The 121896-nt window shown below is 41.2% G+C and overlaps 1 protein-coding gene across 1 annotated transcript; it reads left to right on the forward strand.

Moving 5' to 3' along the window:
• Window positions 1–71392: 71392 nt before the first annotated feature.
• BACE2 (beta-secretase 2) lies at window positions 71393–121585 on the forward strand. Its single transcript, XM_030476892.1, has 9 exons — window positions 71393–71818; window positions 93448–93536; window positions 97195–97411; window positions 99006–99134; window positions 100345–100479; window positions 103724–103825; window positions 107327–107476; window positions 108618–108786; window positions 114770–121585. The coding sequence occupies exons 1-9, from the start codon at window positions 71507–71509 to the stop codon at window positions 115021–115023; spliced, it is 1557 nt and encodes a 518-aa protein (XP_030332752.1). The 5' UTR covers window positions 71393–71506; the 3' UTR covers window positions 115024–121585.
• The last annotated feature ends 311 nt before the right edge of the window (window positions 121586–121896 follow it).

Consider the following 121896-nt stretch of genomic DNA (forward strand, 5'->3'; position numbering starts at 1 on the left):
TGTTTTCCTTTATCCTGTTGCCAGCATGGCACTTCGGGCTTGCTGTAGGGCAATAGCCGTCATGTGAAAGCAGACCTCGGCAGCTGATCTCACAGGTGCAAGCCGCTTGGCTCCACACCCTGTCTCCAAAACGACTTCAAGCAGAGCTCTGCTCCGCATCGCGGTGCATTTCCCGACGTGAGCGCCTCCCGGGAGGAGCCTTCAACCCCCGAGCGAGGGGAAACGCCGCGTCCCGGAGCCCCAGCTGTGAGCGCCGGAGCCCCCGAAGGCGCCCCGAGCGCCCGCCGGGCCCTGCCCAGGAGGCGCAGCTCCGCTGCCGCGCGCAGGGACTCACCGCGGGCGGCGCCGGGAGGGAGGCACCGCCCGAGCGGGGAGAACTCGCCCCGGGGAGCGCGGGAGCAGCGCGGGGCGCGGCAGGTGGCGCCGGCAGCGCGGGCGGGCAGCGGGCGGGGCGGGGCGCGCTCGGCTCAGGGCAGGGCCCGCTCCGGGAGCTCTGCTCCGGCTGCCCCGGCGGTGGCAGCGGCGGCACCGGACAGAGCCGAGGGGAGGGGAGGCTGCGGCGCGGAGCTCGGGGTGCACAAAGTGCCTCCGCTGGTCTCTTGGGGCGAGGGTGCGCAATGGGCAGGGCTGCGCTCGGTGCGCCTTGGTGGGGGTCCTCCTGCAGCAGGAGCTGAGCTGCGGGACATTCAGTAGCTGAAAGATGTCAGGGAAGCTGAGAGGGAGCTGGACTGCTTGCTCCGGGCCCGAACTATGCAGGGGCCACAAGCGTCCACCCTCGCGCACACAGAAAAGGAGGAGGGCGTTAATGCAGGAAACTGGGAGCTAGTAACAAAATAAAGCAACAAAAACAGGAGGAAGAGGTGATTGTCCTCCTGTAATCAGCGCTGGTGCAGGCTCACCTTGAGTACTGGGTGCAGTTCTAGGCCCCACCATTTAGGAAGAACATGAAGGTCATTGAATGCATCCAAGAAGGCAACAAAGCTGGTGCCAGGGCTGGAAGGCATGTCCTGGGAGGAGCAGCTGAGGACGCTGGGTTTGTCTGGTTTGGAGAAAAGGAGGCTGAGGGGTGACCTCAATGCTCTCTACATGTAGCTCTTCCCAAGGAGGGGAAATGGAGAGGGAGGTGCTGATCTCTTCCTGCAGGGATCCATTGGTAGGACGTGTGGGAATGGTTCAGAGCTGCACAAGGGAAGGTTTAGAGTAGACATTAGGAAGTCAAGGGGTTTTCAGCACCAAAACCACTTTCAAAGACGCAAATCAGAAAGGTTGCAGGTGGAAAAAGTATTTTATTTATAAATAAAGTTATTTTATTTATCTTAGTTTATTTTAAATTTATTCTTATTATTTAGTTAATTATTTAATTAATTTAGTTTAGTTAATTTTGGTCTAGTTTGGATTATATTTTCTTTTTCTAAATCCTTCAGGGGTGGTGCTCACAAGCAGCCTGACAAAGGAGAGCCGGGGCAGGAGCGGTGCCGTGGTGGTGCGAGAGCAGTGAAAGGAAAAACCCAGCCAGAATGGGCCAGGGAAGACCTGACAAGGGGGGTGCTCAATGCTACAGAGAACAAAGAGCAAGTCCTGGGGCCACACTGGGGCCACCCTGGGAGTGAGTCCCGGGGCCACACAGGGAGTCCAGAAGGCTGCCTCCCCCCAGATGCGGGGCACGAGGGCCACCTGCGTGGAGCATGAGCAGCAGCCTTTGGGCCACAATAGCCCAAAGGAGCCCCATGAAGGGGCTGTGCTCGGCTGCGGAGGAAGGCAAAAAACCCCGGGGACACTTGCCAGTCCACCCTGGGGGCAAAAAAGCCTTCCCCCCCCCAGCTGCAGGACACGAGCGGCCACCTTCGTGGTGCATGAGCACTAGGCGATAACCCAGAGCACCAGGACCAGAGGAGCCCTGATAAGTGGTAGTGCTCAGTGCTCAGAGGAAGGCAAAAAACCCCCCGGGGACCAGTGCCAATCTGCCCTGGGGGAAGATTCCTTCCTGACCCCAGCGCTGGCAATCGGCTACTCCCTGAGCACGTGAGCAAGACCTGCTCCCTGTCCAGGGGCTGGTTATGCCTCTAAGGGGACACTGGCACTGCCTTTTCTGCCTCCACCCGGAGCCATCTCAGGGGCTTCCAAGAACAGCAAAATGCCGCTGGCCTGATCAACCCTGGGGGCAAGAATCCTTCCTGTGCCGGGCAGTGGGAGCTCCAAAGCACGGGGGGAGGGCGCTGGGCCATCTGCGGATCCTATTTCTTGTGGCTGCTGCCACTATCTCCCCAGAAGATGAGGACGGTGATCTCCTCGAAGACTGAAGCAGGATTTCCATCCATCCGATGAGCTCTTGAGTGTGGTCCCTCCAGGAGCTGGAATTGCAGCAGAGAACCTCCAGCAGCTTCGGGCAGTCTTCTCCCCTCAGCCCCTCCAAGTAAATCCACCAGTGCCTCAAGGAATTCCTCTGGGATGCCTTCAGGCTGCCAGCTCTGTCCTGGTGGCAAAGCCGGGCACTCTGGCAGTGGGACGCAGGAGGATGCTGCCTTATACTGCCCCAGAGCATTATGATGCTGTGTTGGCAGGTGGTGGCACTATGACACGGGGGTGACGCAGCCCCCACAGCCCTGCCCACCGCAGCCCTGCTGCTGCCCCTGCGCCCAGCATGCCTTGGAGAAAGGCCTTTGGGGTGCTGGCCCTGAGGCAGTGCCTGTGCCCAGGAGGCCCAGGGGGATGTCCCTGCCCCTGGCGGCTGCACACTGGGCACCGCTATGGGGTGTCCCTATAAATTAATCTGTATGTCCAGACTGTGTCAATAAAGGCTTTTCTGCCACATACAGTCATTTGAGTGTGGCAGTCCCAGAGGTGAAAGAAAGGGGTTTTGGTTCCCTCTGCATGATCTTTGCAGAAACATAGAGAGCATACAGGATTTCCTCACTATTCCTTATCAATACACCAAGTGGCATTTGCTACTACACTGCTTATGGTGAGGTCGTCTTCTTGGAGAGAAGAAGAATTTAAGAAATCTCTTCGTGTTTGTTACACAGGGTGTTTAGATATTTGGTTGTGTTTTTTAACATTCATGTGTCTGGTTTGGGGGTTTACCTCTCGTATTACTACTTGAATGCAACACATCACTGACTGCTGCCTAATTCTGTGTTCTTGATAGCTCAATGAAGTATTTTGATCCCAATTCAGTTTGAACTGCGTGGGCTGAGCAGGTTTTCCCTGCAACACTCAGGAAAAACAAGTAACTGACTCAGTTGTGTAGAAGAGTTTTAAAACCCTCAGCTAAGTATCATGGAAGGGTACTGTATATAGGGCAGAGATTTAGAGATTGGCAACAAATCCACCCAGCACATTTGTTAAAATCCCTGAAATGCAGAATGACCGCTGGTCTCTCTCCCATAGGCTTATTTCCTGAATGATCTGTCAGGGGTGAAAAGGGAACTCACTGAGTTTGTTATTAGAGATGTTGGTGTAGGCTGCAGAAGACGGCCCCAGCTGGGTTCCTACCTGAAATGAGGAAACTTTTGTGTCTGTCTGAACAAACTGTTCTTTTAGGCAAAACACTGATGGACAGCAGCAGAGCAGTTGATGTCATCTACCTGGACTTGTGCAAAGCGTTCAACACTGTTCCGCACGACATCCTTGTCTTTAAATTGGAGAGACATCAATTTGATTTATGGAGTACTCGGTGGATAAAGAACTGGCTGGATGGCCGCCCGCAAAGAGTTGTGGTCAATGGCTCAATGTCCAATTGGAGACCCGTAATGAGTGGTGTCCCTCAGGGATCAGTGTTGGGACCTGTCTTGTTCAACATCTTTGTCAGTGACATGGACACTGGGATTGACTGTGCCCTCAGCAAGTTTGCCAACAACACCAAGCTGTGTGATTTGGTTGATACGCTAGAGGGAAGGGGTGCCATCAAGAGGGACTTTGACATGCTCGAGAGGTGGGCCAATGCCAACCTCATGGAGTTAAACCAAGCGAAGTGCAAGGCCCTACACCTGGGTCAGGCCAATCCCAGGCACAGCTACAGGCTGGGCAGAGAAGAGATTCAGAGCAGCCATGTGGAGAAGGGCTTGGGGGTATTGGTTGATGAGAAACTGAACATGAGCCGGCAGTGTGCTGCTCTTGTGAGACCTCACTTGGAGTATTGTGTACAGTTCTGGTGTCCTCAACATAAGAAGGACATGGAGCTGTTGGAGCAAGTCCAGAGGAGGGCCACAAGGATGATAAGAGGGCTGGTGCACCTCCCGTATGAAGACAGGCTGAGAAAGTTGGAGCTGTTCTCTTCTTTCTGGAGAAGAGAAGGCTGCGTGGAGACCTCATAGCAGCCTTCCAGTATCTGAAGGGGGCCTATAAGGATGCTGGGGAGGGACTCTTCGTCAGGGACTGTAGTGATAGGACAAGCGGTAATGAGCCCAAAATTAAACAGGGGAAGTTTAGGTGAGATATAAGGAAGAAGTCCTTTACTGTGAGGGTGGTGAAGCACTGGAACAGGTTGCCCAAGGAAGCTGTGAATGCTCCATCCCTGGCAGTGTTCAAGGCCAGGCTGGACGGAGTCTTGGGTAACATGGTTTAGTGTGGAGTCCCTGCCCATGGCAGGGGGGTTGGAACATGATGTTCTTAAGGTCCATTCCAACCCTAACTATTCTACGATTCTATGGTTCTAAGAAAATGTACACGCATCATGAGGTATTTGCACAGGCACAACCTTCTCTTCTGAGCCAGTCTATTCAAAATCAGCTCATGGGTGTGCAAGTACATCACAGAAAAAAAGGAAAAGGGCAGTAGTGGATTCCATACTCACTTGCTAGGTTTTGAGTCCAAAACTGCAGAGAATAATATATCCCACAAAATAGAGTAACAGGAGAAAGAACTGGCAGATTTAGAGACCGTCATTCTGTCAGGATGTTCTGGTGATGAACAAGGACAGTGAAATGTACATTGTTTGAGTAGTCACTCAAACCTCAGGGAAAAAATATAAGCCTTGTCTTTCAGTAGTCACGAAACATAGCAGCTATTCAAATCTGTGCTATGGGGACATGTTTTCCCATGCTTAAATCAGTGGCTTTTCTCTAATTCCTAGTACTCCCACCTTTTCGTCCTTCATCTTCTGCTGACACTCTATCAATCAGGCTAACCTGTTTTGTAGACAATTGTGCTCGTCTGTTTCTCCTTTTCTGGTAACACTCCAACAGTGCCTCTTCATTCGGCTTCTCTAGTTTTCTTCCTAGACAAAGACCCATAGAATCAGGACTGCTGGCATGTATCAAGATCTGTACAGACCCCAGCAGCATGGAAACAAGCACACCTTTCCCTAGTACTGCAATCCAAAGCATGCTCTGACACAGTTTATCTTCCAAGGACATTCTCAGAGGAAGCATATTGTATATGTGCTTTGCAGGGATTTCTAGCACAAGCGCCCTTTACTGCAGATAACAAGAAAAACCAGATGAACACCGCCTTCAGCTTGCACATTAATCTTGAGGACAGGTTGAAGTATAGTTAGTGTCATCTAGGACTGTTTCTCCCTTGCTTGACCTGTCTAGATCAGAGAGTCACTACATCTTGTAGCCAGCTTTTTCTAACCTTGGGCAGTGTTTCTGCTATGGAAAGTCACCTTGTTGGTCTCCTCTCACTCTTTATGGTTTCAAACATTAGCACCACCCTGGTTTCCCTGTTCTTCTCACTGAGGAAGTCTCACCAAGGCAAGTGGTTTCACATTGGAAGGAGCCTTACATGTGAAATGGAGCAATGTTTCCCTGGAGGGTAAAGATAAATACAGCATTTTTCTTTCTAGTCACAATTTTTTCAAACTTTCAAAATTTGAGTAGGTAGAGTGGATGTTATCACTTATGTCTGGCTTTTCACATTAATTCTTATATTTTAACCTTAAAAAGGAATTGGGTTTGACTCACTTTTGAGGAAGGAGAAAAGTGTTGAGAAAATGGAGGATCTGTTTGATCTGACCATTTCATCCAGGACTGATTACAGAAAGCAGTCAGGGGGTTGATCTTGCTGTGCTAACCTGCAGAAACTTAACTGATACAACACAGCTTGAAGAAATGTTTTGTGAGCTTATGTTCCTTATTGCAGCACCGTGTTTTGTGTAAGTAAGTGATGGATGAATGTAATAACTGCCACTATTTCATTTTACTTCCATGTCATTAATGTATTTCTTCTTACTGTTAGCAAAATATGCACTAAACTTTACAGTATAATTCTTCAGCATAATAAAGGACCTTTCCATGTGAGTTGGTACTATAGGAAACTGTAAGTTGGGATGGAAAAAGAAGCTGCAAGACACCACCACACCAAAAAGAATACATGCTGAGAATATAATGAGTGAGTTTCCCAAGAACTGAAAAGCCGTGGAGACTAGTGGTCCTCTTGAATCCGCAAGAACTGATAAATCCAGGACCAAGAGTTTGGTGCGTTTGTACAAGGTCACTTGCACACACAAGCATTAAAGTGGGTTCTGTAAGTCAGACCACATCCAAGAGTGTAGCAGCTGCTATATACAAAGACCACAACATTATGGTATGCCTATTGAAAGAAAGAACCTTCTGAGTGACTTCCCCCCGCAAAAAAAAGAAATTACCTGGAAGCCACCAGGACATCAGTACATCCCTCTGCTTCTGAGTAAATAGCCTCAAAGCTGCTGCTCCAACCAGGAGCTTTGTGATAAGTGGTTGTGCAAGTGAACTGTTAGAGTGAATATAATGTGTGAATAATTATTTGCTATTAATATTAACAGCTTGTTTTTCTCACTAATAACAGCTTAATTGAATAAAAAGTGTGCTAAGCAATATTGGCTGTGATTGGTGTTTTCCCCAACTCACTTCCCTATCAGGGAAAAGTAATTTTACAGCGTGAGACTGGTGGACATTTCATTTCAGTTGCTGAATAACTTCACATAAAAAATAACAACATGCTTTTTTTTGTTGTACTGAAGTCTGCTGACGGAATCAGGGACAGTATGATAGTTGGAAGTCATTTGAAGAGGAAGGGAGGGGAAATGGAAGGGGAAGAAGTGGGAAGACTGCATTTCCCAAATAAAGACAAATAGTGCCTGTGGTTTCTATCATAGGTGTCTTCTTGCTTCCTTGGGTGCATTTGCAATTGCACACAATTTGGTCACTGTCTGACATGTTTATAAAAAACTTCATATTGGATTGGTGAACCCACTGTTTTCTGCTGGTATTCTTAAAAACTTCAGAACTACTGGGTAGTAAATTGAAAAAACAGAGTCCACATCAACAGTATGGCTTACTTCTGCAATGAAACTTTCTGAGTCTTAGTGAAGAAATACATCTTCTCCAACATCCCTAAAATCCCACCCTGTTGTCTCCCATATAGCACTGTACTGTGTTCCCATTTAAAGCTCAATATACTCTTTTGTTCCATGCAGGAAAGCCCAGAACATGGAAGGGCCACCTGGCGCCACAGCTTACCTCATCTGTAGCAGCGGGGAAACACAAAGGTCTGGAGAAGTGAGCATTAACAAGTAACTAGACAGAATGAGAGACACAAGTATGGTTATTTCCTGAAAGACAAGATGCATCAGGATGTTTTTTGCAGCAGCAAAATGATCAAAACCACATGACAGCTTCTGCTTACAGGTATTCTGTGTCATGTCACCCTTCTCTTTGTACAAAGTGCCTTCATTCCCCAGAAATAGTCATGTCTGATAAAGATTAAAAGAGAGGATTTAATGCTCAGAGTGTGTGTGCATACCATCCTGTCCTGTTCCTCTCTGATCATCCAAAAAGAAAACTCTTAGGCTGCAATCTTTGCAACACTTGCTTCATTCTACATTGTGTTCTTTAGCCCTTAATTTCCTATTATTTTAGTCCATCTCTGTAATATGAGAGGACAGTATACTTGTTTATCTCCTTTAACATGACAATTTTGATTCATAAGCTATTTTGTCAGGATGAAAGGAAAGTGATCTCAATTCCTTCAAAACAAACATTCAGCAAATTAATTTTCTCTCTTTCTCTACCCATGCCTGCATAACACTGAAAAAGCATGTGGAAGATAACATACCCATACATGTCCATAGCTCTCCTTATACCCCAAAGGAATGGCAAAAGTTCCTAGGACCATGGCTAAACAAATCCTGTGTAACTAACGATGGTTCCAGAAGTCCGTGTGTTCATATTCACTTCTGAGCTATGAGTCTCTGCCTTTCTAACAGCTCATATATCTGCTCTGGAATCAGTGAAAGCCAAGACACAATCAGTTCAGTATTATAGGACTTACCTGGTCAGTGGGTATAGTCATCCCATAACGGATGGACAGCTTGGTCCACAATAGCTTATTCTTAATGCAACTTCTGCTACAGAGCTTCAGAGCAAGAGAAGGTCTGGAAATCATACCCATATTACTTGCATTTGTCCATCAGTTGGGGTAGTCCCACTCACCCAGGACTTCAGATAAGTGAATCTGTACATTTTCATGTACGTAGAGAAATAGAAGAGAAAGGCTCATGTTCTCCCAGCTGCCCCTCCACGTCTAGATGACTGACTCAGGCAACACATCAAATCACTGCCCCTCATGTAGAGTTCCCTGTATTTATGAATTTCTCCCCACTCCTGTCCTCAACTATATTTACTTCATTTATAAGACTATAATCAAGGCTCTTCCGTAATTGTGTATGCCCATCAAACTAGCTAGAAATCTGAAGAAAGACTGCAAAATACCACCTAGAGAAGAATCAGATCATCTCAGTGGAGGGTTCTTTTAGGATTAAACATGAAAAGACATAAAATAATGCAGTATCCACTGCACTATCTACACTGCATTAAATTAAATTTATTTTATCCTGCTTTGTATCATCAGTGTTCTGCATGCTGCAGAGTTTTGTTCTGAAAATGCAGAACTGCACGTTCAAAGTTGAAAGTGAAGGGGAGAAAACCAGAGCTTTTAGCATCAAAATACAGTATCTTGGAGGCCCTTGGTAAAGGCCAGGGAAATTATTTGGGGTTAAGACGTAACTATATTAACTGGATATTTCTGCTAAATTAACAGTGAAATTAGCTACATTAGCTTTTCCCAAATTTAGGTTTCAAATTGACCCAAAAGATTAATTTGAGCAATTCTTACATCTCAGAGCTATTGCTACTGCTGCTGTCTGATGACTGCCTACAGGAGCTGTCAACATACCAGTCAGACATTGTTCATGGTATTTTTTTATTTTAAGAAAACCCTCTGTACAGCTACAGGGGCTTGAAGTACTGGGCTTGATTCGGCCATGCAGACCTAGACAAAGTGGATGGTAAAAATTGCCTCTTGCTCTTCTTGGGAGTGGCTGTTTCTGACAGTGGGGTGGGAATATTTCAGAACTGCATGGGAGGCAATCACTCCCGACAGCTGTGATTTCCTGCCCTGCCACACATTTCAGTAGTGACTCACTGTGGATTGTGTGCTGCTGAATGCAGCCTCTGAATGATGAACTAACTCCTTTTCCCTCTCCCAGAAAGGACCATTGTCCAGTATAAAACGTACCCAGCTGCACAGCCAGTGATGGAGTCAATGCTAACACTTTGAATTGCACGTGCTCTTCCTCACAGTGCTGTCTGCCCATTTGAAGCTCACATCTTCCAGGCAGTTCACTCCAAGGTTATTACTGCTGATTAAACAGTAATAGCTATTTTTATTTATGATATTAAATACATGTTTAAAAACTGGCCACCATTAGAGGTTTGCTCACTGAATGTAGCAAGTAAAATGCATGAACTGACATGGATCAATACGAGTTTATCATATCAAACACTGACACAAAGACACAAAGCCTCATGCAGGCACATCATACATAGGCAGGGGAGAGTTGCCTTGCTTTCCAGAGACCCTTAGTGGCCTGCTAATGAGAAACTGAATAAATCTTTGGAGCTCCCTTGGGCTAACATCCACTGAGAGCCGATGAATCTGGGCAGGAAGCTGGAAGTGTGAAGGCACAGGCAAAGCCAGCTTATTGTTCTGGTGGGAATCCAGGGTTACCTGACAAAGCATGAAGGCTCCATCCTCCACTGTTAGTATTTGCAGCCACAGTACTCAGTGCACAGTGACAAGGAATTGGTAGAACTTAGAGCTCATGAGATGCCACCATGAATAATCAAGTTTGGAGGTCCCCTTGTGAATTCCCTAGTGATCTTCACTTCTGAACTCAGAACAGCAATAGCAACTAACTTTAAATAACAACTTTCTGTACCTGTTTTGCACAGCACCTTCCTTTTGCTGTGGCTGATGAAAGCAAACATGTCCTCTATGTTCTTTTGCATTTAACAGGATACATAAATAGCCCCAGTATTTACGAGGGAAATGCTGCCATTTCCTTTCTGCGACTGTTCTCCAGTGAAAACACCCATGCCCTAACCCATGACAATCAGAAGTGTGAATTTTTCCTGCCTCTCCAGATCACTATGCTAGCACTATTCCTGTCTTATGAAATGTTCACTACAAAATACTCATCGTCTTTTGAAGAATAGTGTTGTCTTTTTTGGAGAAAGAAAACTCCAATGACTCCTCTGCTCAGGTATTCCCTACAGCAGCACTTTGCTCACACTGCTAAATCAAAGAGTATTCTAATGAAAAACAGCTGTGTTGCATATTAGCTTCACAAGAAACATCACATGAGCTTGGAGCTAAGGCCAGTAATGCAGTTTGGATATAAAATGTATTTTACAGTATTGTTCAAGTGTAATAAACACCTCAGGCAAGTTTTTCACATCTGTCAACTAACTAAAAAATTATGTCTAATCAGAGGCAGCTGAAAATGTTACCCCTGTCATCATTGCACCTTAGAAACAATAATTGTTTCTCAAACTCAGAACCACAGGAAATGCAGCAACAAGCCGTATCTGCATTCATCAGTCCTTCCACATACAGGGTAACATCCCTCCCATCTTGAAAATTTTAATTACGCTCTCCAGGAAATTCTGGAAAATAGAAAGCAATCCCTACCTCTCACACAGGACACGTACAAAAAAACCTCCAGTAGCAACAGAGCAAAAAGATTAGTAAAGCTCTATTAAAAGGAAAATTGTGACAAAATCTTAGCTGTGCCACTGTTACTTCTGTTTTATGTAGATACATGTCCAGTTCAGCTGGAGTAGTCTTAAAGAGATGTTAGAATACATTACAGCTGTAGAAAATAATTCATTAAAATTGTAGAAGATCAAAAGGTGGTGGTGACATGAAGTTCAGGTTGAGGCAGGCATGTGTCTCCATCTATTCTACTATCATGCATCAGCACAGCTCCTTTCAGTGTCACTCAGCACCTGCAGCAATTTGATTCTTGATGTCAGACTGAATTGTCTGGATGGCTGTCACTGGGGATGGTGGTGCTACTTGTTGACCACTTTTGAAGTGGTGAATGGAGGAAGGCACCAATAACTGCCACATGAATTATCAATCTTGTCCCTAAATTGCTCAGCTTAGCTCTCTTGCAAGTACACTGTCTGCAGTGGTACAGATAGGGGAGAAGTCTATAATCTGTTATTATGAATTTTAATGTAATGCTTTATATTTATATCCAAGTTATATTCCATAAAACTGAAATGAATTTCTAGTGCTGTAAGTATTATTTGCTATTTTCCATTCTGGCTGCCATTTCATTCAGATTTTCTTTAATAATGTATTTTTATAGGCCTGTACCTCTGCAGCTCTCCTCTGCCAGCTCAACTCTTCTGCTAATAGTAACAATGCTTCACAAAGCCCTCTGATTTGAAGTGACCTTGGGACTAACATTTTCCCTGTTCTCCCCAGCCAGGTAAAAATCATAGCATTAGCTGAAAGTAGCCCTGATTTTCCTGGCTTTTCTTAGCTTATCTAGGATTCTCCTGACATGCATTTTTGACATTTAATTTCTTTTGTATTTGGCCACCTCTTTAGACTAAAAGGGGAGCAAAGCGCCTCTTCCCAAATAACAGTCAGGAGCATCAACAATCACCTGCACACCGAGAAAAGAATCTCACCACTGAACTTGCCAATCAGTGTAACCATCATCTCATCAGCAGGGTTGTCACGTACCTCCAGTCTCTGCAATGGTGTGTAGATGAGGCTGCTAAAGGTTGCAAAGAGAGGCAAGTTTCTTGAAATCACCCTGCTGCTGACTCCCTGCCTCATGACTGGCATGCTGATGATGCCACATGTCAAGTGTCATTTCCTTGCCTTCCTCCCCAGGTAGGTACCCTTCTAGCTTGTGGAATAGAAGCTTTTGCAAATTAAGAGTAACAAGCCCTCCACGCCATCGTCTCGCCGTCTTCCTGGGACTCACCACTTCAATTAAGCCCTGGAATTGTTTTTTCTGTTATTGCCTGGCATCCTTCCCTCTGTGGCAGTGTTCTTCCCTCATCCTCCCCATCTCCATCTCCTCCTTCTTTGCTTTACAGCAGCAGAACTACATGCTAATGAAGGAAAACCGCCAGCCCCAAATGCCTCACCCTGACAACATCCCCAGGTATGAGGCCATGATCATCTTGTACACTTGAAAGGAGGGGAAAACACTTATGGCCAGGTGGGCCTTGCAGCTGCTTTGCCATATCAGCTAATACTGTTTAGCATATTCCCTTTGTAGTCAGATGCTGAGTTAACTTTTCCAAGTAGCAGATGGGCAAATGCTTGTTCAGGTTTGTATCACATACCCAGGATAACCAATCTCTTTCCTTCAAGAGAAATACACCTAATTTAACCTGCTGTATCAGTGGGGTCTATTCATTTACCAAAGGACTGGAGAAGAAGACACCAAAATAAATTTCTGAAACATGGCTTGACATAGTATAAATTAAGGAAGGCCCCTGTCTGTTTAATGGTGACTCAGCAAGGAACCTCACCTTTCTGGCTTGACCTCACACAATACTGAGCTCATATAAGCAGTTTTAAAGCTAAACAAACACTAAACAAACATACAGAGAACATTATGAAACATTTCTAAAGCTGGTCTCAGGGCTTTGAAAAAGTCTGTTTCAAGGCATAATTTACTGTCCACTATCACAACAAAACAAATACCACAGATTAAAGCAAAATGTGTTTGTGAATTTACAAAATATGGAAGTAATGCACATGGAAAATGGAAATCTTCCTAGCCATTCAGAACCTAAGTATTTGCCATCAATATCAGATCCAGTAGCACTGTAGCTAGGTAGTATTTTGTCACTGATTTCAATGAGGCCAGGAATCGTAGACAGCCACAAGTTTGGAAATGCAAGCACAGTGCTGGATAAAGGGAAGAATTCACTTAAAGCAATTGTGAGGTTAAGGGTGTGCAGCTGGTTGGGTGATTTTGTTTCTTTGCATGCTAGATAGTAGAAGAGGGCAGGGAAAATAAAAAAACAAATATTTTTTTCTCTTGGTATTCCTGTTTAATTGCTTTGGATAGTTCTAAAACTCCTACCAGAAAATTGTAGTCATATGTTACGTAAAATATATGCATAAAAGAGCCAGATCAGGAATTGAAAGTTTGGAACTTACCACTTAAAATATATTCTTTTCATTCAAGAATTGGCATTTCATGCAAAACACATAAAATCTCTTCATTATGCACCATGCAGGCAGTACAAGCAGGTGCATTGTTCCCTTGTGCTGCTCTGCCAGTGGGAATGATCTGCATTTAACAAAGATTGTGAGTGTTACTGGAGTATCAGTGTAGGCTCAAATCTCATAGACTGCAAGAGTTCTGCTGGGAGGCAGGTGGCTTTTCTCTAGAGTTCCTCCAAATCCATCCAAAGTTTCTAAAAACATCTCAAAAGTTCTCTTCTTCTCATTCCCTTGACTATTAGACCAGTAGTTGTTCTCCTAATGCTACATGGATGGTAATTGCGGGCTCTGATTGGTATGGGGAAAGCAGCTGAAAAAGCTAAAATAGCTCATGCCTGCACCTTGTAAGCAAGTTTCTTACCAGTTGGGAAAGTAGTAGCATGGAATCTGGGTATGTTCTCAGGACAATCTATTTTTGACACTCACTGCAGGATTCGGCAGCAAGATTCAGCAGCAAGAGATCATTTAGTCGCTATCCCCCAAGCTGCCTCACCAGAAAGCTGCACGCCGCGTCTACGGCCTGTATCACATCAACCAGCTCTTGGCTAGTGTTTTGGATACCCTGGAGAGTCTCAAATGGCATTACCTGCCTGTGGTTAGGTGACACCATCTCTGATTCACTCCTTGACCAGAGATGGTCACAAAGAGAATGCAGGAAGACCTTTTTTCTTGCCCCTTTTGCAACTTCTCGACCAAAAAGAAATCTACATCACAAAATGAGAGGTGCAGAATTTGAAGACTGTCTAGTGGCCAGACATCAAAACACCCCACAACAATAAAATAAATACTAATTTAGATTAGCTTCCATTTTTAAATCATTTCATTAAAAGAAGCCTAAGTTTTTACAATGAAGGAATATTATCATAACATGAAGACAGGTGAGTACTCTATAACTTTTCAACATTTGTGCATCACACAGTCTTTTCAATATGTATCGTAAGTGGTAGATGTGCGGTAGATGCCACACTGGCTCTAAAAATACCCTGCGGCACAGAGAGGACAGCCCCACAGCAGGTTGCACATGTGCTTCCATGCACATTTCTGTGGTGGAGCTCAATAGCCAGAGAGACTAAAAAGGTATGGGAGAAGAGCTTATGGGAGGGAGTCAAATACAGAGGGGAGAAACATGAGGCATGCTGAAAGGAGGGATGCAAGCGCGTGCAGTGAGCGTGAAGGTGATAGAGAAAGACACCCTCTCCATGCCGCCTCTCTGCAAGCAGCTGCAGGCAGGCAGAGCCGGTGTTCCTGTAAAGTGCTGCTGCAGATCATAAGCTCCACACAAATCCTAGGGTCCTCCCACCTGCTGCAAACAAGCCTGCAGTGCTCAGGTGATGAGAACGGCTTCCTCTGCGCAGAGGGAGCTAGGGAGGGGTTAGGAAATTAAAGGAAAAGGGATAGAGACAGGTGGGGTTTCACTAGGACAAGGTGTTTGAAATGGACACAGCAGGTAGAAAAACATTGCTGGCAGGAATCCCAAAGTGGAGAAATGCAGTCTACATTTAGGGAGGAGAAAGAGACAATTTTGCATTGTGTTGCAGTGACTCAGAGGGAGGGAAAGAAAGATGGAGGAAGCTATATCTTGCAAGGGAGAATCAAAACATTGGGTAAGCAGCTAAGCCATACAGAAAGAAAGGAAGGGTCAAATATTAGATGTGGGGGTGAGGAGAGAGGAACAGCATGAATTCTTATAAAGAGTTGTAATAATCAAAACATTGGCAGGGCCTTAACTAGGCAGCCCTGCTGGGTGCCCAGATAATACAGCTGATTTTAATTGCTGATGTGTGCATTTTATGTCATTTGCCTGATTCACAGTCCTTTTATGACCGTTCCATTTGACCACAAATCAACAGTCAGTCAAAAAGCATCACGAAAATGACCTCCTCCCTAAACAAGCTGTGTTATTTTTATTGGTATTAATATTTAGATTTTAATGGAGATAGATGAATAGGCATAAGGACAGGAGCAAGATGGGGCACAGAGAAACTAATTTGAAATAAACAGGTTGACAAAACATAAAGGCAGGAGGGAAGAGACAGATGAATAGTCAGGGAGGTGCCTGCCACCAAGGTAGGCAGATATCATCTGGAGGCAGACTGCTTGGAAAAGGCTGACGACTGACAAGACTGTCAAGCAACAGACAAATATGAGTGTGAAATGGGAAAAGAAGGACCAAAGAGACTGAAAAGAAAAATAATTTCCCACACAAATCACATTATTTCACCTTCCCCCTTCCTCTACCCCACCACTCTGCTCCTTCCCACCTCTCCCTGTTTCCAAATAGTGGGATATAAAAGGTTTGATTTCCGTACTAGCATGCTACATATTTTCAGATGTAGCATTGTTAGCTGGAGGTCTACCAGAGGATGCATATTGCTTCTCTCCCACCTGCTGTTCGTTTCATAAACTGCAATCAGTACACAGTCAGTCAACACCTCTCTTGTTTATTATGTGGTACAGCAGGAGATTTCGTTAGACCTTTAGAGCACTGGACCAAATGCCACACATCCCACATCATGCCAGTGGGTGAGACAGGAGTCTGCAGCACCTGCACCCCCTTTGTCGACAGATCACACAGACCGGTTTCTTTCTCATGCGTATACCTTTGAATTGCATTACTTTAAATTATTTCACATTGCTTTGAATTTCTGTTCCTATGCTCTCTGTTCATTGCCTTGTTAGTATATGCTCACCCAAGAAGCTATTATAGAAAACAAAGCTAGCATTTATTTTTGTAGAACAGGAACAAATGACTGTTGCAGTCAGATATTTATCGTATCTATCATATGACACAGGAAGTAGATATTTGCTCTTGTTAAGGGGGAGGAATCTCACACCCAGACTTGATTGCTTGGATACAGTGCCAAAGCTGAGGGACTGCTTACCACTGCTACCAGCTACTGCTTCCAGCCTAGCCTAGAAATATCCACATCTTCATTTGCATGTGCATGGCTAAGTTCCTCAGACTTTTACTCTTAAAAGCCTGACAAACACCAATTTTGTGGATCACATGTATTTATTTCACAGATCTTTCTATATAGTCAATGCAAACGCAGAGGTCTGACAGGAAATGGACTACCTACCCCTCTGCCAGACTGGGATATCCTAGATAGACACAGTGTATGTGCATGGCTAAGGCTGTGTCATGCACTCAGCCTCCTGGAAAATCTCAGAGTTATGCACATGCCTAGAGTGAGAAAAAGACAAGGTAAGAGTCTCCAAAATTCCCGATGAAGCATATAGGTTACTCAGTTGCATTGGGCCTGCAAAGCTGTCTGAAGGTATGGTAGCTTGTGATGAATGGTTCAACATGCCATGTGAGTGTACAGGACATGCGCAGATATATTGGCCCCTCTTTGAAGAAGAGAGTACAACTGACAAGAAATTCCAGACAAACACAGGAATTCCTTGTTACTTGCCTGATTTCCAGTCAAAGGACAAAACTGTGCCTCAAACCTTATTCTTTGTAAGAGGAGTAGACCAATATAATCTTTTGCCCATTTTAGAGATGGGATCATTTGCCAGTTGTATATTTCACTCCCTGCAGATGTGAAATTATGACTTCAGCTGTAAAGTGGCAGACTCAGGTTTCCACCAATGACTTATGCTGTCTTTGTCTTTGTGCATGAATGTACGAAGTTTGTGTGCTTGCCAGTGACATCTCCAAGTGACCACGCTCCCCGAAGTCAGAAATAAAATCTAAGAGATATCCTTCAAATATCTGTAGCTGGCAAACAGTATATGACACCCTAGCAATGCCTGTCTTCCAGTCTTTTCTTATGGCTAATAGATAGAAGAAAAGGCAGTTACTTCTCCCTGACATTCATGGGCCTCATGTGGTTGAGACCTGAAAAGGGAATCTAAATGAATATGGGTACAAAGAACTCAGTAAGATTTCATGTCAGTTGATTTCAATCTTCCAGGACTTTTTTTAAAGAATTACATTCAGAAATTTGCATTGTTCAACCAAACACTTAACAAAAATAGTCAGAACAAAAAGGACACATGAAACTATAAATCTGCCTAGCTCCTTATTCATGCATAGCTTTTATTATGCAATCACATATGCTGATCTATAAGCTTTCTCTATACAGGATGAGAAAGCAGGTAGCAAGAGCTGCCTTCAGTCAGTCTTTTCCAGCCTTGGTATTCTTTTGATATAAGATGATGTGCTCGCACTGGACTGTGGGCAGGTTTGGAGTTTGCTGACAAAGACCATGCCTGACCCTGTCCCCACAGTATCCTGCATTCTCTTATCTGCTGCAAAGCATGGCAGTGAACTAACCTCCCCTGTTACAGGAAAAACAGGAATGAGTTTAAACATTACATATCTTGCTTGGTTAGCTTGAAATGGCTCATCAAGAGCTGGATCAAGCTACCTAATTAATGCCTTAGGAAAGACGACACAGTATTGCTGATTTCAGCTTTGCATGACAGGTAGTCAAATAGCATGAAACAGCAATAGCACATGTAAGGGTGGACATAAACTGATATAAACATGGAAGGATGGAAAAACGGAGATGAGGAGGAAAATGCCATTTGCATTTTTTCACATGAGAAAGTTCTTAATTCAGGCAGGGTGGTGGACAGTATCAGGATTTTCATCTGTTGTCATGGGTCTTCATTCGCTTTCCCACTGAGGTGCATAACTGTGAGGAGGGAACAGGAAAATCTACCTACCAGATAAAGAGGCACCTAAAGCCAGACCTAAATCAGCACAGCCATCCATTACTGGTACAGACCATGAATAGTCTGTAATAAACCATACCTCTTCCTTCAGGAAAAGACCTGCTTTCCTATGCAGATGTTCTTTCCTATGAGATGTTCTCAGTTTCCATCAGGTTTGAGCATTTACAGGTCATCGAGACCCTGAAAAAGAAATGCATGGTTTTGGCCTCATTCTCATTTGTGAGTAAATAGGACAGTAAGATGTATCAAATCTGTAAAAGGAGATGCAGAAAGTGAACCTGTTTACATCAGAAGTTATACTTTCACAGCCAGCCTCTTATTTACAGGGAGTTCCAGAAGATAGGGACAAGGTTATTTAGAAGATCTTGCTTTCTGATGGCAAAGCATTCCAGTAGAACCTCAGATATGGAGATAACAGCTAAGTAAAACACCTGACCAGCCTGTCTGAAGTGCTAGAAACTAATTTGTAGTACCCAGGAGTTTGCAACCTGGTCACTCTGTGACAGCTTGCACTCTCTGAGAGCTTGTGCACAAAAATGGCCACCCCAGGCCTAGCCTGCATTGAAGGTCACCTCTGTGGAACAGCAAGCTGTTACCCATGAAGGTATGGAGCAGATCTCCTCAGAAAAAATAATATAGAGAAAAAGTGTCAACCTTCCGTACCCACAGGGCCAGGCTCTGCTTCCCAGGTGAGCTTGGAAACTGTGTATGAGGAACTAACCTGCAAGGCTTGATGCCTGGCCTGCAGAAAATGCCCTGCAAATCCATTTCATGGACAGGGATGCCCAGCCCATGCAGGAAATACACATGGATGACTGGTAAGGATCTGAAATGAGATGTAAAAGCTTCTTCATGACAGTGAGAAAAAAACAAGTCAAAGTCAAAAAGCTGGTTCCTTAACTCTTTTCATGTAGAGTTTTTCAGAGAAAAAAAGAAAAAGCCAAACAGAGCCGCATCTGCCTGGGTAGGGGAAGATCAGAAGGGAAAAGAAAGGCTCCTCAGTTTGAGATTTTTTTTCTCCATTTTATCTCTGTTCCGGGCACTGGACTCTAAAGAGCCAGCCTCTTGCCAAAACTGAAAATAATTTCGGCGTGGACATTTCATAGAAAAATGCGCTACAAGACAAAAATCTTTCCCCCCATGTTCATTCATCCTGGCTCAAGAGACAGTTTTAAAACATTTTTAAAGACAAAAATGTTTCTACAAGGTAGTGTCAGGTAGCTTTTAAAGGCCAGTCTTTCCTTCATCACTGTGGTACCTATATTCCCACCAGAAATGGAGACACATGGGGTGGTCAAAACCAAAAGAAGCATGAGTTCACATTAAAGCTCGCCCTCTCAGAGGAATGGACCAGACGACACTACAAAGCCTCACAGAGCCCAACACTATGTTCAGCACACATCCCAGCTCTGCAGAGCCATCCTGGCCTGATGAGACTCCAAAAACCAACTCCAGGGGCCACCTCAGATCTGCACACTTCAGCAGTTACTGAAGCAGCTGTGAGGACCTGGCCCACAAAACCTGGCAGGTATTGTGAGGACCACAGCCAGTCCCCTGCTGTCTCAGCCTCTCTGAACAAGTGTCCAAACTCCCCTGCCCAAAAGCACATCTCCAGGAGTGGGTCTGTGCAAGCCAGGCACAGAAGTTACTCATGTGAGCTGTGCCCTCAAGAGTTAGGACCAGATACAGGATGATCTGTGGCAGGACCTGGCCTGAAATGTGAACAATTTCTAAGACAAAGAGATGAAGATCAAGCAGCAACTTGACTGTATCACTGCCACACTTCAAGCTAGATAACAAGGCCATTTCTTGCTGTGAAATGGTACTAGCTATATTCAGGAGGAAGGTCTGACAGTGAAGAGGGAGGTGCCATCTACAGCTTCCTTGCTTTTTAATATTGCATGTACATGGCTGGAACCAGTATGTTTCCACTGACACTAGCCCCAAGGTGCAGAGAGCTCTGAGAAGCGGGCTGAGCACACAGAACAAGGAGCCCAATACATGTTGCCATTACCTTTAGGAGTGAGTTACTACTGTCACTCATTATTTGCATAACAAACAAGTGCCAGAAGCCACAGCCGGCACCCACATTTGGCTACTAACTAACCAATCTATGGCTGTAAGACTGCATGGCATTTATGAATATAATGGAATACATGAAAAAATAAGTGAAATACAGTTACACTCCACAACAGTTTTGAAGTTGTTTTTCTTGACTAGCAGCACACTCACAAGGGTTGCTGTTCAGCTGAGGTCCTCTGCAGCAATCATTCTTGCAAACTCACAGTGCCTTCCAGGAAAAATCTCAGAGCAATTTTCTATTTTTGAGAGCTAGATAAGAAGTCTGTGGAGGGTGAGATGCTGAGAGCTGCTAGTCCAGGATCCAGAAGTGCTATCAATAGAAAGAACAGGAGACTGGAATTTGCAAATGACAGATACTTTAGTATCATCCTCTACAGGCAGCTCTAGATTTCCCCCTTAATACAGAAAAAATGGGGTCTCCACGTCAGGGTAAGGTCCTCGAGGTAGGTGACAGAGCTACAAAACTTCTCAGATGGGTTTCTGCTGCAAAGGAGATGTGGGGCTGGCATGCTTCTCTTTCTTTGAAAATAGTGTGAAGACATAGCGAACCACTGTTCCCCCCCAAAAAGAAGTGCTTAACTCTGCAGATAACTAGATGAAGAAAATCAAGGAATGGGCTAGAAGCTAGGTCTCCCCACTCTCTTTACTCCATAAGGAGACTTTTTTGACCTTTCAGAATGTGGACGTGTGTTATTATCTCAGGGATATGAAAGGGATCTCAGTTTTCCTTAGCTCATTTTAAGTCCCTGGCAGGTTTTGCATACAGACCTAGCTAATTTGCCAAGTGCTCGGGGAGCACATGGTTCTCTGCTCCGTTGGACATTTCAGTATGAACTTGCACCTTTCCAAATAATGCACTTCTTGTTTCTCTCACATGCACCAGAAAAAGGAACTTCTCCATAGAGATTACTTCCTCTGGCATGTTTCTAAGGTAGTTGACTGATGGGTACCAAGGTAGTTTGTTGTACGTAAGTGGTGTATGGGTACAACTCTTCAGTTAAGACCTGGTTGCAACACTGCTCATTTCAGTGTGAAGCATAAGTAACCTACATTGGAATGTCCAGGGACATTCCTGGACATTCCCTCCACACAATGAGGGTGATTTAAGTTCAAATTAAAATCTTTCAGAGACTTCATTAAAACTGGAATAACAGTAAAGAAAATTCATGGCAGATGGTTAATATTCTGCTATGGAGTATAATGCTAACCATTGAGAAAAAGTAAATCAGAACTAAACATATACTGAATTTATTCCTTGCAGCATGCTTAGAGAAAGAAAGAAAGTAGTGGTTTAGGCTTACAAAGTCTTTACATGTGCACAGTTTGGAGAGAACACATATGGATACACATATGGATGTGTGTGTCCTTTGGGTTGGAGAGAAGAATGAGCAGTGAAAACTGCATTCTTGATCTTCCCTTCATTTGCAATAGAAAACCCTTATTTTCTGGTCTTTCTGGTATCTTCACACCAACAACAAAACAAAAAAAAACCCAACAAAAACAAAACAAAACAAAACAAACAAAAAAAAAAAAAACCACCAAAACCAAAACAAAACCTAAAAACAGAGCTATGCACAATTACTCTGAGAGCTACTGCATCTTTCTCCAGCAGGTATCTGTATCATGAGGGTACCTATGTATTACATTTTTCTCACCCTGTTACTGTCCTCATTGAAGTCAATAGCAAATTTATCATCAGGAATTTGCTTAAGCCTTCGTTAGTGTATTGCAAGAAATGCATGTGGACATGAACCTTTCTTTTTTCAAACCAAGCTGCCTTCAAAGGCTTCTCATTCCTAGATAACAATATCCGTATAGTTTTCTGCTATCAAAAGGCTGAGACAACCATGGTTGACAGTAGTATATTACACAAAGTACAGTAAGGATGTGCTAGAAGTGAGGTTTGGTTGCACTACCATTGCAGTAATGAGGGAAAATAAAATATACATTAGGACGGGAACCTTTCTGCAGTCTTCCACTGCAACTTTGCTTTCCCCATCTTATTCCCACCTGGCTCATATAGAGGAGTCTTGCTACTTATGTATCTTGATGTATCTACCAACAGTACTGCTGATTACATTGTTAATATTTGAATTTATAATAATAGGAAGGTGGGCAAGATTTAAGGGGTTAGTATAACTGTAACAGGATACCACTTAAATTTCCACATTAACTGCAAGAGTCAGCATATATATGCTCTCAGGCACCCTACAGCAATGAAAATCTAAATTCAGCCAGGACTACTTGTGCTTTTCTAACATGTAGCTCTTAATGGAAGTTCTAATTCACAGTATGATCAATTCCTATTAAAAATAGGTTAACGAAACATGGGAAAAATAGCTTCATTTTAGGGACTAGGCAAACACAATAATTCTCCCTTTCCTCTCATGCCTTCAGCCTGTATGTCTCCAAACAATACCTACTCTTAGAATTTAAAACATAGCAGAAATATTCTTGAATTGTCAGAATATGGTTCCAAAAAAGTGCTTTCCAGATTGGAGATGATGGTACATTCCACTTATAGTTCTGAGACAAGTTAATTAGATGTATACAATAAACTACATAGTAATTTCAAAGTAACTCCACTGGAAATGATGGTAATTACACAGTCATTGAAGTAAAAAGGTCCTAAATAGAAAAACACAGCTCAAATGTCTATCTATATGTAGATACTTTAACCTCAGCTTCTTCTTTTCCCCTCTAAGTTCAAAATACTGAGTACTCACCTACCCTGTGTGCATGCTTCTTGGCAGTTCATGGCTTAGTCTGAAGTATTATTTCATTTTGTGAGACTCTGAAAGCAGTCAGATGCCTAAGGGCTTTGCAGGACTGGAGCTATAGCATTTGACAGAGTGCATGACCAAGCCCTTGGCCATTTGACCTCCACTGTATGATACCACTCCATGAAATCCCATTTCTGGCTAGAGGGCAGAAGTACAACCAAAAGGAAAAAAAGAAAAACAAAATAAAAATATGAGGAACAGCTCATATGCAAGGTGCTTTCTTGCTCAGAAAACCTGCCAACTTTAGAGTACGCTTTGCTTTGAGTCTTGGGCCAAAAATCTTGGCTTCTGGTCCCTGTCTTGACTTACGCCAATATAATGTTCATTAACTTCACTAGAGCTAACCCCAGTGTAAATGAGCTGAGAAGGAAGCTCTAGAGCTTTATTTGTTTCTGAAGAAACAGTTCTATATGCTTGACAATAAATGAACGTATATGCAGAACACTAAACCTAGCCCTTGCTGGTGTGGGAAAAGCAGATGACTGATATCTGGAGTGCCAACACACCACCTCTCCCATTCAGGATTGAAAGGGTTCTCTGAGACACAGCATCAGGAGAGTAAAAACATTGACCATCACTTGTCCCAGCCCATGGCCAACACCATCTTCTGCAGGAAACGATGAGATGAAGCCAAAAGGCCCAGTGGCAAAGACTATCCCTTCATGAAGGACTCGCTTGGGAGCCATGCAGTACCTGAAGCAAAACACTTCCCAAATCCCCCTGAGGAAAATGGGTTGTGAAGATTAGATGGAGACTGTTGCAGCCTCTGAGGACAATGAAAAAGCTTCAGGAAGGAGTGGCACACAGTGTCCCAGATACACTGTGCAAGGAGGGAACAGTCTGACTATTCAGATGCAGTAATGTACAATCTGGAAGAAAAAAATAAATCCTTCAAATTCTCAAACATGTGTTCATATATTTCCCCCCACCCTCACAGAGATTTCACTGTGTGGCTCATGAAACATGTAATTTTAAAACCTTAGAGGAAAAGTTACCAGAATATATTGTGCTTTAAAACCTTTCTTTGGTCTCTCATTTAAACCTTTGAAAGACTTTGTAAGTTATTTTTTCACATTCACTTTAGTTTTAATATTGTAGAGATGAATGTGCCTTCTCTCTTGTGAGTTAAGCACTTAAAATATTCTAGATAAACAAAATGTGAGGCATGAATTTTAAAAATGACAATTGTTCCTTATGGCCCTCTGTATGCAGAGCAGCTCCAAGTCTCGCAGACCCTTCAGACTTCCATCTCCTCCTTTGGTGGTTACAGCTTAACACCACACTGATAATAAAAGGTAAATGAGTTCCCACAGCAGAGTAAGTATCAAGTATATGAAGCTTTTGTGAACATGGATGCTGCTTTTACCATTATGGGCAATTAGAGGGCTTTGAAAGTGTGTTGCCTGACTTTCTGTTGCTTGGTAACTGTGCACCTAATTCTTTCTCTAAGAGGTCACAGAAATGTCAGAAAATCCTTTTTTTTTTTTGGGGGGGGGGTGGGAGAGGGCAGGGGAGATACAAATGTCCCCATCAGAACAGTGTCATATAGATTTGTTAAAAGAACTTCATGTCTTCCATTAGTAGATAGAAAATAGTATGATTATTTGCCTAGCACTATAAAGCTGTGCAATTTCTGAACTGTGCCAACTATATAGCATGCTTACTGTGCCAAAGAGCTTAGGAACTTCAAACACACTGATGAAATTTGGCATGATACAGGTCAATATAACTCGTGCATACCGACAAATAGCCCTTACCAGCCTGATGCAGAGCCTGGTGGAGTTAATGGAAAACCATACTAAAACAGCTATGATACTGTTAAAGTTTTAAGGAGATTCTGAGATTAGAAGCTTTGCAAACATTGTCTGGCACAGGAAAAAAATATGAACTTAGAAGGAAGCTAATGAGACAGATGATAAAATTCTCTGCTCCAAAGAGATTCAAGTTGCTGTTTCTGCAGTCCCTGAAATACAAAATGGTTTTCACTGAGGGAGAACAAATTAAGTGATGTCTGTAAGGGGAGAGTTTGGCTATTTTTACCTGCATTTTAAGGAAGAGAACTTTGAAAATATATCTCATCTTCAGCAAATTCCCAGATCTTTCTGCTTTGAGACAGGTTTAGTAATACATACTCCATGTTATACCCCATTCCCCACAAATGGATACTGTCAAAAAAACCCTACTTGCCTTCAACTTGAGCAGTGTGCTCAAGTTTGCAAAATGCAGTTTAGATTAAATTAATGCCCCTGAGATTAAATGAATGCATTTCAACAAGGACACAATATGCAGGTGTACACCACTGACCATCAATCATTTTCTCGCAGAGCTAGAAGCTTCCCGCAGTTGTCACTATAATCATTCTGCAAGAATTTGCAATCATTTTCTAAAAGCATGTTTTGGAGGAAAGAAGGGCAGACAATATATTATGGATTTAAGAGACTAGGTCCATATCATCATAAAAATAAAGCACATTTCACTGTTGAAACAACATTCCCTATTTTTGAAATAGCACACCTATGTAACCTTTAGACCCCTCTATAGGACAATCTGTGGCTGTAAGCAGCATGAAAAAAAAAACTAGGGTCCCAGTCTAGCTCTGGCCAAAAACATTGCTGCACAATGGCTGACCTCAGGCCATCACCTAGTGATGGCAGATGTATTGATGGAAAACTAGAACTTCATTTTTAATGTGGTACCAAAAGAAGACAAACTCAACTTTTCCTTATAATCTTCCACTGGAAGGACTACTTCAACTTAGAATTATAAAAAGGATACAAGTACTTATATATCCATTACTGACAGTAAATGATTCTGTAATACAAATCATTATCACTAAAACAAAAAATCAGAAATCACTAAAAGAAGTAGGTCTTCAAAGCAGCAGGAAAAAGAAAATGCAATCAAGCTAGAATAATGCCTGTTGTTCTTGAAGTACATATGCGTAGTTCAGCCACCACTTTTTCTTCAGACGTTTGAGGTAAATATGTGAAATCATATCATTTGGATGCTATCATTTGTTTATATACAGGAAGAATTAATGTGATTCCAGAAATCACGTCAATAAAGGTTTCAGGCATACCCAAAATAAAGGAGGCAGAACATGCTGCTCTAAGAAACACATGTTGGCAAAATCCAGCAAAACTTTGTGAAGACACTTGTACTATTATTCTAGTCCACAGACTAACATGGATTCTGAAGCACTTCAATGCATAATTAAATTCTACTGTGCTAACTATCTTTCTTCTGGCATGATTTTCCAAGGACACCATAGAAGATGGAAAAATGTATTATATAACCTTTTAAAACTGTAAACTTACAGGAAAAAACTCTTGAAATATTTCTGAGGCAAAGTCGTGAGGAATTTAGGTGGGTTAGAGATTTTTGGGAAAAATAGGCCCTAGAAAGAAAAAAGGATTCCAAAAGTGAATAACCAGAAAAACATGAAAATAATAATGTTGTAATAAAAGATTATTTTTTTCAGTGTTGACTGTGGATGCAAATTTAACATTGACTGAGAATGAGCTATGTCAGCCACATGGACAACTATGCAGGTAATGAATGAACTGTCTTAAACCTTCCCACCTCTTCCTGTGGATGGTTTAAAAGCTCTGCAAAGTTTATGAGTGTAGTAAAATACTAAATGGCCACTGGCATTTAAGCAACACAAAAAGTGCAGACGCACACATCTACACACCCACACATTTTCTGTAAATAAACTGTCATCTTGAAGTTCAATGACTGCATTTTGCTGCTCCATATACCATCTCGTTGGAAGCAGCAAAGTGATTCAAGCAGGAATTGCTCCACAGGCATAAGCCCATCTGGCTGGGGCCTCGAGTTCATGTTTTCAAAGGGTCTGGTGTTTACCTCGGATGCAGGAAGCAGAAATTTTAGCTAACATGCAGAAGCTTTCCTGATGTGTCCCCCACTAAAGCAGTATGACACATATTTGAATTCCATGTACACTGTTATTTTTCCATTTCAGCCCCTTGAAGTTTTCTAAGTGGACTGCTCAAGCACAAGGCACTGCTGCAGGTGGTTGTGCGGTCCTATGTGGTGAGGCAAAGGCTGAGTCTATGCTTAGAGAAGGAGGGAAGGGACAGTAAAAGTCTCCATGCACTGAACAGACAGTAGTACATTTACACCGTGAAAGATGGGGAAGAAAAAGGGTAAGAGAGAGGCTTTACAACCCACAGGTCAAGCGGTGCGCACAGGCAAGGCCTGTGGGAAGTCTTGTCATTGTCTTTACCATGAAGTTGCCCATCTCACTTGTTCCATTTCACGCTTGCAGATGGAGCTTAGTCTCCATTTTATCATTTGCTGACAGTACAGTTTGCTGCAGAGCTGGGAGGTCTCTAAGCAAAGGCGTTGATCCCTGCCAAGGGTGAGAACAGCAGACACAGGGAGGCTGCATGCACAGAAGGGCTTATGAGGCTGTCAGGGATGGCGCAGGTCACACCAAATTCAAGGAGACTCCTTCCAGTTGCTTTCAGCAAGCCTTGAATATGGGCCCAGGCCTCTTCTATCTTAATTTGTTTTCTTCCAGTATTAAAGATGCACGAGGAGAGGGGGTAAAATGCAGTTAGGCTGGAAAGGGGAAGAATTACTTGCAACCATCTTTGAATACACAATATTGTGCACTCCCTTATCCATGTCAGTGTTCTGAGGATGTTTAGGGTCTAATTGTGTTTGTTTCTGTTTCAAATTAAAGAAGTCCATAGTTCTTTAATTGTCCCTATTTGCTGTCTGAGCAAAACATATTTAAAGATCATAAGTCTGATAGACCACCTTAAAGTGTCATAATATTAAGGGCCGAACCTAATACATGTGACATCTTGAAATCCAGTGTCTCAGCAAATTTCTCTCAATAAATCCTTCTGAGTCCCAAAGCCTATTTTCTTAGGAAAATCAGAATCCTCTCAAGGTGGCATGCAGTTGTAAATTGATTTTCTTCAGATTAAAAAAAAAAATCTATTTTACGAAACTTTGCAGTTTTGCCCTAAAGAAAAATAGAGGAGATGAAAATTTTAGTATATTAGCTGTTAAAAAAAACCCCAAAACAAAGCAAACCAAACCAAACAAACAAACAAGCAAAAAAACCCCACACAAAAAAACCCACAAAAAACACCACCTTTGGGAGTTTTAATAAAGACCAGAATGTACTGTGAAAATTACAGAAGCTAACAGTACAAATGTGAAAACTGTATTAATGTAGAAGATTGTGTGCATATACTGGGCACATCTCTTATTGCTATTACTACCAGCAGTTTCACTTCTCGAGTACAAAATGAGTGAAACATTGCTCACTGAAACACAGGAACTGTTTTGTCGGTTTCATTCAACTTTGCATTTGCATTTTTCACAGACTTCCAGGGGATGGAAAGTTCTTCCAGTTAATGGACAGACATAACTTCCTTATTCGGAAGCTGAAGCCACACTCACACCATCTCACTAGGCTACCATGGGAAAGACATACACTGGCAGCCTACCCACAGCCAGTCCATGTGGGCAGGCACCCTGCCCAGAAAAATCAAGACAAAAAAGGGACTCCTTTAATGTGTCTCCACATCTGCTGAAGTGATATAAAATTGCAGCCTCCCTCCTTCCTTCCTCTGAAGGAGCTAAATATCCCGACAGCATTGCTCCCTCCTGTGCGTGAACTATGGCAGTACCCAAGTACCCAGAAATCACTCTGAGCGCCACTCCAGTGAGCTAGCACAGGTTAGCAACCTCTCCAACAAGACATACATGGTGCAAACTCCACAAGTGCCCAACATGCATTTTCACACTCTGGTGAAAAGTCATTGGCAGAGAAAGCTCCTGAGGCAAACACCACTGTGACCCTTTCCTCTCCCATTACCTACTTCTAGAATATCATCTCTTGCTCCTTATAGCACCCAGTGTTCCCTTCCAGTCTCTTCTTAAAGGTCAATGTGTGGAATCAGCTCTTGGATACATATTTGTGTAAATACAATTGCAAAGGACATTGGCAACATGGATTTGCAGTAAGACAAAGCATACTGTGCCATCTTTATGACTGTACAACCACTGGCTTTCTGCTCTTTAGCTAATGCTTACCTTCACTGCACCACAGTTACCGCTTCTAGCTCTCCTATAAATGCATCTGAGCACTGATGCTAGTGCTCATTCTCTGCAAATGGCTGGTGCTCTCTTGGTAAAAACTAGTCCATGTAAATAAATATATTATCACAGGCAATGGGAAGCCCACAAGGTACAATATTTTAATTGGGGAAAACCAGATATGGAGTCCTTCGGTGTATGCCCTACCACATGGGCCATGCAAGGTCTAAGTGAATACACTCCCAGGTCCAAACACAAGGACTATGGTAATTTCAGACATACCATGCAGCAGATATACCATGAGCTGCTATGAGGTTTCTCTAGTGTGTTATTCTTTTTAAGTGGAAACATGTGGTGGTAGATTAAGCAGCATCTTTTTAATCTCTGATTGTCCAGCTCCCCCTGCTGTAATTATATATTGGACACAAATGGCAACAGATGTTCAGCATCTAAGCTAAGAATTATATACTTACTCAATATTCCAGTGATTCAAAACACTGATTGGGAGGCTAGAATTTAAATTTACATGGAGTGACAAATGAAAGAATTCCTAGACATGGACAAGGCACAGAGAATATTAATGTAAACTTGAAGATGCACCCTTAGTGGAAGGAGACAAGCAGACTCTGAATACTAGTTATAGTATTTTTAATTACAGCAATTTCTCCCTGAATTATTTTAAGCCATCCTTACAACTGTAAAGCTGGGCCACCATTGTTATTTTTCACATAATTTGATCAAATCTCAGCTACCCTGTGTATACAGTTAGGTAGAAGGTTCTACCTAATCATTTCATTATACATCCAGTGGGCAGTCTTATTTCCCCGTATTAAACCTCATAAGAACAGATCTAACAGCATGTATTTCATCTTGTGTATTTTCCTTGAGATACACACTTGTCCATAGTCCAACTACATATAAGGTTTTTGCCTGATTTGCTGAGAATTTAAAAAAAAAAAATAGTTACTAGTTCCTTTCATCTGACTTCCTTTTCCTTGAATTATCACAGTACTAGGAAAGAAGATGCTTTAAATCAGAGAGATGCCATACCCAATGTAGACAGGAATCAATCTTCTCTAAAATTTAAGGGTGTCAAAATTGGAGAGAGGAAGCAATTCTAGGGGGCTTTGGGCACATGAACTTTCAGAGTTGGTATCTCACTGTAATCAATCTCTAACTTCCTAAAACAGCAGACTTGCTCCATTTTCTCCCAAACATACAACATCTTCCATCCATACTTTGGGTGCCAGTTCAAACCCCATAATCTGCTCCCACTGTAGTGGCTCAGGCACAAACACAGATTTGAATGTTCTGAACACTCAGAGGCTGCATATGCGCACAACCAACAGTGTGTCTGAGTGTGACATAAATCCCGTTACTCATATGCACATCACAATTGAGAGCAGACACTTGTTTACCAAAACATTTTCTGACAGATAACTGGAAACACTTTTAAGTCCATTAGTTCCACTGAACATTACTGAAAATGTTGTCTTTTAAAAGTGCATTTTATTATATATGATTTAATTTTTCTTGCAAGATCACAGGCTGGGATGAAAACCAATATACTGTTTGCTGCCAGATGGCATGTTGGAAGGCTATAAACTTATTTCACACAAAGTGCTATGTGCCATGAGAATGCTGTTCTTACACTTCTAAACAGTCGTGCTTCTTTGAATGGTTTAGATGTACATTATTCTTTCAGAAAGTTCATAAGCTCTTCTCATTTTAGCTAAAGCCTTGTGAAGTTACTAGATAAATACCACAGAACCTTTGGTGAATTTTTTACAGATAACTGTTCTGCTCTCCGCCCCAAAAATTTACTCGCTGCAGAGTTCTGAAGGGACAGCAAGGCAGCTGATCCAGTCACTGGACTGATGTGCACAGGGCCAGAAAAAAATACCATTGTCAGGTATTAAAGCATCCGAGAAAATGATCCACAGTCCCTAATGAACACATGCTCTGATAAGCAAAGCAACCTTCAGGTGCCTTCACACTGCACTGGATCCGCAAGGAGACAGGGCACAGTCTGAAGTGTATGTTCCACTAGTCTGCAGCCTTGGTTTGTCGTGGGAAAGAGCTGGTAATGTCCCCAATAGTGTCAGGCTCACTAGAAAGACCATCTATTTTACTTGAATTATGAGAACAAAGATAAAATTCTTCAAACTGCTTCGGGAATCATACTGATGGGTCCATGCCATGTGCCAGTAGACAGGTTTACATCCATAGATATCATACTGACAAGTGAAATAAGCTCAATTTGCAACTTCTGTGCAGCAATCCTGCATGGCTACCATGTGCATTTCAATTTTCTACATAATTGTTTTGGAAAAGGAGGTAGAAAACTTCTCTCTCTTTCCTTCAGCAAAGCAACACACAGTCTGCACCCGCTGCTAAAAATTGTATCAGTATCAATCTCCTCAGCATCACAAACACACCCACATGCGTCTGAATCCTGAAATGCTTATTTCGCAAAGAATGCGCCAAAAGATTTACTTACTCTTTAGAAGTGTTTAATGATGTTGTGGGGATCAAAGGAGCAAGCATTTTCATGACAAAAAGAATTTGTGCTCCCGGCTTTATAGCACAGACAGTGATTAGTGAGTCACACATAAGAAGTGTCTTGCTTTTCTCTTTTAAATGGCTGATGTAGCATTTACCTAAACATTACAGTGCTGAATCAGTAGTTTCGCAAGTCTTCCCAGTGATTGCCTGCTCACCTTTACCTGGTAGTATCCTGGTGACAGCTCCTCATCTTAAAAACATGTTCAGCACAGTCACTTGGCTGCTAGTAGTCAGGCAGATGTTAAGTATCCGTCCAGGATTTTCTGGAAGGGTTGGAGAGCAACCACTGTATTTGAAAGATTGGAACTAGATGATCTTAAGGTCCTTTCCAACCCTTACGATTCTATGATTCTATGATTCTATATTTAAAAACATCAGTTCTGAAAAATATTTATTCATAAACAAAATAATTAGAAAGTGTGTCACTGTGGAGCTCAGCTAACCCAAAGCAACATTTGAATTTAATTTCTTAATCTCTTAAAAAAAAAAAAAAAATAATTATAAAAAAGGAAAAAAAGAGCTAGCTACAGCTGAATGAAACATCTACTCCCATTGGGATACAACCCCTATCCTCCTCTTGACTTCCTCAGATTTAAGCCCCACTGCTCTCTCCTCCCACACTCCAGTCCCCACCTTGTTTCCTTCCTTCCTAAACAACTCTCTTTCTCTCTCCTCAATAGCAGTCGATGATAATGATGAGCCTTCCTCTGCCCTCACTGCTCTCCCTGTCCATTTTCCTGGAGAGCATCCCTGCAGTATCACTCTCTCTACAGCTTTGTCATATTCATACTACCCAAATGGTTCATCCCATAGTGGTACAGGTATGCTTTTGGAAATTGGGAGAGGATAAGGAAGGAGAACAGGATTTTCTCTTTAATCACCGAGGATAAAGGGTTGTTTTGTGAGTTGTTTTGTGGTTGGTTTGTGGATACAGTTTGATACATGAAAACTTTTAAGGGAGTTGGGCTTTTTTTTGTCTCATGTTCTCCCTCCCTCCTTGCTCAACAAGGAAAGCTTTCAGTATTGAAAAGAGAAAGCTTTGCAGAGAAGACTTTCCTTTAATTGGAGTTCTAGGAAAAACCTACAACTTTGTGAAGGAAATGAAAAACTGCATGAAAACAAGCTGTTTTCTCCCCAAAAGCATTTTAAGAAGAAAAATATTAAAAACTCCAAAATTACTATCTAACCTGGGATCACGTCTTATTTTTGATCTGCTAAGACTTCTTTACCCCTTTTACAGATCTGCTACTAAACATTCATTCTTTTATCGGCGATTCTTTTCATTCACTTCAAGTGGCTCATTAGCAATCTCCCTTGGCTTTTGTTGATTTTCCTCAGTGTGTCCCAACTGGGGCCATCAATGACACTGTAGTGGCAGAGGTCCAAGTGAGTGGCATGCCCCGCAGCCTCTTCTGCATCATGTAGTTTATTTCCCTTGTGCATGATAACCCCTGACACAACCCTACTCTTTTGGAAAAGCAGTTGAGTAAGAGACTTCTCTGTCTCCTTTGGTGCTTGTCTTTCTTATAACCCCTGCTCTGGGGAGCAGGAAAATATGTTTCAACCCCAGGCATGGTCCCAGCTCTGCCACTGTCCTCATCTGCCTGCCCAAGGTGCCGCTGCTTATCTGTGCACCAGCTGCATGGGAGAGCTCAGTGCATTCTTCTGCTGCCAGGTACTCTATTTTAAGAGCAGATGTTCTGTTATCAGGAAGTCCAAAAAACACTTAGGGTCCCAGATTGTAGGAAAAAAACACTGTTCAAAAGAAAATGTTTCTGGAGTGAGAGCATGATGCATGATTCATGGGCAGCACAATACCTGAAATATTTCTGTGATGCATTTTCCTCAAAAGGCAGTGGTAGAATTTCAAGAGAACATGCCAATGTACCCACAATATTTGTGTACAGTTCCTTGAAGAGATTCTGGTAAATGTATCTGAAAGAATGATTTTAAAGCTGTGCTGAACTTCCGTGTGAAATACAGCCAAAAACTTGACATTTTTCCTTGCCTAGCTGGTTAGTGCTAACAAGGGAGAAAACGCACATTTGTTATCCTGCCGTTAAGAAAAATGATTTAATATCCTGAAAAAGTATATCTCCAAGATATTAACTTGGAATCCCTAGCTAAATAATAATTTCTCCAAAATGAGGAATATTTACATGAAAACTCCAGGCTTGGGCAAAGTAAAGTCTGCAATACCATCAATCAGATTAGCTTGGAAGACTGGCATAGGAAGCGGATTGCTCTGCTGGAACTGATGCTTGGCTTTTTGAGAAAACAAGTAAGTTCTTCTGTCTAATAGGGCTAAAGATGCATACAGCTAAGGCAAGGGTGATGTGCAGGATGCCACATGCCTAGGGAGATGCCTTCTCTGTGGCTGAAAAACAGAGGCAGATTCTTTCTGGGCTGGGAGGAAGACATGGCTTCAAGGTGTGAGGCAAAACCAGCTTGCTGTTGATACTCCCTGACTCCAAAAGAGAATTTCAAAACCAGTCAATAAAAGTCATGTTCCTAGCTTCATGTCTAAGCTCCTAAACAGAAATGTTCTGAGAGATGTGGAGCACCTGCAAATCTTATTTATGCTAACAGTAGCTGCAGAAATTCTGTATCTTTGAAACTTCAGGTCATTTTACATAGCAGCCTTTGACAGATTGACATATTCGATACTTTAAATGTTATATTTTTTTTTATTTTCTTGACTACTGTTTGAGAGCTACAACTTTCTCTCTCTAAGGCAAATTGTTCAGACCTCACATTGCTCATCGCTTCTAACTTGTCAGCATCCTTTTGTTAAAAAGTTGACACCCGAACAGATGGTATTCCCGGAGTGATCTTGCTAATAATCAGAATTACTGCCCCCGCCTCCTTTTTTCATTGCCATTTAGTGATGCCACTGCACTGGAGCTCATGCTTGATTGATTACCTGCTATTTCCTCTTCCTCCTTTGCAGATCTACTGCCTTGGGATTGCACTGCCCCATTTTACAGGTGAGACCTCCTTTCTTTGTCCCTGAATGTCACATTAGTAAAATGCATGTTGTTCAGGTGAACCCACCTCCTCAAGAGATCAAAGCGAGTTTCTTACCAGTAACCAGTTCTCTTTCCTGATTATTTGCCTGTGTCATCATCTGGGATTTATTGTGATTAGCTCTGATGATACTAAGCAGCACTGAACCAAGAACAGATTCCTGGAGAAACCTTATGTTAACGCCCTTATTACCTGCATTACTCCCATGGCCCACGAGCAACAACCATTTTAACTCAGCTTACCGCTGCCTTTGTACTGTCATAATTTTTTATTATTTCTTTTTTATTTCATCAAAGGGGCAGGCAGAGCCATTCAGAAATCAGAGTAAATCATGTCAACAATGACTTCTTGTTTTATTAAAAACTACGATGTTGGAGAACACTTATTCTACCTGGAAATAGTGTTGAATGACACCATTACACCATATTTTAATTTTTGCTGCACTCAAGGTAAGGCAAAATGATTTCCAAAAGTCTTCTTGCAATCAATATCAAATGAGCTAGTTTAAAGTTTCTTAAAGTTTCTAGGCTTAAACCAAGTAGAGTTTCTAAAAATTGACATATCATTAGCTTCTTCCTGTACTTGCAACTTCCTTGCTAAAAGCACACAGAGAATGTTCATCAAAAGACTCAGTTCTTGTTTTGCCAACAAAGCAAAAAACACTAGCATGCATCATATTTATCAGCTGTCTTCTTGAATGCGTCCTTTTTTTATACATATATGAGCAGTTTGTCCTCTTTAAATCCCTTCCCTGAACCAATCTTCCTTTCCTCTGTGGCCTCTCCTCTGGTCTGCACCCTTTCCACTCCAAGTTTTATTTACCCAAATGCCTTAGGGTTGTTGTTGGGTTTTTTTTTCCTCCCTCTGAAAATTCTTTTAAAAGAAGGAACTGCCATACTTAATGAGATCCAAAGCCCTCCTCTTTGAGCCTCTTGGCTCTGACACTGGCTGGCATCAACTGGCTAGCCTGCTCTTTCTGATTTCTGATGCTTAAGAGTTGTTTTAAACTTCACCCTTTCTCCCTTCTCCTTTGCCAGAATCAAATTTTTAAAGCACACTTCAATACAACTAAAGGCAGGATAATGAGAGTAAAATCCAATCACCTGTTTTTCATGGGGATCAACTGTGGCTCTTCTGAGCCAAGCCTTTGACAGAGGCATAATGAAACTGTGAATCAAAACATACTCCATTGTTGGTGCAAGAGATTATTATTGAACTACCATCCTATAAACTGGAAATGTATTTTTGAACTATTGCTTTTAGTACACATTACTTCACTTTCACTATACTTAAGCACATAGCATTCCTTGGTTGCAGAAGACAATTCATTATTGCTGTGTGAAATTTCAGTGGTTACTGTTACTGCAATTCTTAAGCTGTGCAACTTTAAAATGTTCAAAATATGTTATATTAAATGCATATAGTAAAAATGAATAGGATATATTCTATAGAAAATGCAATATGCATAATGAATATGACACATGAAAGATACACAGCAATAACAAATCATGCTCCTGAAAACATTCCTATATAATCATGCCAGTGTCTCTGACAGGTGGAAGGGCTACACATGCTAAATACTGGACATCTTCTAATTAATGCTGACCGAAGATGTGACACCAAGTTAATTGTTCTAAATGCAGTAGAAAAACAATAATATCATATGTGTGAAAGAACAAAAAATGCAAGTGAATTTCTGAGTCATCTTCTTCATTCAGGAAGGGAACAAAACACCTGAGACCTCAAGAAATTATGGAGAAGACACAGGAGAAGAACAAGTAATACAGATAAAATAGTGCCACTGTGCCATGGGCATTGGCTGCCCTTCTTGTTAGAAGGCTGTTGACAATGCCAGAGCTACTGTGTAGAGCTGCAACTGACTTTTGGGGCACCCAGCATCATCAGCAGTTTTCAGCTTGTCCTGGTCAGCCTTGGTGTTTTCCATCACATCTCAAGTCCTGGAGGCAAGCAACCATATCACTACCTTAGCTTGTTTTTTCAAAACAATTTCTAGCCTCAAAGTTTGCAGAGAAGCACTGAACAAATGTGCTGTGAATAACTCAGAAGCTAGAAGGCACATGTGAAAGATTTTTAATTTGTTTTCCCAAGTTTTATGCATTACTCTTCGATGCCTATTTTAGCCTGACTCATCTTGACTAAAAGCTTGGCAGTAGCAAAGGTTGCCAGTAACTCTAAACAACACTTGGGTGAGAAACTAGAAGGCTGGCAGAGGTAACAGGGTTTGCTGATAAAAAATAAATCTCCCAGTTTATCTGCAAAGTCATGTACCTAATAGCCTCCCCACTTGAACCCCAGGCACACTGGGTGGCATGGTATGAAGTAGAGGAGCACAGAGCAGGGAGGGGAAGCTGCTGGAGCAAGCCCATGCATCGGGCATCACACTGCCACCACAGCTCATCCACCACAGCTCCAAGGGAGCACACCACTGAAACCTGCAGTTCAGCACACAAGAGATGATTGGAGCTACAATTTATTCTTTGCTCTTCCCCCATTTTCAAAGCTACTAAGCACCTGCCCAACTGTTTGCAGGATCAGAAGCAAAAGTGAAATTAAATTTCTCAGTGGCTTATATACATGTTACAAGGAGTAATTCTTACATTCAAAATAAATAAATAAATAAAGACTCAAAATTGTATTTTTTCTCTTGGTTATCAGAGTCTATTCTAAAGAATTCCTCTTACGGCACCATTAATAATATTTGACTAACTAGTCATCTGTGATATTAATGTGGTTTGGGATTTTGCAGCTTATTTTAAGGGCTCTACATGTACTTGTTATAGAATGAAAATAACAGACGACTGGCACTGGAAGTCCTCTGAGCACAAAGGTGACCTTTTTTTTTCTAGCAGCTGATAAAGTTGCCTACAGGTGAGGTGAGATAAACAACAGGAAAAACCATTTCTATAATAATGTATCTTTTTAAAGAAAAATATAAACATCTATAACTAAAAATATAACATCTTCTCCCCACTACACTCCCAGAAATTAGCTTACCTTCCATGACATATTTTATCTGCCCAAGTAGCGGGTCACGGCAAAGCTTCAGCATTCTCCAGATTCAGGCTCACTCAGTGACTAGCTCCCAGAGTCAGAGCAACCATGATGCTATGGTAAAAGTAAGTCAGTGCACAGTGATACCAAAAGGCTGAAAAGCCTTAGAATCAGTGCTAATCCTCATGGCCTTTAAAGACTGCTAGAAACACGTACCCAGCACCAGGAAGTAGAACAGGACTGTAAGCAGCCCGGACTTTGGTTGGTTTGTATCATTCAAGAAACCACTCTCAGAAGTATAAGTCATACCAGAAGATTTTAGGCAATTATTCCTATTTTCACAAAAATAAGAGAATTGTTTAGATTTGAAGGGACCCCTTGAGATCACCTAGTCCAACCTCCCTGTCAAGCAGGGTCACCTAGACAAGATTGCACAGGACAGTGTCCAATCAGGTTTTTTAATACCTCCAAGAAGACTCCACTGCCTCTCTGGGCAACCTGTGACAGTGTTTGACTACCCTCACAGGAGAAAGTGCTTTATTGTGTTCAGATGGGATTTCATGTGTTTTTATTTGTGCCCATTGCCTCTTGTCCTGTCACTGGGCACCACCAAGAAAATCCTGGCTCCATCTTCTGCATCCCCTCCCACCAGGTATTTATTGATTTATAAGATTACCCCCCCAAAACCTGTTCATTTGGCTGAACTCTCCAATCCCAGCACTCTCAGCCTTTCCTCATATGAAAGAATAGTCCCTTATCTATTTCATTTCCCTCTTATTGTTAATTTTAAAGTATTAGGACTTCACAGATAAAAGGCAGCATATTTTCAGAATTACAGAATTTGGTACATAGCACCCTTTATGTTGAGCAGGTAAGCCTGGCAGATTTGTGGTGGACTGTCTGCAGCAGTGAAAGATCTGTATTTCAGAAACCTGCCCCACCGCAGCTGACGAGCTGTCATCAGACTTGGCAAATGAAACTTCTCTTACAGAGCAAACTTATATGATTTTGGAGGAAGTCCCTCCTGCCAGGGTGTAGGATGGCTGCTGCTGCAAACACATTGGGGAGGAGGCAATGAGAATTGGCTTTTGACTGTAACCAAAACCAGAAGTTGTCACAATTAAACTGGCATAGTTGTGTTTCTTGGAAATAAGGGCTTCTGGATGGAAGCAGGGATAGAGGTGAGGGTATACTGTAGGAAGTAATCTGGGGTTCTGTTGGCAAAAACTATCTCCATAACAGAAGCACTTTGCTGGTAGGAAATGGCTTTATACTGACTCCACAAAAATGCTTCTAAGGATACTTTGTTATGTATAAGCATTATGTATTTAATAGAGACATGCAATGCTGGCTTTTCCCCTATACTCCCCTGCAGCTGAACAGTGGAGTGTATTCACACATTTCCAAAGCAAAGATGATTCTGTGAAGTCTCCTTCCTGTGTCACATACAGCCCCAGTGGTTCGCCTGATCTGCAACCCACCACTTAGCTGTTATCTGAGCAAAAGCTTGGGGAACAGGAGTCTAAGGCAGGGCTCTGCACCTGGAGCAACACTCTGCACCTAGAGAAACACTCCATCCAAGCCCCTGGACTAGTCCTCCAGCACTGCTCTTGCGTAGAATCATAGAATGTTTTAGCTTGGAATAGACCTTTGAGATCATTGAGTGCAACAATTAACCTCGCACTGCCAAGTCCACCACTAAACAGCGTCCCTAAGCACTACATCTACACATCTTTTAAATAGCTCCAGGGATGGTGACTCAACCAGTTCCCTGGGCAGCCTGTTCCAATGTTTGACAACCCTGTCGGTGAACAATTTTTTCCTAATATCCAACTTAAACCTCCTCTGGTGCAACTTGAGGCCATTTCCTCTCATCTTATCTCTTGTTACTTAGGAGAACAGACTGACTTCCAAGTTGTTACAACCTCCTTTCAGCTAGTTGTGGAGTGTGATATGGTCTTCCTCGATCCTCCTTTTCTCCACTCTAAACAACCCCAGTTCCCTCAGCCACTCCTCACAAGACTGTGCTCTAGACCCTTCACCACTTTGTTGCCCTTCTTTGGACATGCCCTAACACCTCAATGTCTGTCTTGGAGTGAGGGTACCAAAACTGAACACAGTTTCAAGGTGCAGCCTCACCAGTACCAGGTACGGGGGGACAATCACTTCCCTGCCCCTGCTGGCCATGCTATTTCTTACACAAGCCAGGATGCTCTTGGCCTTCATGGCTTCCTGGGCATGCTGCTGGCTCATGTTCAGCCGGTGCTTTTCCTCCAGGCAGCTTTCCAGACACTTCTACCCAAGCCTGTAGTGTTGCATGGGGCTGTTGTGACCCAAGTGCAGGACTCAGCACAGGGCCTAGTTGGAACTCATACAATTGGCCTCGGCTCATCAGCCCAGCCTGTTCAGGTCCTTCTGTAGACACTTACTACCCTCAAGCAGATCAACCTCAAGCACGATCCATTATGAATCCTGAGGACTCTTAAACACTTTTTTTAATGGATGGCAAGAGAATAGATCTGAAAGATTTTCTCCTAGTGTTGACCAGGACCTTTTCACCCAGTGTCCCACCTTTCCCTGGGTTCCATGAGCGCTTCCATTCCCCACCATGTCCCAACAGGAAGGGCAGTGAAGAGGGTGACACCCATCTGCTCTAGTAAGTGCACAAGGTCACACACGTGTGCCAGTAGATGTGCAGTACCAATGCACCAGAAATTAAATTGTCCCATGAAATCCACCCCAATGGCAACAACTTTTATAAAGAAAAATAAAGACTCAAAGTGTGTGGAACAGTGTGATCAATTAGCATTTTTTTGCCTTGTGGATTTGTTTTAGTTTTGCATTTGTAATTACTTAAATGCAGTGTTCTTCACAACAGACATAATTCACAGGCCTTTAATGCTGTGCCTTTCAAAACCAACATGAGTCACAGCCCCTAGGTAAACTTCCTGGGCTGGCAGTGAATATCATTATTGTGTGATAGAGTGCAGCAAGCTGTTTGCCAGATTACCCAAGCTCCTAAAGCTAGCAAAATGCATTGCCATTTATTTATTATGCTCATGATAATTACAATTATCATCACTGCAGTGCCAATCTGCTGCAGAATGAAGGCCTCTTCATGATGTCTCCAAGGATTCAATGTTAGGCCTGAGTAGTTCGCCAAATTATGGGGCCTTGCAGGATTTTTTTTCCTTGTGAGAATGAGGACTTACTAAGAGGTATCAAGCAGCATACTCCTGCTCATTTAACAATAATGCACAGGAACACCAGGAAACCCCTGCTACAAACCTCCCAGTCTGTGCAAAGAACTGTTTCAGTCTTTGCTTTGGGCACTAATCACCTTCCAAGACAATATCCAAGCACAGGTTCCAGCTCAATATCATGTACACTGAACTTAAAAATTAATATATATTTCCATTTCCCCACAAAAGTGCCTTTTTGTGTATAAGGATCCATCAAAATTACATAATGTCTGACTGTGTACAAAGTAAACATGAATCTGCCTCTGCCTTTATTTCTAGCCCATTTCTCAGTACGTCTTGGCACTAAGAGGGAGGAGTCAGAACATACTGAGACATTAGGCCAGGGAGAGTAGCAAAACCCAGATTGTGAGCAGAGGGGGTGGAAACATGGAGTGTAGGCAGGTGAGAAATGTGAGATCATTTATCCAACCCTGCAGCAGTCTAAAAGAATACTTAGTCTCATATGGTGCTTTAAATCTTCAAAATCCTCAACGAACATTAGTCAAACTAATGAAATTAGTCATCTAAGGTCATATTATTTTTATTTTCATTTTTAAAGAAAATTATGATTAGATGATTTTGATGAGTTGTATTAATTTAAAACTCTACAAATGAGTTCTCTTAACTTGCCTAGTATTTCCCTTCACATGTCTTCTGGCAGAGTATCTCCAGGTTATCTGCGCATTGGGTCTTTAAAGGCTTTTGACATGATCAAACATTATGTTTCCTGGTAACACATGTTACAATGTTAAGTGACATTTCTCGAACAAGATGGGACTAGAGCTTTGGGATTCAGTTTAGCTAATTGGGTTTAGAGAGTTGTCTTGTCACCGCACCTTCACTTCACTGATGCACAAATATGTTAAGTACAAATGCATTAATCTCTTTCATTTTCATATGCAATGAGATGCTGAATTACAGCATTTGATGAAAGCCACTACACTCACCTCAGTGGGAGTTGCAGATGATCATCATTAGCATAATACCATTGCAGATCATCTTACCACACTGAATCTTGGCAGTTCAAATACGGATCTAAAACTGAACTACAAACTGAAGTCAGCTCGTGGGCTGTATTAGTGTTGTTATTAGTAAATTGTATTGTCTTAATTATGAACCACTGGGTACTAAGATATGTGGTATAAATATCACATTTGGTCCCTCTTTGGACAGAGAGCACTAGCAGGGGTCTATCTCTGCATAATAGTAGAATAAACCATAGATGGACCTACTTCTAAACATAACAAGGAACTTTTGGATAGGCATTTGCATTTTGGATAGCCATATTATTCTGCAGTGAGAAGGACTATGAGGGGTAAAAGTGAGTCCTGAACATTCACCTTGTCAAATCTCCAAGAATGATGAATGATAGAGGGTCTCAGTAACTGACACTTACTGCATGGCAGAAATTTAGGCAAATATTATCAAGATCTGAAACTGTATTATTGGTACTATGTGTAATAGACCAATTAAGATATTTCATGAGCTGCTCATTGATGTTATACATAAGATGGAGGAACACAATAGATGGAAACAAAATCAGATTGCCAAGGACAAATATAAAAGAATAATGTAAGCACATAAGAAAAAAGGAGAAAGCAATGAGCAGGAAACATAGGGGGTAACAAGAATCATTCCTTAAATACGTTAATAGTAAGAGACTGAGAAAATCTTTGTTCACTATAAACAAGGAAAGTGTTACTCTGCTATTTAACAGGCAGGGAAAGTGACTGACAGATGATTCTGAGAAGACCACAATGGTTAATGCCCTTTTTGCATCAAGTCTTCCCTAGAAAAGTGTACCCTGTAAACTACCCTGTTACTATAAGTAACAAAATGACATCATAAAAGAGAGAACCAAGAATCCTTCTCTTATGAAAGAAAGAAGGCAGTAATTGGCTTGGCATGATGGACTTCATCCTAGGATTTCTAAAGAACTGTCAGAAGCAACCTCAAAAGCACTAGCAGTCCTCTCTCAGGACAGGGGAAGGATGGATGGGGCGGCAGAAAAAGACTTGATCTTTGTAACTGCCACCCCTGTAAACATTCTGGAACAAATAAACATATTCACAAGCTTCCAAAAGGTTTTTACTTCAAATCAGTTTAATTTCTATCTATAAAAGGATAAGGGGTCTTTTGAATATAGAGGCAGAAGATGTCCTCTGTTGTGACTATAGTAAGATTTTCTATATGGTCTGACATATCATTTACACAACCAAGTTGTAAAACCCAGTCTAGAATGAACTGTCTACAGATGTATACCCTAGATTCACTCCTGTTCAGCATTTTCATTAATAGCTACAACCATGGAATAAGGCTAGGAGAAACTAGAAGCACATGGAATAGAAGGAAAATTATATTTGAGAACTAGCAAAATAGGGAGAAAAAAATAAAGTTCAATAGATGCAATTACAATATCCTACACTCAACAGACTGTGCAAATATAGGATGGGGAGAAACAGGTTAGGTAACAGCTCCGCAAAGAAGGATGTAGGTGTTACAGTCAATGACAAACCAAGCATGAGTCAGCAGCGTCACATTGTTGTGAAAATGGCAAATGTCATACTGAGATACAGAAACAGAAATAAGGTTTCTGAGACATGAATTGATCCTTCTATTCTGCTCAGCAGTGTCAAGAACACAGCTGGGCAGGGACGCTGTGCTCCAGGAAAGTGTGGACTGGAAAAGAGAGTCCAGAGGGGAAGGAAACACTGAAAGAACTGGGATATTCAGCTGAAAGTAGAGTAAAATACACAGGGTAGCCATCTTCAAATAAAGAGAAAGTTATCACAAAGAAGAAGGGAATAATCTGTTCTTCATGGAAATAGTAACTAGGAGAGAAGGTTTAATTTGCAGGAAGAAAAATTAAGCATTAGGAAAAATATTTTACTGGAAAGCATAGCGAAGCAGTGAAGTAGATTTCCTGCTGAGGTTGACTCTCCACCACTGGAGGTCTGGTAATATTTTAGAGAAACGTGTCAGAAATCATATAGGTCTACTTGCTTTTCCTTAGGATAATGGAGCAGATGACCTCTGAAGGTCCTTTTGACTCTACAGCTATCCTTTGGTTGACACCTATGTCATTTACATTGTATAAGCTGATCACAGCAAATGAACTCTAAACTTTACAAGTGAACTTGCTCCTGCAATCACACTGCCTATTGTACATCACTCTGCACCACATCATCAATGTGTTTTCTGAACATAAACAAATTCTGCAGCCAATGTTACAGCTCTCTCTTCTAAATAAGCAACATTGTTGATTTTTAATTCTGAGACTTTTTAATTGCTTCTCCTTCCATTGTCGGCAAAATTCTATCTTGTGTTTAAATAGTCTTGCTTCAGAAAGTGTATGTATAATTCTCTCTCAAACAGTAAGTAATCTTTTGTTTAAAATGTGTTCCAAACAGATGTAATATTTTACTAGTACTTTCCATCATTTTAAGGAACACCACAAAATTAAAATTTACTACTAAGTAACTTTAATAGAAAAAAACAACCAAGCAAATGCTGTTATCACTTCATTCCAAATAAGGATTTATCTGTAAGCCTATATCAATTGAACTAGAAAACCAAGTTACTTTATATCATATGCAAGTTCTCTCACAATGCTGACTCTCCTTTTCCTGTGGCAAAACTGTAAACCGAATTCTGCTCCAACCAACATTTATAACACAACTGTTATAATCAATACTTGCTTGGTGCCTTCCATCAGGGACCCTCAAATAACTGATCAAAGCGTAATGCTATTCTCATTTTACCAATGGGAAAATACCAGCAGCCCTGCCTTCATTGAAGATTAAAGTGATTTCTTAAGGTCAAACAGGAAGTTAGTGCTAAAGTCGGGAATTTTGCCCTTCAGCACCTAGACTTATTTATGGGTCTGGCTCTAACACTGTTGGTTTGAGATACCATGTTTTTCTACATAATACAGATGCCAAATGCCCAGTTTTAGACCAAGTTCCCTTTTGTGCATAACTATAGAATCACAAAAGCACCCCAATAGCTTTTTTTTTCCCCAGAATATACTGTATAATGTTAACCATTGATGTTTTATTGTCATTGATTTAGTAGCTGCCAGAGAGTTACAGTAGGAGATAGATTGCTGTTATTTTAGCCTATGAAAGGTCTTATGCCTCTGTCAGCAAACACTTTGGTTCCTTAAAATAAATAAGTAATCTGAAAGAAATACACAAGCTAGAGAAATATTTTAGAAAAAAAACCTCTTTTTTTTCCTTTATTTTATTTGAGTGCTGCATTGACTAGTTCTTTCTGGATCACAGCTGTGTAAAGCTTTCCGTGGTTTATAGGCACCTGGAGAGTAAGCTGGAACATTCTTCATGCCCCACTGGGAATACTTGTACTGGGCATAGCTGGCAGGGTTTGGGTAGCAGAGGACTGCAGGGGTGACCTGTGTGGGAGAAGGCCATGAACCGCCCTGGGCTGATCACAGCGATGTCCAGGCAGCAATGAAACATGAAAACAACCCATACCTCAAACATTCAACCAATCAGAGGAGCACATGGCTCCTCTGCTCAGACATACTAAAGAAATGTTGGAAAGCACTGGGGACAGGAGACACTGGAGGACACACCAAAGAAGACCCATAAAGAGTATGTCAAAAGAGAGATTTGGAGAAATGAGAGGAGAGAGGGCACATGGAAGATGATGCTGGGGACACAGCTGGAAGTGCATTCTGGAAGAAGTTTCCCTCTGAGGGACTGCAGCTCATGGGTGGCCCACACTGGGGCATGGATACCCTGGAGAGACTGTGGCTATGGGCAAGCCATGCTGGAGCACTGACTCTCCAAGGAGACTGTGGCTGTGGGCAACTCACACTACAGTCAGGACATCAAAGAGGGTCTGCAGCTGTGGGTGACCCGCACCAGGATAGAGACAAGCTTTAGGGACTGCAGCCCATGGGCAACACACTCTGTGACACGGACAGCCCCAGTGTATGACAGCTCACAAATAAGTCCTGCCAGAGCAGGGGCATCCCCAGAGGAACTGTGGCTCATGAAGGATCCCAGGCAAGAGCAGAGAGAAGCACGGAACAGCAGAGGAAAAGAGCAAGAAGTATTAGCAGAAAGAAACCATTACACACTGATCCAACTTCCTGTGCTGCTCATCGCCTGCCCAAAGGAGTAAGTGGACGCTTGCTGTAGCACATGGGGGCAAGGGACGTGGAGACTAAGAAGAAGGGAGGAGAGGTGTTGGAGTGAAGTTTATCCTGGGTAAGGGGAGGAAAAGTGTTTCCCTAAGTACTTGTTTAATTTTCTTCCCATATTTTTTCAACATCTGAATCAGTACTTAATTATTTCCATTATGTTAAATGGTAATAAGCTAAATTCCTTGAGTAGAGACATTTTGCCTGCGACAATACTCTCTGCTTTCTCAGTATTCTGAACAACAGCTTTCCAGATACAGTCATGTAAGCAAATCCACCTTCTGTTTCCTACTTTCTAATTCAGTGTGCTGCAGCGTAGCCCACATTTTGCCTGTGAATCCAAATTGGCCTCTGATATCAGAAGGACACTTGAGAAAAAAAAATCACCCTTTTAGAGCATCCGCAAGAAATGCTATTGTATCTCACCCAGCTTTTCCAGCTGTGCTTAAAATGACAACATGCACTTACATACCTGCTCCTGTACCTTCAACAAATAAGAAAACTCACGAGCATGAGAAATGTCTGCACGGCATAAGCACATGCAGAGTAGGAGAATGTTACTGGTGCATTCATGAAGCATCAACTTTGAACAGTGAGCATTTAGCCAAAACCTAAGGACTTGGCCAACATGCTTCAATTACCTAATTTGGATGGCAATGCTTCATATATGTTTTAGATTGATTTAATTAGTGTTAATTAACATATCTTTATGTATTATGAGAGACAGCAGATACCCATAAAGATTTTCATATTGAGCCGTATGGCAGCCTGCATTACTCTAGCCAAAAAAGTATAATGAGACATATAAAAGAGTCTGTTGCACAACACTCCTTGGTAATTTTGCAAAATGAATGTCAGAGTTCACACAATACAAAAGACACCATTCTGTTCTTGCTTTACCCAGTCTGGCTATGAAAGCTGGATGAAGCTCTGGTTAGGATTATGGAAGTTGCAGACCCTGTACTACCAAGGCTGATCTGAAGGTAGTCAGATCACATCTCTGGATTTTCCCCTTCCCCACAGAAGACAGTAGATGGAAGTGTTTCCTTTAGGGTTAATTAGGCTGCAGAGAGAAGATATGTACTGAACTCTTCCTTAGGATCAGGAGATAGGCAGTTATCTCTTTTGATCTTTATTGTGGAGTCTCATAGGTTTTGCATTGTTTGCTGTTAGCCACTTGTTTAAGATGTTGGCCTTGAAATCCTGGCTGTGCCTTTCCAACCCTACCTTGCTAAAACAGGGACAAATGGAGCTTGGTGTGAAGGAGGAGGCCAATCTTCACCTCCATCCATGACCCATCACCTGTCACAGGACAGGGAGGAGCCCAAAGCATGAAGCTGCGGGAAAAACCAAAGAGGCTGGGGAATAGCAGACACATACTCCCAGAAAGCGTGAGAAACAAACAAATGGTAAGGAGACCAATAAAGTTCCATTATTTCCTACAGTAAATGTCCACCCACCAATTCCAGGCATGGTCACCTCTAGACAGGAATCCTATCCTATACAGAAAACATAAGCCTGTTATTTCTAGTGGCACCATCCTTTAAATTTCATTGCTGTCACCCATGCAGGCAGAATTCAGGAGTCTTCAGTGACTCAAGAATGACTTCATTGCCAAGAATGAGACAAGGTGGCTGAAAAACAAACAAAGAAACAAATAATCTATTTCACAAGAAGACTTCCTATTTTCTTCTGCCAGTGTTCGAAGCAGCACAGTTCCCACATGGAATGAATGCCTTTCACATAGCCATTTCTTCATTTTTGGATTATTTTAAGGCCAATTTCAGAAATGGGGCAGGGGAAGAGAAGTTGGAGTAATACAGGAAAAACTGCAAAATATGAGCACTGCAAGGATAAAAGGTTCCAATTAATGGTCATTACTGCTCTAGAGATGTTAACTTCGAAAGGATAAGGAAAAGATGAAGAAGCAGGGGTTTTTCCTCACATTTTGGCCACAGGAATGTATCATGAAAAACAGTAAAGCCAGAAAACCCAAGGTACTCATAGACAAATGCAATCTCCTTCTGCCACTTGCCCTAATTACTGAACATTTGTATACTCTGGAGTCTGCCCTGAGTTCAAAATCAGACACTCAACCTTGGCATTTTGTCATCCTGGGTGATTCCCAGCACCATCACAGTAAAGGCTGTTCCTTATAGACTCCGTTATCCTGGACCCGAAGAGATGAATGTGCCTTACAAGACTGCCATGACTAACAAATGCTGGCAGAAAACCTATGCAGGGCTGGAATGTTTCTTCTTGCACTAGTGCCTCTTTTTATCTATATCATACTGACACCTGGTGGGAATGTGCATGAATTGACCTACGCGAGAGGGCTTGGACTGCTCCTGCTTTAATGTAGCGACAGACGAGAACACATCCTGAAATGTGAACAGGTTATGTCAGCAGAAAGTGAAAAATATTTATAATTATATTTATTTTTATCATTTTACTGACTTTTAAATGTAGCTTCTTTAGAGAAATCTACGAAAGGTGTTTTATCAGTTTTTTGTTGCATTTTTTGACAAAATACACATCACTAAAAATTTGATGTACAAAGTTGACACAAGATGTGTGCTTATTACTCAAATATAATTTTGCATGATGATTACTACTTCTTTTTATGATGAATCAATGCCCAGATACAAACACTTTTCCATACAGAAGCTGATGCTCCCATCTTTGCAAAACCAAAGATCGGAAATAAGCTTAAAAGGTATTCCTCCCTCACCAGTTTGTTCAAACGTGTAAACAGATTTAAATTGCTGTACAGATAAATGGTACTTTTTGTTCACATAGTATGCAAAATACAACCACAAATAACCTCAATACTTGAAAGTATTCTCTTCTGAAAGAGAAAGCATTCAAGTTAAAAGGACAACATTATACAGTGAGTGTCTGAGTTCTTTATCAGCTGCACTGGTTATCTCTTTTACATGTCTTAGGACAATGTTGTTCCATTAGAAAGATAATTAGTGGTCAGAAATACCAGAACTTGGAAAGTCAACATTCCCAAGGAGAAGAGAGCTCTCTGCATTTACAGAGCAAACTCCTGTGTAACGGTGTGAAGTCAAGATCAGAGATACAATCTTCTCAATAAACAACATCAGAGTAACTATTGTGGACTGAAAGCTCTTGTATTTAATGTTTGACAGTAGGATGTTCACTTTCAGTATCACAGGCACTTTACCATCTTGATCAAATTGCCAACAGCAAACGATAACAACTGTATCAGATTCTTCCCTTGACCTGGTACCAACAACATTTTGCTAGACCTCCAAGGACTCGCTAGCCTCAAAAGAAAAACGAAAGCTCTCCCCTCTTCAAAACCAAAGAATGTATGTGGCCCATTGTTCCGTACAATTGCTACTAGATCTGATACTGTTGTTAGTCTAGGAGTTTTACGAGTAAGACAATTAATGGTCCTTCTTGTCTGCTACACCCCATTTTCATGAGGTTCTGTATCAATGCATTAGCACCTCATTGGGCTTAGACAAATCTTTCTCCATAAATCTAAGCATATAACAAAATGCTAACTGGAAAATATTCCAGATAGCACAGAAATGAAATCTTGACTCATACCCATAGCATTATTTTCATCAAAGGAAAGGTACTGTTGTAAGTAGTTTCATGACTTGAATGAGAGACGGAGATGGCTGATTTGATACATCAGCATTCAAGGAGCCTATGTTTCCTACGCCGTCTTTCACTGATAGTGCTTTAAAATGACTTCATAACCTTCATCATTAGTAATTTCACTGACTACAACAGCTATCTTTCACTTTGTACTCAGCGATACAAATATCAGTAAACTACGCATCATACATGACTGGTAACCCCTTGAAATTTCATGAGCATACTTGGCACAGTCATGGAGAAACTGTCAGACTGAGGGACTCTCTCTCATAGATCATAGAGTTACTCCTGCACTAGTTCCAGCCCAGTTCTCAGCAGCTTTCATCTGCCCTAGCTGTACAATTTCTGATTGTCCTCTCAAAGCAGACCCTCCTCATTTTAAATGTATTGTGATATATGCAAGTGGTTAAATATTTATTAATTTCTCTTCATGGTCAAGAACGATGTTGCATATTTTGCAAAACAAAGTTTCTCAGTATTCCAAGCTGTTCTCTTACAGAAAAAAAAAAAAAAAAAAGTTGCCAAAATGATTCAAGGCTGAAGCTAGAGATAACACTACCTTGCATTTTATTTATTCTTTAATGGTAATGGCTCTACAAGGTAATGTTATGTCTTTATGCATTGGCCCCAGCCAGAACTCTAAATATTAGCTTTTCAGCTTTCAGAGAGACCTGGTGTCATCTGGTCTGTCACAGCAGAGAATTTATAAAGCCAAGCAAGCACATGATCTGATCAGTCATGAACCACCATTACCCAAATGAATATCCTGCTGGACATGGGGTACTGGCTAACCTGTGGTCAGTTGGCTGCAGTGCCCCAGGGTGATTAGAGGTTACACCAAGGCAGTTCTCTCGTAGCTTCACTTTCACAGCAGCAAATCAAAGTCCACCAACCAATATTTCTTTGTAACATTTCCTACTGTCTAATCATTGCTTAGGTAACCCACTTGGGCTTTCTGCCTAGTAACTTTCTTTACCTACATAAGAACTTAGCCAACCATATATTTTAAATATGCTAAAAATATTTTAGCTTCAATCTAGCCATAGCAGTCTAACCCCCAAAAAAGAGTTTTTTACTCATTTGCCTATTTTGTACTCAAACAGAAACATTATCAAACTTTTTCCCCTCTATACGTAAATATAACATTCTGCCAAGCTTTTAGATATCCAGAAGTCAGTCCAGAAGCTTACAGTTTAGGCCAGCATATGCCAGATGAAATATTATTTATAAAGTAATTTTGGTGTGTTAATGTGGAAATCATTGGGATCTAAAAACGTTAGAGTCTAATACATGATCTGTCCTCTCTAACTGGACATACAAGAGCTCAGTAGCTTGCAGACAAGGGATCTAGGACGTTTCTATACAATGTTAGTCTCAAGAAGTTGCTCAGACTAGGTTAAATGACTTACATAATTCTGATACGTCCCTTGAAGTCTTGCAATGAAATCCCTGTTATCTGTCCTAAATCTTCCTCTTCATTTCATACTGTTCTATCTAATTACACAATAATTCTTTTCCTAGCCTGATATTTATGTTGTTTAAAAATACGCTAAAACTGATTTTAGGCAAGACAGATAATACAATACAAAGCAATATTTCTCTGATAAGAGGAGAAAAAATGTAGTGTAAAATTTCAGTTCCCATGACCTTAGAGATGAGATAAAGTCCATCAGAGAAAAGTCTAGGCTGAATAAAGAACCTGCAGGGCTCCCAGCACAGAGATGAGACTCCGGCTATTATGCTTTTTGGAATTCTGCACTGCAGCCCCAATAGGAAACAGATATTAATCTCATGCCTTATGCACTCTGCTTTTTCCCTGGGGACACCTCTTCCAGCACTTAGAATCATAGAAAGATTTGGATTAGGTGGGACTTCTGGTCCGCACCACTCCTCAGGGCATGACCAACTTCACAGTGAGATCAGGTTGCTCCAGGCCCCATCCAAAAGCATTTTGAAAATCTCTGAGGATGGAGATATCACAACCCTCTCTGGGCAACTGTTCCAGTTCCAAACCACTCTCCTGCATGGGATATTCTTTCCCAGTTCCAGTATTTCCTTCTTTACCAAAGAACCATGAGATGAGTGATAAGTCTGCATGCAATTTATTAACCAAACAGCTATACCATCCTCCAAGTATGACATTTGCAGTCCAAACTACCCAGTTTGGCCAGTGGCCAGCTTCAGGCTACTTTCTATTCTTCTCAATCTCTCCATGGTGGTCTGGTGCAACTTGGGAAATTCCACGTAAACAAATAAAAAATCAGCGCATACTTTTCCCCAGCTTTCTTTTGGAGTCCATCAACAGTCAACAGCTGTCTGTTTACTCAGCATCCCTGATCCCAGAATCATTCACCCAGCCAAACAGTTTCAAGATAGCGTTCGTGAGAGAGAATAAGAAAAAAATTTTGCTCTTATGAAGGATGGCAGTCATTTTTAATGCCTTGATTCCCTTTCTCAGTTGCCTGCAGTTCCGAGCAGAATTCCCTAGATTTCAACCTCTAGCTGACATAAATATTTTAAGAACAACAGAAATTTCGAACACTTTGCCATCCCAAATGTTCAGTGCATATATCACCAGAATAATAAATAGTAAGCAGAGAGACAACATTGACACTTAGCCTAAGGCTGGCACAGCCAAGTGATGTTTAAGAATGTCTCTTTGAATTTTGAAGCACTCTCATGCTCTTTTCTGTTCATGTACCCCTGCTTTGAAGTTCATAAACATTCCAGTGAATAGCTTTTTGATTCATGTGAATGCTTGAAAAATATCTATTCTCTGCAAAATGCCTTCACATAATTGAGTTTTTCAATGCAGCAGCACAAATATTTGCTATTCAGTATTCTACTGCCTGAAAATCCGTTCTTCGGTCCAGGAACAACTATGAAGCCATGCAACCAGCCATATATCAGAGCGGGGCAAATAGCCAAACTAAATAGTTTGCCTATGTAAATTGAAAATTGTTCATCTATATGATCCACTGAGCAGATTTGCAGAATCCAGATCGTTTATAAAGAGTTCATGAACAGTGAAAAGTATTTTCACGGTAATTAGTATTTTCAGTTTTTGGACCACTATTCCTTATTTTCTTTTCTTAAAGATATGAAAACTATCAGATATTTAAGTGCATTTTTTTTTCACGTGCATTGATAACAGTGAATAATGACTGTCTGCTACATTTCTTACCTGCAGATAAGATAGTTTGGTACTGCAAATCATCACAACCATAGAGCAAATACCCCAGCACACTAATTGCCTCACATAAGACTTGCTGAACATTTATTTAGCCAGGGAAGTTTTGATTATTAAAGAGATGAAAGTGCTTTTTAACCTTCACACACTAGTCTTACACAGAGAGAAAGAGAGGAGTTGTGGCTTAAGGTCCAGCATTTACGACAACTACTAAGCTTTAGATATTTCTGAGGAAAAGATGAAATCCATAGCATACGTAATTGTTAGTATAGTTTTGTGCTGGCAAGTACTCCTTGCAAGCTTAATTCTGCACGTTAAACTTATGTCCTGAAACATTAGCTGTATTCTCAGCTCTATTTTTAGCATGGATACAAACCCTACCTTTTGATGTTGTGGAAGGGCAGAAATAGCGCAAGGCAACATGAGGCTTTACACAAGGCTCATTTTCCATCAGGAAAAGCTAACACAATGGCCTTTTGTTGGCATTTCTCCTGATTCCTGCTGAAGGAGGGTCCATTGAGATGATACGGGCACGTAGGATGCAAAAGGGAGTAAGATGGCTTTAAGATCCAGGCTCTTTCTCCTTTACACAGCCACAAGGGGCCCAGGGACCGAGCAAGTAACTAAAGCTTCCCCCAAATCACTTCAACTTATGCCAGGCATTAGGCAGCGTTTGCCAGGCTCTGAGATCAGAAGGCGCATGGTCCAGTGCAGCTTCCCCAGAGGTCCCCAGTTCTTATGCTACAAGGAAATGAGCCCTTCATCTCTGTTGCCTGCAGCAGGTTGCTATTACACAAAGCACTTGCGGTTTGACTTGTTTGTTATGAATTCACTGCCTTTCATTCTTGTAAGGAAACTTCTTGTTCTTTGAAGTGGGAAAGAGTTTCAGAAAAAAAAAAAAAAAAAGAAGAAAAAAAGCTCGTTTCATAATCTTTTAATCTGAAATCTTTACCAAGTTATGAAAGCACCATGTTTAAGTTCTCGTTGTGCAGACACATGCCTTCATCCTGCAGTTCTGGTCTACCTTCATCAAATTCTTCTGATCTCTCAGATAAGTTGATTATCTCATGTTTAAAATGATAGAAGACAGTCCTGGTCAACTCTTGTTTGGGTCATTACCTATCAGGAGAAGTAAAACAAGGGAAGATGTCAGTCTCACACAGTTCTGTTGCCCTTGCCCACAAATACCCTAAACATAACTAATGTAGTGAGTACAAAGACTAGTCTGTCTCCCTCCACATTACTTTTGTGCAGCTCTCTCTGAAGCACTCTCAGGACTACATCACATTGCAACCTAAAAACATAAACGTGTGCAACAACAACATAAACATGTACCAGCTGAGCCACAGTCATTATAACAGCAATACTGTAGTCTGAAACCATATAAAACCTCAAGGAAAGCATTTAACACTGATGTACATTCTTTTGCATTAGACGTAGTTGTAGAGCATGGTTGTTTCATCAAAATGAAGGTTGCCTGAGACATTTTCAACAGACATTTTCAGAGACAGCACGCTGCATCTCATCCAAGACACAGTTTTGAGTCCTACAAACAGGGCCAATGTGCTGCAATGCTTACACTAACAACTCTGAGAACATACCAAAAGCACACACACAGACAGTGTGTACTGCAGCACAGAGATGGACAATGCAAAAAGTGGGAATATATACAATGCTCTTTTTCTTTTTTCCTTAGTCTTCAAAGTTAAAGCCTTGTCAAATTGCTTTGTTTTTTCCCTGCAGATTTTGGGAAGGAGGACAGCCAATAGTGGTTAGAAAGCAACTGGGAAGGTGATCTGACTACCAGTAAGAGAGTGGTTGACATGCTAAGTGGTAGAGCTTGAGTCCGGAGGAACCTTGCAGAACAAGAAGATTGGGCCAACAGAAATCTCATGAAGGAGAAGCTCAAAGTTTCGTAGCTGGGAGGAAAAAACTCCATGCATCTGGATAGACTGGAAAGCAACTGAAAAGGACTGAAAAGGATTTGGGTGATGGTGGACTCCAGGCTGAATAAGAGCCAACAGCATACTTGCCCTGTGCATTCAGAAAACTCCACACCAGGCCAGATTTGGAAGGCCATGGACAACATATCCAAAGAAGATGCTCTTCCCCTCTGGTCAGCACTGGTGAGACCATGCCTGGAAAAGGCTGTGGCCAGCTGTGGAAGCCCAGTTCAACAGAGATCTGGAGAAAGAGAGAGAAACTGGCAGAGGGCAACCAGATTGGTCAGGGTCCACAAACCCAGGGCCTGTAATGAGAAGCTGAGAGGAGCTGGGTTATGGTTTTGCAAACCACAAGCTAAGGGGAGATCTCATAGCAGCTTACAACAACTTGAAAGACAGTTACCAAGATGAAAGATCACAGATTCTCCATCCTCAGAGGTTTACCTTAGGAGTTTACTTGGCAGAGCCACAGTTGACTTAGTGTCAGGAATACCATGACTGCAAGTAGGAGCCTGATCTCCGTAAGCTCCAGAAGTCCTTTCCAACCAGATTTTTCCATGATTCTATGACATTTAAGTGATTGTGTCTTTATTTATGCAGAGATATTCATTCAAGTATATTTCAGGGAAGCAAAATGCCAGGGGAGAGGAGAAGAAAAGACAAAAGAACTCATCAGTTTCCTAGCTAGATGGTAACGAGCACAAGGTCCTCAGGGTCATGGTTTGGACTGAAATGCCTAAAATCCACATAAGGATTTCACAGCTTTTGAATATGTGTGTGCAAGAAGACAACAAGGAAAACAAAAATCCACTGCTGACATAACAGAAAGCCACATTGTGACTTTTGCCCAGAGAGGTGTATAGGCACCCTGAAACAAATATTCCCTTTCTATTGCAGGTAGGTTGGAAGCAGGCGCAAATCTGTTCCCTCCCACCCCTGCATCCCAAATTAGCCCAATTAGACTGCCTGCCAATTCCTGCAATCTATTGCTAATATAGCCCAGCTGTGAGTCTGCATGAACGCTCTTTCAGGGCACGGAAGAAACTATACTTCACAGAGTATTTTCTCCTGTAGAACAATTCGCTCCAGAGCTGTTTTAGGAGTGCAGACAATACAACACACTGCAGTGCAGGTGACAGAAAAATATCCACATGTTGAATCCAGCATACAGACCAGTTTCAAAAGTTTCCATCCATCTCATAGCTTCAGGTCTGCCTACATCTTTCAGGGTACCACAGGACAGACGCCCACCAAGCCAACAAATCGGTTCAGCATAGCAGCACCCACGCATACTGGTCGAGGTCCAAAAGCACTATAGCTGTGCTCTGCAATCTGACATTCAAACTAAAGGATTCCCCTACATGGGCTGAACTACTTCCACATCTAGGCAGTCTCCTGAGGTGTCAAGGAAACAGCAGTAAACTGGCTATCAGAGCCCCTGAACCTGAACTAGGCTCACTGTTTTAATAACATATTGAAAGTATCTGAAGGGGGCCTATAAGGATGCTGGGGAGGGACTCTTCTTTAGGGACTATAGTGGTAGGACAAGGGGTAATGGCTTCAAACTTAAACAGGGGAAGTTTAGATTAGATATAGGAAAGAAGTTCTTTACAGTGAGGGTGGTGAAGCACTGGAATGGGTTGCCCAGGGAGGTTGTGGATGCTCCATCCCTGGCGGTGTTCAAGACCAGGATGGACAGAACCTTGGGCGACATGGTTTAGTGCAAGGCGTCCCTGCCTATGGCAGGGGGGCTGGAACTAGATGATCTTAAGGTCCTTTCCAATTCTTAGTATTCTATGATTCTATGATTCTATGAAAGTGGCCACAGGTGGTTCTCACCTTCCAGAATAATGAGCATCATGAGTGAGAAATGATGCTCACTCATGGTCATCGTTTCATGAGAAATCTCCTGACCAGCCCTTATTATTTGACTCCCCTATCTCTCCCTTTCTCTCCCCATAAAAAGCCCAGGGCAGCTCTATACAATGAAGACCAGGATCCCTCAGGCTTCCCTTTCCTAAAGCATACCCTTTCTCTTTCTGAGAAGCACTATCATTCTCCCCTCTCTTTATGTGCTGGTTCCTGGAAACCAGACAGGAAATCAAATGCTTGGTCTAAGTCCCTGCAGCTATGCATCACCGAATTGCACAGGACAGCCAGCCATCTTTCCAGGTCTTTAAAGAGCCTGTGTGCTTTTTTGCAGGTCTCCAAGACTCATACCTCTGAACCAGAAGTATAAACCGACTCCAGACTTAGCTACAGCTAAGTATTTGCACTCAGTACTGTCAAACTCCAACTATGATAGCAAATAACAAATCACCTGTCCCCCAAATCAAGAGGTTGGATTAAAAAATCATTATATGATTAAAAAAAAATTTTGAAATTTAAAGGACTTCATACAACAACCACATTCTGGTTTGTGAACCTTTCAGACATAGTCACATCAAATGTTCTTTGCTCCAGAGACGTAAAGAATAGAAAAATGGGGGTTTTCTAGTGAATGGAGAGGCTTGCATTAAAAGTCTTCAAAAGCTGAGCGTTACATCAAATAGAGAAAGACTCAAGATGATATCAGGACCCTAAACAGCATGGTGAAAACCCAAACCAGAAGTATTTTACTTTGACTTCACAGTTGGGTTCTGACTCCAAGCTTTGGGGCACCCATGAAGCACAAATTTGTTTCTCCTTGTGCTTCATTCAGCACCTCTGAAATCTGTGACCAACTGTATTTGGAATGAAGATGCATAGGAATAAAAAAGATCAAGAAACTGCAGCCCAAGGTGTTACATTTAGCTGGGCCTTGAACCCTCCCAAAAGTTCTCCTCTCCCACTGTTGGATTGCCCAATGCAATATTTTTTCAGGTACTAAAGAAAATGCATGTGAGTTCTTATATCTTTGAAGCCCCTCCAAAGAAGTCTTCTTATATATTTTTGCCTTTCTGGGAAATATTACCCTAAAATTACCCTAATTCTGAACAGAAACAGAATAAAAATGAATCTGGAAATAAAAGACCCATACCTGTTGTAATGGTTTCCCATATGATGCTTGGAGGAAGATTATATAAAAAACAAACAACAACAAAAACATAAAAATATCAGGCAAGCTCAATACCTTCCAGGGTAATATAGCCTAGTAAAGAAAACAAGCAATGCTGATCTATGAGATACAGTATGCTTGGGATTAAGTAGTAAAACACAGAAACTCCTTTTAAGAAGAGATTTAAATTATGAAAACAAACAAGAAGTGAAAGGAGTTAATGAAAAAAAATCTAAAGGACAAGATGAGAAAAGCATGATATTGAAAAAGCAAGGGATGGGAAAACTGTGCTAAAAATGAAAAATTTGAATTGGCAGGCAGTGAGGGAGCTGAGAAGAACAAACAGAACAGCCATAATAAGGACAAGGTAATAATATTAGACTAAAAATAGGTAGTCTTCAGAAAAGATGGGGATCATGAGGAACAGAGAAAAGTGAAAAATCAGTCTGATTTGCATGAGCTCTAAGAGACTGCAGAGGGTAGGTAGGGAAATGAAGAAATAGACATAGATAATATGGTTGATGTTGAGTCACAAAACAAGGGACACATGGAAGGGCTTATCCACTGAACCGAAATTAAGAATCACAATGAAATGTACTTAGAAATATGCATGCCTGTTTCAATAGCATGGGAGAGAAGGGTCCAGAGCAGAGCACCACTGCTTTTTAAAAAGGTATTTTCTTGGCAATTACAAAAAAAAAAAAAAAACCACCCAAAAAAACCCCAAACAAACCACACACAATGCTAGTGAGAAAAGATGAATAGTGAGAATCAGAGAGGAAGAAAAGGATTTACATTTTTATTCTTTTTAAAACAGCTGTATCTCTCCAAGAGGGAGGTAAGAGAGGTAGGAACAGAATTATTGATGAGCATGTGAGCAGATAAGAAAGAAGTAATATACCTGGGTGCTATGAGCATACCAGTCAAGAGCAAAAGTGCTGCTGATTGATAGGCTAAATATAGAGAGAACACAGACACCAAAAACAATACCATGGGCACATTGCTAACAGAAGCACTTCAAAACTGCTAGAAACTTGAGCAGTCAGTCAGGTTGGAAGAAAGGTAAACTGAAATCCCAGTACCATGACAATGAAGAAGCAGCAAACTGTCAAACACAGTGCTGACAATTTGATTCCTGAGCAAAGCAAGAATGTCTGGTAGTAGAACGGCACAGAGGAAAAGCATTGAAGGGCAAAGTGCTACAAAGTGGCTCATCCCTTAATGCTTGGTGATTATCTTTAAGGTTATGTTTCTTTCCTGCAGAATCTCTTTCTAACTCAGTACATTCCTAACTTGGTGAATTCCACTAACTTGTGTCTGGGGTTTCTCTTTCCAGAAGGGGCAAAGCAGTCATACAGCAGGGTGAAGGAACAAAGTCTGAGGTGCAGACGAGTAGAACACCACCATTTTTCTCTGCTACAATACATATACCACCACTGCCCACTCAAGAAAATTGGTATTTTGACCTTATAGGCTTCAGCTGTAGCACAAACAGCTCTAGGGAAGACTTTGAAAACAAGATAATGGAAGTGCTGAGTGACTATAGCTAAAATAAGTTACAGGGCAAGGATGAGAACAAGACATAAAGACTTCTCTAGTCTGTTGTCCATGGAATGGAAACATGCTTTAGAAAGCAATGTTATTGCCTTTATAAAACAATGTTGATGCCACCTCATACAGTAGGAAATTATTTTAAGCTTGCAAAGAAATATATGGAAAAAGAGGAATCAAAGCTAAGGAAGAGAAGGTGCTGATAAACTCTCTGTGAGACTGAAGAAAGCAGAAGACAAAAACACTAATCAAATCACTTGAAAGAGTTGAAGTAACATTAGTTATGTCCTGGTACATGCCTTAGAGAAATAATCCCTGTAGATGAACGAAAATAATAGGTAAATTCATCATAGGTACCTTCACAGTTTCAGTAGCAACATACCTAAATATGGGTTAGCTGCAGTTTTAAATAAATAAAGCATTCTTTATTTTTGTTTCAAGATGACCTATAGGCCTCCTGGACAATGTTCAGCAGGCCACTCAGAAGTGGGTGCTCTTCAGTCATCAGTGAATTCCAGTACGGCAATATTTGTGAGAATCAAAACTACACAGAAGAGATATTCCACTATAATCCCATGTTTTCACTGACTCAGACCTCCCCAGGGGGAAAAACTGACAGAATCATTTCATGTTCCTAACTACAAAGGGAGCTTCCCTTCTGCCCCCACCCCCTTAAACTTGAGAATTATTCTTTGGACTACAAGGGTTTGCAAAGAGGGTGTGTGGGCATGCATATACCAAAACTACTTCAAAAGAAGACTAAGGATACATAGTCAAGCACTAAGTTAAAGTCAGAATTAAAGTTGTCAGTATAGCTTTTTCTCAGGCTCCTTCCCTTTCTACTAATTATTATTTAGCATCATTATCACATTCATCTTTTTTCTGCAGGACCTCTTCTTCACTGAGCTCACAAGGTGGGCAGGAATCACTAAATGGACAGCTATCCAGGATTACCTTTTATCCTCATTATTCAGAGGGTGCTCTATGAGTTAATTATCACGTCACCCAAATCCTACCTTTGAGCTTTTCTATGATGCTCTTATTGTAGTGAACTAGTTCTTCACAAACAATAGTAAATACATTTTCACCAAGCTCCTCATGTGACTAACTGGTATTATACCTTACCACTTGCAGAGTTTAAACAAAAAATCATTTAATATTCTATACCACTTAATATGTATGTCCACACTGTCCAAGGAAGTCACCTTAAGACTAAATTCACTGTCCATCCAGACAGAAAGCCTAGAAGCACAAACCTAGACACAGCCAGAGGCTACCTCTGTGTCGCACAGGAAACCACTTGGGGGTTAGAATCCTCTGAAGCAGACTGTTTCAAATGGAACCTTATATTTGGAACTGCAAAGGACTGCTGGGCAATTTCACTGGAGTTTTTCACAACAGGAATACCACAAAGAGATATAATATTCCAAGGAGAAGCAGTGTGTTGGAGGGGGCATCTACCTCTGCCCTGGTTTCGGCCGGGATAGAGTTAATTTTCTTCCTAGTAGCTGGTACGCTGCTGTGTTTAAAGCAGTCTCTCTCTCTCTAATTAGAAAGACCTGCTCTATGAGACTTCATGTATCTCAAGTTAATGCAAGGACCGTAGGACTACCCATGCAACGGAACCCTTCTTTCCACTACTTTCCTTCAGTATTTACAGAACACAGACATGGCAATGACGATCTGTAAGGGACAGGAAAGGAAGAAATGGTCTCCATTCATTCTTTTTCCCCACTTCTATTCCATAGAGGAAGTACTGCCTAAAGTTTACATTGGAAATTGGGAGTCAGAGGCTCTATGCATCAGTGTACAAGGGCTCTACAGTACCACACTAATATGAATGATGGCCTGCGTGCCCTCAGAATCGTGGTAAGGCTGGCATGTGTGCATCACCTATTACAACAGTAACAATAAGAGCGTTGATTTCTATACTAGCATGTAAAGATGTTGCAATGTATCAATTTTTTCTACACTTTTTCTGGCAGCTATCCTGCAATTCTTTTGGAAAAAGAATAATGCAAGATGAAACGTAACTTCTATATAGTTTTCCTAAAGCTGCTTTGCTCTTATATGAAGCTTTTAACTGGGAAGAAAAGGCAGTATGGAAGGAGAAGATATGCCAGATTGTCCCTCACATCCACATGCATCTACAGCATAGAGCAGAGAGAACATTCCTCAAAACAGAGAATGGGATTCTTCAGCAAGTCTCCCCTTCTGCACATGCTTCATTCTTGGAAAAATCAGTGTTGTAAGCTTAAAACTCTCCTTTTGGCTTGCGTGAGCTGCATTTCTTCAGCAGATTATCCCTGATCTCACTGCCCTTGGCAGCATTAGAGGGGTCACATTTTTACACGTCTGAACTACTTGAACAATTTCTTCAAAGTATGAAATAAAAACATTCTTTCCTTCAAAGCAGCCATGAATGCTTTCTTCTTTATTCTGTTTGTTCAGTTTTTCTTTTTAAGTCAATAAACACTTTATACCTTGTATTCATTGCAAGAAAAACAAATTCTACTCTATTACTAGTATCTACATTCTGTTTGCAGGATCAGCTGCTGAAAATGAAATATTTCACATGTGTCTTAAATTCTTTTCTAAGATTTAAATGCAACCCCTAAATTATTTTCTCCCCCGCAAAAGTTCTAATTGTATTTGGCAGGAATGGAGTGGAGAGCGACATCTCTGATTATCTTCTGCCAAGCCTCAAAGAGCTGCTGTGTCCTCTTTATCATCTCCCAGGAGAGAACCAGCACAGTAAACACCATCTTTTTAGGTACTACATGTAGCAGCAGCAGACGCATTTGAAAAGGTCACCTAGCAGAAGGCATTCCTGCCAGCTTTCCTCTTTCCTTCAAATCCAAATGGTTACTATGAACTATTTAAAGCAGAGTCAGCTTATGCATGGTTGAGTGAACCCAAACTGCATGTTATAGCTCTATTTTTTTATAAACGGACAAGATTTACCCAGGTATTAATATAGTACAGTACAGGATAACGGTATTGGTAATACAAGGTAACCAAAAACTTACTCAGTCCTTTTATATGGTCAAAATATAGCAGAGACCCAAAATATATAAGAGACCCTAGAAAGATGAAACATCTATTCTTGAATGCTTTTTCTCTTTGAAACATGTATTCTCATACACGCCTAATAAACGAGATTACCTCCAACATTGAGTCAACTTCTATTTCTTATTTTTTGTTTCCTAGACAGACTAATAAGATTATTGGTATTATATCCTGAAATTCATATTCAAAAGCAATAGCAGCCGAACCTTTGCCATGGAGACCAGAGTAGAAGGTGAAACCGTGAAGGGTTTTTTGTGAGGTTCTTCAGAAGGTATTAAAATGCAGTCAATAAACTCATCCAGCAGAGAGAGAGACTATGAAGTAAATAGCAGTGACATGCCTGTAAGAATCCAGAAGGTCTAGTTGCTCTCAAAATAAGACAGAACAGGTTCCTCTATGGAAAACTCTTAATTGGTTTATAAACCACTCCATCTGAGGTATATTGGATTCACGCACTCATATCCCCATTTGGTACAAAGTGTTTGAAAGTTACCATGGGCTCTTCCATTCTGTTCCAATAACCTGTTCCTTGTCATTCCAACATACTTACCTTTTTTTTTTTCCAAGTCACACTGTTGTGCAGGGTCATTTCAATTTGAGCTGTCACAGTCCTTCTGTCCACAACCCTGTACATGCCAGGCCAACTCCTGTTCCCTTTCAGTGTGGAAGCTGTCTTCTCCTTTTGCACTTTCCTGAGAGATCTATTATCACTTCTGCAGTCTCTGTCTCCGTATCCAGCACTGCAGGGCCCAAGAACAGTGACTGCAAAGAAAGTCTTATCGAGCCCCACACCAGAACCAGAACATTGCCCTCCAACCTGAAGACCAACAAAAAGAGGGAATGTGTTCAGTATAAAAGGGGTCCTTCGAAGAAATTCCCTGCTAGATGAGTTGCCACTGAGCACATGTAAACTGATTTTTATAGGATAATAACTATAACTATGCTCAGTTTTGTTTTGATGAGATATACTTCATAGATAGGTAACGTTCCTTTGAGTCTTTTTTTTCTAGTGCTTCGAATTCAAGCTCTGCTTCTCACACAGAAATACCCCCAAATGGACTGATGTATATTTTTTTTTTAAGCTGCAGAACAATATACTTTTCTCCAGTGTGTTTCTCAGAAAAGCCAGGAACAAACCTGCAGAAAATAGGAGGAGTCTCTGGCAGACCTGCAGCCCAAAAATATTCAGCCTCCAAGTTTAGCTAGGTTATAAGCTTCCCTAATTGGAGGTTCTGGGCATTATCAACCGGAAGGCATGCAATAAGCTCCAAGCAATACATTTCTGATGCCCCACATAAGAAATAGTATAAGAAGGAAAGACAAATTGAAGTAAAATGGCTAGATCTTGCCCTTGTAAGCAGCAAATCAATCTAGCTTACTTTAGTGGGCTCTACAATTACAAATGAGGGAAGAATCACCTGAAGTTTTTTAAGCTCTGTTTTCATGTTTGTGCTTCTTTTGGCTGACTGCCTGCGAAAGCCTGCATTGCTGAAACAGCCTCCCTGATGCATTGTTTCCTGAAAACAAAGAATATCAAAAGGCAAGCATAATTATTCTCATTGTTGGATACTTGAAACAAACGGCAGGAGACATAAATTATGAGAAGACCTATAAGCCTGCATCTGATGAGGAATAATGAACTATTTTAAAGACAAAGAAAAATTGAAGTGCAAAGGCATGTAACAATTTGCACATTAATAACGTAATCAAACTTTCCAAGATCACAGATCTTTCTCATTTTTTTAAACTGGCATCAGAGTGTTTTACCTTAGGACATATTTCATCTGGACCATTTCATCTACTGTCATTACCGAGGACTGTAGGATAAGAGTCCTTTTCCTAATTGACTTATTTAACCTTAAAGCACCTAATCCATTTTTTAGCTCTATCCCACAGAAACAGGATACTGACAGCTGAAAAACAGTTCATTAACAGTTTGGGGTTTTTTTTAAGTATGTGTGATTTTTAAGTAGCATTTGGGGCTTACCATTAGCACAAACATTCAAAAGGCTAAATATACCCTAGTACATCATGAACTAGCATTACAGTTGCCACTGGAGTTCATTCTGTAAAACATGATTCCATTTCACCTTTCTCTAGCCCCAGCAAAGTATTTCAGAGGTCTCCAGAGGCCCAGAAGGCCTTATTTTACAAAGCCGGTGGCTGCAAACCTCTCTTAGACGCTCTGAGTTTTCCCCATGGTTTAGATGCCAAGAATATTTCAGTGCTTGTGAACTCATTTGCTAGTAACATGTTCATTTTTCATGCACATGTTTACCTTTACATACATGAACAGAAAAACTTCAATCTTTCTAAAAATTTTGGAAAACCAGATCTTAAGTTTTGGATCATGCGTTTTTGGGTTTTGGGGTTTTGTTTTTTTTTGTTTTTTTTTTTTTTGTTTTTTTTTTTTTGTTGTTGTTGTTGTTTTTGTTTTTTGTTTGTTTGTTTTTTTTATTAGAAAGAAATTGGATACAGAATAGGTTATTTAGATCAAGGTCACTAGGACCAGTGTAATAATTTTGTTTCTAGTGGGATGAAGACTTGACCCACATCCCTGTTACTATTTTGGACCAAAAAAAAGGCAAAACGTATAAACAAAGTACTATTTCAAGACTAAAAAGCCAAAAATAAAAAATAAAGACCTCATTGTCAAAATGCGAATAATCTTTTATTCAAAAAAAAAAAAAAAAATTAAAAAAAAATCTGTAACTAACCCTACTAAGCACAAGTACCTAGATTGTCATTCCAAACTCTCCTTCATCCAAGTGTCACTCAGACACTTGGTCTGAAGTCTGTGGTTTACACTCAGCCTCCAGCATTTCAGATTTTATTTACTACAGCAGCATATCTAAACTTGAATCCACAAATCTAGGGGTCCAAGAGGAGAGGGAAGGAAGGAAGGAAGTTCTGTGTTCAGTTGGGAGTCACTGAGTTGAGGAGCCCAAGTTAAGGAAACTGCAGATCTTTATAGATCATGACAAAACATACCTGCTGCATCCAGTGTTCAGAGGCTCTGCCATGGTCAGCATCAGGGTGCTAAAGAGGTGGATAAAACGAAAAACAAAACCAAAAAATAAAAATAAGCAGGTTACAAAGACAGGCTGCAGAAACTAATTTTACCATTCATTAGATCCTTTATTTCTTGAACTTTCCAGTCTGAAGCGGTTATGCAAACTACCACAAAGTAAATGAATACAGCCAGCAACTTCCCAACTTAAGGTTGGCTGTTCAGACAACATGGTCCATCACAAAATTCCTTAGTGTCTCCAAGAATGGGCATAAATATAGACCCACAGCCCTATGAAATAACAAACTTATTTAAAAAACATTCCTGATTGCACCTGGGGTGCAGCCAGAAGCACGCCTGTAATCTCCTTGTTGAACATCTGGCACACAGGTGGATTGCAACAAAACTGTACTCCGTGAATTTACCTTCCCAAAGCAACTAGTGCTTCTAGGAGGACTCTCTATCCCACGTCCTCCACTTCCCAGTAAACACTGTGGAGGTCAAAGCACTTCTGAAAAGTCTGGATCAAGCTCACTAGTTTCCTGAACATCTACTAACAAGCAATTCCTATTACTTTTACTATTAACAATAAATGAATAGTCTATCAGTGCTGGGCAAGTGGATGCAGCTCCGCACATTTATGGAAGTATCTGAGTAATGTCAGTAGTATGTGCCAACTCTCAATGTGTTGTTTTTAAAGTGCTATTATAGTTCCCTGCATGTTTAATTTTTCATAGTTTATAAATTTATAACCATTGCTGTTTGTGATGTAGGAAGGTCTAGAATCAGAAGTTCGATATTGGATCATTTTAAGGTCTAACCCACAAATTATTTCTTCCATGGAGTTGAGGAAGCCTGCAGAGTTTCTGAGGAGAAATAGCACTTTTCTGAGAGTGGTCAATGCATTCATCAAGAATTCTGCAGGCTGCCTCAGATTTGGGGCAGAAGCAGAAATTACTACTCTCCCAGATAGCAGTGAACTACACCAGGCCCACCGGTAGCAAGATTCAAACAAAAGGTGATAAAAAAAATGGACAAAACAACACAATGCCAAGCATATTGCATACTGTAGCATCGGGATGCCCATGACCCTAATCTTGATCTCTGCTCTGTGCTGCCCTTTGACCCTACAGAGCTTGAGTGAGCCTTACTTTGAGCCACTTGGACCTGCAGCTGTGCTTCTCCCCTTCTTTTGCTTCTGCTCCTTTCCACAAAGGAGTCATGGTGGTTTCTTCACAGCCCCTGTAGTGTAGTGCAGGGACAAGCAGAAAACAAGCTGGGTTTTGCATCTCTTCCCTTTGGTGATGCACCACTTTGTCAGAGAAAGAGGGATGAGGTGGGACAGAGGAGAGGGTGTTTTGTATGTGGACTTGAAGACCCACAGAAAAAAGAAAACACTTGGGGGCATGAAGATTTTTATAGGAAAAAGGGCCTCATTCTCCAATAGGAGAGAAGCTCACATCCTGTGAAATCTTGCTGGGGTGGAGGACCTTGGTCCAGAGAAGATGTAAAATAGTGACCTCTGCACCCAACTGTGTGACAGTCTCTACCACAAAGCAAGCCTTGGGATGACTTCTGAGGTCAGCTCAGCCAGACTCCACCAGTGATTTCAGCAGCAACTGAGGACGATATTTTGCTTGTTTGTAATGGAACTTTGACAGAAGACAGCTGCATCTTCAACATCTTATACGTTCAACTGCAGCCAAAGGGATATCATCACTCACAAAACTAATTGCACAGACAGTGATCAGACACCCCTGCTCGCAGATTCTCTACCCACAGTGAAGAGATGAAGAGTGCTAAACATTTGCACCTACATCCTCAACCACATATTCTCCAGCCACAAGACTGATTTTAGATGAGCTCTATACACAGTGCATATTCTCAGTCCTTAAACAAGCCCCAGAACTGTCCACGCCCACACTTTGGCACAGGAGATCACAGAATCATGTTACCAGAGCCCTACCAGTACCACTGGAATAGCTCTCTTGGGTGCCACATCTCTCTTCCCACAGGAACTTTGCCTTCAAAGACACGCTGCCTTTGCAGACACGCAACAGAGCCAAATCTTATGGCATTTTCTGCCACTTGATTGTTTACTGTTCTGTCATTTACCAGCAACATTTCACTGGATTAGGCCCAAAATATGAAAAAGCTGATTGCAAGATGACCACAGACAGAGAAGACCATTTGCCAGTCAGGTCCAGGAAGTGCAACATTTCCCCTCTCCTAAGGCTACTGCATTCTGCAGATTAACTGTTTGTGCACTGCAGGTGCAGCTGGGTTTCTTTCAATACTGGTGTGCAATTAGCAGTCAAAGAGCAATCGGTCTTCTAAAAACTGAAGTATTGATTATGCTGACAGTAGAAACAGAGAAAGTAGACAAAGCAGTTTTGGAACAGAAGTCTTTATTTTGTGTCCATCTGCCCTTATCATTGCATAATGATAGCACAGGTCAGTCTGACTTCTTCGGATGCACTCAGAGAACTGCTTTGGTCTGAGCAGTCCCCTAACAGCTTCCTCTTTTGGAAGGAGAGGATCTCTTTTTAGCCATCCAGAGCTTCTCTGCTCAGATCAGCTCCAGCACTTCCTCTGCACCTTCAGCCGCCTTCGCTATTCCTCCTTGTTTTCTCAACAGTCCTGATTTAACATCTTCACATAGTAACTGTCCTCTGAATTAGTTAATATACGTTGTCAATAACACAGAGCAGCTGCATTTTTATGATGTACTTTATTCTGTAAATACTAGTGGAAGATTATGTTATAGAGACATATGTTAATTCACTGTCAAATGGCTCAAGACTTAAAGCACCACAATACCATCAAATTAAATTAATTCAGAGTTGGATCAAAGTAAAGACATACCTGCAGATTTATACACGGACAAATGACTTTTTAAAAAAAGACCTATTCACAGGGGTTGATATTCAAAGATTTTTTAAAATTATTTACTCAAAGAATAAATATTTGGAATAACAAAAATACAGAAAAAAAAGATTCTCCAAATATTCTAGAAAACAAGTACAGACACTTAAAGTTGTGCCTATTTCAAGCATTTCATTTATTTTCTGTATGTGATAAACAAAGAAATAAATGTGCATATTGACTTTAGTGGCATTCATTGCATACAGATGATTTCCCCTCCAAGGAACATTTTGGATACAGTTACGTTCAGCTCTCTGGGAGGACTTTTTAATGTCTTCCTTCAAAAGCAGTTGTTTACACGGCTTTTTCAAGGCCCATTCCTGCCATTGTTCATAAATTCATTGGGACTACTCACCTGCACATGGCACAGTCAAAGCCTTAGCAGATACCTAGGTAAATAAAAAAGCAGACGAGGCAAGGCAGAAACTTCACTACACGCTATTGCACAAACACAAGCCCTGCTGTGATGATGCGATGGGAGCACAGAAAGGTTACGCATACACCATTTCATATGCAGCAGCTTTCTGATGCGCATTTACTATGAGACTTATCTAGGTCTGTGGAAAACAGGATAGGAAGAACTTTTACCAAACAGTACGAGAATAGGCAAGTTTTCTCTTGAGCACTTGAAGGCTATGCTATATCTTCTATACTTTGAAAGTATACACTTCTTTTTGATGGGAATTGCTTCCACCAGAAGTATGGTAACGTATCTTAGCAACAGTAGCAAGAGGGAAGATTTACTGTACTGTAAAAGAATTAAAACAAAATGTATATAGCTGCTGACTGTTATAAATACATCCCTACCACTCTGAGGGGGTGTTCAATTATACTCCTGATTACTTTTCACATTTCCTTTCTCAAAGGGGCGGGGGCATTTCTCCAGTTTTCAGCTCACCCATGAGGAGCCCTAAGCATTTTAAATCCCCTTCAGCTTCAGCTCCGACTAGTCAGGCCTCACAGTATAACCTGTCACTATCCCAGCTACATTAGCAAAAGCCATTACTGTCGCACTCTAGAGATAACCTCTATATATGAGCCACTCCTGCAGGTGTTCAGCTGCCATCAGCCTAAAGCAGCATTTTCCAGCTCTGTATAAAGCCGGTGAGACTAGGCATACCAGGACTGCAATACTTCACATTCCTACTTGTCAGGCAAATAGAAGGCTTCCTGCAGCAGGAGAAGTTCACATAATTTCACCTTTTACACAGATGTGTAGTTTTCTACAAGCAAAATAACCTCCTGAGTGCAAGCTTCAGCTATGACCTCCACCCAGTTTCCTAGCCAGGCCAAGCCCTTTGCAGGCTTCCCACCTTTGGCACAGAGAGGCTAAGAGCACTACAGCACTTTCCTCCTCCTGCAGAGAGCTCTGCAGTGGCAGGGACAGGGCCCACATCCCTGTCCTGCTGTGGGTGCAAGGCAGAGTGCTCAAGCACACCAGAAGCACTGAACTGATCTAAGGCAGGAGCTACAAAGTGAGAGCAAGGGCTCCAGATTTTAAGTGACAGAGTGACAGAGTATTGAAGACATCAGTGGGAAATATGAGAACAACTTTTTATCCTTCAGTAGGGGCAGATGGGCTCCTATTTTCTTTTTAAGGATTATCCTCTGCAAGCAATTCCGGCAATGGCTATGATTAACAGACTCGCTTAAGGACCCTTCCAGCAAATAGTTTGTTCAGCCTTCCTGGGAATGAACACTACTACTGTGTACCTTCTAGTGAAAGTTCATGTAATACCTGGGAAACACTTGGAAATCTTGCGGAAGTTTACTCTCTCCCAAGAAGGGAGGGAGCCCTTCCCATTTACTATGGCAGGGGAGGGATCTCAGTCCACGCAGTTTAGAGCAGATTTACACACAAGGATAGAGCAGGTGGCTGCCTAGGACAGCAAATTAGTCAGGGAATACTGAAAGTACACGTGACTTAGGCTGGATATTTTTCAACTTTATCTGCCACAGAGTGGCACAAAAGTGACTCTGCTTAGACTTGCCCAGCGTTGTTTTTCAAGGCTTTTGGACTATCTGCTCCATCCAATGATCTATCTGACACTGTCATTACTCCAGAGGTGTGGAAACTAATCCATCCTAAGTGTTTCCACCTTTCAAAAGGCTCCACTTGACTGCTGTTATTAATTCCGTGCATGATGAAGACATTTAAAGCCTTGCAGGCTTTCTCACATGCGGACGTCTTTCATGCCTCGCTCTTACTAGTACAGCAGATGAATTTCCACACACACACGCACACGCCCGCTCCTCACACCAAACGCCACCGCTGTGAATCGCGGCTGCCATCAATCACCCGCGCTGCAGGCACACACTACCACGGACACCCGTGGGAGAGGCGCACTCGCGTCCCCGAGCGGCCCCGCACTCCTCCTCTTTTCGTCCTCCTCCTCCCCACATTCACCCCCACCCCGGCCACAGCCTCCGCTTCACCGGGGTCCCGAGGCGGGTGGCAGCGGGATCCCGGAGCTGGCCCCCGCGGTGGTGAAGGTCGAGGAACCGCAGTCACACCGAGAGGGGACCGGAACCCCGGCCGTCGACCCCAGCACGGATCCCCTCTCTCCCGCCCCGCCTCTCTCCCTTTAAGGCTTTCGGAAACTTTTCTCCCCACCGCTCTGTCACGCTCCGTTAGCGGGTCTACGGGCTAGGCTGAGCCAAACCGGGAAGTTTCACCCGCGGATACCGGTGAGGAGCAACTTTCCCGCACGGTCCCCGGACAGTCGGAGCGGCCGAAGTCCCGGGCTCTCCCGCTGCCCAGGGGCCGTACGGGAGAAACGCGAGGAGGAGCTCGGTTCAGGAGGAGGGGGAGATGAAGCCGGGGCGTGGGTAAGCCGCTCCCTCCTTCTTCTTCCTCCTCCTCCTCCTCCTCCCCCCGCCGCCCCGGCTGCTCCAGTCTGGCAGCCAGGCGGCCGCTCCCTCCGGCTGGAGCCGCTGCAGTTAGGAAGCGCCCCCGGCCCCCGCGCTGCCGCCGGGATGGGGACGCCGCTGGCGGCTCCCGGCCTCCTGCTTCTCCTGGCTGGCACCGCGGGCCTCTGCGGGGCTTTTTTCTCCCTACCGCTCCGGGTGTCCCGTCCGGCCGCCCCCAGCGGGTCGCCGCCCGCCCCGGTGGTGTTGCGGCCGGCGAGCGGCAGCCGGCAACCGGATCCCTCTGGTGGCGCGGACGGCTTGGCCTTGGCTTCGGATCCTGGAGGCACCCTCAACCTTTTAGCCATGGTGGAGAATCTTCAGGGGGACTCCGGCCGCGGCTACTACTTGGAGATGCTGATCGGGACCCCACCGCAGGCGGTAGGAGCGGGCCCCCCAAGGCTGCGGGCTTTGGGGGGCAAAGGAGGGGGGCAAACTTCTCGGTAGGCGGGAGTCCGCCGCCCCCCTCGGCCCAAACTCAACTTTCTCCCGTTGCTCAGTGCTGGCGCTTCCCTTTCCCCTCACCCCGAAAGACGGTGTCTGTGCCCGGCGACGGCGGCAACGAATTTCCTTTGGGCCGGGAGGGAGGCTCGTCTCCGGCCGCCCCCCCGGGGCGGTGCGGGGAGCGGCAGTGGGTGCGGGAGGCTGCTCTGCCCGGGCCGGTGACTGCTGGGGAAATCCTGCGGGGCTAGTTCCCGGTTTCAGGCTGTGTCTGTTTGATAGCGGTTTAGTTCGAAGCGAGTTGTTCTGTGATTTGAAATGGCTGTGGTTTGGAGTCAGAGGGTGCTTTTCTCATTCCTTCATTTTTCAAGCTGCTTTGCATTGTGATCGGCTGCTCTGAAAGATCTTCCCGGGAGAATCACTCGAAATCTTCCTGCTAAACTAAGTGATGGCCAGGGAAACCAGCCCCTTCTTTCGGGAATTCATGTGTTACTGATTAACTACAAGAAGAATGCGTGTGTTTAGAATATTGTTTTCAAATAGACCGTGTTTCCTTCAATCTCCCCCATATGCTTTCACCAGCATTGCTGAAGTTTTTTTGCAGTGTAGTTGCTCTTTCATCTGTGTCATGAGATCCCAGGAGGAGCGGTGCTGGGCTGCTGGTGGGGATGACTAGTCAGCTGAGTGGGGATTAATTTCCTGAAAGCCCTCAGGGCTTTCCTTCAGAACTTCGTGTTTGCTTTGGGAGTTTAGGTTCTTGCGTTCCCAGTGTACACAAAAAAATCCTTGTTCTTCTTTGGCTCCTTTACATAATAAAAAGCCAGTGAATGCCAAAAAGCCTAGCCAACAGGGAGTGTTCAGCCGTTGTCACATTTCTGGACTTCCGTGAGCAATCTTTCTTACACCTTGAATGTAGGATGATTGGCCACATCGTCTCTCTAATTGAAATATATGACAGTAGGATCAATACATGTGTTGAGAAAGGGTGGCATTATTTTATGATCAATAAATGGAGTTTAAACAATAAAAGCTAACTGGGTCTGATGTATTAAGGTGTGGCCCGATAGCCACACCTTGTTGTGTGCTGCATATTTGACTAGTTCTATTAGCCTCGTGGTGTGTGTGCTTCATTACTCCAGGGAACATATTGGTTTCTGCCAGAATCAAGGTACCAGGTGTGATTGGACTAATAATCCAATTCAGGATGTCTTAAATGAAAAAATAATTTTAGGTAGAAAAAGTGACTATCAAGCGTATCATCTCCTTACATGTCTGGGGGGATTCTGAAATTGGAAGAAATGAAGAAGGAAAAATATGATAGGCTTTTAATAATGTGACTAGAGGTCTAAGAGGGAGAAATGTGTTGCCCTCAGTGCACCTGGAGGCTTCACTTACGCTTAACTGCTAGTATTACTTGTATTACATGTGATGTAAGGTTTCAGATAAACTTGCCTTGGTGATTTTTTTTCCATCTGAAAAAAGAAAATCTGAATCTGGTTCCAAAGCTTTTACTATTTTGAACTAGTTCTGAGATCTTGCAAAGTTAATTATTTAAAAGACCGCCACTGGTGTTTAGCACGTGAAGTTTTATTCACGAGTAGATCCACCAAGGTTGTAAGCAAGGTTATAAATGCACTTGTGTTTCCAAAATCAGATCTTGGTGTGTAGTGACTCAGTAGAGTGCAGTTAAAATTTATTCTCTACATTTGATGGAGATGAATTTGTTATCCCATTCCCTGCCTGAAACTGGAAGACTTAAAGATCACAAATGTACTTCTTGTTTTTCTGCTTTGCAATGAATAGTATAAAGCTGCAAAGCCGCTACAGGCTAGTGCTGCTTGCATCCTTCACAGTGCTGGTATTAAAAGCAAGTATCTTGATACTGCCAAGCATTGGAATAGCGTTAAGCTCCTTGGGCAAGTAGTTGCTGGAGTCAGAGTGGGCCATGATCAGGTAGAAAAAGAAAGATATCTCTTATTGATTTAAATCTCCTCCCAACCTGGCTTTCTCTTACGTTACAAGATGCAGTGTGAAGTCATGCTTGGGCATCTTTCTTTACTCTGGCACCCCTCCAGCATGGGACTTTCCGCCAAACTAGCACCCTTCCTCACCCAGGCCTCTTCTAGGACTGCCGAACCCCTGCAGGGGTTAATGCTGCCCAGACATTTTGCCAAAGAGGAAGAAGGATGAAGCAATGAAGAAGAGCTGCAGAGCAGCACGGCTTCGCTTCTGCGGAGCAGAAAGGTGGACAGCAGAGCTGCTGCCCCACATGGTGTCACAGAGAGGGGATAGTTAAACGCAAACAAGGCTGTAGTGGACCAAGACCAAATAGCAGGTCATGAGAACAGGCACAAGACTTAATGTCATGGTTGCAGTAGTGTTGGTGCCTGGTAACTTTGAAAGTGTGTGCGTTAAGCATTGAAAGCTATTGTGCCAGTATGGGGAATGAGTGTTTGTGAAAGACTTCAGTGCCACTGGACTGCTCAGTTGCAATTTTAGAATTTTTTTTTTTGTTTAATTTCTGTTCTTGGAAGGAAGCTACTACGAAAGAATTTTGTTTTTCAGGTCATTTAAGGCAGACTGTTTGGCTTACATTCCAGTTTTGATTTGTCATATAGCAGATAAACACAGCACAGAACTGAGTTTCACAATGGCAGTTCTGAAACACTTGTTCTGACGATATAAAAATAGAGCAGCTGTGTGAAGTCAAATTTATTTTATTTTCAAGAAAGGAACCCTCAGTGCAGTCAGTCCAGTTTTGCAAAGTGTTTGCAGCCAAAGTCTTTCTGATCATTTCCAGTTTTACAATACAGTGTCCTTCCTAATCGTATCAGATCTCCAGACTAGGTTGGTGTCAACTGTCATTAACCCCATTAATCCTCACTCATTCACATGCAGACCTACTTAAGAAATGTGTGAAAGGTGAAAAAGAAGGTCTATTGTATTGAAGAGTGTGATGCATTGGTCTCTTATTTCATGGATATATTATTATGTGTCCTACTTCTGACGGATTATGTGCTTTACACGTGTCTGTGTAGGTGCACTTCTCCAAGTCCAGATTTAAATTAGAGATGGCAAGAGCCCAATATGAATTGTGTGAACTGTTCTTATTTGTTATTTCTTTAAATAATCTGATGGAATTCCCTTGCCCTATATTTTATTATTTTGCTTGTGCCGAGGTTATAAGCACTGTAAGGAATTCAGTCAAAGATCATTCAGGGTATTTTCACTATTATCACTGCAGTTCTCTTCATATTAATTTTGTTTCTTGAATGAGCTTTTGACCAACAGAATAGTCAAACTCTCAAAGCACCCCATGTTCTTCACAGTTTTCTTGAAGTCCATCTGGACTGCATGAAATGTTTGCAAAGAAAGAACTGTTGCCTCATCTTGCCTCTGGTGCTAGTCGTCATTGCATGAGGTAGCGGTAGTCCTGTGAGTCCCACTGCATTTCCAAATTCTGTTTTTATTGAGACCAGGTAAATGTTACTCTTGCAACTTCATTGCAAAGAGAGGCTGGGCATGTGCCTTCTGAGAACTGAGACTCACGTAGCTGTGGTCTGATTGAAACCACCATAGGATCTGATTTGTGTTCTGAATGCCATGGCTCCTTTTTGAAATTTCAGTGTCAGTTTTTCATTCTATGCATGAAGAGGTACTGTCTATTGTTTTTCCTAATGGCAGTTTATTCTGTGCAGGGGGTGAATAAAAACCTGGCCTGTAAACTTGCTCTGAGTTTTAAGGTCAACATTTTAAGATCTAATGGCTTTCACTGTGAAACACAAACTCCAATTTCCATGTAATTGGTTGGAGGGTATATTTGCTTCAATTTCTTCTGGCTATTAAATAAAAGAAGAATAAAGAAGGATATATATTAAACACCTCAAGTGTGTCATGTACTCTTATAATTTATAGCTTGGTATTTTGAAGGTGATGAACACACACATTAGTGAGTTCTGAACATGCAGCCATTCTTCCTTAACTGTTGATAGTTCTTATTTCCTGAGTGTTGGAAGGAATGAAGACTATGAGGAAAGATTCAACTGGTGTTGTAATTTCATCGCTTCGCTAGTCTTGCTATATTAGATGATAAGGGCCCGATTTCTGGAGCAGTGCTATTCCCTAAGAAGCTAAGCTCTGCTTTCTTAATTTAGCTGAAAGGGGGTTTACTGTCTTTCTAGATACAGAAGTTTTGAAAATGTGATCCTTTCAAGTTCAAATACCAGAAGGCAAGTTCCAGCTCAAGTCTCTCTCCCTTTCTTTTTTTCCTTTTTTTTTTTTTTCCCTTTTAATAATTACATGGGTCTTTTGTGTTTATTTTTTTTAAATAAAAAAAAAAAATTCTGAGCTCTTTATGAAAGCTGAAAGGGAGGCCTGAGGCGCAAAGACAAATGCATTGGCATATTGGAGTATTTTGAGGTGGCAGTGTCAAGATCCCTCCAGATCTCTCTCATGGAAGTACTATTGAAATGCAAAATGCAAAATATTCCTGTTATTAAATGAGGAGTTGGGTAGATTTTGGTGGTTGTTGTTGTTGGATGCTTGCAAAATAAAAAAGGACAAGGTGAAAGTTGTAAGACAGGACTAATACAGTACTGTGGTATGGTGGAGAGTAGTATTTTTGACCAAAGACAAAGCAAACAAACATACCAGATTTGTGTTGACAGAAAGGTCCTTGCCTTTACAAATTAGCGTTCTGGCACCTCCTTCCATACAAAAGTAGCCCTTGCAAAAGGAACTGCATGGAGGTAGTGGAGTCTGTACTACAAAAATAATCCAAAACACGACTATTAGTTACAATGCAGTTGTCCTGAGTATAGCACAGTTATTGTTTTGTAGCAAGGCTTTGCCTTGCTGTGTTTGTAAGTGGAATGCAGTGGCCCGCTGTATCTGCGCAGGGTGACACTGAGTGGAAGAAGTTTATCATGGTTGTTCCTCAGGATGTGTTCCTGTCCCAGGGGCAGTCAGATTAGAGCCCCACTAACTGCTCCTTTAAAAGTTTGTTCTCTCCTTCAGAGAAATAGTGGAAGCTTTATTATCCAGGGTCACTGATCATAGCAATTGTGCATTTGGATCCTGGTGGGTTGGGGCAAAAGGTCCATTGTGGGGAACAGGGGTGGTGGCAATAGGTGTCAGGTTCACGCTTTTCTCCACTCCTTGCATTTCACCCCCCGTCAAGGCAAAAACATCAGTTAAATTTGGAAAGAGGGGAAGTAGAAGGTGAGTAAATAACTATTTTGCCTGTTATTAAGAAGTAAATTAGTTGGGATTTGGAATAGAAATGAGATGGAAATGAACAAGTGGACAAAAGAAAGTCCATGTGGAATTCCTGTATGTTTGGATGCTTGGGATTATGAAGAACTTTTTTCCTCCTTTTTTTTTTTTTTTTTTTTTTGGTGGTGGTTGTTTTTGTTTCCCCTCCTCTAACCACAGGGCTGTGAGCTCTAGGGATAGTGTCTGGCAAGACAGATTTAAAAACTACTATGCCTTGCAGGGGTCTTTATTGCCATGAAGGGCACTTGAAACTTCAAGTCTGTGAGGATGTGTTAGCTATTACATTGCCTCCGCATTTTATTATCTGTGAAAATTTCTCACTTATTGTAGGTGAAGTGAGTCTGACCTGAAATGTTATCTGGTCATTGTCAAGTATAGCCACATTAGGAATAAAAGAAGCTGATAGAATGTCATACCCTTGCCCATGTGCATCTCCAGTATGAATCAGACATGTTTCTCCCTTTTCTTACTGGCTGTAAAATACAGGCAGTATTTAATCATAATCTGTGCAAATAAAGGAAGGAACTTGTTGCTCCTGTTTTTGCCCAGATTAGGACAGATCTTCAAAGCAAGGGAGGCAGCACCCAGCTGCCTCAGAAAAAGGAAGTGTTTTTTCCTGCCATTGATGGGACTGTCATACATCTTGCTGCTTTTCAGCCTGGTTTTGCTATAGAGATCTGAGTTAATGAAGCAAATGCAGTACATGTTCTACAGATACCAGGCTGCTGTTAAAATAAAAAGTTTTATATTTGAATTTTTATCTGTTAGTTCAGTGTCCTTCAAGGCACTTGAAATAGTGCAGGACTAAAATAGATTTTATTCGCAACTTTCTGCACATCAACTCCCTTAGTTTTAAAATAACGTTAGCTCGCTGTCTCTTCTTCTCTGCATATGCCTACATTGCAGCCACCACCCATGTGATTGGATTGCGTCGTTAGAGAAATGAGCTAGTAGAAACTAGCTTAACTCTGCTTGGTAACAGTCTAGTTGTGACAATGGTAACCTCTGCATGAGTGATCTACTGTGCTTTTATGGGTGGCTCTGCAATACAGAGCGAGCTCCATTACTGGTGGCAGCACCTAAAGCACATCTACATCAACTGCATGGTTTGGTTTTGCTACTGCAGCAGCTACGTGCTGTGCACAGCAAAGGCTGCAGCACCGCAGAACTGCCCAAGAGCCTTGCTGAGGAGCTTGGTAAACTTTTTCCTCTTGGGATGGAAGTTTGGCCGCTGAACTTGCTACTGCCTATGTGCCCACCTTTTTGACAGGCTTCCTCCAGGCATGGCTATCCGATGGGCTTTCAGCCACGTGCATCTGAGAGCCGTCGCTTAGCAAAATCAGCTCTTGTGCCCTCAGAAAGCCTTGGGCCAGAGTCAGTGTTTGCTCCCTCTTTTTCCACAGGTTGATAAAATAATACCTTTTTTTCCTCTCTTCTCTTTCCTCCCTCAGAGTTCTTCCCTCCATCTTCCTTTTGCCTGTCCTTCCCTCTGCTCTTGCTGTCTTTTTATGTCTAAGAGTATTTTACTGGGAGGACATCAGGGGACAGAAGTTCTAGACCTTTGTTTCGGGGTCGGGTTTTTTTTTTTTTGTAAGAGTCCTTCTCAAATAGATGAAATCTATGGGGTATGGTGAAGAGGGAATTTCAGGAAAATAAGCCAGGTGGGAGAAAAACCACCAACTTATTCAAGTGAAAATTACAATTCATTGAATACAATTAATGTGTCATAATTAAAAGGCTCTTTTGAAGGGAATCTGTTAAGACAGTAATTGCACTCTACAATCCTTTTTTTCCCTCACCACTGCTTACTAATAATTCAAAATTGTGAAAGATAAATTACTTGTAGATTTTGTCCTCTTTGCTCAGCTTGTGAGTACTAAAATTAGTTGATTTTATTTAGCTTTATAGCTGGTTTATTTTTGTACCTACTTACTAGCAAAAACTGCTGTTAAGCTAGACTACATGTATTTAGGGAAAATGCTTGTCTCAAAGTTGTTGCTATTCTGGTTTTATTTAAAAAGAGGAATGGTATTAATGCTGCAGTAACACTTCGTAAGCTTCTTCTCCCTAAAGACACAAATGAATCCATTCCTAGGGATCTAAAGCTGCTTGATAGCACTACTTTTTCCCATTGGCATTTTTGTTTTAAAGAACAGATGACAACTCAAGAACTTAGAGTCACCTCTCTACTTGGGAGGGAGCATAAGTATTTAAGGCTAGCTCCTGCCTTTTGACAGGGAACAAGTAATTGGATCCTTTTGGCAGCGATCCCTCAGATAATTCCTTTATATTTGTTTGTCTATCTGGCTGCAAGAGTGGTCCGCACAAGAGCACCTTGGAGCCTGCCACTGTGCTGCGACTTGTGTTTAGGCTCATGTCAAGGCCAAAGTTTCTTATTTTGCTACCACAGGAAGCCTTATACCAGAAAAGATCAGCCATTTGTGGCTTCTACAGAAACAAAAAGCTTACCTGTTAAGCCATCATATGGAAAGTCAGGTCCTGTGTGTCCCCCCTTGAAAATATTACGGTGGTATTAAGGAAAACAAAATGCATCAGGTCAGCAGAAGGTGTATTTTGAAGATTGCCTTTGGCAGCAATAGTTTTGGCATAGAAAATAATATACTAGGGTGTCTATTTCAACTGCAGGCTTTAGATTTATTTTGGAAATTGCAACTTTGAAATCTTTTGGGAGTTTTTTTCTCTCACTTTTTTCCTATGTAATTGGAAACTTTACTTTTGAAATTCCATTGTGATACCTGTTGATACAGAAACCTTGACTGTCAGTGTTTGCAGCATAAGAAATTAACAGTTGCAGCTGTTTTTCAAGAGCATGCCATACCAATTTGTAAGGTCTTCAGGGCAATATTACCATGCTGCTTAAGCATGGTATGAAAAGACCTATGCTTTCATTCACTGTGCTGTCTGGTAGATGTCTGCTATGGGTATGAGTGAAATGTGAGGCATGTTAGAAAATGATTCATCAGTCCTATTGATACATTTCTATGACTAGAAAGATTTTTATTTTATTCATTCATTTTTCTTCTTGGTGGCTTTCTGGTTGTAAATAAGACAGAGGAGTACAAAGGTGGTCGCACTTACCAAAAGTCAGATAAGTGCTGTAGCAAGATAACATCTGATGTGGTCACAGTGCTTCAGTTTATCTGTCACAGAATAATCTTCTCATTACTCCACGGATGCAAAGTCCTTCAGGGAGTAACACAAGCATTTTCCATGATTCAAAGTTCCAGATATTTGCATTTAAACTGCTGAGATAAATAATGGCGGGGGGGGGAAGAGTTCAGAAAACTTCTCAACAGCTGTAGTTATGAATATTGGCATGTGTTACATGTTCAGATGACGTTAACTTTCATTTGCATTCTGGTGAGCCTTTGGGTTGACCTTTTCTTGGCAAGTGACCAAACACTAGTGATACCACCTGTACCCTTTTGTTCAGGTTTGAAAACTTTCTTCACAGCAGGTGTACACAACAACATTTGCTGTTGCTAATAGGCAAAATTCCACAATTCCAGTGGCCTGGGCACCATCAGCTCCAGCGTGTAAGTAGCAATGTGTTGCTTTCCTTGTAATACACAAAAAGTTGGAGCCCTGGGCTGCTGTAGAACATGAGATACCATCATCACACAACGGATTGTAACCACCGGCCAAAGTAGAAGATGATAGCTTAGTTTTGTGTACTGGTTGATATGTGGAGCAATGGGAAGTAGGAGGTTGTCTTCTGCGTTTTGTTGCAGTGTGTACTAGCAGACTTAGTCTCAACATGAGAGCATAACAAAGTCTTCTAACTTCCTGCCCTACAAACTCAACCTAGTATCTGGAAATAAAGCTGTGTTCCTTCATGCCTCCGTGTTCTCCCATGTAATAAAGATTTTTATAGTGGAACTTGGTTAACAGTTGTAATGATGTATGAGCCACAGGCGAAGCTAGTTCATTTCCCAGAGCTGCTGCCTCTACAGTATTAGCCGGGGTAAAGAGTAAAGTGTGCATGTTTGAGAAGGAGAGAGAGAAATAAAGAAGTCCAATAACAGGGGAAAGGCATGCTGCTGCTTAAATAAAAAAAGAATTTTTTAAAAAGTCGTATCTTATTTTACTTCAGAATCAAATCTGCCTTTTAAATTGCCCTGTCAAGCTTTTAAGTAAAAATGTAAGAATAAATATGAATAAAAATGATTGTTCTCATTTTTAATAAATCAAACACATTATTGTGACATGGCTTAACAGCTTTTGCTTACTCTCTCCATCACACAGTCTTCCTGATATTATGGAGTGAAAAGCTGCTTTCTGTTTGTGCCTTTGAACTCATGTGTATAATTCTAAGAAACACCCATGATGACAATCAAATTCTGCTCCTTGGTAATATCCTAAATAGGTCAGGTGGAATGGGGAGCAAAAGCCTTCTGTCTGTTGTATTCCCTTTATTAATTACCTGGGAAATAAAAACACTGGAGTTGCATCACCTTGTTTGTGCTCTGAGACCTGGGACCACCTGTGTACATTCCTGTGGTCACTTAAGACAGCACAGACCAGCGGACAGCTGCCCGACCATATGTCTTTCCCCAGAGATGTGGCACAGCTGTTCTAGCAGGGAACACAGTCAGAATAACCAAAGTCCAGTCCTTGTGCCTGCCATAACTGGACTTTTTTGCAGCCCAGGAAGCCAACCATATTCTGGGCTGCATCGAAAGAAGTGTGACCAGCAGGTCGAGGGAGGTGATCTGCCTCTCTACTCTGCTCTCATGAGACCCCACCTTCACTACTGTGCCCAGCTCTGGGGCCCCCAACACAAGAGGGATGTGGACCTGTTGGACCAAGTCCAAAGGAGGGCCATGAAGATGATCAGAGGGCTGGAGCACCTCTCCTATGAAGACAGGCTCAGAGAGTTGGACTTGTTCAGCCTGGAGAAGAGAAGGCTCAAAGCTTGTCACGGTCTTCCAATAACTAAAGGGGGCCTACAAGAATTCTGGAGAGAGACTTTTTACAAGGATGTGTAGTGACAGGACAAGGGGGAATGGTTTTAAACTGAAAGAGGGTAGATTTAGATTAGATATTAAGAAAAAATTCTTTACTATGAGGGTGGTGACGCACTGGAACAAGTTGCCCAGAGCAGTTGTGACTGCCTCATCCCTGGAAATGTTCAAGGCCAGGTTGGATGAGGCTGTGAGCAACCTGGTCTAGTGAAAGGTTTCCCTGGCCATGGCAGGAGGGTTGGAACTAGATGATCCTTAAGGTCCCTTCCAACCCAAACCATTATGTGTCTGTTGGCCTTCCATGTTTTGGGAAGGTTGGTCTTTCATTATTGAGGTGTATGGATAGAGAAAACACAAGAAAAGTTATGCTTATCAACTTTGGTTTTGTTACAATGTTTTAGGGAAATTACTAGAAAATATCGTGTAAACATTCAGTGGTGTTTTTGGAGAAAATCACTAAAAACCATAAGGCAAGTAGAAAGTGCAGCTAGAAGGATGTTCTAATGAGTGGCCCCGCTGTGTGGGTACGGCAGTGCTGGTGGGAAGAGCCTGTTCTGGGGAGGACGGGTAGACCTTATATGTCAGGAGCGTCCTGCCTTCACCTCTCCTTTGCACAGCTCTCCAGGTTTTGAAAAACCTTTGCTAACAAACACCCGTCTCCAAAACTAACATCTTGGCAGAGGAGGGAGAAAAAAAACTGAAAAGAATCATGTCACTACAAGAACAAGTTGACAGGGGGAGGAGAGGGAAGAGATCAGACCCGGCATGCAGCCTTCTCAAAACTCTTGATTTTTCTCGCTGCCACCCTGCAAACTGGTTTTTCTTCCTACCTGTCTCTGTAAATGCAGCCTTTTTCAAAGCTAATCACTGCCTTCAAAAGGTGCTTAAATATTGCAGGATCAGCTTTGGCACTTGGTTTCACATCTCCAGTGCAATTTGAGAGCCAGAGTCTTAAATTTAAATTTGAGATTGAAGTTCAGATCTTTGGTGTGAGGGAAACCTTTTAATGGAGGTAGAAATATAGAAGCGAGACTGAATCTCCTGAGAAGTTTCTGCCCGCTACTGAAGGGCAAAGCTACTGTGGTATCTTTGACAAAAGGGACAAAAAAAAAAGTGCTCATGAGCCTATAGATATATTAGGAAGAACATTAGGAATGGACTTCATAAACTGGATTGAAGTTTGAAACATGGCTCTTGATTAATTCTGATATTTCCAAATGGCACAGGGAACAGGGGCAGTGAGTTACAGTGTAGAAGTTCGTACAGCATGAGGAAGGTTTAAAAATTAGTCAGTTCAAGCCTTCCTGAATTTCCTTAGTATTGCTTGGTTCTGTGCAAATGTGTAAAAAAAAAAAATAACGTTGCTGTCTTGCAGCTACTGCAGTTGGAGGGTTCTTGCTTTAGTCTCAAAACAAACCTTTTTTTTTTTTTTTTTATAATGTTGGACTTCTGAAGCTAGGTAGAGAAGAACTGAAAGGGCCTTTTCTTTTCCAGACAGCAGTTTATCTGAGTCCAATGAACAATAGAGGTAAAGAAAGGGTGACCTAACAAAATAAATTGGAAGCTAATTTTGGAGAGCGAAAGCCTCAGAAGATTGAAATTCTGAACTGTACGCAGCTGCTATCTGTAATCATTTGGTGGGTATAATGCATTAACATAGGCTTACTGATTTCATTTCTTTAAAAAAAAAACCCAAAACAAAACAAGCAAAAAGCCCTCCTTGGATATCGCATTCTGAAAGGTAGTGTATTAGCAGAAGTCCCTTCCCCCCCCCCACCCCAAAAAGAGAAAACAACTCTAAAACAGATTGACATGACTGCTTTTTTAGAAGTATCATGCCCTAAGTAGTACTGGTAAACATAATAGATGTAGCAGACATTTAACCTAAAACACTTGAGGTGGATGTTCGTTGTTTTTGAGTGGGATGGTTGTCTTTTTTTACAGAGAAAGTTTAGCTTCAGGTCAAGTGAAATAATTTGACAGTGGTTTTCTTCAGGAATGAAGCTAGACAGGCTGTGGTTAAGTGCAACAGTGCAAGTGCATAGAGGCTTGCTTGAGGGAGCTCTCTGGGGACAGCAAAACCCTTTGGACTTGGCCAGTGATGTCTGTGCCTCTGTATTGCGAAATACACTTGTGCAGCCCTTCACCCACCTTGGCCATTTTCCTGTTTACTGTGGAGCTAGAAGCTGTCCCTTCCCTCAGGTCCTCCTACAGCACCCATAGCCCTGTGGACTGGTAGCCATGTGGTGTGTGTGGCCATTGCTCCAAAGAGTTTAAAATCCTGACAAGCAGTGCCCAGCAGATCTGCTCTGCAGTGGCTACTACGCTTGATGATTTAAGAGTGAGAGAGAGGTTTAGGTTGAGACGGTGACTATGGAATCAGTGATGGTATTCATGAGTGTATCTCCAAGAATCAGGCTGGTGGTAGAGGCAGAATTCAGGCATTTCTTCAGTTTCTTTATAGCTGTTACATTATTGAATAAATAGCTGTCTCTCCAATACCTTTGGCTACCATGTTCTCTGGGGACAAAGGGGTGAGCTCTGGATGAGATGCGTACGAATCTAGATGTGGCACAAAGCTTAGACGTAACCTGTCTCTAAACCAAGGCTGCATGGGCACTGTGATTCCTCATGAGTCTTGCAGTTAGATGTGAGAGTTGGTCCCAGTGGCATTCAGCTTACAGTCTCGCTGTCTCATCAGTGCTGTACTGTAATTAGCAGAAAATTGATGAATTTAATTCCTATACACCTACTAACAGGTGAAAACATGCTTTCAGATTTAACAAGAGCTCTGTGTGTACTTAAGTGCAAATAACTGATGTCTTGCATTCATTCTTGAATTTCATGGTGTGTTTGTGGGGTTTTTTTCAATCTTCCATTTATTGAGACACTCATTAATCTTTCAATTCAAGAACACGTTCAGTACAAATACAGAAAATATATAGATTTTCCTCACTCAAATTTGTGAGCGTTTGGGTGCCTTACTACTCTTATTAAGAACTAACAGTCTACTTGACGTTAGCATGAGATGCTGGCTACACTGCGAAAGGCTGGTGAAGATACCAGTTGGCTCATATGCAAGCCCTTTTTTCTGAAAGGTGTGGGTCCCAGGGGGTCTCTGTGACAACCATGCATCTGTTAAGACTATCAGTTTTCCTCAGTTGTTTCAAGCCAGTTCAGGGCTTTCAATGGTTATTTACAGGTGAGATTTTTATAGACTTCTACATTATTATTGTTACTGAGCTCTCTCTAGTCCAGATTTTCCTTAAAGCCCAATGCCTAGAGCAAGGCATGACTTCAGCTGTAGCTGGCTTCTGTGAACTAGAGGGTTGCTTCACACACTTAGTTTTTTGTCAGCTATGGGGTCTGATATGGGAGAGGGACTTGTGTCAGGGGAAAAAGAAAAAAAAAAGGAAAAAAAGGTTAATCTTTTCTGAAAGGCAATGAGACAAAATTGCTACAATTCACACAGCTCTGAGATAAGCAAGTAATAGCTCATGTTCAACAGCAAAGCATGTTCATATAGCATGAATAGGATGGATGTGTTGTATGATAAATCTAGACACAGCAAATAAATTTCAGCCTGAAAAATAAGATACCACATGAGACGGCATGTGCAGAAAGAATGCTAATGTTTAAGGAACCAAAGGCATTGGCAGAAAGGAAAGTGCAGAAATGAAAAATAGGTATTTTGGTTTGTTACCGGGATTGATTGGGTGACTTTTTTTTTTTCTTTAAACCATAATAGCCTTCCCTTATTGTCAAAATGATAATGTATATAAAGCACTTCCTGTAATATTTCTCTTCAAAATGACTATTCATCAGTCCCAGAGTCAGATGCTCATATTTCAACTCACAATTTAGTTTAGCAAGTTTATCCTTCAGAGCAATCAGTCACTTTAGCATTTGTATTTTAATACAAATCTCAACTATAGAAGCACGCAGAGCTCTTAAGCACGGATAGATTGGCTAATCCAGATAGTGATTTGTAATCTTCTGGCAAAGAAAGAGATTATTGCTTTTCAGAAAGAGAACAAAAAAACGGTATTCTTCCCAGTCTAGTAGTGCAGATCATTAAAAGATTGAGGGCAAAAGACTCTCGGTCTTCTTCTGGGCCCACTGCAGGTGTGAGAGTGTCCAGGGATAGCTGAGTGGTTTAGGTGGATTGGAGGGAGAGTGAATATAAAGGTAGTATAACTATGGGATCAAATCCCAGGTCCTGACACCAGCTGGGAATGTGCTGAGGGGAACTACAGCGAATGCCAAATGTGCTCTGGTGGGCTTGATCTGCTACTGCCCTGAAGAGTCTCCATTCGCCACTTGTTCTGCTTACTCCACAGCCTACAAACACATCACAGTTTCTGTGACAAACTTCAGCTGTTGCAAAAGCAGGAATTATCTTTGATAGACTTGACCTCCTGGTTTGGCCACGTTTTCATGCTGTAATAAATCACTTTCCTCTACGTTCCCAGTCTGACGTTGCAGTGAAACGTGGGCACCACCTGCTGAACAAACAGCATTAAAAAAATCATTAATCTCTTCTCCATTCTTCTTTCTCGCAACACCTCTCTTATCTTGGTTAAACCCTTCTTATGACTACAGGAGGATTTTTTTGGAGGTAGTAGCAGATAGGTATGTTTTCTCTGGTGAGGTGACCTCCCTCAGAGCAACACAGGAAATACTTCTCCTCACTGTAACATGTGGGCCCCTTCCTCCCCAAAGGTGAAGTATGATACCATCCAAGCTGCAGAGAATCATTTGGCTCTGGGTGGGGTTTTTTCTCCATCATCATGGACATGCAGTTGTCAGTCAAAAAGCTGAGTTGTTTTCTAGGTTCCTGTACTTGGCACTGCTGAGGCCACACCTGGACTGCTGTGTCCAGCTCTGGGCTCCCCAGTCCAAGAGAGACATGGACATACTGGAAAGCACAGTGAAGGGGCAAGAAGACATTTAAGGGATTGGAGCATCTCTCCTATGAGGAAAGGCTGAGAGAGTTGGGACTGATCAACCTGGAGAAGAGAAGTCTCGGGGGTGATCTCATTTATGTATGTAAATACCTGAGGGGAGGGTGCAAAGAGGGCAGAGCCAAGCTCTTTTCAGAGGTGAAGTGCTGCAAAGCGATGAGGACTTGGCTGCTCCAGTGCAGGGACTACTCAAGAGCAATGAAATACAGGAGACTCCTGTCACTATCGAAGTGTTCAGGGGCAGTGTACCAGACTTTTTTTTACCCTTTTTTGTCTTACCTGTTCAGCAAATTATGTATTATTCTGCAAGCAGAAATGTGGTGTTGTGGGAGCTTTTTCAGTTTACATCTAGGTTTGCAGGCCTCTACATCTTGAAACACTTCCAAAGATTGTTCTAACTCATCTTTTAATTCAGTTTTATTCTGTATCTTAAGAGAAACAGATGAAGAATCTGTATTAAAGCATAGACTTCTGAATCTGTTTTTTAGAAATTAGCCCGTAAATGCTAATTCCAAGTAACACAGGAAAAAAGGCGTACAGTATGTCTATGCTTAAATAGCCACTGTATATTGTAACATCATTAATTTGTAGAAACAAATTGCTGATACAACCTGACTGACAATCTGTGCCAGTAATAACACATAATAACTGTGGGCAAACACAGTGTATAGTTGCTAGTATGTTTTGTTTTTCATGTGATGGTTGTAAGCAATTCTTGCCAGATGGGCTGATAATGTAATTAGGAATTGTCGTGTTAAATGAGGCAGTATTTAAATTGGCAACTAATTTTCCTATCTATTAACCAGCTTGAAAAAGAAGAGCTGTTACACAAATGATTTCTAGCGGCTAATCCCTAATAAGAAATGTAGCACTTCTTTGCATGTTTTTTAAGCACTGTCTAGCAAATTATTTTCTGTAGGGTTTATTATGTGTGGGACAAAATAGGAAAGAGAGGGAGTTAAGAGATGTTACAGGTTCAGAGGTTGTTAGATGGGGTGAGCTTCTACTAAGCCAGTACATCATGATATGTGGTAACAGCTCATGAGCCAGTAATAGGATGCTTCCTATGTATAGTCTCCACATGTGGACAGAAAAACAGTTTTACTTTGTGATAGTTCACTATGTGGCATACTCCATCAAGCAGAGTAGGACTATAAGCCCTATTTTAAGTGTGTGCATGGGAGAAACCATGAAAGCATAGCAGGACGTGATTTTGAACGGCATATGAATGTTACTAGTGTGGAATGGTCGCTTTCTTTACTGGGGATGGGAGAGAAGGGAAAAGAAAGGAGTGCCCTTGGGTCAAGTTAAAATCCCAGAGAAGGCATGATTGCTTGTAGTTTTCATCATGAACTCTTACAGAGCCAGCTTCTTTGGTGTGCTGGCTTGTGCAGTAGAAACTATCAATTGCCTATCATTAAGATTTTGACTGAACCCCAGAGCAAGCGTAAGGCTGAGTGAGATTGATTATTATATTTTTGTCTCTATCTGTGAAAACCTTATTCCTCCCCCCATGCTTCAGCTGAAACAGGGCTGAAGACCCAAATACATTTTCGCAGTGTGTTTTTTTCTGTCCAGTGGTGAAACTTTATTGCTTGACCTAGAAGGATCAGACCTGTTAACTTGAAAAAAACTACATTGGATTTTTTCCATGGGCCAGTCTTTTAATGGGGATGAAGATTATCACCAGCTCAGTGTGGGAATCACATCAAAAGCAACAGTGTGACAGGGTTGCATGCAAGCCCTAGGATTCCACACCTGGAAAAGGCTGTGCATGCTAAATCGTGCAGAGAACTGCTTCAAAGAAATGCATTATGCACTTGTAGCCATGAGTTTTGTTTTGTATATTTTTCCGAAAGTTACCAAAACCTCCCAACCTCAAACTGAAACAAGAACGAGTGACATATATGAAGTCTGAGTAGGGTACAGATCAGAACAGAGGCCAGGTCTGTCCCTACTAGAGGATGCTAGCAACCTCTGTGCAACAGAAATGGGATGATTGCTACCTTTTGTCACTTTTCTTTGAAAATGTGAAGGAAGTTACTTTCTCAATGCATGGTGAGGTAACTGCAAATTGCTGTTTACCAGGCAGTTAAATGAAGCATAGATTATGCTGAGTGTTGATGACATCATAATGACATCACTTGCTGTAACAGATAGGGCAGGTGCCTGAACCACAGACAGACGAAGCTTTGCTGAATGAAAAAAAGATGACAGATCAACAGGCTTTTTTTTTTTTTTTTTTCCTTCTGATAGCAAAATATAAGAATATTCAGCCATGGAAAGCTTAAAAATATTAAGGATATCTTGGTAAGTTAAATTATTGAAGCAGGATAGCATGCAGTAAGTGCTATTTGATGTTGGCACTAAATCAAGCACTGGAAAGTTTGAGGGATTCTTGAAGTATTGACAATTGGCTTCCAGTTGAAATAGATCATTGCAACCGAGTTTTGTTTTTTTTTCAGTGTGTCCACCCCTTTGTAGTAGAAAAAATATAAAATGCATGGCCTAAGAAGGCTTCTGCTTTCAATGTTTGTGATTTTCAGTAAACAGATTTGGATTTGTTTCTTTTTATAAGCACAGCTTAATGGCATATAGATAGAGTGTCAGATTCCCTCTTTAAGTTTATCATGGCAGAAGTGGATGTTACAATCATGCTTATTCTATGGCTAGGGATCTTCATGAACCTCTTATTAACAATAACAACACTGTTTCCATATAGGAAATACATCCAGCAAAATAATCTCCAGGTATGATACTAGGTGCAAGATTTTATGTCCCACAGCTGTGATGAAGGTGATGTTCAGGGGGGAAGAACTGCCTTTTGCATTCGCTTTGTGCTTTCTGCTTTATAGGTTGGAAATTGAACTTGGAAACCACAATAAAAAAAAAACCCTAAAGCCTTCCGTGTCTCCAAAAGCAAAAGGAAAGTAGTTTTTCATTGTTTTTAATACTGGGCACATGACCAGTCAGCAGTCTTTGGGCAGTTTTTTCCTTCATACCCTCATTCAGCTGTGTCTCTCAGACCTCGGTTTTCGCAAAATCTGGCTTCATCTGACAATCACTGGCAAAACGGGGTGATCACTAAATAATCAGCTCTCAGTGACAGGAAGTGATTCACTCGTAATAAGTCCATGGCTGTAATAAACCCAAAGAATGTTCTCTGCCTGCCTGCAAAAGCTCTGACTCACCATCTCTGGGTCTTCACGACAAGGCAGCTGGAGAGGACGCTACTACTGCTGTTGGCTCTGCCTTGACATCAGGGTCTTCTGCTCCTGTGGCAGAAAGGTAGAGGCACAGAGAAGTATGACCACTCTGCAGCTGTCATGGCACATAGCTCAGTGAATCAAGTTGAGGTGCCATTGATTTCAGTTTTTGATAGTAAGCTGAGTGGTGAAATGCAGCAGGTGGGGAGCAAGCATGCAGTGCGTTTGGCTTCAGATTTTGGGAGAGGGCAGGGCTGATCTCTGGAGATGGGGCAGGATGGGAAACCCTGTACTAGAGCTCCTTTGGTTGCTACCCTGTGACTCACCAGAGCTTGCCTGAAGTTCTCCCAACAGCACCATTAAACCTGCAGCAGGCAGTATGGAATAAAGTAGGCTCCAATGGTAACAGCATGAAAGTGATTCTTAATGACATGTGAAGGCACTGAAGAAAATAGCCAGGAGAAAAAGAGAACTCAGTAAGTTACACCCACCCCAAAATGAGCTGCTAATCACTGGTGCTATTGTGAGGACTACAATAAATCAGTGTCTGCCCTGGCCGCCTGCATCTCATTATGCAAACATGCAGATAGAGAATGTCAGCCACAATAGCGATCTGTCATGTGAATGCTGCTGTGTCCGAGTGGGCTGGCACTTTCATGGTTAGCCAGCTTTGTATTTTCTTTTTTTTTTTTTTTCTGTGGGGGATATCTATTTTCTTCTGGAAATGTTGATTTGTTCTGTACTGTGGGTAGTAAGTTTGCCCTTTTCTTCAGTGATTTGTGAATTCTGTGATGATAACATTGTATTTAAGGTGTGGGGGTAAAATATCTTTAATGTATGTCATATTTAGTGATTGGGGGTTTGCTTGGGTTTTGGTTTTTGTTTGTGTTTTTTTCCAAGTCCTCCCCCGTGTATGGTGTCATGCATATTACCGAAGCTAGGGCAACACCTACATGTATTTATGCAGCTGGTGTACAGTGCCCATTGCTCAAGCATCACAGACTGCCTCAGAAAGGCTAATTAATTTAAGCCCTGCAGCACCCCTTTGAGGCAACTTTTGTTGGTCCTGATAGATGCACACATCGTAGCTGCTCTTTGTTATTTATTTTTAATAGTATTTCTATCCCGGGAGGGATGGGGGGAAGGAAATGAATAGTTTTTACTTTGTTAGGTAGTTGAAAAAATGTTAGGCTTTTGATATCAGTGAAATAAAGTATGTAGCGAACTTCGGATTTACTGCAAGCCATGCCTCAGAGATTCTTATTTTCTTTTAAAGCCTCAGATCTTAGAGCCAGGTGAACCTGTAGATGTCCTGTTGTCTTTAAACATCCGTGTCTAGCGCATGTGGTTGCAAAATAAATTTTAATATATTGTCCTGGCTTAATGTAAAATCTGGGATGCAGCGAAGCACTTGACTAAGGCTGCGGGTTTGTTTCTTTTTAGTCTTTAAATCTTTGCACGATTAGAACTGGGAATACCAATGACAGAGTGTGCATGCAGTTCGGAAGAGAGTGCCACGGATTACTTACTAGTTGGTTTTCTGTTCATGCTTTAATTTCAGAGCTCCTCATACTATATTAACTAGGTAAAACAAGAGTAACCATCTCCTCCCTCTCCCTCCATGAGCAAACCAAAGGTGTTTTTTAACATTGACTCACACTTTTTTTTTTGTCTATGCTTGGTCTTAAACTTATTAAAGAAGAATTCAGCCTATCTTCTCCAAATGCTTGATCATCCTTTGTCTTTACTGTCCTTTCTGAGCTCAGCTCGACTTCCTTTGTCAACGCTAAATTCATTTCCCCTATTATTCTCTCTTACCCTTTCCACATCCACTTTCAGTGCTAGATCCATAGCTAACTCACATCTTAAGGATTGATGAAGACTACCAAAGTGGCTTGTTCGAGCTGGTTTTAAACCTCAGGCAACCCAGTCCTCATGTCTCACTCCCTCTTACAGGAAAATTCTTTAGTCCTTAATATTTTTCTGGGGAATAGGTGTCCCTTACTGCCTAGGGCATAATTCCACAATTGTTTTAAGCCAATCTGAGACCATACTGTCACCAAAGGAGGCAATCATCCTTTCTAGTATCTCTGGTATCTGCTCCTACCATCTCTTTTCAAGTAGCTGTCTGATATAGCAGATTGCTTTTTTTATTATTATTATTATTTTGGTAGCTGTAGGTGAGGAACCAGATTTGATTTCCTTCACAGCCCCATGGGCACAAATGCTCATGCCAAGAAGCCCTGGGAAGCATCCAGCCAAGAACAGGGAAAAGGTGTAACCACTGCTTTTGGTAGCAGTATAGGCTCTGACTTACTTAAATTATCTTTTAATGACACTACGTTTAATGTAGTTCAAGGTCTCACTGAAAAAAGTGATCCGGCATCCGGCCACTCGCTCCTGTGCTGTTTACCTTCTGCTTTAAAAGCACAAGCTGTCATGCAGCTGTGGTGAACCAGCCTGGTTACCGAGTCAAGTAGGGAAAGGAGGTGTCTCGTTTTGTCCGTGTGGTTTTGTTACGCAATTTTTGGCCTAAGCTGTCATCCCAATTAACCAAAAAGTGGCCTGGTCTAAGATTGAAAGCACTTTCAATCAATGTTTTTCACAGTGTTTATAAATCTGCCATCCTCCTATTTAAAGGCAGTGAAGGCTATAGTAGGTTGCTGCTGCTGAGGACGAACTGGGCATCATTCCTGTGCTTTGTGTTTCTGCTTATTTCTGCTCAGACTAGCATTCAACCCCTACCTTGAAACCTCATAAGCTCTAAGGCAAACAGTGCTTGAAACAGTACTCAATTCAGCCTGTGTCCCAGATGAGCCAGATTGCCGAGACACATGGGTTGGGCCAAAAAGAAATTGGAGATGGATGTGAATTTATCTGCTGTGCAAATATGGGCTTAGCAAGTTATCCGCCTTCTAGGAACAAGACTATTTTAAAGCATTTGAGCATGATCAGCTGTTTTGAAGGGGCTGCAGCAGCATATCTTTCCCAAAAGTGACACTTTGTATTTATTTTCAGGGCAACTTTCATAATCATTTTAAAACTCTACAGGTAGTTTTGATGAAAACTCTAACGATTTTTTTTTGTTTGTTTGTTTGTTTAGTTGAATATGAAAACCACCTTATCTTCTGTTTTGGCAGTTAAATATTCTGGTAGACACTGGGAGCAGTAATTTTGCTGTAGCAGGCGTGCCTGATCCTGATGTCACCTCCTACTTCAATACCGAGCTGTAAGTACCTGTTCTGCATGCAATGATGGGTTAGGATGTCTCTTGGATCCTGGCTGCTCCATGTGAAAGAGGATGATGTGGCAGTTTGTGGGGCTCCTGTGGCATCCCGTGAGAGTGGGATGTTTGTTGCCTGAATGGGAAGATTGGCCTTGCCTGACGCAGAGTCTGGCCTGACACCATGAACAGGCCCACTGATAGCCGCACAACTGAGCTCTGAGTGCAGCGCTGATTAGAGCTGGAGAAAAGGGAAGAAGATAACAGAGTAAAAATAGTTTGCAAAATCACACCAATTTCAGCCAACTTCTTATCCGAATAGTCTTGGGAGGAGTTAAAAGTTTAAATATACTTTCGCTTTGTTAAGAAAACCCAAAAATCAAAACTCAGTAATTGTATCTGTCAGTTGACATCTCATCCAAAACCAAAATTAGTCAAAACTGGTAACTTACAAGATACAACTTGGTGGTTTTGGTGTTTGTTATGCACTAAATTTGCTGTGTTTAGCATGAGCTGACATTAGTCACAGCCGAGCACAGCTTTGTCTGTCTGAGTCACTCTCCCTTCTTTTTTCCTTCTTTTCTGCCCTTCTTTAGTTTCAATTATTTCAGGTAAACTTCTGCAAAACACAGTTTCTATCCTTAGCTAAAGCATAAGGATAAAAATACTTTGAGGACTGGGAGGCTGGAGAGTATCGCCATTCTCATTACCTCTTTATGTATTTTAACATGAGGTTTTGCACTTTTTTTTTTTCCCAATAAGATGCACTAGTAATGGAGGGAAAGCCAGTATTTCCATGCTGCTTACTAGAATAGCGTTACCTCCTGCCACATATTCAGGTATGAATGGAGATATTTCACATTTCACTGTGATATGACATGGCTCTGGGAAGTGCAGAATTTTCACTAGAAAGCAATTTCTGCACTACTGCAGAGTTCTACATGCCAACTATCCCCTTTCGTAGGTAGTGGCTAGAGGAAACTTAATTGCAAGGAATTAAAACATTAAAACAACACAAGCATTCCTTCTCCCTTTGCTCTTAAATGATGTTATTTTGTCTGGGAGGGCAAGGCCTCTCTCAAAAGAACTGTAAACTATTAGAAACAACAACGGCAGAGGTTGTGTGTTGAAAAGGTTGTGAAATTGCTTGAAGGTTACAGTCTCTTATCAAGTGTTCTCAGCGTACACTGTGTTTTGAGAACTTTAGTATAAAGTTAATATTGCAACCTTGAAATTTAGGCCCTGAAGAGTTAAAGGGTGCTTTGTAAAATGATTCAAACTCAAGTCATTACAGTTCAAAGCAATTGCAAGAGCAATTTCTAGTTTGGGCTGGGTTGATGGAGTACTGCAATATGCTCAAAATAAAGTGCAACCATTAGCATGTTTGAACCTGGCTACACCATGCTTCTCCCATTTAAAATACTTTAAATAGATCTAAATAAATGTCATCTGGGAAGGATCCTGGCCCCCCTGAAATCAGTTAGTTGTTTCAAAAATGTTTTTTGCAGCAAACCTCTGTAGGGTACCCAGTACAAATCCCAAATGAGGCAGATCAGGTCAGCCACGGCAGAGTCCAGCCAAGTCCTGTAAACATTTAAGGTTGGAGAATCTGTGATCTTTCTGGGCAGAGCATTTCAGTGCTGTGCCAGGCTCTCCTTTGGAGAAAATATTTCCTGTTGTCCAATCTGAACGCAAGTCATGTGTTACCCTTTGTGTTATTGTCTGGCACTGCAGAGAAAGGTTTGGCTGTGTCATCTTGGTAAATGTCTTTGAAGTTGTTGTAAGCTGCTAAGAGAGGAGAGTAACCAGGCAGGAGAGAGAGAAGGGGTAGTGTCACTACAGCATTATAACCTAGGAGGCCTTTTTCTTTGCCTCTGGCTAAGATACACTCTGTCCTGCTGGAGGAGTTGAATTTCTTATTTTCTCATTACAGCCAAAATGGCTTGTTTGGAATTTTTTTGTGCTGTGTGTTTGTTTTAAAACACTTGTCCCATGAATTAGAACAAGTCTCTAGGTTTGACCTCTATAGAAGTTTTCTTCCTTTACGTCAGTGAGGTGGAAAAATATGGGCTGATTACAGTCAAGAAGATGGAGTAGGAAGTGGTTTTGCAGAACAGAATGTAATTTACTGCCACAAGGATTATGCGATATCCCTTCTCACATTTGGAATTTTGCTCTTTGAAGGAAATAATAAGGCCTTCTCATCAATACGACATTTGTGTGCTTTACAAATGAGATGAGTATCCTTATACCCATTTCTAAGGTGGGAAAGCTGAGGCACAGAGGCTGAGGAAGTGACTTATCCTGCCTTTCCACCCGAAAGTTCAGCAGCCATGCTGGAAAAGGTACCCAGTGGTTCTGTGTCCCGGTCCACAGCTCAGTCCACCATGCTGTTACAATTTACAGAAGAAGAGCTATGTGTTGCTGCTGTTGCTAGTCATGCAGTGTCTGTATTTGCAGATTCTTTTTGCTTTGTTCTCCCAGCTCTCAATTTTCTCTCTGATTTCGGATGTTTCCTCTTCTGTTGCACAGCCGGACACTTTTCTACATGAAGAACCCTGTATTTCCCCTTCCTTTTCCTGCCCCTCCCCCTCCCTTTTTTCATGTCACTAATTATTCAGACTTTATTTTGATTTATCAAATGTACAGCCAGTAGCACAGTGGTGTTCTGAAGACCCTGCCTGAGCAGAGATGTACCTTTGTCTAAGTGTCAGACAAATGCAGAATTACACAGAAAGGTAAAACAGCAGTAGAAGACCAGATACAGCTAGTAACAGTATCTCTGGAATCTGTGCTTTTCAAAATATAATCTGTGGGGCCTATTATTTCATGTATTTCTGGTGTCTTAGGTGTTATAAGCTACTGAGCCCTGAAGACCCTTGAAGGGTTAGATGTTGGGAGCATCAAAAACTGCTCTCTTTTGTTAAGTCTTCTCAACAGGATTCTTTTTCTTTCTTTGCTTCCCATACTTAACTGCTCCTTTGCCTTCTCTGCCCTGATCTGGAAGGAACTCCTTCCTTTCCTGCTCCAAGTTAGTAAATAATTTGTTAATAATATCCAAGTCTACCTACTTCCTGATAGATAGGCCAAACTGCAGATTTAGAAAACCTGTGTCTTACTGCTGATACTTACAATAATATTCCAATTTATCCAAAATTGATTTTTTAATAATTTTAATGAAGTATTAGTCTACAGCTATTCAGTTAGCTTGGCATTTCAATTTTAGATTTGAATTCAGAAGCTTTTAATTTCATAGCACCACTTAATACATTCCGTCTCCAGTTAAAGAGTATTGCTCCTATTGTGATGGACCAGTCTGAGTCAGGGACATATTGCATAGGGTAGCATAATAACACCATATTGCATTAGGTAGCATAATACCTTATATTAAAAAAAAAAAAAAAAAAAAGAGAGAAGAAAAGACACACATTGTGAAGATTTGAGTCATCGATGGCATCAGAATAGAAAGAGGGCCTCAAGATTTTTTTCTTTCTCCTTTTTACTGCTTTTACAATACATACCCCTTCTTCTGTGAGTATATGTGATTGACTTTGCAGACTTCATTTTTCTTTCCCTCTCTGGGAAAAATTGAGATTGAATATATTGTGTTGTCTTGCATTGTAAATGAACAGCTTGTGCATAAGTGTATTTTTTCCTTTTAAAGGTCAAGTACATACAAATCTCAAGGGATTGATGTCACAGTTAAGTACAGTCAAGGAAGCTGGACTGGAGTGCTGGGTACAGATGTCATTACTATCCCAAAAGGAATCTACGGCAGCTACACCATCAACATTGCTACTATTCTTGAATCAGAGAATTTTTTCTTACCAGGTGTTAAATGGCACGGGATTCTTGGTCTTGCCTATGATGCCTTAGCCAAGGTAAATTATCCTTCCCCCAGCTATTTTCTTTCACGATGACAATAAATAGAAATCTAGCTGTTAAAATAAATTGAGCAGATGATCTGTCCGCATTAGACTCCTCCCTTCCAGCCGCTCTTTTCTATGGAACCTTTGTGTTTGTTCCAGAAATAATAAATTGGGTGGTGATGGCACTACAGTCCAATGTGAGGAATTTTGTATTTTGTGGTAATGAAGGCTACAATTTCAGGTCCTCCGAAATGAATAAGTTTTTACAGAGCTTGTAGTACCAGACTATGGGAATAATGGCTGCTGGCACATGTGTGAAGGGTGTATACTAGGGCTCTGATGACCTCCCTCAAGACCTGTCAATGCACTGATGAACTTACTTGGCGGAGCACTTGCTTTCTTAGGCATTCTCCATTCACCAAGTAAAAGTTGAGATGGAAGGCATATATATGGATAATTTCAGAACAAATATTAGCTGTGGTGTTTTCATGAACGTAGAACCAAGCACATCCTGTCCTCAAGGAGGTTGGAAATGCAGGTAGAAGTTTAAAACCTAAAATTTATAGTCTAACATTTATTACCTTGTAATCTAAAACTGAAAATATGATTGGAATACTACGTTATCGTAGTGTTCAACCCATGCGTAACTGTCTGAGAAATTCACAAACTGAGGTATATCCAGTTAGAATAAATGATTCAATACTGTCCACCAACGATGAAATTAAAATGCTTTATTCAAGAGTTATGTGATCATGGTATTGGCTTCTGCCATATTGCTGTCATACACTGTCAACAGACAGATAAAGAAGAGCTGCTTCTCAAACTCAGGTTTGGGTAAATAGTGCATTCAGGGCATTTATTTTTCCCTTCTTCCAAAGACTGAAGTATCATTGGCTTCTGAGGCTGCTCTGTGCTTTGTGCAGTAAGAGCACTTGGCGCCTCGCAAGCTAGCCAGGATCTCTGCCTATCGTGAGATGTACCTACATCGAAGTCAGAATTATAATGAAACTGCAGTGCTCTAGTAACTGCAAAGGAAAGCATGACATGCAATGTAGGCAAGAACCTATTGGCCAGTAATCAGTTGAAGTGAGTGTGCTTGGATATAAAGTTCTTTAAAAGAAAGAAGAGGAAGAAAGGGCCATTAAATTCAAAGTTCATTGGAATTAAACTATGCTTAAAAACTGAAAATCCTCGCTTTAAAATTCTGCCTTTTAACTGTGGAAAGGTGTGAAGGGCAAGTTACATTTGACTGTTCTAATAACTCAAAGCCTTTTCCAAATAGAAAGCATCGATGAGAGTTTCTGCCTGAAACTGAAACTAGTATGTGAGTTTGAAAACTGCAGTTGAAAAATACTCTTGTGTGTCAAGGATTTCTATGACAGTGGTCAAGAGTAAAAATGTTTTTAAAAACAACAGAAACAGAAAAATGACAGATGTTGGGGTTTTAATGACTTGTTATATCTAGAATTTTCATCACTTGGTTGTCAGAAATTCAATTTACTTGTGAAAAGTGGTCTTGTTTGAATGATTTGCTTATTTCTGCAAAGAAACCTTTTAATTAATACTTCTGCAATTCTTTTTTGTTTTGTTTTTCAACGCCTTCAAGCCTTCAAGTTCTGTGGAGACATTCTTTGATTCTCTTGTGAGGCAGGCAAAGATCCCCAACATTTTCTCCTTGCAGATGTGTGGTGCTGGATTGCCTGTTTCTGGAAGTGGTACCAACGGAGGTAGTCTTGTGGGTATCTGTCAATCTGAGAGGGAAGATGTGTCTTCATTAATCTCTCTCCCTCTTTTCTATGACTATCCTACTTCTTCCAAATTTAGTGTTTAAATATATGAAATATTTTATATTTTTTTAAGGAAAAGTTAAGCACTTAAGCAAAACTCAAGTGTCTATTTTCATTCTCCATTGTTTTTTTCTTTCTAAAGTTTGAGTAAACTTCTGCATTTCAAGTTTAATTTTAATAAAACCATAAATGTTATGGTGTTTCCTCAGGGCAGATTCTGCTACCTTTTTCAAACTGAGTAGTCCCTTACTCAGTTGCTAAGCTTTTTCACTCTTATCAGAATGCTGCGGTACTTTTTTTACATGATGTGAAAAGGGGGAGAGGAATCAAGGCTCTTTTCCTTTTTTGTAGACAACATGTTAAAGCGAAAAATCTGAAGACCAGATTTTCTACTTATTGTTATTCTGGAAAGTCTTTCCATCAGTTTTAGTGGGACCGAGTATTGGCCATTATTTATCTGGAATAGATATTTGAATGATTGTTCCCAAATTATGCCGAAATAAGCATATCAGCACAGGAGTTGATCACAAATAGTTATTCTGCAGTGAATTCACAGTAAATGTTAACAAACATGAGATAGATGAAGCCCAAGAGAGAACTTGCTTATGTTAGTTCAGTTCAAAGTCTGATGGTCTGGTATGCTTCCAGTCAGCTTCAATGTACATTTTGATGGAAGTTAACAGTGACAGCAGCGATAGGATGGTCATATTCCATTTTGGATGTGTGTAAGAAAAATGAAATGTTCTTGAATAGTATTAAGGTTTTTCTGATCTGATAAAGTGAATTTATGATGTGCAAGTTTAATATTCTGTCCCATTTTTATACATTGGCTAGATTAAACCACTGAAGATACTGTTTCGATTTTAAACAGTGGAACTTTCATAATAGAATCAGTGTCAGCTTGTAGACGAATGCTGGTAATTTGGCCCAATATAGGAATTCTGTTTGACTGAAGCACAATCTATGTAATGTCTAGATGTTTCATACTGCTTTATTATTGACAAAGAACTTGTCAATAAAATCTTTTCAAATGGTGCTAAATTAAAATTTTGATGCCCTGTGTATCACAATTAAATATTCCCCTTTTTTTGTGTGCTTACTCCAAATCTAAACATCCAGGATTTTAAAGCATGGGAATTCCTCTCTCCTTTCCCTCAGGTTCTGGGTGGAATTGAACCAAGCCTGTACAAGGGAGATATTTGGTACACACCGATCAAAGAGGAGTGGTATTACCAGGTTGAAATTCTCAAACTGGAGGTTGGAGGACAGAATCTAGAACTGGACTGTAGAGAGGTATTTGCAATTATGTGTTTCTGTCTATATAAAATGCAAGTTTGGTTAAGAAAAACACTTCATCGATCAGTTTTGACTTTGCAAGCAAATGTGTATTGCAGTCTCCTCTGAGAATTAAGGCTGCATGGTAACTTTGAAAAGAAATGAACAAGCTATGTGAAATGCAGGGCGTACATCAAGCATGCTAAAATTGCTTCAAGGAGGACTTTAAAGCCATTGGTAGTATTCTCGGTAAACTAAGAACTAAGCTTCAGTTGTGAAGTGAACGGTCCACTGAAAATAAGGCTGCTGCGGTTTGGAGGGGCTCAGCCTCCTGACTAGTTTCAGTTGTAACGGACGTGTCTAAACACTGAAGATGCTGCACTAATTCCAGGAGACAACAGTCTTTAAACAACTACCGTTTATGGTTTTCAGTTACACAGCAAAATCATGCCAAAGGGTTTTAAAGCAATTCTGGTCAAACAAAGAAAAGGGAAGATTTTGGATTGACTCCTGTAGAGATGTCTAAGCGGGTAATGCACAGTGGCAGTGGAAAGGTGTCAACCTGGGACACTTCCCATAGGATCTCATTCTATGCCTCCTTTTTTTATTTTTGTAATCCACTTTTTATTGCTTCAGCCTTGCTAGGTATTATTCCTGATGGACATGTTTCTGTTTTTATTAGGAATAATGTTCTGCTATCTCTGGATCAGTCTAATGAGACTGTGTTGTTGCAATTTTTATTCCAGAGCTGTTTCTTTTTTTTTTTCTGAAGGATATGTGTGTATGTGTGTTTTTTATTTGTTTCTTACTGTTGCTCATTGCTATTCATGTTTTGGTTTTAGTTCTATAATTTTGAAGTCCTGTTTTCATTAGACATCTTAATTTTATCTTGTGCTTGTTCTCTTAATTGGAAATCATTGGGACATGATAATTCTAAAGTTTTTATAGTTCATATAAATTCATGATAAAAACCTTATGTGTGCATAACTATTTCCATACAAAATACAAAAATCATATTGCCATATAAAATATTTAAAATAAGTCATAGTGTCTTTCAACTTAATAAGCAAAACAAGGTCTATTTAAATGCCTCTATACAGGAAAGCAAAAGCACTGGTCCTCTAACATAAATGTTTATGTTTGCTTTTCTTTCTTACCTTAAAAAAGAGTCAACATGTTTTTGAAGAGGAGCCCTTTACTAATGGTTTAATACATGCTGTTTCCAGAAAACAACTTGCTTAAAAATCTAGCGGTGTTACGAAAGTTTCCTGTTATTGTTGCTCTTTTCTAAGCCAAGGTTTGCTTTCACATTGTTTGTATTAGCACGGTATGCTAGTCACTGGTACAGAAGGCATCATTCCTTTCTTGATCAAAGGAGATCTTCCTGTAAAAATTTAGAGGAAGACCAGTAAATTAGAGCTAGTACGATTAAAGTTTGGCTAGTTAGGGGCTTGCAGAGGATGTGTAATTCACTGTATAGGATGATGAACTGTATGCCCTCTCTCCTCTTAGTTGTTGTAGGAAATGGAACATTTCTTTTTACCATCACCAGAGACTACTCCTTTCCTTGCCAGGGAAGAGCAGTCCTCTTGTTTCAATGCTGGGAATCTGTCCAGTATTACACTGCAGATGTGGCCTTGAGCCTTGCAGACCAGGACTGAGAGAAGTACTGAGCTGTCAGCAGTGCAGGCTGCACAGGGTGCCCTGTTAAACATTAACCAGGAAGACTAAGAAGGCAAGTTACTGCCTGCTGCAAGTATGCTGTACACAGCATGAAAATCCAGGTGCTTAGTCCCTAGCCAAGCAATCCTGCTACTCCAGGCATTTTGCATGGGTTTATGTTAGTGGTGACCCTCTTGGCTGGGCCTTCTGCCTACTTTTTTTCCAGGCGTGGCTTTCCAGGATGGTGGCAATTGCATATTTGTGGTACAAATCTGTTAAACTGGACTCCACAATGCCTTGATATTTCTCTCCACTCTTTAGAAGTATTTCTGTGTATTATAAATGGTTTCCTGTTTGCTTTTCTTTCAGCTTTGCTTGGCAGTCTATAGCAGCTCTTCTTTCAAAAAGAAAATATCTAAGTTAGAGTTACTTTTTTGTTGTTCGGTGGGTTTTATATTCATCACTGTGCTAAAGATTTTCCAAATGACTTGATAACATCTAAACCAAAGTATTTTAAATTTGCTTGCTGTTTAACCTCTTCCTAAAAAGCCTATGCTGTATATTACCCTCTGTCTTATGATTATGCCGTAAACATGTCACTGTTCAGTTTTATTGATCCTGCTGCCTAAGCTGGCAACAAAAGTAGTTAATTCAAACAGCTGTCACTGCTACTTGCCTCTTCCCCCCCCCCCCCCCCCAGTTAATCATAATTTTTAAGGAGTTCATGAAAAAAATATGTACCTTTTAAAATGTTTATTCTTTGTTTGCTGTATCTGAAATTTGCTGAAATATCCTTATCTCAGGGTTTGGGGTTTAATAATGAAATGTTTGTAGTGCAGATTTTAGTTTTTTGGGGTTTTGGGTTTTTTAGTTTTAGGTTTAGTTTTTTAGGTTTAGTTTTTAGGTTTTTAGTGCAGACTTTGAGGCAGCAAGATTGAAATTTCAAGAGGTTTTTACACTTGGGTTTTTTTCTGTGTTTTAGTGGTTTTCAGCAGTCAAGAGAGAAAGGTCTGGTACTTGGCATTTGTACTCTTGAGCCAGGACCAAGTGTGACTTGTAGTGAGGTATAATGCTCCCTGAGTATTCTTGAATTAGATGCACCAGCCATTAAAAGTAGGTTGCTGCACTGTGTTTAAACTAGAGTGAGTTGTTTCCATTATAGCAGAGACCTTGATTCAGGGCTTGGACATACTTGTAAGCTACATCAGCATGCTTAGCATCTGTCTGTACTGACCATGAGAGTTCTTCTGCCCAAAGTGTATGGGAGGTAAAGCAGATTAGCTCACAGCTCTGACAGGGGCTGGGATTTACTTCTTTTTATAGTGGTTTGGCCATTTGCACTAGGTGTGGTGACACACAGTAATTGCCCGAGTAGTGCAGATAAACTCACTCTTGTGTCTAGGCTGACCGTATCTTGCTTTTGCTCTCAGACTTCATTTGAATTCAAGCTATCAAGTAGAGAGAGCTGCTGACAGGTATGACACGTGTCTTTGGGAAGATAGCTACCAAAAAGGAACAGCTTTGTCATTGTTATGAAACAGTGGAATCTGCATTACATAGCTACAGTGTGTAACTTCTTTCCTTTTTTCACCCTCTGTAGTACAATGCTGATAAAGCAATAGTAGACAGTGGCACCACGCTCCTCCGTCTGCCGCAGAAAGTCTTCAGTGCTGTTGTGCAAGCAATAGCTCGCACATCCCTGGTAAGCTAATATGATTCAGTCTGCTCAAAATGTTAAATTCCTATTAAATGATCACATCATCTTTGAAAGGAGTGTCATCGTTGCTATCTAGCTTGTAAGTCATAGGGTTTTAACCTGAGGGGAGCAAAATCTTTCCTGATCTACTTCTGTTAATAAATGACAAATGACTGATAGTCTTAGGAAACGGAAAAGACAAAGGAAGACGTGAAGATGGAAAGGGAGAAGGGAAAAGGGGGATCCAAGTACAAAACAGAAATATGTGTATGGAAGTGCATCAGAAATAGTGCAAAGATGGAATATTTTGTTCTAAGCATTTCAGAAACATGGGCATAATCCCTGTTGCTCTGATTCAAAGTATAAAGAGTGCAAAAATCAGTCCTTTCATTCAAAATGGAGTGTTTATGAAGTGGAAGAACCTGCTACTGCAAGCAGTTTCTTTCCAAGTATAATGCCTATTGTTGTATAGAATGGATACCATTCATTAGGATTATTCATATCAAGAAAACTGCTTTTGACTTTCATTATTGAATTATTTATGTTTAAAAGCATCTTTCTTTGGAAATAGAGTAGGCTGTAGAAGTAGAGCATGGGAATGGTGGATTTCTGTGAGTGTGGAGTAACCAAAGCAGCATTTTCTGGTTAATAGAAAGTGTTCCTAAATTTTGGTAGAATACAATGTATAGCGCCAATAAGGTTAAAGATGAAGAATAAATCCCAGATATTTCAGTGTGAACAATTTAAACATTTTTGTCATGGATTCACAATCAGATAGCGGTACTTGTTGCAAATCACAGGAAATACAGTAACTAGACTACTTGCTGGCTGCTCAAAAGACAGAGTATTTGCCACTATGCTGATAATTCAAGATTTAGATCCTTTTCCTGCCTGATTGAGAGCAGAGATTTTCACTGCCTGCAGGTGTCCAGTATCTGACATAAATGTAGTAGTTACATAACATAGCTCAACTTTCCTAGTTGAAAAGTTCTTCTGTTTGCAAAGCACTTAAGTATTGATTGGAACAGTTTCAGTCAATGGGGGGAGGAATTGAAAGAAGCCTACCCAAGATCTCTTGTAATGGCATCTTGTGGTAGGGCATCCTCCTGTGAAGTGGGTCATAGCAGTCCACACTCCTCTCTGGTCTTGGTCAGGACATTTGAACTAGGGCCTTCCACATGACAAGTAAATAGTCAACTGATTGATAAGGTATTAGAGGGAAACCAGTCGCTCATTATGCTTAATGATTTCTGGTCATTCTATTAAAAATGCATAAACGAGCTCTTCTCTTTTAGGGTTTCTTTTTAATCTCAAGGACCTTGCTGCTGTACCCCTTTCCCTCCACACACACAAAAAACCCCCAACTTTCACAGTTCTAAACAAAGGAGATAGTCTATTAAATAAGGAAGTAGTTACGAGATGTAAGGATTAGATTCCAGCTGTGTAGGAGCAATGTCAAGAAAATGGGTATTTTCAGTAATTGTACCATGGCATCACAACTGTACTTTTAGCACTTTGTGCTTCTGGCAGGCTATGTACCACTGAAACATAAAATCAGCTTCTCTAGTCAGACATACTTCTCTGACCACGGGTGAACTAGGTTAAAAAGTTCCTGTTCCTAGCAGCTTGTTATGAGCTTCCCAGCAAGATGTTATTGCCCCCTCAGGTATACTGGGATAACTGCATGTGAAGCGCTCCTTTATCCAACTCCATTAGAATCCAAGGCTGTGAGCTTTATGCTCTTCAGTGGCACAGATATTTTTTTAAACCTTACTTATTTGGACTGAAATCTTTAGGGAGCAGCTATAGATGCAGTTTGATATTGGCAGGTCTGAAGGGTGGTGGTTTGGGTAGATGGGCAGAGGTGAGCCGCAGAGGGGTGGCCCCTACTGTACCTCACTGAGCTGAAGTCAAAACAGCATGTCTGCTCATACAGAGTAGAGACTTAGCATATAATGCAAAGTTAATAAGTTGAAGAAAGGAAGGCTCAAATAAACCTAAAAACTTGATTTTAATAACCTTTTAGGTATCATATTGCCAAATCCCCTCAATGCATTTCTTCAGTGTACAGAAGTAAGGCAAAGAAATGCAATGTAATAAACAGTCTTCCTGGGAAATGAAAGTAGACACTTAACATAGAGCACTTTATGGGCTTGGTCTGTCCAGTCTGGGTGCTATCATGCAGTTTCCTCAGATCACAAGCTCTGCTTTCCAAGAGAAAATGAAAAGAGAGAAAAACTGTATTTTCGGCAGGTGTGGCCTGGGGCTTAGCTGTGAGGGGCAGAGCATTCTGTCCTGTGCCAAGAGATGTACTTAAGCACACACTGAGAGCTAGGGGTAAAAGCAGTCTGTATGTGAGGGTAAGCATCACTGTGTGCTTTCATGAGTGTATACTTTCTGGCCCAAAAACAAGAGATAAGCACCTGGAAGTACTAAGAGTCTAATATTGTGCAAATATTTCATTAGCAGGTATCTGGGGTGGGGTGAATATTTGTGACCTGTTAAAATGCCATATAACTAATGTATGAGCTGATGTTTACAAAATAATCAATATCACAGATAAATACAAATGAGGTGGGTGGAGAGGATGGATTCTACCTTTATTCTTACCCAAACGTGAAGCTTTGGCTGTGCAGCGTCAGAACAAGATACTGCCATGGATGTTCCCTCATGTGGGAATGAGAACAGGTGGAAAGTAATGCACTAAAAGAAGGAAGGTTTTTCCTCCGATCTGGCAGCAGATCAGTTTCAGGGAGCAAGAACATCAGACAGGATGTTTGTCCTAGGCAAACAAGCTCTGTAGGGGTTTGCTTTTTGCTTTGTTAGTGCAATATTATACAATATATTAAAAACTACTGTTAACCTTATTTCAAGAGCATGTCAAGTTGTACTGGCAGTGAGTGGCAGGGCAGCAAAAGACAGAGGGATGTATTTCTTTCCACTGACTGTAGCAGACCTTGATTCCCCTAGATGCCAGGAGATTCTGGATTAGCCCTTGGCTTCAAAACCCTAAAGCTGAGTAAGAAGCTGTAGGTATGTGAGGAAGTGAGATGACTCCATTACATATTCATGGCATTTGTATTTTGGTTTGTGTTTCTAAAAAATGTCTGCTGCTTCAAAACATTGGTGTTTGTTCAGAGCTCTTCTGAGAAGAGGTAGATGGGTAATAAAAGCCTGTGGATGCTTTTCCTCTTTGTGGTACTGATTTCTCAGGGAGATCGTACATGTCCATTGCAGAAGTGGAAGTAATGAGATACAAATGGGGAGGGAAGGAAGAGCTAAACTTACTTTGCCTCTTCCCCCTTCTTCCAAGTCACACCTTGATTTGTGTGTTGGGTTTTTGCTTTGATCTTTAAAGAAAAAGCTCTTTGTAAGACTTGTGTGCATGCTTTAATTTCTCCATGGGAATTGAAGAAGTGTCGAACAGTGGTAGATATCATTTACAAAAGTCCTATCAAAATGTCTGTAATCTGTATGTATCACTTTATTTTTTTTTTTTCTTAACAGATACAAGAATTCTCTTCTGGTTTCTGGACTGGTTCACAGCTTGCATGCTGGGATAAAACTGAAAAACCCTGGTCCTTATTTCCCAAACTTTCCATATACCTAAGGGATGAAAACTCCAGTAGGTCGTTTCGGATCTCTATCCTACCACAGGTCTCAACATTCTTTTTTTATTCATTTACACATTTATTTTTACTATTATAAAGCACATCCTCTTAAAAAAATAGGAGCTATTTTTAGCTGTAATAGAGAACTGGCTTATTGCATGCAAGGGAAATCTTTTAAAATGACATTTTAAAAATCAAACTGTAAATAGGGAAGATAACATACTTGTCAAACCTAAAACAAAAAAGCAAAACAACTTCCCAATGAGTGCAGTCTGTGTAATTGGGAATGATTTCTTCAAATTGTCAGGAAAAATAGGCAAGGTCTTGTTTTGTTTTCATGAGTTTTAACCATATTAGATGTCAGTACAGAATGTGTGTGTATTGGTTTGATCTTCTCATTTTAGGAAGCAAATTGATCTGATTTTTGTGGCATTTATGTGATGTCTTCACCATTTTCTGTAACTTGGTTTGCTTATCTTTTATTAATATTCCATCCCAGCTTTTAGAATATAATGTGCCACTTTTATTTTTCCTCTCTGGCTTCCACTCCTGTTAGAGGCTGCAACACAGGCTGGTATCCTCTAACATTGCTAATACAGTCTTTTACCTCAGGGGATGGTCAGGAGCAGAGGGGAGAATGAAACTATTAAGTGTATTTTTAACTTGAAATATAGTAAAACCTTATGATAAGCTTTTTCTGTATTGATCATGTAGCTTGGCAATCTTTCATCTTCCCTGAGGAGACAAGGGGTAAAATGTGACTTGAATTTATGAATCTAGAGCCTTGAAGCTGACACTGAATGCTCTCTAAATCAATTCCATCCTGATATTTTTTTAATAATAAAATTATTCTCTAATTAGAGTTCATATGCCAAATTCTTTCTCAGCTATCCTTCCTTTATGGAAAATACAATAAAAAGTAGCTCTCATGAATTCGCTGTTGACCTTCACATAGTGACCGACTGTGTTCAAATTTAAGCTTCGAATCCGAGAGCTTTACATCTTACCTGGATGTAAGCTTTGACCAGTTTTAAATCATGTACAGAAACCTGCTTGCCCCAATTCATTCTCTATTTCCAGTGGAGTTTGAGTGCTTGAATATGAAAATCAAAAGGTCTGAACTTCTAAGTACTGTGTGGTGGTGCTTCTTACACTCTGTTGTCTTTTTTGTATTTTGTTTTTAATAGCTTTATATTCAACCTATCCTTGGAATAGGAGAAACTTTACAGTGTTACCGATTTGGCATCTCTTCCTCCACAAGTGCTCTAGTTATTGGTGCTACAGTCATGGAAGGCTTCTATGTAATGTTTGACAGAGCCCAGAGGAGAGTGGGCTTTGCAGTGAGTCCATGTGCAGGTAAGAGAAATACAGTTCAGGACTTGGTGGGTGAGGAAACACCTGGTCTCTCAGAGAAAACCTTGACACTTATCTGATGGGAAAAAGCGTGATTACTCATGATGTGTGAAGGGTATATTTTTGAACAATCCCAAGTTATTCACATTTCAAGGGGAGAGAAAAAAAGGCTGTATTGCACACAAGTCTTTTGGCATGAAGTAAATCAGCCTCAGCTCTGGGTATCTTAGCTGCTTAGAAGATCTTCCCTCTGAGAGAAGATCTTCTTTCTGAGACATCTGTCTCTGTGTGCAGTTTCCCCAGCAGTTACATGAGACAAGTTCCTCTTTTTAATGCAGCTTAATTTTTGTGTAGTTCCTGTTCTAATTTGCGGATAAATTAGTTCTTCAACTAACTTTTGCAATGTGTAGTAAATTACCTTTCTCACAGTTTTCTTTTAATGTAAACTGTGCCTTTTCAGCCTCTCTTTCTCTGAGTAAGAAAGAGCTAAGATGAAAATGGGGCTCAGATAAAGACTTGTGGTGTTTGTGTTGGTTCTAAACAAAGTTTTCTCAGTGTAATTAGAAAGTCATTGATTTTTTAATTATCTGCTGAGGAAATGTGAAAAAGCTCATATTTTTTGGATTATTTTAAAGTGCTGGTCAACTTGCCTTTTCATGATTTCTTTTATCTCATCAAGCATAGTTAAAAACAAAAGTTTTGAGGTTTCCTCCCCTGTTGTTGGGACATTGCTTTGTCACCACAGGAACATGCAGGTGGGAGAGGAGGGAAGGGATGTGAACCCATATGCAAGTTTCTGTCCTAGACAGAAGTGGTTTATGCCGTGGAAAACATTGTATCATCTGAGATTTGCATGAGAAAAGGACTACTGCTGACAGTGCTTCTTTAATCCCCAGTATTTATGCTAGAGAGGGTAAGGACAATAAGTAGTTGAGTGCTTAATGCAACACGGTAATTGAGAGGGAAAAAAAGGATAGATACTACATAGCTGAATTGTAGCTCCAGGGCATTTTAAAAGCCTTTTTTTTTTTAACCTCTCCGTTGTTAATGGGCTGAAAATTGTCATCTTTGAGCTTGCTATGAAAGAAAATCTGGATATTGATGTGGACCTCTATGAGGTGCCATGCAGTGATGAAAGACACATTTTGAATGTGTCTGAAAGGAAAGTGTAACTAGACAAATACTACAGACCAGGTTTTCCTGCCTTTCATTTTTCCTTATGCTTTCTGCCTGCAATTTCAGCAAGCATAGAGCTGCCTCTTGTCCCTGTCATGCTGCAGCCATTAATGGAGAGGGGAGGCGGCATTTTGACAGAACATACTGACCAACATGTCGTCAGCAGGGAACACAAGCCAGCTGATGCTCGTAAGAACACTTTGACAGCACAGCTTTTTTAAGAAAAAGAATTGGCGAACCATAATAACTCCTTAATGTTAATATTGCTACATAAAAGTATAGAGTTTGGCCACTTCAGGTAGCTCTGCCAACCTCATCTAGAGAGGAAGAACTGAGCTTGCTGAATAGAAATGAAATCTGAATTTACATGAGCTTGGACACATAATGATACCCAGCTGGTGCTAGAAGGCATTTCCTCCTTTGTCCATGTTTCTTTGTCCATGTTTCATGCATATGTCTAACCTAGTGTCATGGGAACTTAGCTTCTGGAGAAATCAGATGACACAAGCCACTGACTGAGACAAGATATACTGATTTGTCAGACTCCACTCACGGGGCAGATGACATTTTGCTGGATGTGCCAGTTGATCTGAATTCATTTCAACGCAGCTTGTGATTTCCGTATTTAACACTACTTTCATCAAAAAACCACAACTGTGAGTGGCTAGCAGTCGCTGCAGTGTGAGGGATTAAGCTGCCTAACTGGCTTCCTGTGGAGGCCAGCTATGTCCTTCACAGCAACTGTATTAACGTAATTTATTTGGAGCTTTTTAGTCTGTTTGTGGGCATAAATTAAATTGAATTACTGGTGGCATAAATCTTCAGAAATATTGAAATATAAAAGGCCATTTGGTGTGGCTTTGCAATGGCCTATGATTTCTTGTTTACAATAGAGTGTTAGCACTAAATTTAAGCCCATGTTTTTATAAGATGTTAAACGTGATGAATACAGAAATGAGGGAAACAGGACTAAAGGCTTTAACATCATTGAACTTTCTATTGAGACTTGACTAGACATGAGAACTGGCTTATCCTGCAATACTTCCACCATTTTCATACTCCAGGATGTACCAAGAGTGAGGAGAGTTAGATAGATGGCTGCAGAAAGCTATTCTGTTGTAGCAGGAAAAGAAATTTGCTTTTTCCTCAATATGGGAAGCCCTTTAAGACTTAATTTTGCCCATTACTAATTTCAGTTTGTTTCAAGCTGCCTGTTGATAATTTCAGGCATAATCTACTGCTTATAGGATGATTAGAAAAGGTTTGGATCAGGTTCCTTCTTGAAACAGTATGTTCAGATCAACTAGGTAGTATTAGTGAAACAACTTAATGGTACCTCATCATTGAGCACAATTAGACATCTAGTATTTTCGTGGTAAGTAAGAAGATCCTAAGAGCAGCACTGAGGTGTTTTTTAGGAAAGAAATGCACCAAGCACTCTAATCATAAATGACTTCTACACTAAACTGTGATGAGACAGAATGCACCCAAATTTGTGGGCGCTGAACTTGGTAAAATGGATGGCATGATGAATAGCAGAGCTTTGGTCCAGAAAGACCTTGGTAACCTGGAAGACTGGGCAGCAGAAACCTCAAGTTTCAGTGACAGAAAGTGCAAAAGTTCTGTGCCTCAAGCAGAAAACCACCATGCATGGGTATAGTCTGGGAAGGGACTGGCTGAATAGAAGCCCTGTGGAAGAGCAACTAGGTATTATGGTGGGCCCTAAGTTGAATGCAAGCCAAGATTGAGAGCAAGTGAAACTACATAACAAAGGGCGACATCCACCAGTTACATTCAGGAAGGCTCAAGTTGGACATGAGGAATTTCTTCTTCACCAGGAGGGTGGCACAGCACTGCAACAGGCTGCCCAGGGGGATCAGTGGGTCTCCACCCTCAGGCTTTTACCAGACCTGGCTGGATAAAGCTGCAGGTGACCTGGTCTATTGATGGTGGCAGTCATGCTCCGAGTAAGAGGCTGGACTAGGTGACTTTCAGGAGCCCCTTCCAAGCCACAATTTACAATTTTATGATAAATTTGATCTAACTTCAGGTTCGCTTCCTTTCCAAAACACCCAAGATGGTGAGTGCATGTGTTCAAATTCTACACAAATGTTGTAAACCAGCATTTTCCAGAGGTGCCATTTTTGTCCTGTAATCATCAATAATGAAGAAAATCTTATTTATTCGACATCGAGAATTTATTGTATGTAGCTACCAGCTATTCTAAAAAAATATGCCAAGATACCCTAATTCATCTAATGTGTAGTATGCTACAGGTGTGTGACTGTTAGTTTACGTTAGGGACTTGTTTGAACAATTTAGGCAAATTTCCTCTCTTTTGATTTCCTCTCACTTTTTCTGGGGGTGGAAGACAGTGAGGGAAAACTTTTGATTTTGGAGGGAAGAAAGCAGAGGCTGTGCTGCTATCAAGTATTCTCAAAATGTAATTTAAAATATTGGCCACTATGGCAACAGTTTTGTATTGCCTTTTTTAATAGGAGTAATTATTGTACTCAAGCCAAATAATGAGTAATTAGGGACTGTATATTTTCAAAGCTGTCTCCAACATGAAAATTATGCTGCTTTTTTCACTTCTTCAAAACACTAAATTCCTAAGTAGTAATACTTATACCTTGCATTTCACATTAGTATTACATGTTGTTTAGTTTGGTTTTGCTGCAGGACTTCATAAAGACAGATTAAATGGTGCGAGTGGCTGAGATATCCAGAAAAAAGAATTACATGGTAGACAAATGGCAGTAGTGAGACTCTGAACAAAACTGATTTCTGCCACTGACCTCCTAGGTAGTCTTCTACAAGTTTGTCCACTATTGTGCAGCTCCCTTATCGTATCTGTGTAATAGCGGTGTCTTGGCAAAGATACGCTGACAATAGAGGGTACATGGACTAGTTTATTACCATCTGATGAGTTAAGAGAGTAGATGTTTGGTATTCACCAGTGTTACGGTGCTTGTGCATGCAGCCTCAGCTTTCACCCTCTCCATTCCAGCAGCCTATTGCTGCTAAAGGAGTCTTCCCACACTTGCAGCTGGAGAAGGGGTTGGTTCAGTTGAGTGATCCTACAGAATATTGCTCATTTGGGCATTTTGTTTGTTATGACAGGTTGGTTTTCTATCTAATCAGTGAGTTGCCCTGACTGTCCTTGCAGACAACCAGTCACTAGCACCAACACAAAAGAGGCACTGAGGGACAGAAGTGAGGGCAAGCAGGACTGTCTCTTTCAGCAGCAGTCTGCAGTTACCTTGAATTAAGTCTCTGGATTTAATGAGACTTACAGCTTAAAGTAATATGAGGTGTTAGGAGGCCAGAGACTGAATACCAACTAAAATCTCTCCCAATAAATTGAAGATAAAGCAGCCCCCTATTCTGCATTTGTTTCTCCACAAAAAATCTTAAAGACCACGTTCCTGCTTTTCCAAAACACAGGTTTCCCTCTTCCTTCCAAAGGGTATTTTATACTAAACTCTTTAAACATACTCTCAGGAGTCATGTCTAAGATATGTGTAAATAAGAGGCACTGTTTTCAGCAGGCAGGATCACTTAGAATTTGGCAAGAATGTGTGTGTGTATAAAACAGACGAGAAATGAAGCAGGAGGGTTAAAACTGAGGCCTTTATAAGAAATACACAAATGTGTCTTGAAGTATCTGACCAGAGAAGTGAATTACAATTGTGTGGAAGGCTGGTTAGAATGCACAGACAGTACTAAAAGCAGACTCCTAGTTGCCCCAGGCAAGCTAAAACATATCCATCCTTCCCTGGCCATGCACCTGCAGATATGAAATGCTCTGAATTTTTGTTGCCCTAGGCAACTCACTTGCTCTGCCTTTACAATATAGGTAGCCCTGTCCACAACTTGGGTGAACATTGCTGCGCTTGCCATGGTTACTGTGACAACCATGGGCAGCATAACCCTTTTTAGCAAATACTGGTTTAACAAGTAGGGGATTGTGATGGCAAGGAAACAAGTCACACAGTCTCTGATGTTACCAGGATGGATGGCTGTTCAAGAACGGAGCTGCCAAGGCACCATTCATGCTTCTTGCCTTTGCTTTGTCATCTCCATTTTTCAAGCTGCTTGGTTAGCTTCTCCCTCCCTGCCCAACAGCACTGCTCCTTCATGTCCCAGCTCCTCAGTTCTGACGCTGACCTTTCTCTCCACCGTTCCCATTTTCTGGACAGCCTTCATCCAACTCTTCTGCCTCACTTCCTCTTCCTTCTGAATTTTCACATCCACTCAAGAGTATCTGTGCTGCTTTCCACCCTGCACCTTGTGTTTAGGATACAGTCCTTTGAGGTATCTGTGAAGCTAATGAACCTGCATGCTGCTCCCTAAGACCCTGAAGATGTGGGAATTGTCTGAGGGACTCTTCCAGTTGTTTTGAAAGCTGGAAGCAAACTACAACTGCCCAGGACCTGACCTACTCCTGTGTAGTTGTTGTAAGATTTTTAAGCTTTGTTAAATTGACATTTCTGAAAGATTAGTCCAGAGACAAAAGGTGATTCAGTGGCTTGGGCTTTAGCTTCGTCTGTGAGAGATCCAATTTAACTGTCTGTTCTCTCATTGACAGCCTGAGTAGATGTGGGAGTGTCATGGTCTCCTTATGCTTCAGATTCCCATTTTATAAACATGGGCTACTAGCATTTTCATTGCAATGAGAAATATAAGAAAACATGAGATGTATGATGATGGAGGGAGAGAGATGCATAGGTATTTAGGCTAGATCTTTTGTTATTTGCTTTTAAATGGTGTCTATAGACTTAATGTTTTCCTTTTTGTAATTTCTCAGAAGTTGATGGCTCTCCAGTATCTGAGATCGAAGGCCCTTTCACAACAGCAGATGTTGCAAGCAACTGTGTTTCTAGCATTTCTTTCCATGAACCAGTGTTGTGGATTGCCTCCTATGCTCTCATGAGCCTGTGTGGAATTATCCTCCTTATACTGATCATCCTGCTGCTTATCCCACTACGGTGCCAGCATCGCTACACTGACAATGACGTGGTCAATGACGAATCCTCCTTAGTGCGTCATCGATGGAAATGAGAAACTTGATCGTGAAATCTGGGACTTAGAATGAAAAACAAAGTACTTTGCCAAGGGGAAGAAGCCAATGCCTCAATCCTTTCTACGTTCACTACAAATTGCTGTTGAAATCCAGCCAAATATCCTGCATCATAACTTTTTAAACTTTATTTTCTAACACTGATTCTGAACCAAAGCACTGTTAACCACTTCTTAAGTGCTACGGTACTGGATTTGCTACTGCAGTAAAATGAGCCTTTGTGCTCTCAATAGTACCTTCTTTTTAAAAAAAAAAAAAAAAAAGAGAGAGAAAAAAACCACACCATGCTGTTCTTCCGCTGTCCATCCCTCTCACAAAAAAAGAGCTGTCAGTATTTTCTAACTAATCAAGCCCTGACTGTAGAAAAAGAGAAAAAATTTAATAATCTTTCTTATTAATTGCATTAAATGAATACTGCTTTATGTTTACATCAATTCATTCTGAAACTGTGCTTATGGTGCAGGGGAGGGAGAAAGGCCAGACTTAAGCAGCAGAGAAAAGCAAGTGAGGTCAGGAAGAAATGTTGGTTTGTGGGTTTTTTTCCCTCAAGATCACTGCTGCCACTTGAGAGGGTCGCCCTTCCTGAGTGTCATTACAAAATAGTTTGAGGAGGTGAAAACGGGGGAACAAACCTGTTCAGCCTTAGTGTAAAACAAGACTACCTCTCTTAATTTACAAGGACGCTACCACTGGTAAGCCTGTGGCTTAGAACTGGTCTTGAAGCACAAGATGCTCCATACAACCACATGCAGCTCCTTGGCTTTGAAGTAGTGGATTTTATAAAAATTAATACTTTGTGACTTTCCACTTTTGTGCACAAAAGAAAAGCCTTTCAGTTTTCCCCCTGATGTGGGGTTTTGTGGGGTGGTTGGGTTTTTTGAGTTGAGGATGACTGATACTTAGAAAAGGCTGGTTTTCATATGTATTGGACAGATGATAAAGTTAAGGTCCATGTTCTGCCATGTCTTTTGATTTTTCTAGTGAGTGTGGAACAAGAAGGAAACAGCAAAAGAAGAAAGACACCCCTTTTTTGCTGAGCTCACTAACCTAGAAATTCAATGGAAAAGTATCTGCCTTCATGGACAGACTGTGAAGTGAAAGTCTTAATGCTGCCTTGTTTTTCAACTTCAACAGCAGTTGGAGGTCTTTAGTTTAGCTTCCCCTGTGTGTCAATCAAATGAAAAGTGGGTGTATTGACTGGCTGAAAACAAACGTGGTAAAACTGAACACAGTAGTGGGAGAGAGCAGGAAAGAATGTATTTGACCAGACCTCCACTGTACAAGCACAAATCTTAATGCCAAGGTCAGAACATGGTATTTTCTTTGCAGATAGGACAATCTTTCTTGTATCTAGTCAGTGAGCATTGCAGGACCTCCATCTCTTTCCTATAACACTGGCATAGTGAGGTTGAAAGATAAATTATACAAGGTTGAGGAGTCCTGCGATAACTATTAGTTATCTGGTTTGGGGGCAGGGAAAAGGGAACAAAAAAAAGAAAAGGGGGGGAGGGAAGAATCTTTTGCATTTCGATAGCAGAGCAGTTTGCATATCTGTGTGGGAAACAAGGAGAAAGAAAAGGAAGCTTGGCTCTGGATCTGCCAATCCCTTGCCTAGAAAATTTTCTGCCTATAATCCCTTCAGTATAGCTTTCTGATTCACACTGCCTCTGCATCTGACTCTGCATGGAATAAGCAAAGATTTCTTTTCAGAAATGGTGCTTTTACAGAGGTGAACATAATGTATGTGAAAATAAAGCACTGTTGGTTTTTATTAACTAACTTGTGTATTTCACTTCATAACTGGAAGTGCCTGTGGTTTTCTTTCCTTTTTAATTCTTGTACTTTCAAATTGCTTGGCTGAATAGAGTAAAATGATAGGTGTTGTGGTCCAATGTCTGAAAATTATTTCTCTTGGAATTAGGAGGAAATTTTGAGTTTGCCTCCCTCCTTTGCCTCTTAGTTTTTAAAAGGAGAAAAATGATGAATTATAAGAAATGTGAGAAACTATAGAGCTTAGGTGTTTCTCTGTATTCTGTTTTCCATGTTTCTTTTTTAATGTCTTATAATTAGAACTTCTAGTACACATTATAACAAAAAGAAATTCCCTTGAGTTCTTCCTTCGAGTTTTCCTTAAAGTAGTAGACTTTGCGCTGAAAAGATGGAGTGATGTTTCCAGTTCTGTGATTTGTTTCCATATCCTCCTCCTGGGTTTGGTTTTACACGTAACAAATAATTTCAACATTGTATTCCTTCTTCTACAGTATGTTAGTATAAGTAATGCTTCTGTCACCTGTTTCAAACAGAAACATGGCGCGAATGTTTGGATTGGTACGGTGGTAAACAATGAGCCCTTTCTCAATTCAGAAAGTAGTAACACTTGTATGCTCTTTGAAATGTTTCTTAGCTGCTTCCCTCTCCCCAGCCTCTCCGAACTCCTTACCACAAAGAATACTAGGAAGGAATTTACTGGGAAAGGTTCCTAGTATGCTTTCTAATGGCAAGCAAGATTTGTCCTTTCAGTGTGCTAGATTTCATATAAAAGCCTTTCAGTTTTGCCCTTTCACTTTGAATGTCATTGGTCAAGACATTTTAATAGAAACACTTGAATTATAGGAGCAATAATCAAGTAGCACAAATGAAACAGTAATATATTCTGGAGTTTTCATGGCATCCCTTGTCACTAAAATTTGGCTTTTAGTAAAAATGCTGTTAGTGACATCTGCTAGCAGCACAAACTTCATCTCAGCTTGTAAATTGATACTTACACTGGCAGATATTCAGGTGAGTATTGCTTTGTTGCTCTGGCAACCAGAAGAGCAATAGAAACCCTTGAGGGTTCATTTTTAGCTTACAGCACATTAAGAAAAATAATGCTCTCAAGCATTTTTCTGTGAAAGATGAAATACAGTGACAGATTACAGTGTTACCAGTGTGTCTTACTGGTGATCTCTTTACCTGATATATTTTTATTTAAAGGAGAGTGCTGGGAGGTATTTTGTGCTCCTCTTAACTAACTTCAGAAAGGAGATTAAACCATACCTTAAAAAAAAAAAAAAAAAAAAAGAAAGAAAAAATCAGAGCATTAAGTAAAGATGGTGCTGGAAAATATTCTCTATTTATTATGAAAGACAGGATGCTCCAAATCGCAGCACTCCATTCCTCATACATGTATCAATATTTCTTGCAGAACCAACATTCTCCTAATGTGAATGTAATATCATGTACCATGAAAATGTCAGAGACCGTGTTTCATAGGATGCAGCCTTTAGGTAACTGATGCTATCAGTGCAATCATTAGGGGTTTGAAGATGTGTGATTTGAGTTCAAGTAGTCAAACCTGAGATCAGACATGCAAATATGTTAGTTCTATCCCACTGCCTTCACAAGGTTTAGAAATATGATAATAGGCTTTTTGGCTCAATTTAAATGCTGAAGAAAATAGAAGAAAAAATTTTAAAAGCCTTTTTTTTTCAGTCTCTGTAAAAGAAGTTAGGTAGACGGGATTGTTCTGTTTTTAAGGTGAAAGAACTGGTATTTAGGATTTGCATGCTGGCTCAATCTAAATGGAATATATCAAGGCAGCATACCATTCTCAGCTTTGATGCTGTGCAGGTTAACTAGTGATAATCACAGAGCTATCAGTTTTGACATCTCTTATTAACGTAGCAGTTGCTTAACAACAGTAAACTCTTATCAACTAAAGTCAACCTATGGGTATTCTGCCCAGTTACTTGCTGTGTATCGACTGCCTGTGTTTGACTGAAGGATGAGCTGTTTGTATACTAAGCTTTTAATTTAAATATGAAAAGACTTAGGAGAGTTGCTTAACACAGCAACTTTTCAGAGAGAGTGGTCCTTAAATTTTCTGATAACCCAGTATGATTGTGCTACTGAACGCTTGCTTGACTTCTGTAGAGGTTTCCAACAACTAGGTTGGTTGTCATATCCTGATCTCAGACACGAGCCTCATATTTATAAGTAATGATATGAGCAGTGTAATGAAGGGGGCTGGTACAATGATGTATGGAGGTGAAAATAAAGGAAATTGTGGAAAGATAAGTAAACTATCCTTCACTTCATTAAAAATACTAAGAGCATAACAAATTGATCATTTTAAGAAGGGTCTGTACAATTTACCAAGACATTAGTTCCTGTCAAACTTGACTCTCTGAGAAGTTGTTCATTTTTCGCTGCTAATGTTCTTGCTGCTGCTCAGAGAAGTGAAGACAGCTTGGTAATGGGATATGAGCAATCTTCTGAGCCAGTCAGATTCTCTGGGTTCTGGGGCCTAATTAGACATTAGGTCAGGCTTGCAAGTAATCCAGAGTCCTGGTAATGGCTTGCCAGTAACATCTGAAATACAATTGTTGGCTTCAGCCAAACCCCTGAGTGACATAGATCTGTACTGCAGAAGCCACTGCTATGGCTTGCACTAACTGACAGAGGGGCTACAGTGGGCTGAAGCTGGCTGGTGGTGTGAAATGTGGAGATGCTAAATAATTGAGTCTTCTTCCAGATCAAGGCTGAGGCTCCTTAGTGGTGCAGAAACGGAGAGCAGTTGCTGACAAACTGCTGTAAGTGTAACGTCAGTCAGTCACCTGACTTCTTTGGTAAGGGTTCACTTGTCTGGATATATAAGCCAGTGAACACTTAAGGTGCCTATTGCTGCTACTGGGAATTATCCACTCAGAAGTGAATAAGGGGCATGATCATCTTCAAGTAAATCATTGGCCAGTTAGTGAATATCCCCCTCTCCAAAGTTCATATGTCACACTCCTAGTAATAGTCTGTTTGTCAGCAACGAAACAGGTTATTTTAAAACAAGTTGGCATTAGTGACTGTGCAGTAATATAAGAATGATTTGTGTTTGCTTTTCTTTTCCTTTTCATTGTAGGCTTTGGCTGGATCTTTGTGGTTGGGTAGTTGTTTTTACACTGGGCGTTTTAGATTAGACTACAAAGGCACATGCAGAATTTCTTTTACGCTAGCCAGAAAGTAGAACACAGAAGGTAATTTTCAGCATTTAAAAGGAAGTAGCCCTCAATAAGTGTTTTCTCCATTTTTTTGTAATTTATGATAATCACTTAAAATCAATGTATTTTAGCATGGCTCCTGTCCTTCTAATTTACTGGCTGTAAATCTTCAGATTTTTCTGACTTATACTCCCCTCATTCCTTCCCCCCCAAAAAAAAGTGTTCCTAAAAAAAGTTCCTAAAAGGTCCTGAAGACCTCTATATCCAAAATTTAGCCTTCTGACAAAAAAGATGTTTTTCTTTGTGAGCATTCACAGACCTATTTTAAAGTAGTTTGTAAAGCTTTATAAATTAACTCTAGGTTTAAAATACTTGCAGTAGTATTAGGAGGAGAATTAGACCCAAACCTTCATCTATGCCAGTGGTCCCTGAATTTGTGTGCAAAGAACTCTTTTGTGCATTTGACTACCTTTCCTAGACCGCTTTCACTTCCCACTTGGAAATACTTCACCGCTTGGTCACTGGTCCTGTACATTCTATCCTTATGAAATATGGTGGTGGAGAGGAGGACCGCAAGATGCTGTGAGAGTACCATTCCTTAAGCAGATAAACACCCCATATTTGAAGGCCTTGCCATTTTTCTGTCCTACCACCAACTGTAGCGGACCCTTACTATCTGTTGGCTCTTCTTGCCAACTGAGACACTTATGCTTTTTCCGGTTGAGCAACTCAGCCTGCTCTGATTTTATAGCAATGTGTACTTAGGCAAAATACTTGAATAAACTTCGTTGTAACCACCTTCTCATCACATCCCTCTTTGAAGAGAGAAGTTTTCACAGAGCCATGTCAAACCTGCGAAGTGTATGTTTATTCCTGTGGTTTTAGAGAGGAATTATGTAGTTGAATGTTTAAATGGCCATATTTGCAATATAGCTGTCCTTTGAAAAATTCTATGGGGAAAAAATGGACTCAAGAAAGGCATGTTGAAATGGTACTGAAGAGAAAACTTGACAATTTCTTGACAGCACCAAGGCATGAATTATTGAAATATGCCATGGAAAATATTGCTTTGCTAACCAATACTCTGTGTGTGCATAAACTATACAAGGTTGAGTGTTTAAATAAGATTTATCTGAAATGGGCAGTTCACTTTTTTTATTGAAAATTTTATATGGAGTTGCAGAAATCTTTTAAGTCTTTAACACTACATCAGCTGTTATTCGATAGTTATTTGGGAAGTGTGGAAAGGATTTCATCTTTAAGGAAATTTTTCCATCTTCTAGAGGCATTTCTTCACCTGATTTTTTTTTCTTTTCTTTTTAATAGGCAATGTTTTTAACATTGACTGAAAGGAAAATGGGATCAAAACTTTGAAAGAAAGGTGTATAGCCTTTTTAATTCAGCCTTTGGGTGATGTTATGATGTCTATCCCACTTACTGTCAAACCTCATTACTGAATTTTCCAAGAATTGATACTTTGTACTTTCAGGTCTTGCCATTTTCAGATAAACACTATGTAAAAATTCAAATTTTATGCTGCATAAAATAAATGATTAATTCTTTGAACCTATTCTGTATGTCTTTTAAAATCCTGTTAAGATGAACTTCAAAGCAGATAAATTATATCCATCCAAATTCTTCCTAGTTCTTTATGATTTTCAATTCTAACTTCTGGCTCTCTGAAAAGAATGCAGAACTGCCTTAGATCTCATCTGAGCCTTGGAGGGAGGGGAGGAGGCAGGCACTTTAGCTCCAAGGTGATTTTTCCTGCTTATGCCCAAATAACTGAGATGTTCTTGCTTCAACTTTTCATCAGTTCATTTCAGTATTGGACAGCAATCGGGCAGAGAAAACAACTTGAGAAGGTGAAGCTTCTGATCA

This window comes from Strigops habroptila, chromosome 2 (genome assembly GCF_004027225.2).
Source record: "Strigops habroptila isolate Jane chromosome 2, bStrHab1.2.pri, whole genome shotgun sequence".
Classification (NCBI taxonomy): Eukaryota; Metazoa; Chordata; class Aves; order Psittaciformes; family Psittacidae; genus Strigops; species Strigops habroptila.

Excerpts from the sequence above, each read along its gene's own strand:
- BACE2 (XM_030476892.1), top strand. The coding sequence starts at position 71,507 with ATGGGGACGCCGCTGGCGGCTCCCGGCCTCCTGCTTCTCCTGGCTGGC. Across the intron at positions 93,537-97,194 it reads TCCTACTTCAATACCGAGCT|GTCAAGTACATACAAATCTC; the intron begins GTAAGTACCTGT and ends TTCCTTTTAAAG. Across the intron at positions 107,477-108,617 it reads GGATCTCTATCCTACCACAG|CTTTATATTCAACCTATCCT; the intron begins GTCTCAACATTC and ends TGTTTTTAATAG.